Source organism: Muscardinus avellanarius (genome assembly GCF_963383645.1).
Source record: "Muscardinus avellanarius genome assembly, chromosome: 1".
Lineage (NCBI taxonomy): Eukaryota > Metazoa > Chordata > Mammalia > Rodentia > Gliridae > Muscardinus > Muscardinus avellanarius.
The window spans coordinates 224,954,974-225,099,152 of NC_137786.1; the positions used below are offsets into that span (position 1 = coordinate 224,954,974).

Here is a 144,179-nt window from a genome sequence, read left to right on the forward strand (position 1 = left end):
TGTCACATTTTATTTTATATGGATCTACTGTTGTGTAGTAAGATTATTTTACATGTCTTTATTTGCTTTCTGTTTGCTTGTTTTATTTTGAAACCAAGTCTTGCTATATTATTCAGGCTGAACTACATCAGGGCTCAAGTGATACTTATTTACCTAAGCAGCTGGGACCTCAGGCATGTGCCACTGCACCTGGATAAGTGTGTGATTTTTTTTATTGAACTCTTTAGAAGAATATCTACCCGCTAATTAGTTCCCTATTACCTTTATGCTAAACCTTTGTCAAGTTCAGTTTATGAGCTTGCCCCATGCATACATTGTGTTGATGAACTTTATCACACAGGATCAGTATTAACAAATAGGTGTTCCATACCAACTTTGGTTCATAAATGAATATGGGTGCATTTACATTATAATTTTCACTTTCTCATTAAGTAAATTATGTATTTAAGAAGTGGTCTAAGCCAGATGTGGTGGTGCGCACTTGTAATCTCAGCATCTGGGAGGCTGAGGCAAGAGGATCGCTGTTAAAGGACAGCCTCCGCTACTTAGTGAGGCCCTTTGCAATTCAGTGAGACCCTGTTTCAAAAGAAAGAATAAAAATTAGGACTGGTGGTGTAGCTCGAAAGTAGAATGCCCCTAAGTTCTATCCCCAGTACCAAAAAAAAAAAAGAGAGAGAGAGAGGGAAGTGGTCTGGTCCATGGATAGTATGAGAAAGACTCAGACTTCATGATTTAAAGCTACCTTCAACACAATAAAAAATGTAGCCTATGGACATATCATGTGAGCATGTCTAGATATAGCAATATCTATATGAGAATATGGGGATAGGTTAAAATGCAGTTCAGAACTTGCTAATTATTTAGGATCCTTTTGTAGTTAAAGAATCATTTTATTTTTCTTGATTTTTTATATATGTGGTTTTTACCTCCAATGATATGTATATATACAGTAAAAATAGAATCAACAACTAATCAGTGTCATATGTTTTATTTTTGTTTATGTTTTTGGAGAAATGTGCATTATATTGTGAGAATCTGTAAACTCCCTTTGATGGAGTTTTTGACATCCAAACACAGCAGGTTTGCCTCAGTATTTTTTAAATTTTGAAATAATTATTTTCTCTTTTTAAAGAGCTCTCAGTTAATTACACTTCTCACCAACAATGCATACAGAGCATAGAAGCTTACGTGTTTGCTGAAGTAAAAAAAAAAAATCTAATCCAGAATAGTCAGTCTGCTATTTAAAAATCAGCTATGGGATAGTGCATACATTCTGTAAGGAGCTCTCTGTCAGGCAGCACTCGAACATTTCAAAGTTTTTTAACATGTGAAAAAACGGAGAACAGTACATTAACGTGGATCAAGATACAAATCTACCCTTGTGCAAACTTCATGGAAAACCTTCTCTTCTCATTTGCAAAATAAACATGATAAGATTACATATTTCTCATAATATTTAGACTATATTAGTAAATAAAAAATAAGAGAGGTGTATAAAATATCTCTGGAAGATGTAATTTAAAAGTGAATCAATGTGATTTTTACCTTTGTGTATTTCTCTGATCCTGATTGAAGGCTTATAGTGAATCCTCAGATAAGAGAAAGGCCTGTATGTGTTAAGAGTGATTATCATTCAAAAGAATAAATAATGGCCAGTAAAGCATCACATATAGCATTTCTTTTAAAGCAATGTAATTTTGAGTCACATTGGGATTTTAGAGTCTAATAGAGGGAGATCCGTAGAAAATTGTACCAATTGGGGCTTCTCTAGAGATTTCCCCTGAGAGAAATCTACAAATCCTGATCTTTGTTTCCCAGAGATAAAGAAATTACACAGTCTGTGGGGATCAAGCTGGTTAATTTAGGGTACACACATGTTTTTGTATTACTTGTTATTTCTTTTTAAAAAGGATTCTTGTCAACTCATAACTTTCAAACAGAACTCTCCTCATTTATTTAGTGTATATGTCTAAGGATTCTGTCAATGTATAGTCATGTAATCAGTACCACATTTACTTAAACAAATTCTTCTGAGCTTCTCTTTCATGACTTCTCCCATCTACTCCCCCAGCCTCAAAAACTTGTTTCTATCCCAGTAATTTTGCTTGTTAGAACATCATTAACTACAATTATGTGGGCTTTAGGTCTGGCCTCATTAGAGATCCATTCCTAATGTCACCTGTGTGATAATGGAGTCTTTTTTTTAATTGAAGATTAGTATACATTATATGGACCTTACAGTGTTCTGATTTTTTGGTTGAGGAACATTTATGTTGATTTAGTGTTTAGTGATTACAAATAAGGCTGATGTAAGCATTTGCTGAAAGAAGTTGTGTGGATCTAGGTTTCCATGTCTTGTAAATTATTAAAGGATCAAATTGGTTTGTCAAATAGTGTTTCTTTGTTTGAGTAAGAAACTACCAAACTGTGCTTTGAAGTGGTTCTTCCAATTTCAACTCCCACCAGGAAGCCACTAATAAAATGGTTTCACATCGTTATCAACATGTTTCTATTTCAAAGTTTTATTAATTATTAATTAATTTAGTGGTACTGGGGACTGAACCCAGAATTCTACCTCTGAACTACACCCCAGCCCTTTTTATTTATTTATTTATTGTTTGGAAGCAAGGACCTGTTAGGTTCCTGAGAGTTTCACTCTGCTGTTGTAGTTTAACTTTTCTTTTTTTTTAAATATTTTATTGGTGCATTATATTCATACATCATATTGGGGTAAAAAACTTGTGTGTACATACATGTACACATCACTGATTTAACCCCTACCCAATTCCCGCCCCATTCCCTTCCCATTCCTCCCTCCCTTGCTTGGCTTAGTGATTGACTTCGATATGTTTAAGTACATTGTGTGTTTTAGAGATTTTCCTCTTCCCCCCTCCTTTCTCCTCCTTTATGTTGTCTTGTTTGCTCCTCTATAGGATTAACTCTTTCAAGAGTTCCTCCTATGACCCATTTCTCCCTAACTCTCACATATTAGGGAAAGCATCTGATTTCTTTTTTTATTATTATTATTATTTTTTATTGGTGCACTGTATTCATACATCATAGTAGGATACATACTTTTGTAGACATACATGCACACTTTTCCCAGTCAGCCCCCACCCAATCCCCACCCCATTCTCTCCCTATCCCTCCCTCCCATGCTTGGCTTAGTAGTTGACATCTAATATTATGGCAATTTATCTAAAATTAAAAATGATAATCTCACTAACAGTTTCATTTGTCTGATACCAAGCTTTTGATGACTTAAAGATAACATTTTAATATTTCTTTTTGCTTTCTTTCTTACCAGAGAATATTTTTTTCTATTTTTTAGGTGAAACTATCATATATTTATATATTTATTTTTCAGAAAAAAATCTACCCTAATATGGAATATGGACTCTAGGTACCCAAAACGATCTTGAAAAAAAAACAAAGCTAGAAGATATATATTTTCTGATTTCAAACCATATAAAGCTACAATAATTAAAACAGTGTAGTACTATTCTAAAGGCAGATATATAAACCATTGGAGTTAAATAAAAGCCTAGAGCTAAATTCTTCCCTATATTGTCAAGTTATTTTTGACAAGGTTTCCACAAACATTTGGTGGTAGAAATATTAATCTTTTAACTAAATATTGTTAAAAAATAATAATTACATGGAAAAGATTAAAATAGGACACTTACCTAATCCCATATACAAATATTAACTCAAAATAGATAATAGACCTAAATATAAATCTTAAGATTATAAACTTTTAGGAGAAAATCTGGGTCATAAAACCTCACAACATTGAAATTGGCAGTGATTTCTTGGTTATGATTTCAATGGCACAGGCAACAGAGGAGTATACAAACTCCCTAAAAAATAAAAAAAAATATTGTATATCCAAAGACAATGTAAACAGAGTTAACAGTTACTAATAGAATGGGATAAAATATTTCCAAATGCTATATCTGAAGGTATATTAATATTCCAACTAGAAATCCTAGAAATTAACAACAATAAAGGCAAACAATACCATTTAGAGATAGGTAAAAGACTAACATAAATAATGAATCTCCACAGATAACCAATCTTAGTTGTCTGTTGGATGGAAAATCTTGTTTCTCTAGTTCTGGTGTGTGTTACCTATTTCTTCTTTGTAGTTAATCTCTTTGAGTATTTTCTCTAGTGCTGGTTTTGAAGACATAAATTCCTTCAGTTTCTGTTTGTCATGGAAGCTTCTTATTTCTCCATCTAATTTGATAGAAAGTTTTGCTGGGTAGGAAATTTTTGGCTGGAAGTTGTTTTCTTTCAGAGTTTGGAATATGTTACTCCAAGCCCTTCTGGCTCTCATGACTTGGTTTGGGAAGTCTGGAGTGATTCTAATTGGTTTGCCTCTGAATGTCACTTGGCCCTTTGCTTTTGTTGCCTTTAAGATTCTCTGCTTGGCTTCCACATTGGTCATTTTGACAATTATGTGGCGTGGGGATCCTCTTCTCCGATCCTGTCTAAAGGGAGTTCTATAAGTTTCCTGGACCTGTGTATCGACCTCTTGCTCTATGTCTGGAAAATTTTCTGCTATTACTTCCTTGAAGAGATTGTTGATCCCTTTGGTTTCACTTTCTTTTCCCTCCTCTATTCCAATTATTCTTAGGTTAGCTCTCTTAAAATGGGCCCATATTTCTTCAATATCAGATTCCTGCTGTCGGATATTTTTTTCTAGATTAGAAACTATACGTTTATTTTTGGTTTGCTCATCTTCTAAGAGTGAGATTCTGTTCTCCATGTGTTCTAATCGGTTGTTTGTGCTTTGAATTGAGGCCTTTACTTCATTAATTGCATCCTTTATCTCTTTTTGGCTCTGAGTTCTTTTCGAAGCACCTCTATTATTTCTACAGTTATTTTCCTGATTTGATCTTCTAGAAATCTCTGATTTTCAGTTTTATCAGGGTCTGATGATGTGGGGTTGTGGGCATTTATTGCTCCAGTATTATTCCTCTTTCCCATGATTTCAGATGTTTGTGCCTTCTCTGGGTTCTTCCCTTGGGTCACTATGACTTCACTTAAGGTGTTCTGGATCTCGAGTCAGTAGTATCTCAGACCCCACTACTCCTTTACTGGGTTTTATCACAGAGTCTCTGACCCAAAGAGTCGATAGAGGCTGCTTTAGACTGTGGGGGGTGCCAGGTTGCAAGTTCTCCTATGGTGTGATATCTCTGCCACCGCCCCCCCCCCAACTGGGTCAAGTCCCAGGGAGTACAGTACTGGGATTTCTCCTCTGTGGCCCGCAATTTGACTCACTGTTCTTGAGTACGCAGATGGAGCTGTATTGGCCTCGCTGAATTCGGTGTTGCTGCCGCAGGTGGCAATATGGCGCCGCTGCTACGCCCTCAGCTGTGGGGCTGGTGTTTTTCTTCTTGGTTTTGATTTCCACTCTGAATCCCTTCAGCGTGTGCTGAGCTCGGCCACTGGGAGCTTTAGATGCTCTCTGCGTGGAGAAATCCTGCCTGGCTGTTCTGCAGTGGCTCACCTCGGCTTGCTGTAGCCATCCCGTGAATTCGCCAGTGCCACCGGCAGTATGGCGCTGCTGCCGTGTCTACCGTGTCCTTGGGCGTGAGACCCGTTATCTCCTCTGTGGCTCTATTCTCAGTCCGCTTTCTCTCTGGAGCCTGGTGATTTTTTTGTTTCACTGGTGATGGTGTTCTCTGGCTATGAAAGGTGCTGATTTTGTGGTAATGGAGATTTATTGTTAGCGGGGCTCTTAAGCCCTGCTTTTCTCAGTCGCCATCTTCCCGGAAGTCTGATTTCTTATTTTTTGTGACTGACTAATCTCACTTAGCATAATGTCCTCCAGTTCCATCCATTTCCCTGAAAATGATGTAATTGAGTTTTTTTAAAATTTCTGAGTAAAATTCCATTGTGTACATATCTCACAGTTCTGTAATCCATTCATCTGTTGATGGACATCTTGGCTGGTTCCATAGTTTGGCTGTGGTGAATTGTGCAGCTGTGAACATAGATACACATGCATTAGTTTGGTAGTTTGGTGTAGTTTTAACTTTTCAAATGATTATTTTCATTTTGCATTGTCTTGGTCATTCTCAAACACATCTCAACATATTTTTCTTAGCAAGTTTTTAACTTAAATATCTACCTGTATCACCATTACAGTTCAGACACGAGAATTCTTTTTCTCATTTTTTCCTACAAAAGGGACAGATTAATTGTTTCATTTGCACAGTTGCCTCTTAGTCTCCACTACCAAAAAGACTATCACACCTTTCTTAGTGCAGGTAAATCACCATTGACTCTACTGAGATTTGGATCTTTCCTTCTTCATAATCACGTGAGCCAAATTTAATATATATGTATAAACATGTATGTATATATAATTTTATATTATACATATGATTTTTATACATATATAATTTTATACATATTACTTTATATGTTATGTTTTTCTCTACATAAATGTATATACATGCAGACATTTCTCTATATATACATATATATTTATTACACATATTTTAAATGTAGAGAAAGAGGACCTCACCAGATATTGAAACCCCTGGCATGTTTAGCTTAGTGTAGGACCTTATGGAATTAAAGCACTGAAATTTTGGTCAGATCTATCATGGACTCAGTTTATTTACCAAACCCATCATGTAGTTATTTCCACAGTTCTGGAATACATCATTAAAATATTTATTATGTTAATGTCCCAGACCCTTCAGGAATGAAGTTTGGTTTGACTCCCACCATGTGAGAAGTATGACCATATGGCATGTCTGTAGAAGGCTAAGGTAATAGCACCATGGGCTTTGGAAGAAGGAACTATGAGCACCAGTTATGACCCCATGGCTTGTTAAAGAAATTAAGGCTATTGTTCTAATAAATTCTTCCTCCTCATTTTGTTATGGATATATTCACATCTATTTAATATAGTTATTTTTCTGTCTTTTTCCATTTTCATGAGATATAAGATATATTGGCTTACATGATAGTATTTAAGTACTATACTGTTAACTCTACATACTAGTATTTAGTTGTGGACTATCAAGGGAAGAGTGAATGTCATCTAATTCCTTGCATCTTCTTGTAAAGAAAGTTTTGTGTGTTTTGTTTGTACTAAGGAAATTGCATCGTGTTAACTGGATGTATATCCTTCTTATTGTCTTTATTTGAAGGTTAAATATGATTTATTAAGATGAATTTGAGTGTCAAGTTGACACATAATGAGTGATTTTGTGTGTATTACTGGGGACTGAGTCCAGAGATTATATACTACTGAGCTGCAACCCTAGCCTTTTTTTATTTTTGAAACGATGTCTCACTACATATGCTAGCCTCTAACTTGGGATCCTCCTGCCTCAGCTTCCAAGTACTTTTTTTTTTTTTTTTTTTGCAGGTCTGGGGCTGGAACCCAGAGGCATTTGACCTCCGATCTACACCCCCTGCCCAATTTGTTATTCTTTATTTTGAAACAGGGTCTCACTGAGTTGCAGAGGGCCTCACTAAGTACCTGAGGCTCTCCACGAACCACAATTCCCCGGTCTCAGCCTCCTGAATGCTGGGATTACAAGCGTGCGCCACCATGCCCGGCAGTTCCAAGTACTTTTATGTGTTAGCTTGGTTGATTGTTTTTGAATGATATTAACTTTATTTATTTATTTACTTATTTTGTAACTGGGTATTGAACCCAGAAGAATTCTACCTTCGAGCTACACTCCCAGCTCAATTTTATTTTAGTTTGAAATAAGGTCTGGCTCAGTTGATGAGAGTCTCACTACCTGCTGAGGCTGTCCTCAAGACTGTGGTCCTCCTGTCTCAGCTTCCCCAAGTACTGGGATTATAAGCATGTGCCACCATCGACGGCTCATGTTAACATTTAAACCAGTAAACAAAAAGTAGGGCAATTATTCTCCAGAATATATCTAAGCATGACCCAATCAATTGAAGCCCTGAATACAACAAGACCCTCTGAGAATAAGGATATTATTTCCCAGAATACCTTTGGACTTCACGAATCATCAGCTGCCTCACATCTGTGTATGTGTCATGCAGACTGGAATTGATCTATCAGATTTTATAAATCTTTGTCAGCTGGCCAACGCTGAAGATTTTGACTTGCCAACCTCAATTGTATAGACTCAGTTTCTCCAAACAAATCTCTATCTTTTTCTGTTTCTGTTTCTGCCTCTGTCCCTCTCTGTCTCTGTACACACACACACACACACACACACACACACACACACACACACACACATAGAGTTTTTGTACAGAATGTTTGTACGGAGAGAGGGACTCATGAAGTTCAAAGGTATTCCATGAAATAATATCTTTATGCTCAGTAGAAATCGACAACTCTATAATAATAGATGAAGAATTCAATACCTCACTTTAAACAAAAGATAGGCCAGATAGAAGATTATTAACGGAAGATGTGAACAGCACTATAATTCAATAAATCTTAACAGGTAGATAAAGAACAATGCCCAAGAACAGTGAGATTTTCAATTGCACATGAAATTAATTTCTATGATAAATCATATATTAAGCCAAAAATCTACTTTCGATAAATTTAAAGAGATCAAAAAGATATGAGATATTTCAACCACATACAACAACTAAACTGAAATCAATAATAAGGAAGTTTTGAGTATTTGCATTAAAAATACACATATGGAGCCGGGCATGGTGGCGCACCCTTGTAATCCCAGGATTCGGGAGGCTGAGACCGGAGGATCGCGGTTCGTGGACAGCCTCGGCTACTTAGTGAGGCCCTCTGCAACTCAGTGAGACCCTGTCTCAAACTAAGAATAAAAAAATAGGGGCAGGGGGTGTAGCTTGGAGGCCGAACACCCCTGGGTTCCATCCCCAGACCCACACACCAAAAATACACATACAATTGGTGGATAAAAATTATAAAACGAGGCTAATAATTAATAGCTGGAGAAAAATTAATATGAAAGCACAACATGCTAGATTTATAGGAGGCGACAAAGGAGTTGTCACCAAATTCTAACAGTGTAGAAGTAAGAATGATCTTAACTGAACAACATATTTTGAGGAGTCAGTTCTCAAATTGAAAACTAAACTGATAAGAACAGGGAGTCAGGGTGGAATTCAGAAATAAATACAGCAAATAGTGTGTGCACATATGCCTGTATAGTTTTGAACCTCACCATGATACATAATTTCAACACACCAAAAAAGTTTTAAGAAAGTGAAAGCTAAAACTAAAATTAGCAGGAACAAAATAATATTGGAGCAAAGTAAACAAATAAAATGATAAATAAAAAGTATAGAGAATATCAATATCAATAAAGTTTAAAGCCAATTTTGTGGAAAGATCACTCGAAATGATGAAATTTTCTAGACTGAGTGAAAAAAAAGAGAAATCTTGCCGGGCGTGGTGGTGCAGGCTTGTAATTCCCACGCTTGGGAGGTGGAGACAGGAGGATCGAGCTGGTTTGGAGCCAGCCTTGTGGGCTTAAGAGACCCTGTTTCCACATAAAAAGGTAAAAAATAGGTCTGGGAGTGTAGCCTGTGGGAGTTTAGCCCGGGGGTAGAAGGGTTTTCAGGAACCCCAGTAGCACCAAAAGAGAGGAGAGAGAGAGAGAGAGAGAGAGAGAGAGAGAGAGAGAGAGAGAGAGAGAGAGAGAGAGGATCTTAAAATACTAAAATCATGAAAGAAATTGAAGACATAATACTGATTTTATTTTATTTATTTATTTATTTTTTTGGTGGTACTGGGGGTGGAACCCAGAGGCTTTCTACCTCCGGGCTATACTCCCAGACATATATATATATATATATATATATATATATATATTTTTTTTTGGAAACAGGGTATCACTAAGTTGCTGAGAGCCTCACTAAGTAGCTGAGGCTGGCTTCAAACCTGTGTGATCCTCCTGTCTCAGCCTCCCAAGTGCAGGGATTACAAGCATGCGCCACCACGCCCAGCTAAAATACTGATTTTATACAACCATGAGTAATCATAAACCATCTTAAATAACTACACTAATAATTAGATAAAATACATTAGATACAAAAAGAATGATCATAAAATATTGTAAATAACTATATATCAACATATTGGATAACATTACTAAAATATAAATTCCTGGAAGGATACATATTACCAAAAATGACTTAAGAGCATGAAAATCTGAATATGCCACTAACAAGTAAAAAGATGGAATTTTAATGATTTATTAAAATTAAATTTTAACTTCTTAACAAAGAAAATCCCAGGAACAGGTGGCTTCACACATAAATTCTCCCAACAAATTCTCTTTCGTACTTTAAGATCATATCACATAAGTAATCAGGTAAGGGTTTGTATTAGATTCTGATGGATGCTCTCACAAACTATGAAACTTGTAGGTTTAAAAATATTTATTTATTTTTCACAATTCTGGAAACCAGAGATCTGAAATAATTCCCATGAGCTGAATATAATAGTCTGTCAGGTCCCTTCACAGTCTCTAAGAGACATTCCATTTCTTGCCTCCTACCGTCCAGTGGTTGCCAATATTCCATGGTCTGTGGTTGAATCGTTTAAATGTTTCCTTGTCACATTCCTGCCTCCTCTTTTGTTTATGGTTAAATATTTCTTTTTTCTTTTCTTCTTTCTTTCTTTCTTTCTTTCTTTCTTTCTTTCTTTCTTTCTTTCTTTCTTATTTTGGTGGTGGTACTGGGGTTTCTGGAAACCCATCTACCTCTGGGCTACACTCCCAGACCTATGTTTTTAATATATTTTTACTTGAAAACAGAGTCTTTTAAACCTGCAAGGCTGGCTTCCAACCTGTGCGATCCTCCTGTCTCTGCCTCCCAAGCGTGCGCCACACCACGCCCGGCTATGGTTAAATATTTCTAAGGGCACATGGGATTGCTTTGGGGGCACACACAGATAATCTTGGATGATATCTCATTGTTAAATCCTAACTTTAGGCACACATTCTAAATTAGAACAGAGCCATTACTGATCCTGACACAGTGTCATATGGCAATATTCTGCACTATCTTTGAAAACTTTCCGTAATTATAAAAAATAATTCTGAAATTCAAGGATCATTAATATTAGTGATTATAAATGGTTCCAACAGGAGAACTTTCATCACAAATATGAATATTTATGTTACACCACACTGCTCCTCAAAGGAGTACAAGACGTTAGAGCACATTGTAGCTCAGGATCTGAAAATGCCTCCTACTTTCATTTCAGTATTTAGAACTCAGGGACATTCTAGCTCTGAGCTATACTCCCAGCTCTATATGATTTTTATTTTTAAACGGGGTCTTCCTAGGTTGCTGAGGTTTGCCTCAAGCCTGCCGTTCTGTCTCAGCCTCCCAAGTACTGGGAATTACAGGCATAGGCCACCACATCCAGATGCTTCCTGCTTTTTAGTAACAAAGTACGCATGAAAACACATTTCTGTATGTAGATTTTGTATAATTGGATGCCAAGAAGATCAAAGAGCTAAACATGAAGGCATAGGGGTTGGAGGTGTAGCTCACTGGTAGAACATTGCCTAGCATGCTCAAGGCCCTGGAATTAATCCTCAGACCCACTGATAAAACAAAACAAAATGAAACAAAATAAAACAAAAAAAGAGAGAGAGAGAGAGATACAGAGAAAGAGGAAGAAAAACTAGACAAATGTGGTTCATATTAGCATATGAAATTGTTTCTGTTGACAAATACTGCCATGTTTATATTCTACCTAAAAATTAGGCTAATTTCAGTTAATTGTATAAATATTGTGTATATAGTAATTGCTCAAATACATTGATGCTCTATAAATCATTTTATATTTAATGTGTCTTTATATGTTAAGAAATTGAACTTATATAAGGTATTAGTTGACAACTAATGAGACATTGCTTCCTGGTATGAATTATGAGAGGGTTTGAGTGGTTGACTTGGTGATGGGGTCCGGAGAATAATTTTGTTTAAAAGTGAAGAGTGTGAGAATTTATGTAGGCAAAGCAGGAAATTGGCAGTGTCTCTTGAAATGCACTGAACCTAGGAGGTTTTTTTTTTATTATGCTAAATTCACTCTCATAAGCAATGACTTAAAGGTTCAGTGTTTTGGTACAAATAAGCTCAAAACTCATTTATTTTATCCAATAATTTAGCAAATACTGAAAATCTACTATGAAACAGACATGTGTTCAGGTTCTGATGGTCATGTTGCTAATAACATAGATGAAGACTCTGTTCTCATGGACTTTACATTCTATTTAGGAGCAATAAGTAAAAAAGAAGGAAGCATATATATATAGCATGCCAGAGTTGTTTAGAATTTTAGGAGGAGGGGTATTTTACATGGTGAGTGAAGAATGGTTCATCAGGTGGTCAGAAAGGGTATGAGAGTGGGCATCCTTGTATTGTTCCTGATTTTAGAGGAAATTCTTACAGTTTTTCCCCATTCAATATGATGTTGGCTTTGGGTTTATTGTATATTCCCTTAATGATTTTGGAATGCATTCTTTCTATTCTAATTTCTGCAGTGTTTTTAGCATAAATGGGTGTTGGATTTTGTCAAATGCATTTTCAGCATCTATTGATATGATCATGTGATTTTTTTCTCGGTTCTAGTTATGCGGTGAATAACATTTATTGATTTGCGTATGCTGAACCAGCCTTGCTTTTCTGAGATGAAACCGACTTGGGTCGGTGCATACAATTCTCTTTGCAAAATTATGGGAAATACACAGAATGGAATTCTACTCAGATATATAAAAAAGAACAAAATCATGTCATTTGGAAGAAGATGGGAAGACCTAGAGAACATTATGTTAAGTGAGATCAGCCAAGCACAGAAAGAGAAGGAATGTTTTGTATTTTCTCTAATATGCTCAAACTAGGGAGTATTAGGAATACCAGAGGGACTCCAGAAAATGGAGGAGAAAGCTCACCAAAGCTAGGATGGAAGGAGAGGAGAGGAAGGCTAAGGTTGATTAATGAAGGAGCTTCATCCGAATTTGTGTAAAAATATAAATATAACATGGTTAATCTGGACATTCATTGTTGGGAGTGGGGGAAGGGAAAGGGAGGGTACCAAGCATAGTCTGAATGTATCCCATTTTCAATATGTTCCACATAAAAAAGTGCTAAGAAAAAGAAAGGGTATGAGAGTGTAGCACTGCAATAAAGAACTAAAGGGAATGAGGTCATTTCCACGGAGAGCTAAGAGGTTCCCTGAGGCAGGAGCCCATTGAAGTTGTAAAGAATTAGCAAAGAAATCAGTGCAGAGGAAGAGGCTGGGGAGCAACAGAAGAGACCATCTCTCCACTAAAATAAAAATGAATGGTCAGCACAAACAATTTCAAAGCATTTGCAGAAAGGAAAAATGTACATTAATTGGCCTCAGTTTAATAGTTACATATCCTGAAAATGTGTGGTAATAGATGAATACATTAAAATACTTTTATGTTTCTTGTTCTTTCTTCTACTTTAATATTTTATCCTTTTGAAAATTGAAATATGAACATAATGATTGTGTGAAAATAGCTTAATCAAACAGAAATATTAATTATTATGAGATATCAGATGTATGCATCTCAGTAAAATTGGCAATGAAACAGCATATAACTTTGATTAATAATATATAATATTTTTCTCAATATGGGTCTAAAAATAGAAGCAAAAGAAATGTTAGACAAAACTTATATTTAATGCCCAAATCATAAAACATTAGTGTAAGAGCCGCGTCGCAGAACGGCTGGAGCGGCCGGAGTGGCCAGACCCGCGGTACAGAGCAGCTGGAGCCGCGGTTCAGAGCAGCCGAGCAGCCGAGCGGAGCGGCCAGAACAGCCGGAGCAGCCAGAGCTGCGTCGCGGAACAGCCGGAGCAGCCGGAGTGGCCAGACCCGCGGTGCAGAGCAGCCAGAGCCGCGGTGCAGAGCGGCCGGAGTGGCGCGGCCTACATCTCCCCTAGCAGCAACAGGCTCCAGAGAGGAGGGAGACTCAAAACAGAGCTCAAATCCAGAGAGGAGGTATTCTGGCCTCGCAGCCTAGGATGCAGAAGCAGCGTCTTACTGCTGGCGGCAGCGGCGAGTTCACCAGACGGCCCTAGACCAACCCACTCAACCAGCCACCAGGCGCCTGAGAGGAGGGGTGAACAGCGAGCCGAGGTGAGCAGGTGCTGAACAGCCGGGCGGCAGTCAGCAGTTTTGTTGGTGCAGGGAACATCTAAAGCTCCCAAGGGCCGGGCACAGCACAACTGGCAAGGACTCAGAGTGGAGTTCAAAACCAGAGAAGAAATATGCCGCATCACGGCCGAGGGCGAGGCAGTGGTGCCATATTGCCAGTGGCGGCAGCAGCGAATCCACCGAGTTCACTACAGCTCCATCAGTGCACTCAACAACCGTGAGTCAAATTGCAGCACCTAGGGGAGAAATCCCAGTACTGCACTCCCAGGGACTTGCGCAGATAGTCTCCCTGGGTTGGAGATTTTAGCAGTGCAAACCACGGGGGACTGGCAAGTGGCAAAGATATCATACCATATTCACAACTCCCCACTGGAGAATGCCCAACTTGGCACCCCCCACGGTCTAAGAAGCCTTGATTGACTCCCTGGGTCTGAGACTTTGTGATACAACCCAGTAAAGGAGTAGTGGTGACTGAGAGACCACAGACTCGAGATCCAGAGCATCTTAAGTGAACTCGTAGTGACTCAGGGAAGAACCCAGAGAAGGCACAAACTTCCAAAATCATGGGAAAGAGAAATAACAATGGAGCAGTGAATGCCAACAACCCCACAACATCAGAATCTGATAACACAGAAATCCAAAGATCTCTAGAAGATCAAATTAGGAAAATAACTTTAGAAATAATAGAGGACTTTCGAAAAGAATTTAGAGATTGTCAAAAAGAGATAAAGGATGCAATTAATGAAGTAAAGGCCTCAATTCAAAGCACAAACAACAGATTAGACCACATGGAGAATAGAATCTCGCTTCTTGAAGATGATCATTCTAAAAATGAATGCATAGATTCTAATTTAGAAAAAAAAAACCGACAGCAGGAATCTGACATTGAAGAAATATGGGCCCATTTCAAGAGAGCTAACCTAAGAATAATTGGAATAGAGGAGGGAAAAGAAGGTGAAACCAAAGGGATCAACAATCTCTTCAAGGAAGTAATAGCAGAAAATTTTCCAAACATAGAGCAAGAGGTCAATACACAGGTCCAGGAAACTTATAGAACTCCCTTTAGACAGGATCAGAGAAGAGGATCCCCAAGCCACATAATTGTCAAAATGACTAATGTGGAAGCCAAGGAGAGAATCTTAATGGCAACAAAAACAAAAGGCCACGTGACATACAGAGGCAAACCAATTAGAATCACTCCAGACTTCCCAAACCAAGTTATGAAAGCTAGAAGGGCTTGGAGTAACATATTCCAAACTCTGAAAGAAAACAACTTCCAGCCAAAAATTTCCTACCCAGCAAAACTATCCATCAAATTAGATAGGGAAATAAGAAGCTTCCATGACAAAGAGCAACTGAAGGAATTTATGTCTTCAAAACCAGCACTAGAGAAAATACTCAAGGAGATTAACTGCAAAGAGGAAATGGGTAATACATGCCAGAACCAAAGAAACAAGAATTCCCATCCAGCAGACAACTAAGCAAAGAAGAATAAACAGTATCTCAAACAGAAATAAGATCTTAATATGTTGGGAATAAAAATTATCTCCCTATAATCACACTGAATGTAAACGGCCTCAACTCCCCAATAAAAAGACATAAAATGGCAAAATGGATTAAAAGCCACAATCCATCCATCTGCTGCTTACAAGAAACACACCTTACAAGTAATGATAGGAACAAACTCAAGGAAAAGGCCTGGAGCAAGGTAATCCATGCTAATGGTACTTGAAGACAAGCAGGAGTAGCAACTATGATATCAGACAAGTTAGACTTCAAACCCAAACTTATTAGAAGAGACAAAGAAGGTCACATTTTACTGGTAAAAGGAATAGTCCAGCAAGAGGAAATAACAATAATCAACATCTATGCCCCAAACATAGGGGCAGCTACTTTCATAAATCAAACTCTTTGTGACATGAAGTCACACATAAATCCCAACACAATAATACTGGGAGACTTCAACACACCTCTCACAATACTAGACCGATCTTCCAGACAAAGGGTCAGTAAAGATGCCTCAGAACTAAAGAACACCATTAACCAAATGGACCTGTTGGACACATATAGAATATTTCACCCAACTACAGCAGAGTTTACATTTTTCACAGCTGCTCACGGAACCTTCTGCAAAATAGATCACATCCTGGGACACAAAATGAGCACTAGCAAATTTAAGAAATGTTAAATACTTCCCTGTGTCATTTCAGACCATAATGGAATGAAACTAGAAATCAACTATAAGAAGACCCAGAGAAACAACATAAACATGTGGAGACTGAACACCACACTTCTGAATGAAGAATGGGTCATAGAAGATGTAAGAGGTGAAATCAAGAAATTTCTAGAAACAAATGAAAATAAAGAAACAACATATCAAAACCTCTGGGACACTTTGAAGGCAGTATTAAGAGGAAAATTTATAGCACTGAGTGCTCACATAAGAAAAACAGAAAATCTTCAAATAAATAGCCTTATGACACACCTCAAAGCCCTTGAAAAGCAGGAACAATTGAACCCCAAAGCCAGCAGAAGATGGGAAATTATTAAAATTAGAGCAGAAATTAATGAAATAGAGAATAAAAAACAATACAGAAAATCAACAAAACCAAAAGCTGGTTTCTTGAAAAAATTAACAAGATTGATAAACCACTAGCCAACCTAACTTAAAAAAAAGAGAGAATCAACCCAAATTATGAAGATAAGGGATGAAAAAGGAGACATTACTACTGACAGTATAGAAATCCAGAGGATTATCAGAAACTACTTTGAAAAACTATACTCCAACAAAATGGAAAATCTGGAGGAAATCGACAACTTCCTAGATAAATACAACCTTCCTAAACTGAGTCAAGAAGATATAGAACACTTAAACCAACCAATAACAATCAAAGAGATTGAAATAGCAATAAAGAGCTTACCATCAAAGAAAAGCCCAGGACCAGATGGTTTCCCAAGTGAATTCTATAAAACCTTTATAGGAGAACTAATCCCAATACTACTCAAACTATTTCAGGAAATAGAAAAAACCGGGACTCTCCCAAATACATTTTATGAAGCCAACATCACACTAATACCCAAACCAAATAAAGACAGTTCAAGGAAGGAAAACTACAGGCCTATATCTCTGATGAACTTGGATGCAAAACTATTAAACAAAATACTAGCAACACGCATTCAAAACCACATCAAGAAAATCATTCACCATGACCAGGTAGGGTTCATCCCAGGGATGCAAGGCTGGTTCAGTATACGAAAATCAATCCACGTAATTCATCATATAAACAGAATCAAAGACAAAAACCACATGATCATCTCAATAGATGCTGAAAAAGCATTGCATTTGATAAAATTCAACATCCATTTATGATAAAAACACTGCAGAGAATTGGAATAGAAGGAACATATCTCAACATTATTAAGGCAATCTACAAGAAGCCCACTGCCAACATCATATTAAATGGGGAAAAACTTCAAGAATTCCCCCTAAAACCTGGAACGAGACAAGGATGTCCACTATCACCACTTCTCTTCAATATAGTACTAGAGACTCTAGCCAGAGCAATAAGGCAAGAAAAGGAAATCAAAGGAGTAAAAATAGGAAAAGAAGAACTTAAGCTTTCACTATTTGCAGATGACATGATACTATATTTAGAAAACCCAACAAACTCAATCAAAAGGCTTATAGAACTAATCAACAAATTCAGCAAGGTATCTGGATACAAAATCAATCTTAAAAAATCAGAAGCTTTCCTGTACACCAACCATAAATCCACTGAAAAAGAAATTCAGAAAACACTTCCACTCATGATCTCCCACAAAAAAATAAAATACCTAGGAATAAACTTGACCAAGGAGGTAAAAGATCTCTACAAAGAAAATTATAAAACACTGAAAAAAGAAATTGAAGAAGATCTTAGAAGATGGGAAGACCTTCCATGTTCATGGATTGGCAGAATAAATGTCGTTAAAATGGCCATCCTCCCAAAAGTGATCTACAGATTTAATGCAATGCCTATTAAACTACCAAGATCATTCCTCACAGACATAGAAAAATCAGTCCTTAAATTTATCTGGAATAACAAAAAGCCCAGAATAGCCAAGGTAATTCTCAGCAACAAAAATCACGCAGGAGGAATCACAATACCTGACTTTATACTACAAAGCCATTGTAATAAAAACAGCATGGTACTGGCAAAAGAACAGATATAATGACCAATGGAGCAGAATAGAAGACCCAGAAACATGTCCACACACTTTCAGCCAATTGATTTTTGACAAAGGGGCCAAAAACATACACTGGAAAAAAGATAGCCTCTTCAACAAATGGTGTTGGTGAAACTGGTTAACCATATGCAGAAAATTGGATGTTAATCCCACTTTTTCACCCTGTACAAAAGTCAACTCACGATGGATCAAAGACTTGGGAATCAAACCAGAGACTTTGAAGCTCCTTGAAGAGGGCATAGGTCCAACACTACAACACATAGGCAGAGACAAACATTTCCTCAACAAGACCCCAAAGGCACAACAAATTAAAAGGAGAATCAATACATGGGATTGCATGAAACTGAAGAGCTTCTGTTCAGCAAAGGAAACTATCAAGAATCTCAATCGAGAGCCAACAGAATGGGAGAAGATTTTTGCCACCTACACCACTGATAGAGGACTAATATCTAGAATATACAGAGAACTCAAGAAACTCAACACTAAGAAAACAAAGCATCCAATAACAAAATGGGCAAATGAACTAAATAGACACTTCACAAAAGAAGAAATTCAAATGGCCAATAAATGCATGAAAAAATGCTCAACATCACTGGCAATCAGAGAGATGCAAATCAAAACTACCCTGAGATTTCACCTAACTCCAACTAGAATGGCCATCATTCAAAACACAAATAACAACAGATGCTGGCGAGGATGTGGAGAAGTGGGAACTCTAAGACATTGTTGGTGGGATTGCAAATTAGTGCAACCACTTTGGAAAACAGTATGGAGAATCCTCAGAAGAATGGGAACAAATCTACCATTTGATCCAGCAATACCACTTCTGGGTATGTACCCAAAAGAAAGAAAACCAAACTACCAAACTAATGCATGTGTATCTGTGTTCATAGGTACACAATTCACCATAGCCAAACTATGGAACCAGCCAAGATGTCCATCAACAGATGAATGGATTACAAAACTGTGGGATATGTACACAATGGAATTTTACTCAGCCATCAAAAAAAACTCAATTACATCATTTTCAGGGAAATGGATGGAACTGGAGGACATTATGCTAAGTGAGATTAGTCAGTCACAAAAAATGAGAAATCAGATGCTTTCCCTAATATGTGAGAGTTAGGGAGAAAAGAGGAGCGAACAAGACAACCTAAAGGAGGAGAAATGTGGGGGGAAGAGGAAAATCTCTAAAGCTCACAATGTACTTAAACATATCGAAGTCAATCACTAAGCCAAGCAAGGGAGGGAGGGACGGGGAGGGAATGGGGTGGGATTTGGGTAGGGGTTAAATCAGCGATGAGTACATGTTTGTACACACAAGTTTTTTACCCCAATAAGTTATATGACTATAATGCACCAATATAAAAAATTTTTAAAAAAAGTATCAGCAGGATATAAATGTATTCAATTAAATATATGCATATATACATATGAATATATGTATATATGTAACAGAATTCACACACCACACAATGCTACATTCACAACATTCCCATTTTCCGAAGATGGCAGCATGCATGATTATTTCTTTTATTCATTTAATCTTATGGAAATAATACATGCTAGACTGATAACACACTGCAGCAAAGAAAATACTATGGATTCAGACTTTATTCTCTATAGTTCTTTACTATTCTTCTAAGTAATTTCCAAACAGTAAGTGAATAACAGATGTATGACTATCTGATATTGCAAAGAAACATAGAACTAGAGAAATAAAGTGAGTGATGATGTTGCAAACCAGGTTGTGTATAGTTCAAAACAAACTGAGAAACTTTTAAGAATGGAAGACATCCATCAGAGAAAACTCAGAAAATCTGTTTACTTACTATAATAAAATAGCCCTGTAAGCATGACACTGTGAGCAAAAGAGTTTAAAAACATTGTTTCATTGTTAACATATCATTGCAAACAATCAAACAGCTATGCCTTAGGCATTTTCCCCCAGACTTTCCTACATTCTCAGCCCTAATGACTTTTACTATTTTGCATGTGAAAAGCAAAAGTTCTATGTTTTGTCTAACAATAAAAGCAAATTTTACAAAAAAAAAAACCATTAGTGTAATAGGCTTCATCAGTGAAGCAGAATCAATAGGACACATAGGGACACATAAGGAAAAGTTTATTATGGGTAAAGCTCCTGAAATTGTGAAGGTATCAAAATGTTCTTTTTCCAAACATAAGAATATGGAAAGCAAGTAATTAATTCTGAGTTCAAAGGCCTGAGAATGGAAAGGTGAGGTGTGACTGGTAAAAGTCTTAAAAAATCAGGACCAAGAGCCAGGCCCAGATCACTGGATTCTGATGTGCAAGAGGGATAAAAGACTGCTAAAGAAGAAGGGGTAATTTGACTTTTCTACATTTTTTTTGTTCTATTCAGAGTAGCCCTTGATGAATTGGCTGATGACCACCCACCTTGCTGAGGGCAGATCTTCTTTGCAAAGTCCCCTGTTTCAAATGCTAGACTCATAGAAATACCCTCACAGAGACACACAGCACAGTTTAACTTTCTGTCTGGGTATTCCTTAAATCAGTCGAGTTAACTCATAAAGTTAACCCTGACAAAGAGTCACATTTCATTTAATTCTGGCATACTGAATGTGTATCTGTCATCATGTGATACCTGCATACATTCTTTTCTGTTCATAAGCTTTTAGAGACCATTCTGCAAATATTTGCATTGATATGGTAGAAAATGTATAAATGTATAAATCAATATTCTAATGAGGTAATAGCAAGTTGACAATGAGATAGCTTAGTCATCCATCACCAGGTATTTATTTGAGGATATAATTCAGACAACAGATGTTTCAGTGGTTATTATATTAATTCAAGAACTTAACGTCAGTGTGGGCTTCGACATGGAACTCAATAAATGGAGTATATTTAAGACAAAAGAACCCATGAATCATGCATCCAAAGAGTAAAAATAAAAAATTTCAGATATTATTTTTTCCTCCAACAACTGAAAACATCCTTCACCTTTAAGAATGAGCTCTTGACCTCATTGTTCCACAGGCTGCAGACCGTGGGGTTGAGCATAGGGATGACCATGGTGTAGAACACAGAGGAGATTTTATCAGCATCCATGGAGTGACTGGAGCTGGGCTGTAAGTACATGAAGATGACTGTCCCATAGAAAATGAAGACTGTGGTGAAGTGGGAGGCACAGGTGGACATGGCCTTCCAATATCCTACACCTAAGCGCTTTGTTAGGATGGTTGAAAACATGAATATGTAAGATATCCAGATGACCATGAGGGCAAAAAAGAGATTGAAACTCACAAAATAAACAAGGACCAACTCACTGACACTTCTGTTAGAGTAAGAGAGAACCATGGCTGCTGAAATATCACAGAAAAATTATGGACCACATTGGACTTACAGAAGGACAGAATGAACGTGTCCCTAATGTGGATGGAGGCATTCTCAAAGCTAACGATATATGATCAGACACGCGCACACACTCGGTGTCATTGTGGTGGCATAATGTAGGGGCTTAACACACTGCTACATAGTGATCATAGGTCATCTACACCAGTAGGTAATCTTCTACAGTAACTAGTGCTGCAAAAAAATACATCTGAGCAGCACAGGCATTGTAGGAAATGGTCTTTTCTCCTATAAGGAGCCCAGCCATGGACGTGGGTGGAACCCTAGAAAAGGAGGAGGAGAGTATGCTGGGCGATTTCGAGAGGCAGGCATGTCTCAAGAGGGACTGCGTTCCCACGTGTAGTCCCACCCGCAAGACTAAACCTTAAACAGGGAGGCATTTTCCCTCCAGCCTCGAAGAAGACCACATTAAAATTCTTTCCGTGCAACCTAGTCTCTCTAGTCTTTTTTTTTTTACCATGCGAATCTAAGATCTGGTGCCAAACCCGGGATGATTATTATTTATTTTAATTTAATTAAATAAAAAAATTTTTTTTAATTCCCTGCCCTGCTGGGGCGGCCTTCCCGGATCTGCTGGGGTGTGCGGATCCACTGGGACCGTGCTTGCCTCGCCCGCTGCTCCAAAGCCTCCGCTGCCCGGGACCACCGCCACCCCGAGACTGCCACCTCGGATCGGCCGCTGCCCCGTGCCTGCCCTGAATGGAGACCATAAGCCACCCTTTTCCAGCCCTGGATCTCGTGGCTGCGGTTCTGCAGCGCTCCCCCTGGGCCCGACCTTTAGCTGACCCGACAAACCCCCTGGTTCCTTTCCCTGCTCCCTCTGCCTATGCTTCCTTTGCTCCGGCAGCCTGCCCTTCCCAGGCTCTTAAACTCCTCGCCTGCCCCAGCCCAGACTCTAGCCATCCTGCCCGTCCTGGCAGACCCGCGGGGCCCACGCCACGTGGCCAGGCCTCAGCTTCTGGCAGGCGCTTGGCAGCCCTTTTATGTTGTTGTTGTTTTGTTTTGTTTTTTGTTTTGTTTTTCCATACCACTGACACAGCAGCCATCTTCCCCACCCGCATGCTTCCCGGTAGTGCCAGAGGCTGTCTTCCCCAGCCTCACGCTCTCCAGGAGGCTGGCAGCCATCTTCCCAGTGGCATGCTCTGCCTGAGAGCCAGCAGCCATCTGAGCCAGCTGCACACTCTCCAGGAGAGCCTGTGGCCATCTTCCCAGCTGCAAGCTAGCCCTAGGAGCCAGTGGCCATCTTACCACCCAGCCAGAGCATCAGCTGGTGGCCATCTTGACTTCCATCCAGCCCAGAGAGCCAGCCGCCATCTTGGATACCACCCAGCCAAGCTCTGATGGCCATCTTAAATCTCATCCAACCCCAATTCCACCCAACAGCTCCACAGTGTGCCCCTGGCTCTCTCCAGCCTCTCAGCACTTGGGTTCCAGTCAGCACTGGCTGATAATACTACACTGATAAGCTTCCCCTTCCTTGGACAGCGGGTTCCAGCTTTTAGCCTCTTCGGGATTTGGGATCATGGTGTGCATGTAGTAATCCCTCAAGTATAAGTATACATAATTTCATATTTAATGGCTCTTGTGAGTTATAAAATAGAAATTATTTTATCAGTGTTGCTTGCTACTTAATAAGTCATTTCTTCCTAGTAAATATCATGAGAGGGTTTTAAATGATAGACTTGATAATGAGGGTTTTCTTTTTATATTTTGGTGGTATTGGGGATGGAACCCAGAGGCTTTCTACCTCCAGGCTATACTCCCAGACCTATTTTATATTTTATTTGGAAACAGGGTCTCACTAAGTTGCTGAGAGCCTCATTAAGTAGCTGAGGCTGGCTTCGAACCTTTGTGATCCTCCTGTCTCAGCCTTTCAAGTGCTGAGATTACAAGCCTGCGCCACCACGACTGGCTTATGAGGGCTTTTTATTAAATCATTTTGTCTCAAAAGGAAGAGTGTGAGAACTGAGTGAGAATGAGGATGTCTTTAGCAAAGCAGATTGGCAGTATCTCATCAAATGCACTGCATGTTGACCTAGAAGGTTTTTGTTATTCAATATGCACTATCATTAACAATGATTCAAAGTTTAACATATTGGTACAATTTAACTCAGTTGCTTTATTCATTCACTTTATTTATTTAATTATTCATTTTTAATTTTTTTATTGTTACATTGTAGTCATACATCTTAATGGCATAAAAGACTTGTGGAGACATACATGCACACATCACCCTGTTAGCCCTTACCCAATCCTCATCTCATTCCGTCCCCATGCCTCCTCCCCATGCTAGGCTTAGTGATTGACTTAGATATGTTTGTTTAAATACATCATGTGTTTTAGAGATTTTCCCTCTTCCCCTCTCCCATCCACTCTGTTAGGTCACCTTATTTACTCCTTTATATGATCTCTTTCATCATCTAGAGTTCCTCCTGTTACCCATTTATCTCTAGCTTTTGCATATTAGGGAAAGCATCCGATTTCTTATTTTTTGTGACTGACTAATCTCACTTAGCATAATGTCCAGTTCCATCCATTTCTCTGTAAATGATGTAACTGTGTTTTTCTTTATGGCTGAGTAAAATTCCATTGTGTACATATCCCATAGTTTTGTAATCCATTCATATGTTGATGGACATCTTGGCTGGTTCCATAGTTCCATAGACACTGGTGAATTATGCAGCTATGAACATAGATACACATAAATTAGTTGGTAGTTTGGTTTCCTTTCTTTTGGGTAGATACCCAGAAGTGGTATTGCTGGATCAAATGGTAAGTTTGTTTCCATTCTTCTGAGGATCCTCCATACTGTTTTCCAAAGTGATTGTACTAATTTGCAATCCCATCAACAGTGTTTTATTAGAGTTCTCACTTCTCCACAACCTCGCCAGAATCCACACATTTACATGCAATTGATTCTTGACAAAGGGTCCAAAACACACACACTGGAAAAAAGATAGCCTGTTTAATAAATGGTGTTGGCAAAACTGGTTAACCTTATGCAGAAAAATGGAAATAAATACCACTTTCTCACCATGCACAAGAGTCAATTCAAGATGGATCAAAGACTTGGAAATTAGACCAGAAACCTTGAGGCTCCTTGAAGAGGGCATAGGTCCAACACTGCAACACATAGGCACAGATAAAATATTTCTAAACAAGACTCCAAAGGTACAAGAAACTAAAAGGCACATCAATACATGGGATTGCATGAAACTGAAGAGCTTCTGTTTAACAAAGGAAACTGTCAAGAACCTCAATCAAGAGCCAACAGAATAGGAGAAGATTTTTGCCACCTACTCCTCTGATAAAGGACTGAAATTTAGAATATACAGAGAATTCAAGAAACTCAGCACTAAGAAAACAACCCAATCAAAGAATGGGCAAGTGAATTAAATAGACACTTCATGAAAGAAGAAATTCAAATGGCCAATAAATGCATAAAAAATACTCAACATCATTGGCAATTATAGAAATGTGAATAAAAAGTACCCTGAAATTTCATCTAACTCCAACTAGAACAGCAATCATTCAAAACACAAACATCATTCACATAACAAATATTTATTGAGAATACTATGAAACTGATATCTAATTAGGTACTGATGACCATGTTATGAAGAAACCAGATAAAGTCAGTGCTCTAATGGAGTTTAGATTCTGAGTGTGGTATATAAAAATGAAATAAGTATCAAAATATGTAGCAGGTAAAGGTTGACAGAACTATAAAGAATTACATAAAAGGAGAGGATCATTTATGTGGTGAATGGAGACTGACTAATTTATAAAGGTGGTCAGGGAAGGACTCCACAAGACAGAAGTACAAAGGCAAAGACCTGAATGGAGTGACAATACTCCACAAGGAGAATGATCAGTGCAAAGTCCCTGAGGAGGTAGATTAGTGTTGTGAAAAAATAGCAAGGAAATCAGTCATTAAAGAGAGATGTAAAAGACTAGGGAGTGTCAAGAGAAAATGTAACTCAACTAAAGTAATTAAGAATAGTCATAATCAAATATTTCAAAGCATAAAAGAAAGAAAACATATAACATTATGTCTTTCTATGTTTAAGTGTTTAGAGTATGAACATGGGTAATAATATACAAATACATTAAACATTTTTCTTATTTTTCAGTATTCTTTTAAAATTTGAAACATGAATATATTATTTGTATCACACTACTTAGTAAAGCTAAATATGAACTCATGCTGCAGTTTTTATTTATTCATGTGTTGACAGAAATGGAAAATGGATGGAACTAGAAAACTTAATGCTAAAGTAAGATCAGCCAGTCTTAGAAAGTCAATGGTCCTATGTCTTCTTTCATACATGGAAGCTAGAAAGAAAATAGGAAACAAAATGGACATCAGATAAATGAGGAGCGAGACTAGTAGAATAATGGAAGGGGATTGGAGGATGGAGGATGGGAGAGGAAAAAGAATTGAGGAAGGAAACACTTCAGATAACATTATGCCTATATATGAAGGTGTCACTGCCAATCTCACTAACATGTATGGAGAGGGAAGAGGGAAGTGTGGGAAAGAATGTGGAGGGAAACATACCAAGTAAGGTGTGCATGTATGTTTGTACCACTTTGAATCTCTCTGCTCTGTGTAATTACAATGCACCAAGAAAATTATAAAAATGAAACGTTAATTCATATGAGATGCCAGAATTATGACTGTCTCACCAAAATGTGCAAAGGAAAAGCACACACTTTAAGAATATGCCATTTTTTTATAAAGCATTCCTAAAATAACAGTGAAAGAAATAAAACTATTACACAAGGGTTATGTCCTAATATCAACAATGATTAGCAAACTCAAGTGTATTAGTCACGGTTCCTAGTGAAAGATTCAAAGGGTTGTTAAAGGAAAGATGAGGTACGACTGTGGTATCTCAGAGAACAGAGCACCAGAAGTCAAGTCCAGATATTAGTAGCTGTGATGTTTGAGATTGAAAGAAGATATATGTCCCAAATAGTGAGGGAGTAAGATGGAGAGAGAAAAGGAGAGAGGAAACAATACATCTTTATCTACTTTTTTTTTTCTGTTTAGGCCAGTGACTAATAGATCGGATGGTGGCCACCCACCACATTGATGATGGAAGATCTTTTTTTTTTTTTTTTTTTTTTTTTTTGTCTTTCCAAATCCTTCGTTTAATGTCTGGTAGTGTTTCTACCCCCACACACACACAGTACACATACCACAGAGAAAGGGCCCTGAGGGCATCTGAGTCATGCATGATGCAGCAGGTACAAATCCTGGCTTGGCCCAAGGGACAGTCAAGGGCCTGGACGGAGGATGGTATGCTCTTTTCCCTCCCCATTTCCCTTTCCTAATGGGCTTAAAGTCCATGGAAGAAAAAGTTTTCAACCAGTGGAAGTGATGAGGCCCCAGGGCCTTGGAGGGTAGATTTGGTTGTACAGTATTATAAAACATGTTTAAGAAAAAACAGGCCAGGTCTCTCAGCAGTAGCCCAACCTCTACGTCTGAAAGGGAAGGAGTAAGTGCTGGGCATTAGTGAAGGTTTATGATGGAGCAGTATAAGATCTTCCCTGCCCTGTGAACATGTACATAATCTATAGCCCCTTCTCCTGTGCCCTGCTGCAAAGAAGCCGCTGAGAGTGAGTGACAGCTGAGGACAAAGTGTCCAGTGAGACCAGTTATGGGGTCTAATGCAGTGAAGTAAGTCATTCATTGGGACATATTTTCTCATACAGGCAAGGAAACCAAGAAACTTCTATCTTGCCCTTTAAGCTGAGATGCTCCACCTTACACAATTACCTGTAACAAATGTCTCAGCTTAGGCCACAAGCCTTAGCTTCTGCTAAGGTTTGAAGTATAAGAAACACATAGTCCAGCTCTTCTGTTTCAGTCCAAGATCTAGCTCACTGTTTTGATTTCTAATCGAGAGGCAGAAAAATCTGCGGTGAGGAAGGCAGCTGTTGAAGGAATTCCAGGAGCGTGAGACTGAGTTTGCAGAGGGAGTGGTGTCAGTTTCCTTTTCTACTGATATCATCTTCCTTCAGTGCAAACTTCCTTCTTAGGACCTCAGAAATAAGCACAGCAGGGTCTTCCTCCTTCATTAAACTCCGGGTCCTGGAGACACAGTAATAGCTTGTAATTAGGGAGTCCTTGATCTGTCCCAGCAGCACTCTGTGCACACATTATCTCACTGAATCTTCACAGCAATTTTAGAGGCTTGGTTCAGATCTTGGCTCTGTTTTATCCGGTGAAAATCCTTCAGGATACCCATCATATCTGCAAAGCTGCTAGCCTTGGACAGAGAGATACAATCATCCTCTTCAGATGAGCTGCAGGTAGCTTTGTGTTCTGGTTTGCAACATTCAGGTCTGGCAGAACAAAGCAGGGGGACTGATGGAAGCTCAGGGACCTCTACCTCTGTCTCCTCGGTGATGTCACTAATGACAAAGGAAGTTGTAGAGTGGAATGAGGATCCAAAACAAGGTAAGGGAGAAGAGACATTTGAACTTCCTGGAGATAAGAAATCTGGCGTTAATGAAGCCGAAGCTGCATCAGCTGCTACTATCTTGGCAATCTGGCTGCGTAGGTGGGTCAGCTCATCCTGCAGCTCAGTGGTGCAGCTTAGGGCTGGCAGGGCTGGCTTCTTCAGGGCCAGGAGTCTCTCCTCAGACCCACGCAGGTTGGGCACTGAAGCATTGCGCTGCATGACAATCAGAGGGCTGGGCTTCCAGGTGTGCCTTAAGGGACGGGTATCACTCCTGACCCGGGCATATGTCTCCTCTTCATCTGCAGCAATCCAGGCGATATCAGCCAGAGTAGGGACTGGGGGTACGTCTCTCAGACACAGGTCAGAGATGTTGGGCAACGTCTCAAAGGATGCCCGGGGACACGGCTTCAGGGGCAGGTTGGTCCCAATTCTTCTCACTACACTTCGAGCAGCCCCATGTGGCTTGTTTTGCCAGATTGGGATAGTCACATTGGCTTCCATTCCTGACATTTCAGCCCACTCCTGCACTTGAAGGACAGGGAAACTGGGGAAGGCAGGAAGCGTGACTCCTTCATATAAGGCCATCTTGAGGAACACCAGGTTTCTCTTCCTCTGGGCCCCTCCTACCATAACCGGAAGATCTTTTTTACTAAGTACACTGATTCAAAAGTCAGTCTCTTTTGAAAACATCCTTAAACACACACACACACACACACACACACACACACACGTTTTACTGGCCATCTGGTTATCCCTTGATCTACTAAAAATATACACATAATAAATAATAACAAATAAACACATTTTTAATTCTGGCAAATTTATTACATTATATGAATATATAACAATATATAACAAATATTGTTTTTGCATGTGGTAGAAGAGGACATGTAAGATGAGTGAGTAGATCAGTACATAAATATCCTTACTGAGGGCTTTAATAAGCAGGACCAAAGTATCTTAGTATTCTCATTAAGGCATTTATTTTAGGAAAAATATTTTTTTTTCCAAAGAAAACATTTTGCAGTGGTCAGTGTATAACTTTAAGACCACTGTGGAGATCAGTATGGAGGCTTCTCAAAAGAGCAAGGGTAGTTTCACCATGCGATTCAGCTGTACAACTCCTTGATACCTTTCCAAAAATATTAAAGTCAGACTACTACAGTGATAGCATGATCATCTGTGTTGATATCAACACAATTTACACCAGTCAAGTAATAGAACCAATTAGGTGTCTGTCAACAGATGAACAGATGAAGAAAAGGTGGTAGATACACAAAATGGAATTATACTCAGACATAAAAAGAACAACAAAACTATGTGATTTGCAGGAAAATGGATGAAGATAGAGAATATTATCCTAAGCTAAATTAGCTAGTCACAGTCAAGGGTTCTATATTTTCTTTCATATGTTAAAGAGAAAAGAGGTAATAAAGGGGACTTCAGATTAATGAGGAGAGAGACAAGTAGATAGTGAAAGATGATTAAGAAAGAAGGTAGAAAGGGGGAAAAAACATCTAAAAGATGGTTAAGAAAAAAACAATTAAAAATGTTATGCCAATATTAAAAAATATCACTATCAATTTCATTAACATATACTGGAAAGGAAGAGGTGGAAGAGGGTTGGAATTTGGAGAGAAATACACCAAGTAATGTGTACATATATGTTTGTATCATGTTGAAATTTATTATGATTGTAACATATCAATACAAAAATTGAAAAAGAACTTGAGTGTGAGCCAAATTTTAATTCACTGCATGGAGAAGATCTGAAAAGAACAAATCCAGGAACTGTGCATCCCAAAAGAGTCAAATCAAAATCCTAATAAATTTTTTTTGCCTCCACAAATGAATATACTTGTGACTTTTAAGAATGCGCTCTTGACCTCCTTGTTCCTCAGGCTGTAGACCACAGGGTTGAGCATGGGGATGACCATGGTGTAGAACACAGAGGCAATTTTGGCAGTGTCCATCGAGTGACTGGAGCTGGGCTGCAAATACATGTAAATAACTGTCCCATAGAAAATGGAGACTGCTGTGAAGTGGGAGGCACAGGTGGACATGGCCTTCTGGTACCCTGCACCTGCATGCATCTTCAGGATGGTGATAAAAATAAACATATAGGATATTAAGATAACTAGGAGAGCAAAAAATATATTGAAGCTTACAACATAAACAAGAATGAGCTCACTAACATGTCTATCAGAGCACGAGAGAGACATGACTGCTGGAACATCACAGAAGAAATGATGGACCAAATTGGACTTACAGAAGGAGAGACTGAACGTGTCCCCAATGTGGATGGAGGCATTCACAAAGCTAACAGTGTAAGAGGCTATGATAAGAAATGCACACACACTTGGTGTCATTGTGGTGGCATAACGTAGGGGCTTACACACGGCTGCATAGCGGTCATAGGCCATTGAGGCCAACAGGTAGTTTTCCACAGTCCCAAAGGCTGCAAAAAAGTACATCTGAGCAGCACAAGCATTGAAGGAAATGACTTTTTCTTGTGTCAAGAGCCCAGCCATGACCATGGGAGTGACAGCTGAAGAATAACAGAAGTCTACCAGAGACAGGTTTCCCAGGAAAACATACATGGGGGTGTGCAGCGGAGAGTCCAAGATAATCAATAGGATTATTCCCAGGTTCCCAACCAGAGTGATGATGTAGATGAAGAGGAAGATTATGAAGAGGGGAACCTGCAGGTGGGGGTTATCAGTCAGCCCAAGCAGAATGAACTCTGTCACTTCTGTCCTGTTCTCCATCAGTGATGTCTGAGAATCACTAGAGGCTCTGTAGTGAAGAAAATCTCACAATGATAAAGAAATGAATTGAAATTAAAGTACAATAGAAGATGTGTTCTTCCACTGTAGCAACAACTTGTAGTTTAAGATTCTCCAGATATATTATGGGCTTCAAACCCAGGTTGAGTGCACTACTTATACACAGAGTTGCATGCTGTTGAAACTTAGATATCTTAAATTCTGTAGACAATTTTAAAATTTCATACAATTTCCCCTGAGATGTAGCCAATTAATAATTTGACCATAATGACTAATAAGAATTTCTGGCCATACACATCTTTTAAGCACAGGGAAGGATGAACCTTCCAAGCTCCTCACCTGCCTAGAACTTCTGAGCACATTAGATGTGTGTTTGTCTCTCTCAATAACATTACTAGTTCTGGTTGTTACATTTGTGTATATATTGAAGCCCAAGAGTTAGAGGAAATTTAATCATAGTTGCACAAATACAATTGAACAATCTCTGCTCTGTATTTTCATATTACCCGTATAGTTTTAGAGCATCATATAATTTCTCAAATCCTCAAAGTCCTTACTCATAAAGTAAATCTTGTTATACTCGTTTACTCATGTTGAGTGGCTCCTAAGTTTAAAGGTCTCCAATGAAATAAAATCAAATTTAATATAACCGAATTTATAATTACTCGTTGTTTTCTTTGGTTCAAACCAAGTATTTAGAGTTTCACAGTGAACTAAGGAAGTGATTCATTAGATGGTAATTTCATATTGTTCACTGTATATTTGTCTCTCATTGGATGTAAAACAAATGAAAATCTAGAAAATTTATTTGATCTTTCAATAACAAAAGTGTCCTAAATAAATTAACAAGCTCTGAATTGCATTTGAACATTTTCCATAATATTTCATGCTTATTACCCTCAGCACATCTACACACATTGACTTTGAAGCAGTTTATTATGTTGAGGATGGGTTTATCTTTGAAAGATTAGAACAGTTCTCTATGCATAGCAGGTGTGGTGGATTTCCTGGGGTAATGGGAGCAAGTTCAACCTGAAGATGCAATTCTGAGAGAAGGCCTATTATCAGACAGAACAGACACAGCTTAGGTTCTTAGAAGCAACACATATGAGACTTAACACTGGCCATTGGTCCTCACCTCGACACTCTGGACATCATATTTCCATATTCCAAATGAGAAGAGTGATAACACTTGCTTTGAGGTATTACTGTTCAGAATTAGGATAATACCTAAAGAACACTAAAATTCTGGGTGTAAGGTGAGCCTGAAAAATACTGTTATAATGTTATTAGGATGGGATAATGTTCTTTATGTTGGTTTGATCTAGGTAGGTGCTGATATGCAGGGCTTCAGTTATGTTTGAGTTTAAACTTTTGAAACAACCCTTCACAGTTTACCCGTCTCTCACACAGGGCCACTGTAGTTTTCTGGGTTCTCCATTGCGTCTCAGTCTGTTCTTCTTTCAAACATGTGATTGCTGATTCTACAATTTAATGTGGCTAATCTTTTTCAAAATGTCTCCTCTGATATCCACATTTTACTTTGGGGAAAAGTCCATTATTCTTAAAACGTACTTTTCCCCCTTTTTTATTGTCATTACATACACAAACCAAAGGCCAACACTGGAAAGTACCCAGTTTAAGGGCTGTCTTTCGCTCACCAATCTGTTTTGGTGATAAGTTCCATGTTATCAAATACTTTATTTGAATCAATTCTTCTTTAGCAGTGGTATTTTCAAGTTTTTAATCTAAATTGAAGATTTTGGAATGAGATCCATCTATAAATAACTAATATGCCTTAATATCTTTGTCTGATGACTTTGACAACTTCAGTTTATGAACCTGCTTCATGAAGATATTATAGTTGCCAGTCTTAACACACATGATTACTGTTAGCATGCATCCTGTCCTACAAAAACTAATCAGGGATTTACACATTGTGTGCATACACATGTATTATGTAGGTATCATAGTATTATAACTCTTACTTTATGTGTAAGGACACTAAGAATTTGCAAATTTATGACATGCTCTGAAACTATGGAGGCAATATGAGAAAGACTTAAGATTGCTGCTGGGTGCTCCCTCCACACGAAAAAGAAACATTATTATTATTATTATTATTGTATTATTATATTATTTTTATACATAAAGGAGACATTATTATCAGATTTAAAAGTTAAGGTCATCTTTCAAGAATAAGCATGAGATGATGGCAAAAGGGTTGAAATGTAGGTCAAAGCATGTTAATTCACTTAGAACCCTTTTGCAGTATAAATAAGAATAATTTTACTATTATATGTTTTTGTTTGTTTTTCAATCTCAACATGATGTGAATATATAGTGAAGAAGCATCAGCACCTAATCAATCAATCAAAGCTTCATATATCTTTAGGACAGAAGCATGACTTGTCATAAGAATCTTGAAGTCCCTATGAAACATATTTTAACATCTGTACCCATCTCACCATTTTAGAAATATTTTGAAAATATCTCTATCTTTCTATAACTCATATAAAATACGGGATGTTCATTTTTTGCATGACTTATATTCTAACTAAAATATTTATGAAACATCAAAACTTACCAGTTTGCAAGAAGTCATTCCAGCATTGTCAATCAAATCATGAAATCAGCAATAGAATATTGCATAAATACTACTATAGGATTCTCTCTCTCTCTCTCTCTCTCTCTCTCCCTCTCTCTCTCTCTCTCTCTCTCTCTCTCCCTCCCTCCCTCCCTCCCTCCCTTCCTCCCTCCCTCCCTCCCTCCCTCTAATAGTGGTGAAAGGTTCCAAATTCTCTAAGGCATGAAAAAATGGATACAAAAACATTAATGTAGATCAAATCTCTTGTTAATTTCTTCTTTGCATTTTATTCACTTACCTGCTTATTTGTCAAATAAACACAAAAGATTACTTCTCTCATTCTGTAAATTACAAATAATACATTTCTATTAAGCACCATATGAAGTGGTGATCATTAAAGCCAATCAATGTGACTTCATGAGTGTTTTTCCTGACTATAGTTGAAGGCTCATAGCAAATCCCCAGTCAGAAGAAGGCTAGAATGTACCTGCAATGATTATAGTTCAGATGAATAAATGATTTCTGATGAAGCATTGAATGTGGTGTGTTCCTTCTAAGATGATATGATGTTGAGTCATATTGGAATTTTACAGGCTAATATGTGGAGATCTTGTGAGAAATATACAGACTTGGAGATCTCTGGAGATTTTTCCTGTGAGACCATCTGAAATTCCTCATCCTATTTTCCTAAAGAAGATGCAATTAAACTGTCTGTAGGGATCAAGCTGGTTATTGTATTTATAACATTGCATTTATTTTAACTGATAAATGAAACAATAAACTTGTGCTTATTAATGAGACACTAGGGGATGTTTCTATGCATGAATATATTTTGTAGTGTTTAAGTCAGGTTAAGAATATCTGTCTTAGCCAGGTGTGGTGGTGCACACTTGTAATCCCAGCATTCGGGAGGCTGAGACTGGAGGATCTTGGTTTGCGTACAGCCTCAGCTACTTAGTGAGGCCCTCTGCAACTTAGTGAGACCCTGTTTCAAAATAAAGAATAGCCAGGCATGGTAGTGCACACTTGTAATCCCCGCACTTGGGAGGCAAAGACAGGAGGATCACACAGGTTTGAAGCCAGCTGCGCTGGCTTAAGAGACCCTGTTTCCAAAAATAAAATAGGTCTGGGAGTGTAGCCCAGAGGTAGAAGGTCTTCCAGGAACCCCAGTACACCAAAATAATAATAATAATAATAATAATAATAATAATAATAATAATAATAAATAATAAATAATAAATAGGGCAGAGGGTGTAACTCGGAGGTCAAATGCCCCTAGGTTCCATCCCCAAACACACACACACAAAAAAGAAGAATATCTGTCTTCTCAAACACTTGTCATTTATTTATGATGACAATGTTCAAAATTCTTTCTTCTGACTTTTTGAAATGTGCAGTACATTATTATCTATGTTAATCCCACTTATACCAGTGCTTCCTGCGCCTGTCTAACTGTAACTTTGTACTCATGAACAATCTTTGCCAATGCCATTACTTTCTCCAACCTCTGGAATCTACTGTTCAGTTCTCAACCTCTATGAGATCAGCTGTGAAAGATTCCACAGGAATGGTTAAATAGAATTCCATTGTGTGTAAATTCCATTTTTGTCATTCATTCATCTTTTGATGAACACCAAGAATAATTCCATGGTTTGGTAATTATTAATTATGCTGCTATAAAAATAAATATGCATGCATTACTATGGTAGACTGGTTTTCAGAAATAGCATTTTCAGTTATAGCATTAGGAATGCTATATCTGGGGCATATGGTAGGTTCAAACACTTCAATGGACCTGACGTACATACACAAGTCTATCAATGCAAATCACAGTGCCATTCACAGAAAAGTGGGGAGGGAGAGTGGGGAAGGAACTGGGAGAGGGCTCAACAAGTGCTATGTGCATGCATGTCCCTACCACCCTGAACTTCATCACAGCATATGATTACAGTGCACCAATACAAATAAAAAAAATTGCCTAGCAGTGTTTTAAAAAGAATTTCATCATTTTTCCAGAGGAGGTGGGATCAAATGTGATTTACTAAAATGTCATTAGAATGACTGATGTGATCACATGATATTGAAAGGTGACCTGATCTAAATGCCATCCTTGAATAAATTTGTGTAAATAGGAAGAATGCTTCTCCTGAGAGTAGGATTCATTTGTTAATGAATAAGTATTTTTGAAGCCTGTAAAAATTCTTTGTTTTAAAAAAATTGTAATAATTACAAAAAGTTGATTGTTAAAATAGACCAAAGATTGAATGTACTTAGAAAAGAAAATTAGCATGTTATGTGTTAATATAGGTGCCAATTATTGAAGAGAATATAATTAATACTTGGTCTTCTGATAATTGGCACCCAAAATATATGAAGAAATTTTTACAAACTTGAAGCAGAAGTACACAGTTCAAACAATAAAGGTTTTAATGCATCACTTTCAATAATAAATTAGGGGAGAGAATGGGACAGGAATTAGGTAAAGGCTAATTGGGTGATGTGTGTATTCATGTCTCCGCCATCCTGTATCCCATTAAGATGTATGACTACCATGCACCAATAAAAATTTTTAAAAAATAATGAATAGAATGGCTAGAGAGAAGAGCCCTAAAGAAATAAAGGCTGTGAAAATGCCATATCCAATGAGTTTTAACAGACATCTACTGAACACTCCTCCCCAGACCTGTGGAATTCTCAAATGCACATGAAGTATTCCTAGGGAAAAACTATATTAGGTCAAAACTCTATTCTCAATAAATTTAGGAAGATTTGAATCACATAAAGCATCTTCACACAACAGAATATAAGTGAAATAGAAATTAATAATCACATCTATATGAGAACACACTAAAATCAATGGATAAAAGCAGATGAAAAGAGAACTTATAAAGTAATTTGATATAAAAACAAAAATACAATAGTGGATAGCAAAAGTACTGATCACAGAAAAATTTTAACTATAAGTACCTATACTAAAAATAGAAGTAATTTCAAGATAACATAGTTAAATAATATCAAAATGTGAAAACTTAAACTGAGAACAGAAGAAGAAAGAAAATAGACTAATATATAAAATATAGAATAGGAACAGATACTATCAACAAAACAGAATATTAATTGCACTCAAATTATAAAAGTTTGCAAATTATGAAAATATAAAGCTCTAATAACTAAAATAATAAGTAAAGGAGAAAAATAACTATAGCCTATGGAAACAAGAATGATTATAATGGAATATTATGAATCAATATACACCCAAATACTGGAAAACATAAAATATATGTTCCTAGAAATACATACACTAGCAAAAAGTAAATCCAGAGAATGAATATGTCTATAACAGTGTGGAGAATGAATTAATAATAAATCCCCTCAAAAATGTCCACAAAGAAAAAACTTCATTTGTGAAGTTTTTCAAACTAACACAATAGGAATAGATGATAATTACAGCACAGAACCCAGAGAAAAGTTCTTGTTAGTTTCCTGGGGCTGCTGTACCATATTACTCAAACTTAGAGGGTTACAACTATATAGATTGATGCTTTCACATTTCTGGAAATCACAAGTTGTATTTATTTTTATTTATTTTAATTTTTATTGGTGCATTATATTCATACATCATAATGGGGTAAAAAACTTGTGTGGACATACATGTACACATTGCCCATTTAGCCCCTACCCAATTCCTACCCCATTCCCTCCCCATCTCTCCTTCCCATGCTTGGCTTAGTGGTTGACTTTGATATGTTTAAGTACATTGTGTGCTTTAGAGAATTTCCTTCTTCCCCCTCCCATCCCCTCATTTAGGTTGTCTTGTTTGTTCCTCTATAGGATGGAAATCACAAGTTTCAAATCATTCTCAATGAACTAAAATCAATAGGTTGTCAGAGACAGAACTTCTATTTTTATCTTTTATTTTGAAACAGGTTCTAGGTTGCTGAGAGCCTCACTAAGTTGCTGAGGCTGGTCTTGAAACTGTGATCCTCCTGTCTTAGCCTCCCACATACTGGAATTAGAGGCATGAACCACCATTCCTGGCTAAGACATCACTTGTAAGTAAAAATTACTTGTGTTTGAAGCCAGGTGTGGTGGCACACACCTATAAGCCTTGGGATTCTGAAACAGGAAGATAACAGTTTTGAGGCCAGCATGAGATAACTCAGCAAGACACTGTTTCAAAGTAAAATATAAAAAGGGCTGGGGGTATAGATCAGAGCTGTAATTTCCCTGGGTTTAATCCCCATAACCACAAATAAAGGAGAAGAAAATTATGATAATTTAAGATTATTTACTACATTATGGGATTCCCAGGAAATTATTTTGTCTGAAAACAAGGAGTCTCAGGGTTCCAAATGCTGGATCATTCGCCTAGCCTTCAAAACTTTATTATTATATTCACTCATTTAGCAAATTCTTGTATAGAATCTTCTATGAAATAGATACCCATTTGATTACTAGTAATCATATTTGAACAAAACAGATACAATCACTGCTGTCATAAAATTTACATTCTATTTGAGGAAGGTAAATAAGAAACCAATAAGCAAATACATAGTAGGTCAGGGTTGATAGGTTAGTAGGTAAGGGCTGATAATATCTATGAAGAATGACATAGTGTGGGATGATGGTTTATGTGTTGAGCGGAGAGTGGCTGGTTATTAGATGGTCAATGGAGAAAATCACAATAAGTTCTCATTTCAGCAAAGACCTGAGTCTTGTGAGAGCAATCCTAACAGAGAATATAAAATGAAAAGGGCCCAAGGCAGGAGCATGGTTGGCATTAGGGAGAAAAAAGAAAAGAACAAGGAAATCAGTGAGGATAAAGTAAAAAAATATGGAAGAGACTATAGAGTATGACTCAAATAAAACAGGATGAATGGGTGGCATCAAGAGTTTCAAGGCATTTGCGGGAAGAAAAATGTACAGCATTGTTGTTTCTCAGTGTAATTTTTTTTAAAAAAGGCTAAAAATCACAGGTGCATTGAATAGATTATAAAGCTGTTACCTTTCGCCCATTTTTAAGGTCATCTGAAAATTTTATTCCTTTGGAAATTAAAACATGAAAAATTTAGTTGTATAAAATGATTTGGTCAAACAAAAATTCATACCAGAAGCCAGATTTATGTATCACATGGTTTGGTGTGTGAGGGTACTGGGGATTTAACCCAGGGGCATTCTACCTATGAGCGAGACTTTTAGCCCTATTTTATTTTTTATTTGAAAACAAGGTTTCCCTAAATTGCTGAGGATGACTTCAAACCTGCGATCTTCCTGTCATAATCACCCAAGTACTGGGATCACAGGGATGTGCCACTGTTCCTGAATATGTATCAATTTTTGAAATGTGACAAGAGAGGAGGAGGAGGAGGAGCAAGAGGAGGAGCAAGAGGAGGAGAAAAGGGAAGGAAAAAGATGGAATTGAAGAGAGAGATAATTTGCCCATCTACAGAATTATTTCACACACATGGATGAGGAATGAACTTAACTAAGTCTGTTGATTCAAAATGTAGTCTCTTCTGGAAACGTCTTCACAGACACATGGAAAAATGTTTTACTAGCTGTCTTGTTATCCCTTATTCAAGTCAACATATCGAAGTAGCCACCATAATATCTATACTACATTTGATTGTGGCAAATTTGCCACACCCAAGTGTATGTGTCTTCCAGAAAGACCTACATGCACTTCTTGTGTTCACAAGTGTCTTTATGAACTTGTTTTACATACATTTGCAATGATGTGTGGTAGGAAAAAATGTCATGGAAAATGATCAAGTATATTAATATTCTTACTAAGTGGTTTGACAAACAGGCCTCAAGATTCCATAGGCATTCTCATTCAGGTATTAGGATTCTGGACACAATGTTTCATTTTCTCCAGACAACAGACTTCTGCAAAGACAAAGGTCTCACTTCAGGGACCTGAATTCCATATATGGGGAAGATGTTAGAGGAATGATTCCAGGCATCATTTATCCCCAAAAGTTAAAATCAAAATCATGAATTCTATGTTGCTTTTAAGACAATCTTTGTGAATGCACCCTTGACCTCCTTGTTCCTCAGGCTGTAAACCATAGGGTTGAGCATAGGGATAATCATGGTGTAGAACACAGAGGCAATTTTGTCAGTGTCCAAAGAATAACTAGAGCTGGGCCGTAAATACATGAAGATGACAGTCCCATAGAAAATGGAGACTGCGGTAAAGTGGGAGGCACAAGTGGATATGGCCTTCTGATATCCTGCACCTGAGTGCAATTTCAGAACGGTAATGAAAATGCATATGTACGATATTAAAATAACTAGAACAGCAAAAAAAATATTGAAGCTGGCTACAGAAATAAGAACCAGTTCATTCACATGTCTGTCAGAGCAAGACACAGCCGTGACAGCTGGAATATCACAGAAAAAATGATGGACCACATTGGACTTACAGAATGTGAGACTGAATGTGTTCCCAGTGTAGATGGCGGCATTCAGGAAGCCACATATGTAGCAGCCCACGATCAGACTCACACACACACTTGTTGTCATGGTGGTGGTATAATGTAGGGGCTTACACACTGCTGCATAGCGGTCATAGGCCATTGAGGCCAGGAGGTAATTTTCCACATTTGCACAGGCTGCAAAAAAGAACATCTGAGTAGCACAGTCATTGTAGGACACGACTTTGTCTCCTGTAAGGAGCCCAGCCATAACCATGGGGGTAACAGCTGAAGAGTAACAGAAGTCCACCAGAGACAGATTACTGAGGAAATAGTACATGGGAGTGTGGAGCCGAGAGTCCAGGCGAATCAACAAGATCATCCCCAAGTTCCCAACCATAGTGATGATGTAGATGAGGAGGAAGGTTACAAAAAGGGGAATCTGCAGTCCTGGGTCATTGGTCAGTCCCAGCAGGATGAACTGTTCCACTTCTGACCCGTTCTCCATCAGTGATGTATGAAAAACATGACATTCTGTGTATTAATGAAAGAAAAGAGAAAAGGAATGATGAAATTGGGAAGTATGAGTAAAAGATGTGTTCTTTCACTGACCTACTGAAATGTACTTTGGAATTTTTTTAGAAAGATATTGGCACATTAGTTGTAGTGAAGGCTAGTTATATTCATCCTATTGGATCTGAGAAATTTTAATGGATCATCATTCAATTTTAATTTTGAGCATTTGTTAACCAAGATGTAGGTAATTTAATAACTTGATGAGAATGACTTGTATAGATGGCTCTGCCTGCCAATCACTTTTCAACTCAGTAAAAGCTGACACCTCCATGTTGCTTACCTGCCAAGAATTGCTGCAGATACTCTGGGTGTATATCATCATTTCCTCTCCACAATATTATGGGTTTGTTTGGTTGTTACATTCATGTAAATGATGAAACGCAAGAGGTTGTGCAAAGAATACTTATACACTCAAGTGTTAGTTGACAATCTCTGTTCAGTACCCATGCCAACTTCTAACCCAATTGACTGCTTCCTAAGTCTAATGATCCAAACTGAATTGGACTGAATTGAACTAATGTTGCGATTTCCCTTTGTTTGTTTCAGTTCAGTGTCAGTGCTTGAGATACCCACGGTGAAGCGAGTGAATGAACAGGTGGTGATTTTGTTTTGTTCACCAGGACTATGCCTTTCATTGGAGTAAAATGAAGAAGCAAACAGGAGTACAAAATAGTAAAATGATTCTTCTTTCAGTGACAAAGGAGTCTGAAATTAATCAATAAGTTCTGCATTCCACTTTAATGTCTTCTCCAAAATTTCATGGTTATTCCCAGCACATCTACACAAATTGACTGCAGCGTGGCTAAAACCATAAACTTCTGATTCAGTTAAGGAAGGGATTAACTCTTGAATCACCATAGCATATCTGTATATATATATATATATATATATATATATATATATATATATATATGTATATATATTATATATATATAATATATATATGTATATATATATATTAGCTGTGGTGTAATATCTGAGGTGGGAGCATGTTCACTCACAGAGGCAATTCTGAGAGACATCAGATAGAGCTGACATAAAGCTTATGTTCTTAGAAGAGAAGCTTATTAGACTTATTATTTGCCACCTAAGAGTTACTGTTCCTAATCTAACTCCCCTGCATATCAGTTAACTGTAATATATAAAGGACAATAAAATACTGGGTGGTAATCACAGCCTGCTGAATACTAGCTGTCATGTTATCAGGATAGGACAGTGGTCTTGGTTTGATCAAGGTGGATGCTGGCATGCAGGGTTTCAGTTGTATGTGACTTTGAAATTTTGAAGAATCGTTATCCAACTTGCCTTTCATTTTTAAGCAGTGCACTGTAATTATATATTATAATGAAGATCAGTGTGCTAGAAGCATACATGCATGTAGCCCTTTTGGGCATCCCTCTAGGTCCCAATCCACTCCTTCCTCCTCCTCACACATAATATTGAAATTGGTACTGACTTTACATACGAACATAGGATTATTTGACCTGTTCCCTTTATCAGCTCTCCCCTTTTTCTTCCTCATCTTCCTCCCCAAATTTTCTTCAAATATGCTAATAGTGTCTGACCATAATTATTTGAAACTTTTAATTTTTCCAAATTCTCTCTAGCTTCAACATATGGATGAAAATATATAGCCCTTTATATTTTTGAATTTTTAGCTCATCTCACTTAGTATAATATTTTCTAGTTCCATCCATTTTTCTGCAAATGACATAATTTTGTTCTTTATGGCTGAGTATAATTTTAATTTGCCTTTTCCACTGAACTAAAGTCACTAAGGTTTCCCGTGCGTTTTAGTGTGTCCCAGCCCATTCTCACTTCAAGCATGAGCTTGCTGCTCCTATAATCTTATATAAACTCTTAGGTTTTATGTTTCCTCCTTGAAATTCATAATGTAATCTGGGTAAGTAGTACATACAGCTTAAAAATTATTGTTTTTCTAATTAATGTCACCCTATACATAGGTTACAGAAATGAAGGATTGATAGTTCAGAGCTCATTAATTTATCAAAACCCTTTTCTAGTTTAAAGAAGGACCATTTTACTCTTCCAGGATTTTCTTTTGGGCTTTGTTTACCTCCAATGAGAGTTAAATACACAGCAAACAAGAAAAAATCACTAGCTCAATCAGAACATCATTATTCTTATTTGGTGTGCAGACTTTTGGGAAAATAAGCATGTGTTATAAGAATCACCAAACTACTTATGATGGAAACTTTTATATTTATACCCAAGATTCATTTCAATTTTTTCAGTAAAATGTTACCCTCTCCTTCTCTTTTTAAATAAATCTTAGGAAGAATCACTACTCTACTACTTTTGCATAAATTACACTTCTCATTAACAATATTTATGGAATAAAGAAGCTTACCAGTTTGCTGGAAGAGAAAGATCCGTCAATTCCGAATAGTCAAGAAGAAATCATAAAATCAGCTATGGAATATTGCCTTAATTTTCTTAGAGTTCTCTCTCAGGTCCTGGCCAAAAGTTTTCAAATCCTCTAAGGCATGGAAAAGTGGAGAAAAGAATATTAATATGGACTAAGTTCTGAATCTACCATAAATTTTTTCTTTCTGAAAGAGTCATTTTTCTCTTCTTTATTTGTAAATAAATGTGATAAGTTTACTTCTCTCTCACAATTCACAGAGCTTTTTTTCTATGAATAACAGACTAAGGAGGTCTATCATTTAAAAGTCTATCAAGCCAGGCATGGTGGCACATGCTTGTAATCCCAGCATTCAGGAGGCTAAGACAGGAGGATCAAGGTTTGTGGACAGCCTCAGCTACTTAGTGAGGTCCTCTTCAACTCAGTTAGACCCTGTTTCAAAATAAAAAATTAAAAAACATAGGGCTAGAGGTATAGCTCATAGATAGAATGTCTCTGGGTTCCATCCCCAGTACCGCAAAAAAAAAAAAAAAAAAAAAGTCTATCAATGATATTTCTCTTAGAGAGCTTTCTCCAAGCATGGTTGAAAGTTCATAACAAATTTACAGATCAGAAGATGTCTGTCAACATATTAATATTAATAAAGAAAATGTGGTAATATAAACAATAAAATTGTCATTTGCAAGAAAATGATGGAACTAGAGAGTATACTGTTAAGCTAAATAAATCAGACTCACAAAGTCAAGGGTCATATGCTTTCTCTCACATATTAAAACTAGAAAGAACAAAAAGAAAAAATAAAGCAAGGGAGCTCATGAAAATAAAAAGGAGGCAAGTAGACTAGAGGAAGAGGATCTGGGAGAGAGAGGAGAAGAAAGAGGAGGTATTAGGAAATAACAAATGACCAAATTATGTTATGTGCATATACAAATAGGTAACAATGAATTGCACTATTATGTATAATGCACTAATAAAATATGAAGAAAAAAGGACTGCATGTACTAAAAATGATTATCATTCAAATGAAAAATGATATCCAGTGGAACATGTTATACAGATTGTCCTATCTAAAATGATGTGACTCTGAGTCTTTTTGAGATTACAGAGGCTAATATTTGAATATCCAGAAAGAGTTATACAGACTTGGAGAACCTCTAGAGATTTTCCCCATGAGACCATGCTCTTAATCTTGCTTTGCTAGGAAAGAAGCAATTAAATTGCCTGTAGGGATCAAGCTGGTTATTACATTTTTAAAATTAAAAATTTAAACCAATAAATTAAAACTATAAAAATCATGCAGATTAGTAGGGTACCATAAGATGTTTCTGGGCATGTGTTATTGTGTGATGTGTTAATCAGGTTATCTCCTCAAATATTTATTATTTATTTTTATGGTACATATTAATTATTTAGAATAATAAGTAAATTAGTACATATATAACAAAATTTGATCAGTTATTTTTTGTTGAAGACATTAAAAATAATTTATTTTAGCTTTTTTAATTGTACAATATGTTAGTGTTATTAATATACCATGTACTAGTATGTATTAGCACATTAGAATTCTTGCTGCTATCTTAGTGTAATTTAATCCCCATAGATTAACAATTCCCATCCCACTCTTAGCCCCTACTCTTTCCATACTCTGGTAACCACTATTTAATTCCTAACATCTATGAGATCATTATATTTTAGGTTCCACATATGAATGAGATCACTTAATAATTATCTTTTCAGTCTGACTTATTTCACTAAACATCATGATCTCCGAATTCATCTATATTGCTGCAAATGACAGGATTTTATTCTCTTATTGCTGAAGAGAATTTCCTAGTATATATGTACCACATCTTTTAAATCCATTTCACCTAAGCTGTTTTCTTCCTTGCTATTACAAACAAGCAATGCTTCCAGAAATGTGGGAGTGCAGATGTCTCTTTGACATACTTTTTAAATTACCTTTGAATTTACATTCAGTAAGGAGATTGCTGGATCATACTGTAGTCCTATTTTTAACTTTATGAGGAACCTCCAGGCAATTTTCCTGAATGTCTCAGGGTAATTAAAAACACAATAGAAGGTGTCAAAAGCAGAACAGATCAAACAAAAGAAAGATTTTATGAGCTTTAATATGGTCTACTTGAAAACATAAAGGACAAATAAAGAAAAAAGAGAAATAAAAACCTATGTGAACTTTGGGGCAATATTTAAATATTTAAAGGGTAAATATTTAGGTTCATAAAGAATGATATGAGTAACATGTGCTACTATTACTCAAATGTATGTGTCTACCCAAAACTTATATGTTGCAACATAATATACAGTGTAATCACATTAAGATATGAGGCCTTTAGCAGGGGATTAAGGCCAGGCATGGTGGCGCACGCTTGTAATCCCCGCACTTGGGAGGCTGAGACAGGAGGATCACACAGGTTCGAAGCCAGCTTCAGCTCAGCTACTTAGTGAGGCTCTCAGCAACTTAGTGAGACCCTGTTTCCAAATAAAATATAAAAAATAGGTCCAGGAGTATAGCCCGGAGGTAAAAATCCCCTGGGTTCCACCCCCAGTACCACCAAAAAAAAAAAAAAAAAAAAAGAAGGTGATTAGGTATTGAAGCTCTATATTCATGATTTTCATTAGTACCCTTATTATCTTGGTTAGAAGGACCTAGATTATTATTTCTTGGCTTTCTGCCTTCTACCTTGTGAGGACAGAGCATTCTCCAACTCTTTCATGCATTCTTATATTCTTCTCTACCCTTCCTACCACGTGAGAAATAGGCCTTCCACTGACATCAATACTCTGGCAACTTGATATGGTCTTTCCATACTTAGAAATTAAAAAGGAACCAGTTGTAAATTCTTAAAAAATTTCCACATCTAAGATATTCTATTGTCACAACATAAATGTACAAAAACATCATGAATATGATACTTTTAAGTATTTTTGTCAAAATAAGTATAATAACTTGTTCTTGGAGAAAGTAAAACAGGATGAGTTCCATGATACGAATGACCGCCTAAGACTTTAATGAATGAGCTAAAAGCTTTCACTATGACCAAAATACAAGCATACAAGAACAGCTTAGAGGAGGAGAGGTTTATTGGGGCTGTTTCAGAGTCTTGATCCATGGTTGGCTGGCTCCAAGGCAGAAGCATCATGATGGCAGGGTGTGGTGGAGAAGGACTGCTCAACTCATGGCTTCCAGGAAGGAGACAAAGAGAAAAGGAAGAATGAATGGAGGGAGATTAGAAAGATGATAGATAGATAGATAGATAGATAGATAAGATGAAGAAGGAGAAGAAGGAGAAGGAGAAGACGTAAGAGGTGGAGGAGATGAGGAAGGATCAGGGACAGATAGAGTCCTCACAGCCACTCCCCCAGTGAACTGTCTCCTCCAACCACACCCTACCTGCCTGTAGTTAGTTGCCAACTAGTAAATCTATTCAAATTATAAATCCATTAAGGGGTTTGTTCTCTCATTAGGTTAGAGTCCTGTTTCAATTACTTTACCTCTGAGTATTTCCGCAGTGCCAACACATGAGCTTTTTTGAAGAACATTCTATATCTAAACCACAATACCTTTCTCTCCTATAGCCATCGTGCTGAGGTTACTGACACCAGACAAATTCTGTCAGAAGATGACTTAAAATGCCATTTGAACCCCAAACCTAGCAGTGTGTCAACTGTAAAAGTGAGAACATCATCTGTGAAGAAATACGGTCTTGAAAGTTGAAATGGAGATATGTGGAAATACCCTGATGAATTTGAAGACATTCATTTCCTGCATTATGATGAGTCCTATTTGCCAGTATAATTAAGCATACCACTCCCAGTAAAATTATCCTTTCTACATGTATTCTGTGGGATTAACCCAAAGAAAGTCTAATGGAATGATGTGTTGCCCAGGAAAAGCTACTCTAATGTACCATATGGCAAGGATGATTCTCCTCAGAACTAATCTCCATTCCTCTTTGCTTCTAAATTTCTAACTAGACACAAGTTCTAGAAGTTTTCTAAATAGTATATAAAACATGAGGAGGGCTGCTAATCCAACAACTGACCTACATTTTCTAAGCATAAATAAAGACATCTTAGACATATTTTGGGGAATGGATATAAACAATATAAACTTTGTGGAAGGAAGAGAAAGGCTAATCAGACTAAAATAGCTAGTATAGGTCACAAAGTATAATTTCTTCATATATGTTTCAAAGACTTAAAAGGGCTCTTAAATTTGTTTCCCTTTTTGGCTGAAACATAGATCAAAAAGTAGCCTATGGTATGTAAAGTAAAAATTTCCGGTACAGATTTTCACTTACTTAAGAAGGGATTCAGTCTTAGGGAAATCAGAAAGGTAGAGTGCATTTATTTGTATTGAACCAGATTATCCACTGTAGGATAATGGGAAAAACACAATCTGTATCACAGCAATGAAAAGAAATAATTTTGTAAGGGGAGCCCAAGCATCTTTGAAGAGCTCTGTGATAACACATTTTTGTAGGTCAGACTTTAATGTGTAACTGATATTTTTTCTTTGAGAAACACACACACACACACAAAAAAAAAAAAAAAAAACAGAAAAAACTGGGTCACAGTGTGGCAGGGGCCAACTACCAAAATCAATATGGCTGTGATTACTATAATGTATAGATAATTCCAAGCAGCAATCAGAATTATTATGACTGATTCTACCTGGGGACATTGGCTAGATAATCATGATGTTCCTGGAAATGGAATGGAAAATAAGACTAATGAATGTGTAATGAATGTGTATAGGAAGAATTTTAACTCAAATGCATGAATCACAAAACCTTCTTCAAAGGTTCCGGTGGCCTTTTACCAAAGTGTCAATCAGGTAAATAACTAGATATTTTAGAGTCACTCAACAATAACTCGATACTGACATCAGTTCTTAGATCCCCCAAGAAAATCACAGTAGTAACCCAGTTAGACAAGTTTTGCTATCATTTGGATCTGAGTCATTCATAAAAAGTCATTAGACTATGGTTTCATAATAAACGTAAGGAAGATTCTATCTGGAATACAGGATAACACTTACTGGGATTGTTATTATCTTTTAGAATCTTCTTAGCATTATCATGCCCAGTGATAAAGTTGAACAGAAAATTGTAACAACTGAACTTAAAAATTCTTATTGAGAACTCGTGGTGAAATTTGGGTCTGAAAGAGATTCACAAAATGTAATGGTGTTATAAGTCCAAAGATAGTCTGTTGGAGAATTCCCTCTTACTCAGGGAGGCGATATCTATGTTATGTTTCAGCCTTTGATTGATTATATGAGATTCATCCATCCATATTATGGGAGGCAATTGCCCCGCCCAAGGTTCCAGGTTTAAATGTTAATATTATCCACAAACAACTATCAATTTGATTTATTAATGGGATAAAAATTAAAAGGTGTACATTATGTGTTGAAAAGAGAAATAGTTTTTCAATAATAGAGGGAGATTTCAGTAATGAATAGACAATCAGTAAGAAATAAAGAATATGAACTATACCATAACCAAGTACGTCTTAGTAGGAATATATACAACACTCAGCCAAGAACTGTGGATTTTTCAGTTGCACATTGAATTCCCTAGGAAAAAATGTTAGATAAAAAATCTAGTCTCAACAAAAACAGAAAGATTTATATCATCTATCACAATGCAATTAAGGTAGAAATAAATATTGGGAAATCTGAATATTCACACAAAATATTCACACATGTTTGTAAGAACACTCTAAAATCAGTGGGCAAATTGCCAGTGAAAGGGGAATTATAAAACAGTTTAAGGCAAAGCAAAATAAGAGCGAAACATAGAAAAATTTTGGAAGAAGCAACATAACTGCTTATAGCAAATACTTACTGATTAAGTGCTATATTAAAGAGTGATCTCAGTAGCAACCTAACTTTAAGCATTAAGGGAATATTAAAAAGTGAAAGGTTAAGCTGAAAGTAGCAGAAGGAAGAAAATAAAAACTAGAGCATAGTAAACAAGTAGGATATACAATAAGAATAGAGAAAACTTAATAAACCAAATATGGATTATGTGAGCAGGTCATCCAAAATGACAAAACTTTTCAGACTCTGAAAAAAGAAAACTCAAATGACTAAAATAATAAAAGAAACTGAGGATGTAACTACTGAGCATATATAAAAAGAAATTGGAACATTTCTAATGGTAAAATATGAATAACCATACATCAGCATATTGTACATTGATAAAATACAAATTGTAAGAACTGCACACATGAGCAAAATGAATTTCATAGAAAGAAAAATTCTGAAGTACCTATGAAAAGTATAGCAGATGAATTAATAAATATAATTAATTCCTCCTACAAGAAAAGCCCAGGAACAAATAGCTTCATTTTCTAATTCTTCTAAACTAACATACAATATAAATACATGAATATGTGCCAGGTATGATGGCATGGCCTGTTATCCCAGTACTTGGGAGACTGAGGCAGGAGTATGGCAAATCTGAAGTCAGCTTCAGCAATTTGGTAAGGCTCTCAGAAACTTAGAAAGACCCTATTTCCCAATAAAAATAATATAAGATATAAAATAAGGGGGTGGCCAGTCATGGTGGTGCATGCTTGTAATCCCAGCGCTTGGGAGGTGGAGACAAGATCACGCAGGTTCGAAGCCAGCTACTCTGGCTTAAGAGACCCTGTTTCCAAATTTTTTTAAAAAAGTATAAAAATAGGTCTGGGAGCGTAGCCCGGAGGTAGAAGGGCTGCCAGGAACCCCAGTACCACAAATAAAATAAATAAATAAATAAATAAATAAATAAATAAATAAATAAATAAATAAATAAAATAAGGGAGTGTACTTCAGAAATGGAATGTTCCTGGGTTCAATTCTCAGCACCACATACACATAATACAAACATACATACATACATACATACATACATACATACATGAATAAAGCAGAATAAACCTAACAAGTTTCTTAGCATTGCTGTGACATATTACTGCATATTTAGAGGCTTAAAACAACAAATATTTATTCTTTAACAGTTCTGAAAACCAGATGTCTGAAATCAGTTTCACTGAGCTGAAGTAAGTTGTCAGAGGCAGGATTTCTTCATAGGCTCTAAAGGACATTCAGTTTCTGGCTTCTTCCATCTTCCAGTGTCTGCCAGCATTCAATGTCTTGCGGTCCCAGCACTTCAATATTGCCTCCATGGTTACATTACCAACTGCTCTGTGGTATATGGCTAAATCTAACTCCCTTTCATAAGGATACATGTGTTGTCTTTATGAGACAAACGAGTAATCCCAATGATTTCTCACTCCTAAAATCCTTAAATTTATCTTATATGTGTGTATTGATTCTGGAACACATATGGTAACATTGAAACATTTTAGAAATAAGCCAGTCAACCTTTTTAGGGCCCTTATTGAGTCTACCAGAGTATGGCATGTCAGTTACATTATGCACTATCTTGCAAACTGTTTTGTAAATGGAAAATAACAAATTAAATTACAATTAAAATAATTAGAAATGCTTCTAAGAGGGGGAATATCACCATCAATGCAGAAGAATTAGTGCTTGCTGCTGCAAAGTACCAGTATGATCATCTCAGCACACTCAATGCTAATGATATTGAACCCTTTTTTTTGTATAGTGATAACAAATTATACCTAGAGACGCATTTCCTTGCTTGTGTGCTATATGCTGTTGAGTCCTCTGAGGATCAAAATCAAGAGGCTAAATATAGGGCATTACACTAGCACATTGAATGTAGTATGTTTACTACTGACAAATCTGGACACTTAGAATCTTTTCAGTTAATTGTATAATTTGTGAGCATGAGATCATTAAAAAATATAACCATAAATAGCCTTTAATTGATCTCATATCCAATTAGTTTTATGATTCCCCAAATAGTGCTGATTTGGTGTCTTACTTGCTATTTAATGAGACATGACTTCCAAGTAAAAACGATGAGTGTTTGAAATGATCTCCTTCATGATAGGATTTTTAGAAAATCATTTTGTCTAAAAGAGAGGAGTATGAGAACTTAAAAAATGTGGAAAAATGATGTCTTAGGAAAGTATAAACTTAGCTATATCTCTGAAAATATACTGCCTATTTAGATTTACCTCATGCAAGATTCACTATTGAAAAAGGTCAACATATTGGTACAATGGAACTCAAAGCTTTATTATGTCATTCCTTCATTTTGCAAATACGCAGACTCAACTATGAAGCACATATCTATTTAATTACTAGTGATAATGTTTGAAAAAAGCAGATAAAGTCTCTGATTTCTGGTTTAAATTCTGGTTGAGGAAGAAAAATAAAAAACCCATAACTAGCCAGGAGTGATGACGCACGCTTGTAATCCCAGCGCTTGGGAGGCTGAAACAGGAGGATCGCATAGGTTTGAAGCCAGACTCGGCTACTTAGTGAGGCTCTCAGAAATTTAGTGAGACCCTGTTTCCAAATAAAATATAAAATAGGTCTGGGAGTATAGCCTGAAAGTAGAAGACCCCCAGTACCACCACCCCCCAAAAAAATCACACACGCACAAAAAAAAAAAAAACCAGTAACTAAATACATAGTAGGTAAAGGTTGACAAGGTCTAAGAAAAATGGTATAGGATGAAGGGACAGTGTATGTGGTAAATAGAGAATGAATAATCTATAAAGAAGCCAGGGGAAAACTCTATGGCAGCGTGACATTTCAAAGACCTGTGTGGACTGAGAGCATTACTCACAGAAGACAAAATTTGCAGAGGCCCTGTGACATGAGCATGGGTAGAATTCTGAAAAAGCAGTGAAGAAATCAATGAGAGTAGATTGAGATAAAAGATTCAGGAAGTGATAACAAAGTACAATTAAAATGAAGAATGAATAGGCAGGCTTAACAACATCAAAGCATTTACCAAAAAAAGTAAGCATTATTGGTTTCTCATGGTACTCTCTAATAGTCTGAAAAGCTGTAATAGTATATGAACATGATAAAAACACACTTTGTTATTCCATCTTTCTGGGAATCTGGCTATTTTATTCCTTGGAAATCCAAAACATGAACATGTTGGTTGTATAAAAGGATCAAACAGATATATTCATATGAGGTGCCAAATTCATGTACCTCATGTTTAAAAGTACAAAAAGTACAGACTTTCATTTAATAATATTTCATGCTTTTACTCAAATTAACAGTCTCAGAATATTAAATAAAAAATTTAAATTGTATACAAATGGCCAAAGTAAAATTTAGATTACAATTTATATAATTTTATTAGTGCATTGCAATCATACATCATACCCAGGTTCAGTGCAATGCAAAAATATATGCATACAGCTCTCAGTTTAATTTCCTCTACATCCCACCCTGCCAACCCCTCTTTCTTTCCTTTCAAAACTAGAGTAACCAGTAGTAATACCTTTATGTATTGCCAAAGCATTATTTGAACTGGATTCTTCAACATTAGTCTATTAGTCAGGGTTCTTCTGTGAAATAGAAGTATAAAATTATGAAAGGAGATGAGTAAGGGCTGATATGATTATAGAAACTGAAATGCACCATGCTATGCTATCTGCAAGCTGGAAAACCAGGAAGACTGAGGTTAAGGACCTCAGAAAGAGAGTGCTGTGTTATGATAGCTAAGTCCCGGAAACTGAAATCCTAAGAGAGAGTAGCTCTGATGTCCAAGAGTCAGAAAAATGAATATCTCAGTTAAAGAAAGAAAAAGAATTTGCAATTTCTACAACGTTTTGTTCTATTCTGGTGGGCCCTCACTGAATTGGGTGATGGATGGCCACCCGGGTGATGGCTGCAGATCTTATTTACCATTTCTACTGATTCCAGTAGTCTCCTGTGGAAACATACAGGCATGACAAGAAAAATGTTTTATGACCTATATCTGGTGACCCTTAAAGCAGTCAAATTATCACATAAAAGTAAGCACCATGATATCTATATTACATGTAATTCTGTCAAATTTGCCACACTCAGTTGTCCTTAGAGAAAACACGAAGGCACTTGGTGTGATCTTGACCTTCTTTATGCACTTGTTTTGCATATTTTCACTTTGACATCTGGTAAAAAAAAAATCAGATGTAAAATGCTTAAATACATAAATATAATGAATAGTTTCACAATCAAATGCCAAGATATCATAAACATTCTCATTCAGATATTATGACTTAGACAATAGATTTTGCAGAGGTAAAGGTATCACATCTGGAACTTGAATTTTTGTAGGATAGGTATTAATAATGACTCAGTACACAGATAAGAATTTAGAGGAATGAGTCCCGGTACTGTGCATTTCAAATTGTTAAAATCAAATTCATAATGCTCATTTTGCCTTCCAAATAACCTTTCTGAATGCGCTCTTGACCTCCTTGTTCCTCATGCTGTAGACCATGGGGTTGAGCATAGGGATGACCATAGTGTAGAACACAGACGCAATCTTGTCAGTGTCCATGGAGTGACTGGAGCTGGGCTGTAAATACATGAATATTAGAGTCCCATAGAAAATGGAGACTGCGGTGAAATGGGAAGAACAGGTGGACATGGCCTTCCAATGTCCTGCACCTGAGCGCATCTTTAGAATGGAGACAAAAACGCACATATAGGATATCCAGATGACTAAGAGAGCAAAAAAAAGATTGAAGCTGGCTACATAAATAAGAATCAGCTCATTCACATGTCTATCAGAACAAGAGAGAACCATGACAGCTGGAACATCACAGAAAAAGTGATGGACTACATTGGATAGACAGAACCTGAGGCTGAAAGTGCTCCCAGTGTAGATGGAGGCATTCAGGAAACCACAGACGTAGCAGGCTATCATGAGATACATACACAAACTTGCTGTCATGGTGGTGGTGTAATGTAGGGGCTTACACACTGCTGCATAGCGATCATAGGCCATCAAGGCCAACAGGTAATTTTCCACAGTACCGAAGGCACCAAAAAAGAATATTTGAGCAGCACATGCGTTATAGGAAATGATTTTGTCTCCTGTAAGGAGCCCAGCCATGACCGTGGGAGTGACAACTGAAGAGTAACAATAGTCCACCAGAGACAGATTCCCCAGGTAAAAGTACATGGGCGTGTGGAGCCGAGAGTCCAAGAGAATCAACAGGACCATCCCCAGGTTCCCAGCCAGAGTGATGCTGTAGATGAGGAGGAAGGTTATGAAGAGGGGAACCTGCAACCCTGGGTCACTGGTCAGTCCCAGCAGGATGAACTGTGTCACTTCTGTCTTATTCTCCATCAGTGATACCAGAGACTCTCTAGATGGCCTGTAACCATAAGAAACATAGAATACAATCATAAAGAAATTGAATGAAGTAGGAAAGTATCAATAAAAGATGTATTCTCACATTGTCAAATATGAGCTTACAAAACAAAACTGGGAAACAAAGAGGATTTTAGATAAATGAGAGAGACAGTAATGGAATGGGGTTGGAAAGCTGAGGAGGAAGTGGGAGGAGAAAGGAAAGATCCAAGATGGAAATTATTTAAATAATCCTTTGTTAATACACGAAGTCATCTGTATCAGTGTAAATATGATCTATGGGGTGTAGGGGGGAAGTAGGGAGGAACCCAGAGGGAAACACACAATGAATGTTGTGTGCATGTATATTTCTGTCACTCTGAACCTCACTAGCATATATAATTATAATGCACCAATAATAAAAAGGTGCATTAATTATATAAGAGGGTTCTTATCCTGTTGACTCTGAGGAATGTTAGTGGGTCATGTAGACATTTAAAAAAATCTCATACTTTGTGATATACTGAAATGTAGACAAAATTAACACCTTGATAAAAATGACTGCTAGATGTTTCTATCTGAACGTTCTTTTCTCTTGAGTATTGTAAAAGCTGGTACTTCCCCATTTCTCACCTGTCACCAGTTAGGTGTGCAATTCATTGATTCTTCCCAACAATACTGTGTCTGGTTTGTTCTTAGCTTTTGTAAATTACAAAGCACAAGAGGCTGAGAAATTTATTCATATTCAACTAAGTATTAGTTGTTAATCTTTACTCTGGACTCATGCCAACACTTAGCTCATGTCAGTCAAATGGACTAAACTGAGTTTAAATTGAACTGATATTTACTTAATTTGCAGTTACTCCATGTACCCTATAGGTCAAGTACCATGTTAGGTGATAATTTCATTTTGCTTCCTGTATGTTTCTCAACTCTGAAGAGGTAAAATAATAGCCTTTGAAAGTGAATGATCTTTTTTGCAATCACAAGAGAGTCCTAAATGAACAATCTCTGAATTTTGTTGAGAACTTTTCCATACTCCCTACTGATAATTTTTCCCAGTACAATGTGCCAGCCATTGCCTGATGCATGCCTAAAAAGAAAAGTCTTGTTTTGACCAAAGAAGGTTTTAATTCTTGAATCAACATAGCACATCTCTATGCATAACAGATGTGGAGGAATAAGTTGTATAGCAGAGCATATTCTTCCTGAAGAAGCAAGTCTAACTGAAGGCTTGGCATCAGACACAGCAGACAAGGAGCAGAGACTCACATCTGACCTACCATTTACCACCTGGTCCTGACCTAACTAACCTTAACATGATATTTACACCATCAAGGGGAAGCATCACCGAGATGTATTTTGAGGTATTATTGTGAAAATTTAGAAAGATATGCATAGAAGATATCCATAAATCTTTGGATTTAAGCACAGCCTGTTGATTTCAGCTATAATATTATTAGGGTGTGATTATGGTCTTTATCTTGCTTTGATCAAGGAGGAGGCTGGCAATCAGGGCTTTACTTGAAGTGTGTGAATTTTAAGATGGGAAGCTTGTCTCCCCAAACTGCCTTAAGTCTCACAGTAGATCCACAGAGATTGTCTGCACTCCCCCTTGTCAGTCAATGAACACTGAGCATGCCATTTCATGTGGCCCAATCTTTTTTCAAAATTTTCTCCATAAAATCCATAATTTTAGTTAAGTTAAAAGAGTCCAATGTTCCTCTTTTAGTTCTTAAAATTTTATTCTTTTTCTTATTATGATTATGGAAAAGGCACATCAATGAGATACAAGTTTGAAAGTTTCAAGTTTATTAGCTTTCTTAAGCTCACAGATCCATTTTGTTTCTAAGTTCCATGTTATAGAATTTTTCATTTGAATCTGCTCCTTTTACTAATAGCATTTTAATTTCTTCATTTCTCTTGCAACCTTTGGAAGGATGTCTATCACAAATTAACTACTAATACCTTCTCTCTTTCTTCTAAACCTTTGGTAGTTTCATTTTATTAGTCTACCCTAGGAGGATCTTAGTAAACATGGCCACTTTTAGCATGTATTATGTTTCACAGCAAATAAGTGCTTTAAACATTAATGTATGTGTATGAGTGTGTAAGAAATGTTACATCATTATTCTTACTTTATCATTAAGAAAATCAAGGATTTGAGAAATTTCCAATGCTCTAAAATTATACAACTAGTATGAAATATTTTTTCCAAAAATTTAAAAATTCAAAGCTATAATCAATCTAATCAAAATATATACATTTACCTGTACTGCTGTTCATATGTATGGATGTGCTAGTAATAATAAGCATGAGACCATGGGAAGTAGGTGGTACAATAATTAATAGGTAAGACAGAGTTAATCAGTTTGTTGAAGGGTTTTTTTTTACTTTTAAAATAAGGCCAATTTAAGTATTATGGTCTTTTGTTTTGTTTTGTTTTGTTTACCTCCAATGAGAGGTAACTATATAGTGAAGAGGAAAAAATTACTAGGTGATCAATTATTAGGTGTTTTATTTTTGGCTTCATATTTTTGGAGAAATATGCATGATGTGTCCTGAGAATCAGTAAACAACCTTTGATGAATGTTTTGATACTTACACAGTGATTCACCTTAGTCTTTCAGAAAAAATATTGAAACTTTGTCTTTTCAAATAACTCTCAGAAAATATAGCTACCCTGCTGCTTTTGCATAAATTATACTTCTTACTAACAACATCCATGGAACACAGGTGCTTACCAGTTTGCTGGAGAAGAAAGAAACAGCCGGGAGTAGACAGGCTGAGATCTTAACATCAGCTATGGTATTTTGCATGGCTATCCCTTATGTTAAAGGATATCTATCTCAGGTAGTGGTCAAAAGTTTCCAAGTTGTGTAAGGTATGAAAAATAATAAAAAAATCAATATAGATCAAATTTCAAATCTGTCATTCTTTTTCTTTTATGGAAGTCTCTGATATCTTTTTATCTGTAAAACAAACAGAAGTTTACATCTCTTACATAATTTACATATTGTGTCTGTAAATAAGACAGGCCTATAACATATTTTGCAAAGAGCTTACTATTTCAAAGTCAACCAATATAAATTTTATCTCAATGTTTTCCATGACCCTGGTAGAAAACTCAGCAAATTCTCAGGAGAAGACTTTCATGTACTAACAGTGATTATCATTCAAATGAGTAAACAATGTTCAGTGAAGCTTGTCATGAAGTGTATCCCTTTCAAAACAAGATTATGTTGAGTTATATTGAGATTTTTGAGGCATATTACATAGAGATCTAGAGAGAATTGCAGAGATTTGGAGACCTCTGGAGAGGTTTCCTTTGAGACTACTTGTTGCTTGTGATTCTACTTTCTAGGAAAGAAGCAATTAAACTACCTGTGGGGATCAATAGGTTATTATAACATGCATGCATGTTTTTATTACTTTTGTATTTCAATGCTCTAATTAATGAATACTTTCAGTAAGATCCACACTTTGTGTATAGTTCTAGGAATTTTGTTAATGACATGGTCATGTAACTACTACCACAATCACCTTATCTGAACTTCTCTTTGATAATGTATTCTCAAACCTATCATCAAGCAAACTGTTTTGATCCAACTAATTTTACCTTGGTAGAATGCCATTATCTATGATCCTAGAGTATGTTGTCTTCAAGTCTGGCATTTTTCCTTTAGCAACAGATGTTAATTTCTATTTTTAACTATGTCATAGAGAACTCTTATTTATTCAGGAGTATTTTGTTATGGTATGGGTACTAAATATCATTTTTTAATTCTGTATGTGAGTAACATTTGTTCATTTGCTTTAGTATTTGATGGTTATACATTTGGCAGATCTAAACAAATTTCAAAAGATTTTTTTATTTGGTGCATTGTAATTTCTTATCATATTGGGGTACAGAGTGTCAGACGTGGTGCCCTCCCTCCCCACCAGGTGTCACCTTCTCTCCCCTTCCTTTCTCCACATGTGTATTGGTAGTTTTGTACACAATCAGAGCATTATTTCAACTATTTAAAAGATTTTTGTGTGTACACTGGTTTTTGTTTTTGTGTCATGTAAGTAAATATATAGGAGTCAGGCTGAGCTGTGAAATGATAAGTGTTTGCCTTTTTTAAGTATGAAGATTCAAACTGTTTTCTGAAAGTTCTTCCATTTTGAACTCCCACCAGCAATGACACAAATTGTTTCACATTGTTGTTCAAATTTAGCTTTTTACGTTTTTAGATTATAACTGTTGATTTAGTTTCATATTCTCTAACACTTCTCAAGAAATCTCCTTAGCAAATTCTCCTCCTCCTCCTCCTCTTCTTCCTCCTCCTCCTCCTCTTCTTCCTCCTCTTCCTCCTCCTCTTCCTCCTCCTCCTCCTCCTATTCCTCCTCCTCCTCCTCCTCCTTCTCCTCCTCCTCCTCCTTCCTTGTCCTATGCCTACCTTTGTTATTATCACAAATCTGGCCTGACAATGATTTTTCCTAACAAAAACTTAGATTAAATTTTTCACTTGCATAGTTCCCTCTCAGTTTTCACTTACAAGCCTACTTACTGCACCTTAACCTGTCTAGGCAACATTTTTCTGTGCATACAGGCTTCTTCACTGAAAATTTGGGGAAAATATTGAACCTCTTCAACTGTCAGTTTCTCTTCTGAAACAGAGGAAAAGATAATATCTTGTTTTTCATGATTTACATGATTCTTGTTTTACATAATTGTTACATGATACATATAAAGCATCCCATAATTTATATTGGGTATTGGTGGTTACATGGATTAAATATCAGTACCTATTATTTTTTTAAAATTTGATATAGCATAAATAATAAAAAGAGAGGTAAGTACAGAAATAATCCATCTCTTCTCCCACATATCCTGGCCCCATTATACAAAGACTGAATATGTAATAGTTCTAGGTAATGAACTGTGAACAGATTATCATTATTATTATTAAAAATTATTATTATTATTTTGGTGGTACTGGGGTTCCTGGAAGCCCTTCTACCTCCGGGCTACACTCCCAGACCTATTTTTACATTTGTATTTGGAAACAGGGTCTCCTAAGCCAGTGCGCGGGGCTGGCTTTGAACCTGCGCGATCCTCCTGTCTCTGCCTCCCAAGCGCGAGGATTACAAGCGTGCGCCACCACGCCCGGCATTAAACATTATTTTTATGCAGATTGAAGAATATATGTTACTATCTAGCTGTCTTCTATCTTGCTATGGTAATCAGCATATTTGACCTTCCAGCAGGTGCAGCTATAGATGATGATTATTTTGTTGTTGATGATGACGATGCCTTCATCAACAGGTGTCTTGGAGTAACTCATACAAAAAAAGCCTTTCACTTACCCATGTAACTTTTGTGATGGAAATGCAGTAGCATACAAGAGTAAAATATCTATAGGGAGTTAAATGATGGCCCCAAAATATCATTTTATAAAACCTTTAATCTAAAAATATTATATGATGTAGCATGGCTTGCAGTTGTGATTAAAGATACTGAGATGAAAGATCAGTCTATATTACTTTTTGGGCCCTAGATTCATCTACCATTTTCTTAATAGACATAATCAAGAAAAATGGTGAAGGGTATTTCAAGATCCTGTTTGTCTACAGAAATAGTGAAGAAAAGCAAAAACTCTCTGAATCAACTTGATTGTATTTCTGTGAAATTGTCAAAGATTTATAGAAATTAAGTGATTGCTTAATATCAAAGAAAGAGTTGATGTAACATGATACTTAAAGAAGTATTTAAGTAGCAGCCTCAGAAAAAACAGAAGCACCAGACTACAAATGGCAAAAAATGCACCTCTAGAAAATATTTTATAAAACTCATCAACCAAATAAACAACTACATCCATAGTGAGCAACAACAAAACAAACTTCAGTACTGGGAAAGATTTGATTTATGGAATTTCTACATTATAATATTGCAGATGTCTAATATTCAACAGTAGGTAATAGGAATTGTAAAGAAAAAATAAACCATATCACCTTCATATAAAATAGAATTTGACAGTAAATGGCCTGGTAAAGCACAAACAATTTATTTAGAAGTCAAAGAGTTTAAATTAGCTCTCTTAAATATACCTAAAGAGACTAAGTAAATATTGGCAAAGACACTGGAGAAAACAGAAAAACGATGATGATGTTTCCACAAGTATTGAATATGAAGAGGAAATAAAAATCATTAAATGCAACCAGATAGAGATTCAAGAACTAAAAACTACAGTAAGTGAAGTGAAAATTCACTAGGGGTTTTTAATGGTGATATAAGCAGAAGAAAATTAGTGAAGTTGAAGATTAATCAATTTCTATAGTTCTGTATCAGGAACATAAAAGACAAAAGAATAAAGAAAAACCGAATAGAGCCTAAGAGATGTATTGCATGGCACCAAGTACACCAATACATGCATAATTGGAGTAACAATGGAAGAATGTGATACAGAAGAAGGCATAAAGTATATTTTAAAGGTTATGTCTAGAAATTCACATTTGATAAAAGGCATAAACCTCCTATTCTAAAAAGTTTACAAAACTCAATAAAGGTAAACATGAGGAGATGCACACATACATCATAATCAAGCTGTTCAAAGTGAAATTGTTCTGTAGTTTGGGAACTAGATCTCTAACCTGGTTAGGTTTAAACAATAAATATTTATTTTTATTGGCAAAGAGAACATGGTAGTCCATGGTATAATCTGGCAATAAAGAAACACAAAATATTACCATTGGATATTTCAAAGATATTGATTTAAAAAAATCCCAATGATCTGAGTGAACATTTAACTATCATTTGAACCTACATGTCCCCACAAAATTTGTATGTTAGAACTTAAAATCTAATTTGATCATATTTAATGGTGGTGTCTTCAAGAAGTTATTAAGTTCTGACCTCATGATTGTGATTATTTCACTTAAATAAGGGCTTGAGAGAAATAGGCCCTTACTGTTTTTCTGCTTTCCAGTATGTGAAATCAAAATATTCTCCCCTTTTGCTATGTGAGTGGCTGATTTAATATGCAAATTGAATTTTTAGCCTAACAGAGAATCTACTGCAAAAATAATAGTAAGAGGTTAGAGAAAGGTGGCTAAAAAATTGGTCATAAAGAATTCCAGGGAAGAGATTTTTCTGAATGGATAAAAATTCTGAAGATGTTTCTGTCTAATATAAATGTCAAACAAAAATTTAACCTTAACAGATGTGAACTTTTTCTTACATTTTTTGTGGGTGGTTATGTTTTTTGAAGTACTGAGAACCAAATCCAGGGCCTTACAAATGGTAGGTATACACCCTACTACTGAACTACTACTTTTCACAATGGTGAGCTTTCGTAACCAGTGGGATAGGATAGTTTATCCAAGCATATCAGTCAGCTTCACCTCTGTCATTAATGTTACTATCCAATAGGCTTATGAAAAAGTGACCATGTAAAAAAGTGGCAGAGACTGCCATTCAGCAAGGGCTCACCAACAACCATTTCAGCTCACTAAGGCTGATCTGGTTAGTCATGGCTGAGTGCCCAATCTGCCAGCAGAAGAGGCTAACATTGATTCTCCAAGATGGCACCATTTCTCAGTATGACCTGCCAGTTAGCTGGTGCTAAGTTCATTATATTGTGCCACATCTATCATGGAATAATTCTATCTATATTGTGCCACATCTGTCATGGTTCTTGCTAGAATAGACACTTAAGATGAGTGCAGACTTCCCTTGCCTAAACACATGCTTCTATAGATTTTTGAAAATTCTGGGATATTAGTCATTCTGCTTTAATTAAATTGTTATAGTTTTCCTTTTAACTTAATCACAGTGCATGATAATGCTAACAAAAGATCAAATGGATGCCGTGTATTCTAGACATAGTCTTTTTTACTTTCCTTTTTCATGTTTGACTGCATTTTTTAAAAAAATTTTTTATTGATGCATTGTAGTCATACATCTTAATGTAGTACAAGATGGTAGAGGCATACATGCACACATCGCTCATTTAGCCCTTCCTCAATTCCCACCCCATTCCCTCTTCCCTCCCTCCCCATGTTTGGCTTAGTGATTGACTTTTATATGTTTATAAATGTACATCATGTACATTAGGAAATTTCCCTCTTCCCCTCTCTCATCACCCTCAGCTAGGCCTCCTTATTTACTCATCTATGGTTTCTCCTCTTTCATCTAGAGTTCCTTGTATAACCTTTTTTCCTTAGCTTCCATATATTAGGGAGAGAACCAAATTTCTTACTTTTTGTGACTGACAAATTTCATTTAGTATAATGTCCTCCAGTTCAATCCATTTCCCTGTAAATGACATAATTTTGTTCTTCTTTATGGCTAAATAAAATTTTATTATGTACATATTCCATAATTTTGTAATCCATCCATCTGTTAATGAACATCTTGTCTGGTTCCAGTTTGACAATTGTGAATTGTGTGGCTATGAACATAGATATGTATGCAATAGTTTCATAGTTTGGTTTCCACTTTTTCCGGGTAAATTCCAAGAAAGGTAGGTTCATTCCCATTTTTGTGAGGATCCTCCATACAGTTTTTTGTTTGTTTGTTTGTTTGTTTGTTTGTTTGTTTGTTTGTTGTGGTACTGGGAATGGAACCCAGGGGCATTGTAACTCTGAGCTACACCCTCAGCCCTATTTTTTAGTCTTTTTATTTTTGAAACAGGGTCTCACTGAGTTGAATAGGGCCTCAATAAGTAGCTGAGGCTGTCTGTGAACAGTGATCCTCTGGTCCCAGCCTCCTGAATGCTGGGATTACAACTTTGCACCACACTCCTGGCCTTCATACTGTTTTCCAAAGTGGTTGCACTAATTTGCAATCACACTAACAATGTATTAGGGTTTCCACATCTCCACATCCTTGCCAGCATTTGTTGTTGTTTGTGTTTTGAATGATTGCCATTCTAATCAGAGTTAAGTGAAATCTCAGGGTAGATTTTATTTGAATCTCTCTAATTGACAATGATGTTGAACAATTTTTCATGCATTTATTGGCCATTTGAATTTCTTCTTTTATGAAGTGTCTATTTAGTTCACTTGCCCATTTTTTTTTTTTTTTTTGGTGGTACTGGGGTTCCGGGAAGCCCTTCTACCTCCGGGCTACACTCCCAGACCTATTTTATATTTTTGAAACAGGGTCTCTTATGCCAGCGCGGCTGGCTTCGAACCTGCGCGATCCTCCTGTCTCCGCCTCCCAAGCGCGGGGATTACAAGCGTGCGCCACCACGCCCGGCCCACTTGCCCATTTTTTAATTGGGTTATTTGTTCTCTTAGTGCTGAGTTTCTTGAGTTCTCCATTTATTCTAGGTATTAGTTCTCTATTGAAGGAGTAGGTGGCAAAAACTTCTCCCATTCTGTTGGCTCTTGATTGAGGTTCTTGATAGTTCCCTTTGCTGTACAGAAGCTCTTCAGTTTAATGCAATCCCACATATTGATCCACCTTTTAGTTTTTTGTGCCTTTGGGGTTTTGTTGAAAATGTTTTTACCTGTGCCTATGTGTTGCAGTGTTGGAGCTATGCCCTCTTCAAGGAACCTCAAAGTCTCTGGTCTGATTTCCAAGTCTTTGATCCATCTTGAACTGATTCTTGTTCAGGGGTGCGGTGGCGTGTGCCTGTAGTCCTAGCTACTCGGAAAGCTGAGGCAGGAGGATCGCTTGAGTCCAGGAGTTCTGGGCTGTAGTGCACTATGCCCATCAGGTGTCTGCACTGAGTTCGGCATCAATATGGTGACCTCCCGGGAGCGGGGTCCACTAGGTTGCCTAAGGAGGGGTGAACCTGCCCAGGCTGGAAACAGAACAGGTCAAAACTCCCGTGCTGATCAGGGTGAGAAAGTGGGGTTTATTTCTATTTTTCTGCATATGGTTAGCCAGTTTTGTTAATACCATTTGTTGAAGAGGCTATCTTTTTCTATTCCATTGGTCTATGTATCTGTTTTGTTGTTGTTGTTGTTGTTGTTGTTGTTGTTGTCAGTACCACGCTGTTTTTATTACTGTAGCTTTGTCTTACAGTTTGAAATCAGGTATTGTGATACCTCCTGTATGGTTTTGGTTGATGAGAACTACTTTGGCCTTACCTTCTTTTTGAAGTAGAAATTCAGTGTTTTACAGAGTATGCAAGGTTCCCAGTGTAGAAAAAAGCATTCAGAAAGCCCATGATATAAGAAACTGTGAACAGCTGAGCACATACACTTGGCACAATTAAACTCAAAGCTCAGATGTTTTATTCATTTATTTAACAAATATGTATTGAGACTCTACTATGAAATGGATATCTATTCAGGAGCTCATGATCATATTATGAAAATAACAAATAAAATAGTTGCTGTCATGAATTATACATTTCAATTGGGGGCAACAAATAAGATACAAGTCAGCAAATACATAGTAGATAAAGGTTCATAAGAACTATGAAGAATTATATAGGAGAAAAAGGCAATTTATATCATGAGTGGAGAATTATCAATTTATGATGGTCAAGAAATGACTCCAAGACAAGCAGGATTTCAGAAAAGACCTGAATGAAATAAGGACATCCCTGCAGGAAACAGCAAGTACAAAGAACCTGAGACAGGAGCAGGTTGGAGTTGTCAAGAAATAGCAAGAAGATCTGTGAAGAAGAGGCTGAGAAATGACAAGAGAGAATGGAACTCAACTAAAGTAAAGTAAAATGGAATAGTTAATATTAACATCAAAGGATTTGCAAAAAGAAAAATGTGTAATATTATTTGTTTTCCATTCTACTTTTAACTAGATTGAAACTTTGCAATAATATATTTGAAATACTTTTATTTTTCCTGCATTTTCCTTTATTCTATTTTATCCTATAGAAAAATTAAAGTATGAGTATATTGATTGCATAAAATGACTTAGTCAAAAAGAAATGTGAATTCATATGTGATGCCAGACTTATACATCTCTCACTAAATGTGCAAAGAAAAAGCACCTATTTTATCTAATACTATATTTTTTCTTAAGATAAAATTATTATAATAATAGTAAAAAAGTTTCTAAAACAGAAAAAATTCATATGCAAGCAAAATATAAACTAATGATTATTAACCTTGGGTAGATTAGTTGAGGTTATCCAGTAAAATAGAATCAAAGAACATATGTAGACATAGAAAAGAAGACTTATTATGGGCCTAACTCTCTGTGCTTAGAGAGACTATAAATTTTCTATCTGTGCTGATTTGTGCTGGAGAACAAAGAAAGCCAGGGTGTTAATTCAATTTGAGTTCAAAGGTTTGAGGAAGGGAAGAGAAGAGGTGACTAGTGTAAGTTTTAAAGACCAAAGGGCAAAAATCATACCTGCATCAGTAGCTCTGATGCACAACAGTGAGAAAACATGAATGTCCCAGCTAAAGAAGAAACAAAGAGAGATGTTTTATTCTGTTTGGATGGTCCCATAGTCTAATGGATGATAGCCACCCATACTGAAGAACGGTCTTCTTTACAAAGCTCACTGTCTAAAATATTAGACTGTCTTGGAAGCACGTTCATGGACCCACACAAGGAAATATTTTTCCAGCTATCCATGTATCCCTTATCCAGTCAAATTGACACATAAAATTAACTCCTACAAATATCCACATGACATTTAGTTCTGACAAATTTACCACATCCATAGGTATGACATCATGGGACAGCTGTATATACTTCCTTTGTTCATGGGCTACTCATTATGCATATATTTGCATTGACACATTGTAGGAAAACTGCATGAAAATAAATTAATATACCAATATGCTTATAAGAACAATGACAGTGAGACCACATGATATCTTAGCCATATCATTCAGGTATTTAATCACAGGCATAATATTTTGTTTCCTGATAATAGAATTTTGCAGAGATCTGGCTGTCATTTTAAGAATGTAACTTCAAGGTGGCATCAAATGTTACTCAGTACATGGATTTTTTTTTTTTTGCGGTACTGAGGATGGATCCCAGGAGCATTCTACCTCCAAGCTACACCCCCAGCCTTATTTTAATTCATTAATTTGAAACAGGGTCTCACTGAGTTGCAAAGGGCCTCACTACATAGTAGCTGAGACTGTCCTCGAACCGTGATCCTCCTGTTTCAGCCTCCCAAATGCTGGGATTGATTACAAGTGTGCACCACCATGCCCGGCCAGTACATGGATTTGATAGGAGTGAATCCAGGAATAATGCATCCCACAAAGATAAAATCAAAATCCCAAAGATAATTTTTTCCTCCAACAACTGAAAATATTCTTCACCTTTAAGAATGCGCTCTTGACCTCCTTGTTCCGCAGACTGTAGACCACAGGGTTGAGCATAGGGATGATCATAGTGTAGAACACAGAGGAGATTTTGTCAGTGTCCATGGAGTGACTGGAGCTGGGCTGTAAGTACATGAAGATGACTGTCCCATAGAAAATGGAGACTGCGGTGAAGTGGGAGGCACAGGTGGACATGGCCTTCCGATGTCCCGCACCTGAATTCATCTTCAGGATAGTGGCAAAAATAAATATGTAGGATACCCAGATAACTAGGAGAGCAAAAAAGATGTTGAAACTCACGACATAAATAAGAACCAATTCATTAACATGTCTATCAGAGCAGGATAGAACCATGACTGCTGGAATATCACAGAAAAAATGATGGACCACATTGGACTCACAAAAAGAGAGACTGAACGTGTTCCCAGTGTAGATGGAGGCGTTCAGAAAGCCAATGGTATAAGAACCTGTGATCAACCAAGTATACACACTTGGTGTCATGGTGGTGGTGTAATGTAGGGGCTTACACACTGCTGCATAGCGATCACAGGCCATTGAGGCCAAGAGGTAGTTTTCCACACTCGCAAAGGCTGCAAATGAGAACATTTGAGCAGCACAGGCGCTGTAGGAAATGACCTTGTCTCCTATCAGGAGCTCAGCCATGACTGTGGGAGTGACAGCAGAAGAATAACAAATATCCACCAGAGACAGGTTACCAAGGAAAAAGTACATGGGAGTGTGGAGCCGAGAGTCCATGAGAATCAACAGGATCATCCCTAGGTTCCCGATCAGAGTGATGCTGTAGATGAGAAGGAAGGTTATGAAGAGGGGGACCCGCAGGTGGGGGTCATTGGTCAGTCCCAGCAGGATGAACTCTGTCACTTCTGTCCTGTTCTCCATCAGTGTTATTTGATATTCACAGCATGCTGTGTAGCAATGAGAAAAAAAGGAACAGAATTATAAATGAATTGAAATAAAATTTCAGAGTACAATATGTATTCTTTCACTGTACCAATAATTTGTTATTCAAAATTTACAAAAAAACACAAACATGGGCTTCAGAATTCATTTGAGTTTATTAACTATGTATAGGATTAAATACAGTCAATCTGAGGAATTGAATAGATTATATACACAATTAAAAAATTATGCATTTGTTAACTCATGTAGATAATTTATTGCTTTTTTGCAATACTGGGGGTGGAACCCAGGGGAATTATACCTCCAAGCTATATCCCCAGCCATAATTTGTATTCCTTATTTTGAAACAAGTTCTCACTAAGTTGCAGAAGGTCTCACTAAATAGTTCAGGCTGTCCACAAATCCGTAATCCTCCTGTCTCGTCCTCTCAAGTACTGGGATTACAAGCCTGGCTAATTAATTTCTCTTTATGTATTTTTGTTGACAATTTGACAAAACTATATATATATATATATATATATATATATTTTTTTTTTTTTTTCAATGAATGTATCTGTCTGTGAATTTAATTTTCTGAGCTCAGACAAATCTAACACATTCATGTTACTCACCCACCTCCAAGAACTGCTAGAGTTATTACAGATGTACAATTACTGTCTTCTCTCTAAAATATTATGAATTTAGTTCATTATATTCATATCAATTTTTTGCACAATAGAGTAAATTATTTATATTTGCAGAAATGTTAACTGTCAGTATCTTCTGTGCCTCCATACCATCTGTCAACCCATGCTGAATGGTTCCTAAATCTAAGGGTCTAAAATGAATTTAAATAGACAGGCATGGTGGTGCACACGTGTAATCCCAGTGATTGGGAGGCTGAGACAGGAGGATTACACAGGTTCAAAGCCAGCCTCAGCTACTTAGTGAGGCTCTCGGCAACTTAGTGAGACTTTGTTTCCAAAATAAATTATAAAATAGGGCTAAGGATGTAGCCCGGAGGTAAAAAGCCTCTGGGTTCCACCACCCCCCTCCCAGTACCACAAAAAATAAATTAAATGAATTTAAATAAATATGAATTTAGCTGAATTTATAATTCTTATTGTCTCCTTTTGCTCAATCTTGGTGTTTGTGATTTCACAGTGAATAACACTGTTGTGATTGTAGTAAGTTTTGAAGACCAAAGGGCAAAAATCATACCTGCATCAGTAGCTCTGATGCACAACAGTGAGAAAACATGAATGTCCCAGCTAAAGAAGAAACAAAGAGAGATGTTTTATTCTGTTTGGATGGTCCCATAGTCTAATGGATGATAGCCACCCATACTGAAGAACGGTCTTCTTTACAAAGCTCACTGTCTAAAATATTAGACTGTCTTGGAAGCATGTTCATGGACCCACACAAGGAAATATTTTTCCAGCTATCCATGTATCCCTTATCCAGTAACTGGATATTTTCTCTCATTGGAGACAAACCAAAAAATAAATAAAAATTCAGAAGAGTTGCAATGGTTCCTCTTTCAATGACAGAAGCATCCTTAATGGATTATCAAGCTCTAAGGTTGAACTGCCAACTTTTCCTGTTGTTACCCACACACCTACATAGGTTGACAATGATATGGCTAAATGCACTGCATTTTAATGAGGTGGAAGAGGAGGTTTGCTTAGGGCCACTGTTGCACATTCCTATGCACAGAAGATGTGGGAGAATTGCAGTAGTGAGAACATGTTCCACTTGTAGATTGATTCTGAGAAAAGGCATATCACTAAGTGTAGAAACACAGATCTTAGATATTGGAATAGATGCATATTAGATATACCATTTACTGTAGAGGAGTCATGGGTCCTAAATTAAGTCCCCTGAATACCACATTTCCAGCTGCAAAACGGAGACAGTAATAAACTCCACTTGGTGGTATCATTGTGAGAATTAAATATAATAATACATAAAAGACTATAAAATACTGAATATCAAGCCTTGCCTGATACGTGTTGGGTATCACTTTATTACGATGATGTGGTGAAGAACTATGTGTAGGTTTGATCAGTGCCTTCAATTGCAGATATGTTCTGTAGTTTTGAAGTCTCCCTCTCCAGTCTGCTTCTCCTCCTACAATAGGGCCAGTGAGACTTCCTGTGCTCTCCAGTGCTTCTCAGTCTGTCCTTACTCCAAGCAAGTGGTTACAGCTTCAGAAATCCCATGTGGACCACTGTTGCTAAAAATTTCTCCCTTGAAATCTACGTTTAAGTTTGGGTAAGAGTCCATTGTTCTAACAACTGATCCTTTTGCTCAATACTGTCATCCCATAACTAAATCAGAAACCAAAGGTTTAAATTTCCTATTTTGGTCTAGCTTTAGCTCACAGATCTGTTTGCATGGCAAGTTGTACACTGTATACTATTTTATTCAAATCTGTTCTTGCATCATTATGGTATTTTCTCTTTCTCTATTTGGATGGGAGCCTTTTAAAGGATATTCATCTAAAACTGACTACTATTATCTATCCTATATTTCCTAAGTATTTGGCAACTTCAGCTTCCGAACTGCTCCAAGAAGATATTTTAGTTGCTAAACTTAACATGTATGATTACTGTTAGCATATAACATGTTCTACAACAGATGATACAGAAGTTACCTATAAGAGTTGCATGTGTGCACAGTCGAGATAGGTAGTAGTATTCCTCTATCAGTAAAGAAACTGAGGGTTTGAGGGTTATATGATGCCATAGAATTATACAGGTAGTATATAAAAGACTCAAGATTCATGAACTAAAGCTACCCCCCAAGAATAATCATGAGACAAACATGAAGGTGTTAAATGCAGTTCAGAGTATATTGATTCATTTAGGACCTGATTATGATTTAAAGAAGCATAATCTCACTATTGTTTGTGGATAAATTTTACTCTCATGAGCTGCAAATATATAGTGACCAAGATAATTTCACTAATCTATCAGAACACCATCTATTTTCCTCCTCATACTTTTTGGGAAAAGACGCATGATTTGTTATATGAATAACTAAAGCCACGATGATAGATATTTTGACATTTATACCAGACTCACCTCACCATTTTAGAAATGTTTTTAAAACAACTTTTTGTTCTCCTTTTTTCCAGTGGTTCCCTGTAGTAATCAATCTTAATGGATTACAAAATGATAGAAATATTCATGCACACATCACTCATTTAGCCCTTCTACATTTTCAAATAACTCATAGGAGGTTTGGTATCCCACTGCTTTTGCATGAATATACTTTTTACTTAAATCTTTATAGGATATAACGCTTTTACATTTTGTTGGATGAATCAATCCAGAATAGTAATTTTAAAATAATAAAGTTATATATGTAATATTGCATAAGTACTATTAGAGGAATTTTCTCATAGGCAGTGGTATAATGTTTTAATTACTCTAAGGAAGGAAAGAAAAGAGAAAAACATGTGTCCCTGAGACTTACCTCTCTTACATATAAAAAACATGATAAAATTACTTCTCTCTTGAAATTCATGGATTCTGTCTATAAAGAAAAATAAGAGGAACATATAAAACCTGGTAAAGGCATTCCATTTTAAATTCAATCACTGTAATTTTAAATTTGTTTTTCTTGACCACATTTGAAGGATCATAGTAAATTAATTCTCAGGTCTAAGGAAGGCCTGTATGTACTGAAAATGAACATCACTCAGATGAATAAATGATGTCAATGGGTCCTGGCATGCACTGAGTTCCTTCTACAATGATATGATGTTGAGTCATATTGAGATTTCCATGGCTAATATGTGAAGATCTGGAGAGAATTATAGAAATTTGGAGATCTCTGGAGAATTCCCTCGGGAGACTATCTAAATGTCCTCATCTTGCTTCCCTAGGAAAGAAGCAATTAACCTGTCTGTAGGGATCAAGCTGATTAGAATATTTTTTAATCTATTTTTCTTTTTTGTTCTTTTTTTTGTGGGTCCGGGGATGGAACCCAGGGGCATTTGACCTCTGAGCTACACCCCCTGCCCTATATTTTTTTATATTTTTTTATTTTGAAACAGGGTCTCACTAAGTTGTAGAGGGCCTCACTAAGTAGCTGAGGCTGTCTGCGAACCACGATCATCTGGTCTCAGCCTCCCAAATGCTGGGATTACAAGCGTGCGCCACCACACCTGGCTAAAATCTATTTTTCAACTGATAAAAAACTTAAAAATTATTCTATCAACTGGATTCCCTGAATGATTCTATATATTTTGTGTACTGTTAAATCAGATGAAATATGTCTGTCTCTTCAAACACTTATCACAAAAACCTTCAAAATCATTTTTTCACTTTTGTGAAATGCTCAGCACACAAGGCTAATTTTAATTTTTTTCTATTTTAATTCCTTTAATATCCTTCTCTTGTCTTGTTGTTCTGGCAAAAGTCTTGAGGACTATATTGAAAAGGAATGGTGATAGTGGGCATTCTTGTCTTGTTCCTGATTTTAGAGAAAATTCTTGCAGTTTTTCCCCATTCAGTGTGATGTTGGCTTTGGGTTCATTGTATTTTGCCATAATGATGTTGAGACACATTCTTTCTATTCCGATTTTCTGAAGTGTTTTTAACATGAATGAGTGTTGGATTTTGTCAACTGCATTTTCAGCATCTATTGATATAATCATGTGATTTTTGTTCTCAGTTCTATTTGTGTGGTGAATAACATGTACTGATTTGCATATGTTGAACCAGCCTTGTTTTCCTGGGAAGAAACCAACTTGGTCATATTGTACAATGCTCTTGATGTGGTTTTGAATGTGTATAGCTAGTATTTGTTTAGAATTTTGCATCTGTGTTCATCAAAGATTTTGGTCTATAATTTTCTTTTCTCAAGGTATCTTTAAGGTTTTGGTATTAATGTTAAACTGGCCTCATAGAAGGAGTTTGGAAAAATTCCATTTCTTTCCATTTCCCAGAACAAGTGTGGAGTATTGGAATTAGTTCTTCTCTGAAAGTTTTGTAGAATTAAGCTGGAAGCCTGTCTGGGCCTGGGATTTTCTTTGATGGCAGAACTTTTATTGCTGTTTTTATTTCTTTGCTTGTTCTTGGTTGGTTTAGGCTTGCTATGTGCTCTTGGTTCAATTTAGGTAGATTATATGTGCTTAAAAATCTATCCGTTTCAGTGCAGGCTTGTAATCCTAACTCAGGAGGCTGAAACTGGAGGAGTGTGGTTTGTGGACAGCCTTAGCTACTCAGTGAGGCCCTCTGCAACTTAGTGAGACCCTGTTTCAAAATAAAGAATAAAAAATAGGGCAGGGGGTGTACCTCGAAGGTTGAATACCCCTGGGTTTGGTCCCCAGAAACACAAAAACAAATCTGTTTGGTTTTGAATGAACTGTCTTCTAACCATGGTATTCTTCTTTCCATTTCATCTAATCTTGCAGAAAATCTTTCTATTGCTATCTTCATTTCATTTATTGACTCTTTAATTTCATTCCAGGCCTCTTTCTAATTCTTTCTTAACATCTCAATTTTCACTTCTATTTCCTGTACACTTACCTTGAGGCCTTTCATCATATTAGGATTTAGAATTCTCCTTCTTCCATTTCTTTTAGGTCAGTATTCATGATTTTCCTTATCTTCACTGTTCCTGATTCTCATTTTTTCAGAATTCTCGAGTTTGTGTTTCTGTTGTCTTGGTATCTTCTTTTTCTTTCTTTGTGATTTGGTGTTGATAGGTGCTGTTCCAGATCACTTTCTGTCCTGGGGGTCCGGACCTTTGGAGGGAATAGTGCACTGCTGCAGGTGCAGGATTCTGGTAGGTTGACAGGCTTTTGGATTTTTTAATATTTTTTCTTCATCCCTGAAGCATGGTGCTGGTCGCTTAAGATTTTGGAGCTCTGCTGCTGCTTACTTCACCTCAAATCCTTGGTTTTCTTGCCAGGATTTCTTGTGGCTACAGATCCAGCAGACACGGTTCAGGCTGGAAGCCCAAGATGGCACCAACCTCCACACAGGTTATTCGCACGCTCGAGCCCTATGTTGTCTCTTGTTCTGACTACTGGAGTTTATTCTGTTGTGGTTCCCCTTTGTGTGTTTTTGTTTGTATATATCTTTGCTGCTTTGTTTTTCTTTTCAAGGAACTGCCTTCTTGGTAGTTGATTTTCATTTGATACAATTACTGAGATGTGCTATATCTCACAGTCACCATTTTCTCCTCTGAAAACAGTGTTTTATATATGATATCGAATTTAGTTTGCTAGGATTTTGTTGAAGAATTTTGTAAATATGTTCATTAAGGGTACTGACTGACCTGTGGTTTCTTTTGGTATATCTCCTTAATTGGTTTAGGTAATGTAATAACTGCAACCTGACATAACACCTTTGGTAGATTTCCTTCCTATTCTTTCTTTCTTTCTTTTTTCCTTCCTATTCTTTCTTTCTTTCTTTTAAGAATAATTGGTATTTGTTCTTCAAATGTATGCTAGAATTCAGTAAGAAAGCCATCTAGGTCTCAAGATTTTCTATGTTGGGAAGCTTTTATCACTGACTTAACATTGTTAATTTTTACTGATATACTCAGGTTTTTTAGTTTTTAATATATTTTTATTCCTGCATTTTTATTGTACATCACAATGATGTTCAGACTGATAGAAACATAGATGTGAATATCTCGGTTGGTGTATATATCTAAGATTATGTACTTTTTTAGGTCATCAAATTTATTGGGCTATAGTCACTCATAATAATCTCTATCAGGTATTTCTAAGGTATCACCTGTAATGTATTCTTTTTCATTTCTTATTTAATTTATTTGAATCCTCTTTGTGTTAGTTACTATAAGTAATGATTTGTCTATTTTGTTCATATTTTCAAAGAAGCAGCTTTGTATTTTATTGATCTTTTCTATGTTGTTTTTAGACTCTATTTCACCTAATTCTTCTCTAATATTTATTATTTCTTTCCTTCTACAATTTTTTATTTGGTTTGTTCTTATTTTTTTAATTTTCTTTGGTTGCAGTGACAGTTTTGAGATCATGTAGCTTCTTTGGTATAAGCATTGATTGCTATGAACTTTGCTCTTAATATTGTTTTGATATATCTATTTGGTTTGGTATTTCTTCATTTTTATTTATTTAAAATTTTAAAAAATTTTTTCATTTGTTTGTTGATCCATTGTTTATTCAAAGTAAATTGTTTAATTTCTATGTATCTGTATCCTTTCCATAATTTTTCTTGTTATTTATTTGTATTTTATTGTACTGTGATCAAAATACATTTAATAGAATTTCAGTTAATTAATTGTCAAGACTTAGTTTGTGTCCTATCTTATGACCTATTTTGTAGAATGTTCCAAATTATGATAAAAAAGTTATCACCTTTTATTCTACAGTTCTTGAATACAATTTTTGGATGGAATGTTCTTCAGATGTCTGATATATTTGGTTAAGGTGCATTTAACTCTATTTTTTATTTTTTGTCTAGATGATATAGCTATTGCTGAATGTAGGGTGTTAAAGTCCCCAAGTATTATTGTATTGAAGTTATAACTTCCTGTAGACTTCAAAAGTTTTCTTTTATATAAAATGAAGAAAAATAATAAATATAACTACATAAACAAAAAAGCAAGTATTATTGTATTTTTGCTTGTAACCTCTATTTCCCCATGTGGTTTTAAAATGCATAAAATATTAATTATGAACCTATATTAATTATCACAAATGTGAAAAATGTACTTTTTGCAGTATTGTGGATTGAAGTCAGGGTGGATTGAAGTCCAAATGTGAGGACTTTGGGTCATGAATTAGAAACTTTGAAACAATGGGCATTATCAGATCTTAACATTTTATTGCCAACTGCAAGAACACAGGTGCCAGAGACACTATCTTTTGTGTGTGTGTATGGCACTGGGATTGAACCCAGAGGCATTCTACCTCCAAGCTACAACCCCAGCCCTATTTTTTTATTCCTTATTTTAAAACAGGTTCTCACTAAATTGTAGAAGGCTTCTGTAAGTAGTAAAAGCTGTCCACAAACTGCGATCCTCCCCTCTCAGGCTCCCAAGAGTGGGATTACAAGCAGGCGCCACCATGCCCGGCTCAAAGACACTACTTCTAAGCTCCTGAAGGTCAAACTTAAAAACATAAAGCTTGGGCTTTTTGTTAGTATGCTGATTCTGCTGAATGCAACGTACGCTGTCTACTGGCAAATATTGTCATTTTTATATTTTACAGGGAAACTTAGAATGATTTCAGTTAATTTTATATTTGTGTTTGCAGTAATTGCTCAAATTTATCCAGATATGATTTTTAGATAATTTTGTACTTAATGTGGTTTTATGAATTATTAAATTGTGCTAATTTGATTAGTGTTGCTAGTTTAAGTGCACTTACTTAATTAGTGTCACTTGCTACTTCATGAGACATTACTGCCTATTAAAAATTATAGTTTGAAATGCTCTACCTCGTGATGAAATCATCATTTTGTCTGAAAAGTGAAGCATATGAGAGTGGCAATGCAGAGAGTAATGTTTCAGCAAAGCAGAAAATTAGTCATGTGTCCTGAAATGAACTGAATGTTGATTTGGAAGTTTTTTTTGTTTTGTTTTTTGTTTTGGTGGTACTGGGGTTCCTGGAAGCCCTTCTACCTCCGGGCTATACTCCCAGACCTATTTTAAATTTTTTATTTGGCAACAGGGTCTCTTAAGCCAGTGTGGCTGGCTTCGAACCTGCGCGATCCTCCTGTCTCCGCCTCCCAAGTGCAGGGATTACAAGCGTGTGCCACCACGCCCAGCGATTTGGAAGGTTTTTAACATGTAGGATTCACTACTAAAACCAAGTATTCAGATGTTTTACATATTGGAATAATGAAATTCAACATTCAATTATTTTATTTATTCATTTAATTGAGATATCAATAAATATCTGTTAAACATCATGTGCAGAGAAGGGAAAGGAGTAGAGTGGAATCCAAGGGGGAAGCTCACCAATGTTGATTTGGAAGGGTTTTATTATGTAGAATTCACTACTATAACCAAGGATTCAGAGATTTTACATATTGGAATAATGAAATTCAACATTCAAATATTTTATTTATTCATTTAATTGAGATATCAATAAATATCTGTTAAACATCTATTCAGGTACTGATTATCAACAAAATAATGACTCTACTCATGGAGTTTATTTTGCAGTTGGGGAAGATAAACAAGCAAGCAAATATTTGCTAGGTGAGGGTTAATAAAAACACTAAATACTGACATAGAAGGGAACAGTTTAAGTGGTGATCGGAAAGGAAAGGTTTATAACAGTGGTCAGGGAAGGATTTCTTGTCATGGATGACATGAGGACATTCTCACAGGGAACAGTTAGTGTAGTGGGCCAGAAGCAAGAGTGGGCTACACTTGTAAAAAAAATAAAAAATAAAAATATATAGCAAGAAGATCAGTGAAGAGAAAGAAGAATAAAAGACAAGGAAGAGACTAGAGAGAATGTAAATTCACTAAAGTAAAAGGGAGTGTCCAGAATTAATCATTTCAAAGCATTTGTAGAAACAAAACTGTACAAAATTATTGTTTCTCTTTTTAAGTTTTAAATGGTCTGAATATTTGTAAGGATATATGAGTACATGGGAAATACTTTTATTTTCAGCATTTCATTTCATTCTATTCTTTTGAAAATTAAAATATGAATGTGTTGGTTATATAAAATGACAGTCAAAGAAAATATGAATTCATATGAGAGGCCAGATTTATGTGTACCTTACTAAAACATATAAAGTGAAAGCATATTCTTTTATGTAATAAAATATCATTTTTTCTTACAATAGATTAATAGTGAAAGAAACATTAGTTTATATTCTAATGTTCAAATCAAAATGGAACTCTAAATAGAAAGCACTAGTGTATCAGTTCAGATTCTTCAGTAAAACAGAAACAATAAGATAGAGAGAGAGACGTAACTTATCATGGGTATCAGCTCATACGGTGTGGAGATAGGGAAATTCTTTGATATGATTTCTGCAAGTTGGAGAACAAAAAAAGGTGGTGTGATATGCTCTTAGTTCAAAGGACTAAGAAAGGGAAGGCAAGATGAGACACAAAGTATTAATCACGAAAGGGACAAGATAAATAGCTCTGATGTCCAAGATGAGAAAAGATGGATGTTCAAGTTAGAACAGGAGAATGTATGGGGCAGAGAGAAAAAACGAATTCTCCCTTTCTCCATTTTTTGTTCCATATATAAGGCTTTGATGGATGGGTGATGGCCACCCACATTTATGAGGGCACAGATCCTTTTTTACAGTGTTGATGGCTACAAATATTAGACTCTTTAGAGAAACCATCATAGAAATGTTCAGAAAAATATATTACTGGTTATTTGGATATCTCTTATTCTACTAAAATTAACATATGAAATTAATCATGAGATAGCCACATTATAACTATACACATACTTTTATTGGTGCATTGTAATTGCACATCCTAGTAAAGTTGAAAGTGATACAAACATACAATCACATAGCACTTCGTGTGTTTCCCTCCAAATCCTACCCTGCTCCCCACTTGTCCCTCCCTGTACATGCTAGTGAGATTGATACTGATACTTTCATTTATGGACATGGCATTATTTGAACAGTTTACTTCAACAAGCCTCTTTATATTCCCTCTCCATTTCTCACTCTAAATTTTCTTATACTCTTTTGGTCTTTTTCATCTTTTATCTAAAGTTTCTTTTGTTTGCGATTTCTCTTTAGTTTATACCTTAAAAACATAGACCCTTAACTTTCTGGGACTGGCTAATCTCATTCAGCATATTATTCTACAGTTCTATTTATTTTCTTTCAAATGACATAATTTTGCTCTCTTTTTTTACTGCTGAGTAAAATTTCATTATGTGTATATACTATGTTTTCTTTATTCATCTGTCAATAGACACCTTGATTGGCATTATAATTTTTCTACTATAAATTATGTTATAATAAACATGGATACACATGTACTACAATAGTATTCTAATTATTTTAGAAAGATAATGATGAGATTCCAAAACCAACATATGACCCCACCGTACTACGTTACATCTAATTATGATAAATTTATAATATCCATGGTTGTATGACATCATGGGACACCCTTGTGCATTACTTTCATTTGTGGGCTTTGTTGTACCACTGACATGCAGATATGCAGATATAAATTTGCATTGAAATGTGGTGGAAAAACGTATAAGATGAGTGATTACATTCCCTTGTGAGGGTTTTGATAAGCAGACCCAAAATGTTTCTTAACCATTATCATTCAGTTATTTATTTATAAATATAATGTTTATTTTTTCCAGAAAACAGACTTTCCAGCAATAAGAATATCACTTCAAGAACTTTATATTATTGTGGCTTTAAATATAATTCAGTACATAGAAAGGAACTAAGAAGAATGAATTTAGGTATTGTCCATCATACCACAAAATAAAAAATCAAATCCTAAAGATTATTCTGCCTCCAGAAATTTAATACATTCTTAACCTTTACGAATGCACTCTTGACCTCCTTATTCCTCAGGCTGTAGACTGCAGGGTTTAGCATGGGAATAATCATGGTGTAGAACACTGATATAATTTTATCAGTGTCCAAGGAGTGACTGGAGCTGGGCTGTAAATACATGAAGATAATAGTTCCATAGAAAATCAAGACTGCAATGAAGTGGGAGGCACAGGTGGATATGGCCTTCCGATATCCTGCACCTGAGTGCATCTTTAAGATGGTGGCAAAAATCAATGTGTAGGATAGCAAGATAATTAGGAGAGCAAAAAATATATTAAAGCTGGCCACATAAATAAGAATAACCTCATTAACATGTCTATCAGAGCAGGAGAGAACCATGACTGCTGGAACATCACAAAAAAAATGGTGAATCTCATTGGACTTACAAAAGGAGAGAATGAATGTGTCCCCAGTGTAAAAGGAGGAACTCAAGAAACCACAGACATAGCAGTCAATGACCAGACACGCACACACACTTGGTGTCATGGTGGTGGCATAGTGTAGGGGCTTACACACTGCTGCATAGCGGTCATAGGCCATTGTGGCCAACAGGTAATTTTCCACAGTAGCAAAGGCTCCAAAGAAGAACATCTGAGCAGCACAGGCATTGTAGGAAATGACCTTGTCTCCTATAAGGAGCCCAGCCATGACTTTGGGGGTGACAGCAGAAGAGTAACACAAATCCACCAGAGACAGGTTCCCCAGGAAAAAGTACATCGGAGTGTGGAGCCGAGAGTCCAAGAGAATCAACAGGATCATTACCAGGTTCCCATACAGGGTGATGACGTAGACGAGGAGGAAGGTTATGAAGAGGGGAACCTGCAGTCCTGGGTCATTGGTGAGTCCCAGCAGGATGAACTGAGTCACATCTGTCCCATTTCCCATCAGCGTTATCAGAGAGTCACTGCCTGCTCTATAGCCAGGAGGGAACAGAATTAGAAACTATTCCTCAGTGTCTTTGCAAAATAATTAGTGAGAATACTATCATAGTGCAGGCATACACCTGTTTAGAGTAGCACGATTCACAGCAGCCAAGTTATGGAACCGGCTTTGGTGTCCATCAGTAGAAGAGTGAAAAAGGAAATGTGGTATATATACGCAGTGCAGTTTTACATGGCCAGAAATAAGAACAGGATTATGCATTTGAAAGAAAATGGATAAACTAGAGAACATGCTAAGTGAGATCAGCCAGACTCATATGTATTTTCTCATTTGTGGAAGCCAGAGAGAAAGAATATAGGAAAAAAGGGGACCTCATAAAAATGAGGAGAGACCAAGAGAATAATGAAAAAGAATTGGGGGAGGGAAGAAGAGAGGAAAAGCAGAGGTATTGAGAATGAAGAAGAGGCGACATGAGGGCTATGTGTGTGTGTGTGTGTGTGTGTGTGTGTAGTATAAGACAGGTGACATTATTATTCTTATTTCATCAACTGAAAATTGAGAATTTGAGAAGTTCTATGATACCTAGAATCAGACACAAAACTGTTGTGCCATTTAGGTCTCCAGAGAAGTTATATATCCAAAATTGCATAGGGAAAGATCAAGATCAATTTTAAAGATTTAAACTCATCTTAAATCTAATAAAAGTATATATCCTTATCCAAATCGCTACCATCACATCTATATGTGAGAGCAATAATAAGCATGAATTATGGGGAAAAGATGAAAGTGCAATTTAGAGCTTGTTAATTCATTTAGGACCCTTTCGTAGGTAAAAGCAGGGTCATTTCACTCCTCTTGATATCTGCTTGCTATATTCTTCTCCACTGAGAAGAAAATACATGGTGAACATGATAAAGTATTACTTATCAATCAGGGTACCATGTCTCAGTATTTGGGGGAGTCAGGATTTAGAGGATAAAAGTGTAATTTCTCAGGAGAATCTCTACCTCTCCTAGAAGATCTTACATTCGTACTCTCACTCACCTCAGTGTTTTTAAATATATCGAAACTACTATTTCTCCCTAAACTATTTCTCTTTAAAATAACTCATGACAGGTATGACTGTCTTAGTGATTTTGCAAAAATTATACCCCTCACTATAATCTTTATGGAATATAGAAATTTACCAGTTTTCTGAAAGACAAAGAATGGTCACATCAAAGTAGGAAGACTAAAATCATACAACCAGTCATGGAAAGTTGCATATGTGCTGGTAGTGGAACTGTGTCTCCAGCAGTGGTCAAAAGGTTCCAAATTCTCCAACACGGGGACAATGAAGAAAACAACATGAGCACAGATCAAATTCTGAAGCTACCATTATTTTTTTCTGATTCCTTGAAAAGTAAATTACTTCTTCATTTTTTGAAAAATAAATGTAATAAGATTGCATCTCTCTCATACTTCACAGAATCACAAATAAAGGAGGCCTAAATAACATCTTAGGAAGAGGTTATCATTTAAAAATCCTCAGTGCAAGTTTTATCTTTGAGTGCTTTCCTTGACCATGTTTCAAAGGGTCAAATTAAATCACTAGTTCAGAAGAATGGCAGTGCCGCCTGGCGTGGTGGCGCAGGCTTGTAATCCCCTTGCTTGGGAGGCGGAGACAGGAGGATCGATCGCGCTGGTTCGCAGCCAGCCTGGCTGGCTTAAGAGACTCTGTTTCCAAATTTAAAATATATATATATATATATATATAAAAAATAGGTCTGGGAGTGTAGCCCAGAGGTAGAAGGGCTACCAGGAACCCCAATACCACCACCAAAAGAAAAAAGAAGGGCAGTACCTACTCACAGTTAATATGCATTCAAATAAATGATGTCCAATGAAACCTCGCATGTAGCATGTCCCTTCAAACATAAGTCATTTCAAACCATATTGGGGTTTCAGAAGCTAATACGTGGAGATCTAGAGAGAATTATATAGACTGGAAACCTTTAGTGATGTCCCCTTGAGAATATCTATAGCCTCTCATCGTATTTTTCTATAGAAGAAGCAATTAAACTGTCTATGGGGATCAAGCTTGTTGTTTTCAATGTGCACATACATTTTTCTGTTACATTTAAAATATTTTAACTGATGCATAATTTACATGAATATCCTCACTTTTTGAGAATATAATTTTAAGAATTTAGTCAAGCCTTTGTTCCTTTACTATAATCACCAAAACCAATTCCTCTGAGCTTCCTTGATAGCTTCCTCAACCCACTGCTCCTAATAACAAACTTTATATCCACATAGTTTATTGTGTTATAATGTCCTTGTAAGAAAGATTACTATAGAATATTACAAATAACTGCACACCAACATATTGGATAACATAGATAAAATACAAGTTACTGAGAATATACACACCACTAAAATGACTCCAGAGAATAGCAACAAAAAAATCTGAAAATAGCTATAGAATATGAAGAGATTGCCTTAATCATAATTAATTTACCAACGAAGAAAAGCCTAGGAACAGACAGCTTCACTCGAGAATTCTCACAAACATACAATAGTACTGTAAGTTTATAACAGAGAAGAAACTAGGACTTGTGTTAATTTTCTATGGCTGCTCTAACACGTTGCTTTAAACTTTGAGACTCACAGCAATGGGTTTTATTCTTTCTCAGGTCTGGCAACCAGAAGTTCAAAATCAATTTCAATGGGTTGAAATAAATCTGTTAATAGAGCCATGATCTCCTCAAAGACCTTAGGTGATGCTCCAGTTCCCCTTCTTCCCTCCTCTGGTGGCTGATAGTGTGGTAGCTTGTTTCTGTGGTCATATTGCTGACTCATTTTTTTTCTATGTTTAAATCTAACTTATAAGGATATATGAATAACTAATAGAGTATATGGATAATCCTGATTATTTTTATTCCTCTTTTTATTTTAAGAATCCTTAATCTTATCACATCTGCATGGTCCTTCTGGGCCACATAGAGTTATACTGAAAGATTTCAGAATTAGAACTTGAATTTGTTTGTGAGATATTATTTAGCTTGTCATAGTGTCATAAGAAATTCTGTAGTATCTATGAAAATTTTCTGTTGGAAATATTTCTATTTATTATCTTAAATGGTTATTTAATTTTAAAATTATTTAGAATATTTGGTTTATATAAAATTATACTATGGATTTTATATCATGATTATTTGTTCAAACATTCAACATATTTATATAATTGGACTCAAAGCTTAGTTATGTCATTTTTCATTTAACAAATATTTATTGATAATCCTTCATTCAACAAACATTTACTATGGTGCTAAGAATTATATTTTAAAAGTAAAACAAAACAAACACACGACAATCTCAATGCTTTTATGGAGTTTAAATTTTATTTGGGGAAATAAAATATAAATGTAAAATAAATGAGGGTGGATATGGATGAGAAAAAGTAATACAATGGAGTGACTATCTTAATAGAAGCTGTCAGGTATCACCTTTATGAAAAGGTGAACAGTTACGCAGAAATGTGAATGGAGAGAGGACTTCCCACAGAGAACAAGTAGCATAGAGGCTCTGAGGCAGGAGCATGTGTAGGGGTTTGGATGACTAGCAAGAAAATGAGTGCAGATGAAGTGGGCTAAAAGATGCAACTCTGGATGGAGAGATGACATAACTGGATGGAGAGATGATGTAATTCTGGATGGAGAGATGACATAATTCTGGATGGAGAGATGAGGTAACTCTGCCAACCTAAGAATAAATGAGCAGCACTAACTATTTCAAAGTATTTACAGAGAAAAAAATGCAGAATTTTATCAGTTTTTTTTATAAAATTTCACAGTAATACACACAACAGATGATGATGCATCAATTAATAGTTGTCTTTCACTGACACATGTCAGATTTCTCCAGTTATGAATGTAACCAGTGTGATGGATATGTAGTAGCATTAGAAAAAAATAAAATCTTTTGCAGGTAAAATAATGCCCTCCCAAATATAACCAAACACCTAGTATCTGGTATCTGTAAATATTATCTTACATAGGAATAGCTTTTTATTTGTGGTTAAACTAAGGATAATAAAATAACAAATTTATCTGACTTACTTAATGGGCTCTAAATGCAGGTACCAATTCATTTTAAGTTAGAGAAATGAAAAAAATGGTAGATTAGGGTCTTTCAATGACTTGTTTCACAGAAACACTGAAAATAAAGAGTAAATAAAATTATTTAGCATTCTGAGAAATTGTCTAAAAACAAGGTCAATGTTGAATCAAGAAAAGGTGACTAAACATTACATTGAAGGAATTATTTGTAAAACTTCTATTTGGCCCAAAATAAAGAAACTGAGGCATCAGACCATACATGATAAAGAAGATACTCTTTTAAACTTTTTTTTAGAAAACTCACTAAACAACTATACATAGCAAACAGCAGTAAAACTTCGTAGGCGATGGGGAAGGAGTTCACTTCCAGTTACCACAGTATTGGGTTTAAAATAACCAGCTTCTAGCCAGGTATGGTGGCACATGCTTGTAATCCCAGCATTTGGGAAGCTGAGACAGGAGGATCGCAGTTCGAGGACAGCCTCAGCTACTACTAAGTGAGGCCCTTTGCAACTCAGTGAGACCGCTTCAAAATAAGAAATAAAAAAAAATAGGTCTGGGGATATAGCTCGGAGGTAGAACGCCCCTGGGTTCCATTCCCAGTACTGAAAAAATAAAATAAAATAAAATAACCATCTTCTAACAATGAAAAAAAGATCTTCAAAGAAGTAATATGAGTGATTCCTTCTCGGGCTAATGAGGAATTTATCAGAAACCTTGGAAGTCAGAAGCAGTCAGATGACATTTTTAAAGTTTTGGAAAAAAAAAACTCAAGAACTTGAATTACCATCTTTATCACTAGAGAAATGATCTGAAATCTTCCATGTCTTTCCTGAAAAAGACTCTTATGTCTTGTTTTTGTAGTGTGAAGACTATTGCAACCAAGTCAATACTTGACTAGTTGAAATACAAACAGAAGTCCTAGCATAGTATCTACTTAAAAGTTAGGGAATGGATTGTTATGGTATAAGATCCTGAAAGTTAGCATGTAAATATACAGGAGACCTTCAAGAAACTGTAGATGATGATTCCCCAAGTTCTGTGAGTCTTTGTCAGTAGTATTATCCTTGGTCTAATCTTCCAATAAAAATACCCCCCACTCCTTCTGAAAGAACTAACTCTACCCTGTCCAGAGAAAATTTAATGGGCTTTTTTGATGCACTACTCCTCAACACTAGCATGATTTGCTTCAGGACCTATTCCCATTTCTCTTTGCTTCTAGATTTTTTAACTAGGCTAAAATCCCATTAAGGTCTCTAAACAGTATGTTACATTTGAGGAATTGTGTTAAACTACAAAATAACTACCTGGGTTTTGTAATTTATACAAAAAGAAATCACATGGATATACATAGGAAGATATATTAATGGTGTGGACTGTGAACGAAGAGAAAGATGTATTAGGCCAAAATAACGAATTCAGACCACAAAGCATAGTCCTGCAATAAGTGCTGTATTGGGAGTTGGAAAAGAGCTTAAACAAGTTTTTTGGTTGGCAGGATTTATCACAACAGGTGTCCAAAAATACATAAACTACAAATTCTTGACACCCTTTGTCTTAATGAAGAAGTGAATACATAATAAGCATATAAACTTATAGGGAATATATATGAAAAGAAATTTTAGTTGAAGTGAAAAAAAACCTACCTAAATCATAAGACCAGACAATCATTGCCTATCAATTTCAAACTTCTGTGACTTTATAAACCAAGGAACTGAATCCATTCTAAAATAGTGTTCTTAAGGAGTCTCCTAGCCTATTCAAAATGTTGCAGTAGTCTTTTTTTTTTTAACCGAGATAACTAATAATCTTGTAAAGGAAATAACTAGATCTTTTGAGAACTACTCAAGGGTATGTATCAACTGCCACTAACGCTATAAACCCTGAAACATCCCTGTGGCACACTAGTAAGCGTAGCATCGTGGGGAAGTTAGGTTTGAGACTGCAAACCCATTCTGTGGTTATTTTCACAGTACCAGAGTCCGTAACTGGAATAGGTACATGTGCCCTCAGCTGCTGGCCTAACTCCTGAATGGATTCTCTGACTTGTGGAGTAGTGACTTGTTGATTAGCAGGGATTTATCTCAAAAGGTGTCCAACAATACATGAACTACAAATTCCTGACACACTCTGACTTAATGAAGAAGAAGGAATTAAAAACTTTAGGGAAAGGCTGGGCATGATGGAGCAAGCTTGTAATTTCAGTATTTGGGAGGCGGAGACAATAGGACCTCAGGTTCACAGCCAGCCTCAGCTACTTAGTAAGACCCTCTGCAACATACCTTATTTCAAAATAAAGAATAAAAAGAGGGCTGGAGGTGTAGCTCATAGGTAGAATGTCCCTGGGCTCAATCCCCAGTATCACACACACACACACACACACACACACACACACACACACACCCTTCAGAAAATAGAATTCTTAGAGTGAATTTATTATGTTAAGCCTGGTAACCCACTGTGAATTGGTTTAAACAACATAGTTTTTGTGTGGAAGGCCAAGGGCAAGCCACCAGAACTGAATCTCCCTCTGAAATAATGGGTATAAACTCTTCAGACCTATATGGTAATTGAATCCTCGGGGATCTTAACCATTGTTACCTTCCATAAGCTACTATCCTGACACATTCTGATGATTGCATTATGGTTATTTGGCACAGAAAGCTAGGAGAAGCTTCCAGGATCAATAGGAAGGCATTGCAATGCCAGATGGTGATTGAAAATTTTAAAAATTCAGAGGCTTCTATCTCAAAGAACTTCCTAGGGATCTAGTGCTGGGGTACATGAGACATTCCTGGTATTTAAGGGATAAAGGATGTGTCTGCGTTGTCTTAAAACCAAACAGGGGCAGAACAGCTGTCATACCTATTTGGGCTTTAGAGGAAATCTTATTTGTTTTTTTGTTTTGTTTTGTTTTGGTGGTTTTTTTTTTTTTTTTTTTTTTGGTGGTACTGGGGTTCCTGGAAGCCCTTCTACCTCTGGGCTATACTCCCAAACCTATTTTTACATTTTTATTTGGAAACAGCGTCTAAGCCAACGCGCGCGGCTGGCTTCGAACCTGCGCGATCCTCCTGTCTCTGCCTCCCAAGCGCGGGGATTACAAGCATGCGCCACCACGCCCAGATCTATTTGTTCTTTAAGTATGTACATTATTTCTATGAGCCAATCTGAAAAGATGTCAGTTTTGAGTGAGGACTACAACAAGAGAAGGCTCTCCAATAGCTCCTGACAGTTGTGGAATTTGTTTTTGTAGTTAATTCACAAACCAAGGAGATCGGTGGTTCTTGAATTGTCAGTAGAAAGCAGGGATGCTGTTCAGAACCTTTGGTCCCTGTACACAAATGGCAGTGTAGACTACTGGGATTCTGGAGAAAACCCTGCTATTCTTCATGAATAATGAAAAGAATTTGACCTGCTAATAGGCTTTTATAGAGTCTGGATACATATCCACAGGCCAAGTTCCCTGCCATAAACTGTTTTTTATCTGACTCCCTGGACCATAAAATGAAGCATGCACAGAGAGGATGCATATGTGTCCACAAGAGACCCCTGATTTTTTTATCTCTGACTTCTTATGCTCTTGTCTTAAATACATTCATGTTGATGTGATTAGAAAAAAAAAAAAAGAAATGATTGAATAATCAATATCCTCCAGAAGTGTTTTCACAAGCAAACACAAAGATATCATACAAATACTCATTTTGGTCTTTTGTTTCTAGCCATCATGTTTCTTTCTATTTTCTAGACAACAGACTCACAGGGGTGAAGGTATTTCAGGAACTTGAGTTCAATGTGAGATTTAATATATGACTCATTGCATGATCAGATCCAAGAGCAATTAATACAGGCATGGTGTAGTCAAAAAAGTTAAAATCAAAATCATAGAGATCATTTTATCCCCAAAACAATCTTTGTGAATGCGCTCTTGACCTCCTTGTTCCTCAGACTGTAGACCACAGGGTTCAACATGGGGATGACCATAGTATAGAACACAGATGCAAATTTGTCTGTGTCCATTGAGTGACTAGAGCTGGGCTGTAAATACATAAAAATAGCAGTGCCATAGAAAATGGAGACTGCAGCGAAGTGGGAGGCACAGGTGGAGATGGCCTTCTGATGTCCTGTGCCTGATCTCATCTTTAGAATGGTGACAAAAATAAACATGTAGGATATTAAGATGACTAAGAGAGCAAAAAAGATACTGAAGCTGGCTACATAAATAAGAATCAGCTCATGAATATATCTATCAGAGCAAGACAAAGCCATGACTGCTGGAATATCACAGAAAAAATGGTCGACCACCTGAGACACACAGAATGTGAGACTGAATGTGTCTCCAGTGTAGATGGAGGCGTTCAGGAAGCCGCAAACATAGGAAGCTATGACCAGATCCACACACACACGTGTTGTCATGGTAGCAGCGTAATGTAGGGGCTTACACACTGCTGCATAGCGATCATAGGCCATGGAGGCCAACAAGTAATTTTCCACCGTTCCAAAACCTCCAAAAACAAAAACTTGAGCAGCACAGGCATTGTAGGAAATGACCTTGTCTCCCATAAGGAGCCCAGCCATGACCTTGGGAGTGACAGCTGAAGAATAACAGAAATCCACCAGAGACAAATTTCCCAGGAAAAAGTACATGGGAGTGTGGAGCCGAGAGTCCAAGAGAATCAACAGGACCATCCCCAGGTTCCCAGCCAGAGTGATGATATAGATGAGGAGGAAGATTATGAAGAGGGGGACCTGCAGGTGGGGGTCATCTGTCAGCCCCAGCAGGATGAACTCTGTCACTTCTGACCTGTTGTCCATTAGTGTTTCCTGAGGATCTCTAGATGTTATATAATCTATGAGAAGAAAGAAACACAATGATAAAGAAGTGGCCTTGAAACTGAAAGATATAAGTACAATATGTGTTGTTTTATTGTAGCAAAAACTTCTATCTGCTTTGAGATTACTCAGAAAAAAATATGAATTTTTAGAAACAAACTTGGCAGATTATTCTATAGAGGGTTACATATCTTCAAATCTGAGAAAACATAAGGGAACATCTACCAAATTTAAAAATTTTGTACATTTATTAGTTGAGATATAAGCATTTAATACCTTGACAAAAATGACTTCTCTGGATTTATCTGTCTGCCAATTCACTTCTCTTGGGCTTTATAGAAGCTGATATTACACCGTTGCTCACCTTTCAAGAACTGGTGCAGGGACTATAGATGTATATTCCCAGTCTCCTCTCAGTAATATGAGTTTGATTGTTTTTACATTATGTGAATTACTTACCATAAGATTTTGGTCATTTATTCATATTTGCATAAATATTAATTGGTAATCTTTTCTTGGACTCCTGCTAACCTTTTCTCCTTTCTGAGTGGTTTCTCTGTATAATGGTCTAAACTGAATTTAAATCAAATTCAATTTTACCCAGTTTACAAGTGGTCCTTTAGCGCTTTGGTTTAAAACCCAGTCTTTGGGATTTCATAGTGCGTCATAGAGTCCATGGTTATTTCATCATATTCTCTACATATTTACCTCTCATCGGAGGCAAAATTGAAAAAGCAAGCAAATCCCAGAATACTGAAATTATCTTTTCTTCAATGACAAAAAGGTCTGAAATGAAATAAAAGGCTCTGAATGTCATTTTAATCATTTTCCTCAGAATGCCATACCTATTATTCCTAATACATCTACCTGTACTAATAGTGATATTGCTGAAAACAAACTTTTTATTAGGTTAAAGAAGGGTTTAACTCTTGAATCAACATAGCATGCATCCATGTGTAGTAGAAGTGGAGGGATAACTAGTTTGGTAGGCACATGTTCAATCTGCTGAAGCAAGGCAGATACAGCAGGTATAGAACATATGTTCTCAAAAGGGAGGCATATGAGTCCCATCATTTACCACCTAAATGTCACTGGTCCTAAACTAACTCCCATGCCTATCATATTTACTTCTGAAAAATGAAGAAATCAGTTAGACCTATCTTAAAGTATCATTTTAAGAATTAAATAAGATGGCAGGTACAAGACAAAATGCTGGATATTAAGCACAGCCTGATGAGTGCTAGCTGTCGTGTTTTTAGTAGGAGGGAATGGAATTTATGTTTTGATCAAAGTGCGTGCTATCATGGAAGCCTTTAGTTGTGGGTAGACTTGGAATTGTCAAGTCTCTCTTCAAGTTGTCTTCTTTTCATCAGTAAGTGCAGTGAGATTTTCTGTCCTTTCCAATGTTTCTCTCTCTCCTTAATCCAAGCCTATGAATACTGCCTCTGAAATTACATATAGATAAATCTTACTAAAAATGTCTTTCTTGAAATCTATATTATAATTTGGATAAGAGTCCATTCTGAAAAAATAAAAAGAATCCATTCTGCTTAAAATTCATTCTTTTAGCTGGGCGTGGTGGCGCACGCTTGTAATCCCCACGCTTGGGAGGCTGAGACAGGAGGATCGCACAGGTTTGAAGCCAGCCTCAGCTACTTAGCGAGGCTCTCAGTAACTTAGTGAGACCCTATTTCCAAATAAAATACAAAATAAGTCTGGGAGTATAGCCCGGAGGTAGAAAGCCTCTGGGTTCCACCCCCAGTACCACCAAAAAAATAAATAAATAAAAAATAAAATTCATTCTTTTGTTCATTACTATTATCCCATGGCCAAATCACAGAGATCCAACTTTGAGAGTTCCCAGTTGATGGTTCTCAGATGTGTTTCAGTGGCAAGTTCTGTTTTCCATGACATTTTATTTGAATCTGTTTTTGTGTAGTGATAGTATTTTCAGCTTTTTTAAAATTTGCACTGAAGTCTTTGGAAGGATAGCCACTGAAGCCTCATTACATTACTATACCTTACCATTTTCTTCTAAGGCTTTGGCAGCTTCAGTCTATAAGATCACTCTGTTTTGTTTGAAAAAGTTAACAAACACGATCACTTTTAACCTGTACTATATTCTACAAGAAACGAGATATTTCTATACAATTTTTTGTGTGCACATGTGTAAAGTAGGTAGCATATTACTTATTCTCCAATAATATGTGTACTGAGGATTTAAGAATTTATGTGATGCTCTACAATTATGCATGCAGTATGAGACAGCTAGCAGATTTACGAGTTAAAGCCACTTTCCAAGAATGAGCATGAGATGATGGTGAAAGAGTTGACACAAAGTTCAGAACATTTTAGTTATTTCACAACATTTTTGTGATTTAAAGAAGGACAATTTCATTATTCTATGTTGTTATTTGCTTTAAACCTCTGATGGGAAACAAATATATAAGTAAAAACAATGCCGCCACATAATGTACAGAAGCATCACTTATTTTTTGTTGTCATTTATATTTTAAGGAAAGAAAAAATTATTTGTTATATGAATCACTAAAGCCCTATGACAGATATATTGACAATGATACTCCAGACTCACCTCCTAAATTTAGAATTATTTGAAACCAAGCCAGGTGTGGTGGCGCACGCTTGTAATCCCCATGCTTGGGAGGCTGAGACAGGACTGCACAGGTTTGAAGCCAGCCTCAGCTACTTAGTGAGGCTTTCAGCAACTTAGTGAGACCCTGTTTCCAAATAAAAATATAAAATAGGTCTGGGAGTATAGCCCGGAGGTAGAAAGCCTCTAGGTTCCACCCCCAATACCACCAAAAAAATTAAAATAAAAAAGAATTATTCAAAATCAACCTTTTCTATTTTCATTTAACACAGAGTCGTTATAGAAAGAGAACTGCCTTTGTATAAGTATATTTCTCATTAAAATGTGACAGTATATGGAAGAATTTATCTCTAGGCTTTTATTTAACTCCAATGGTTTATATATCTGCCTTTATAACAGTACTACACTGTTTCAATTATTGTAGCTTTATAAGGTTTGAAGTCAGAAAATATACATCTTCTAGCTTTGTTCTTTTTCGAGATCGTTTTGGGTATCTAGAGTCCATATTCCATATTAGGATAGATTTTTTTTCTTAAAAATAAATAAATAAATGTATTATAGTTTCACCTAAAAAAAAGAAAAAATATTCTCTGGTAAGAAAGAAAGCAAAAAGAAATATTGACATGTTATCTTTAAGTCATCAAAAGCTTGGTATCAGACAAATGAAACTGTTATGCGAGATTATCATTGTTAATTTTAGATAAATTGCTATAATACTAGATGTCAACCACTAAGCCAAGCATGGGAAAGAGGGATGGGGAGGGAATGGGGTGGGGATCTGGTAGGGGCTAACTGGGTGATGTGTGCATGTATGTCTACAAACGTTTTTTTTTTATCCCATTATGATGTATGAATACAGTGCACCAATTAAAAAAAAATTCAAAAAGCAGAAAAAATGTTTATAGAAGCTTACTAGTTTGCTAGAAAATAAATAACAGTTGATTCATATAAATTAATATACAATATTACTACCATCAATGAAATATTGCATAAATACCATTAGAAGAGTTCTCTTTCAGGTAGTAGAGGTAGTTAAATGTTCAAATTTCTCTAAGGCAGGAAAAAATGAAGAAAAGAACACTGATATGGCTTTAAATCTTGAATCTAACATTAATTCTTCTGTCTACTTAGAAAAATCACTTACTTTTTATTTGTAAAATATACATAAAAGATTTTTATCTTTGGATGGTTTTTTGGTCATGGTTAAAGGCTCACAGCAAATCCTCAGGGCAGAAGAAGTCTGGATATTGTAACAGTCATTATCACTAAGATGAATAAATAATATCCATTGGGGCATTGCATACAGTGTGTTCCTTCTAAAACAACATGATGTTAAGTCATAGTGGGATTTCAGAGGTAAATACATGGAATTTGGAAAGAATTATAGAGACTTGGCGATCTCTGGAGAAAGGTTTACCCTGGGAGACTAACTATATTCCTGACCTTCCTTTACAGGGAAAAGTAATTAATTTCCCTGTAGGGATAAAAACTGCCTATAATATTTTTAATATAAATTTGTTCTTAACTAATGGAAAATATCATAAGAGTTATACATATCAGTGGGGTACCTTGAAATATTTCTATATGTTTTATATATTTCTGTGTAAATATTATGTAAAATCTAAGTCAGTTGAAATACATCTGGGTCCTCAAATTTATTTTCTATAGGTGAGAACATTAAAAATATTTTCTTCTAGCCTTTTGAAGTAGACAATACATAATTTTATTTATAGTCAGCCTAGTATTCAATGGCACACCAGAAATTCCTGCTTCTATCTAACCATAAATTTATAGCTAATTACCAGTCTTCCCCCATTCTACTAGTCTACCCTTCTGTCTATCTCCCCTATCCATGTCCATGTATGTTAGTGAGGTTGGTTGTGATAACTTCATATATGGAAATAGCATTAATTGAACTGTTACTTCAATTCTCCTTTTTCCCCTCTCTATCTCCCTTCCCCTATCTCCTTTCAATATTCTTACTAGTCTCTCTCCTTATTTATCTGAAATCTCTTTTGTCTTCTAATTGTCTCTAGCTTCTACACATGAGAGAATATATACAACTCTTCCCTTTCTGAGACTTGCTGAGTTCATTTAGCTTAATATTCTCTAGTTTTATTACTTTTTCTGCATTTGATAAATTGTTCTCTTTTTTCTTTTTTCGGCTGTGTAAAATTCCATTATGTATACATACCACATTTTTTTTATGGTACTAGGCATGGAACCTGAGGACATTCTACCACCAAGCTACAACCCAGCCCTATTTTTTATTCTTTATTTTGGAACAGTGTCTCACTGAGTTGGGAAGGGCCTCACTAAGTGGCTGAGGCTGTCGGTGAACTGCAATTCTCCTGTCTCAGCCTCATAAATGCTAGGATTACAAGCGTGTGCCGCCATGTCCGGCCCACATTTTTTAATCTGGTCATCTGTTGATTGGAACCTAGATTGGTTCCAATTTCCCTGAGATCAACTTTTCAAGATTTAATATATGAGTGAGATTATTCAGTCCTTGTCAGGTTAGTAGGGTTTATTTTACTTAACCTACTGATCCTCAGTTCAGTCAGTGTTGATGAAAAAGATGGAATTCCATCCTTATAATGGGTAAGTAGTACTTCATGAGGTATATATATCACATTTTGTGTATTTTTTTGTCAGTTGATGGATACCTAGGTTGTTTTCTTTTCTTATCTACTATAAATAGTGCTACAAATAACAGAAAAGTGCTGGTGTCTCTTTGACCTGATGATTTTATTTTCTTTGATTTTATTCTCACTAGGGAGATTGTTGGGTCATAGATTAGATATATTAGTTCTATTTCTAATTTTATAAGGAACCTCCATGCAATATTTCATCATGGCTATACTAATGTACCTTCCCACCAACATTGTGGCAATGTCTTTTCTTCATATCCTTTTCAGAACTAGTTATCTTTAATATTTTGAAAAAAAGCCATTATTATGTGACAAACCCACTGAAACTTTGATTCGCATTTCTTTGATGATTAGTGATGTTGAATATTCTCCACATACCAACAGACCATATCTTTGCCTCTTTTTCAGAAATGTCAAATAAGCCTATTGCACATTTTTAAATAAGATTATTTGTTTTTGCTTATTTTTCTTCTGTTTTCTGTTACAGTTGGGGAACTGCTCTGGGGACCCTGTTGGGCTCCTGGAACTATTGCCTTTGAGAGAGAGAGATGAAACCACAGGGTTTTATTCTAAACTAGGTTTAGAATACTCTAGTCCATGCCGGGCGTGGTGGCACACACTTGTAATCCCCGCGCTTGGGAGGCAGAGACAGGAGGATCGCGCAGGTTCGAAGCCAGCCGTGCACACTGGCTTAGGAGACCCTGTTTCCAAATAAAAATGTAAAAAAATAGGTCTGGGAGTGTAGCCCGGAGGTAGAAGGGCTTCCAGGAATCCCAGTACCACCAAAAAAAAAAAAAAAAAAAAGAATACTCTAGTCCAAACTCTTGCTAGAAGTTTAAATAAGTTTATTATTATTATAAAGATGGAAGGATAGGATATAGCTTAATACAACCCTATACTATCCCTAACTCGAGATAGTATAGGGGAGGGACTTGAAAAGAAGTCACCGGAGGCTTCTGGACCCAGAGCATTTTATACCAATAATCTTCTGACCCAACTGGATCTGCCCTTTCTCAAGTCAGGTCTTTTGTTCTAGATTTCTTTGTTAGGACCAGAATGATTCACAAGGTCAGGGGCTAAGTGGTATCTGCTCCCCTTCACAGAGGTCAGTCTCACACTCTTGGGGAATTCTTAGTTTTTGCTAGATGTCATTTATTATGTAAATTTGTTTTTAGAATGTGTAGGTCCTAGGTCCCAACTCCTCTATCCATTTGCTAATTACTTTTAATGAGGGTACTTTGCATTATAACATCTACCTGGGTGTTTTTAGAATGTGAACGTCCTAGGTCCCATTTCCTCTACCACTTGATAATTACTTTTAGTGAAGGTACTTTGCATTATAACAGCTACCTGAGTGTTTGGCAATAACATTAATTAATAACATTAATATAAAACTAGGTACATTTTCTTTTTTTCTCTATTTCTTTTCTCCTTTGCTCTTGAAATTTGAAATTAGGGATTGTGGAATTGAATATATATATATATATTTGTGTGTGTGTGTGTGTGTGTGTGTGTGTGTGTGTGTGTGTGTGTGTGTGTAGGTGCGCGCACACGTCTGGGATGGAACCCAGAGGCATTCAACCTCCAAGCTATACCCCCTGCCCTGTGTTTTATTCTTTATTTTGAAACAGGGTCTCACTAAGTTGTGGAGGGCCTCACTAAGTAGCTGAGGCTGTCCATGAACAACAATCCTCCTGTCACAGCCTCCCTAATGCTGGGATTACAAGCATGCACCACCATGCCCGGCTGCCTTTATATTCTGATATTAGCCTCTTTTTAGATTTTTTTTTTTTGTGTGGTACTGGAGTGGTACCCATAGGCTTTCTACTTTTGGGCTATACTCCCCGACCTATTTTTTATATTTTATTTGAAAACAGGGTCTCACTAAGTTTTTGAGAGCTTCACTAAGTAACTGAGGCTGGCTTCGAACCTGTGCCATCCTCCTGTCTCAGCCTCCCAAGCCCAGGGATTACAAGCATGTGCCACCATGCCTAGCCTCTTTTTAAATTTTAAATTTCCTGATATGATCTCTCTGTTTTGTAGTTTGTCTCTCCGAACTGTTGATTATTTCCTCTGCTATGCCATAGCTTTTTACTCTGATGCAATCCTGTTTGTCTCTTTTTCTTTTGTTTTCTGTGGACTGAGATTTTTCTAAAAAAAAAAAACCCTCTGTTTGCATTTTTTGCATTATGATGTCTTGAATCATTTCCTCTGTTTTATTTCAGTAGTTTCACTGTTTCAGGCTTGCCACTTAATCTTAAATCAATTTTGATTTGATTTTCAAAAGAACTGAGAGATCATGGTCTAATTTCATCATTCAGCATTTGGACCTTCAATTTTTCCAACACCATTTATTGAAGATTATCCTTTCTTTTCTGTGTGGTATTAGCAACTTTGTCAAAAAATCAATTGCTTTATCGATGTGTGTGTTTAATTCTCAGATCTCTATTTTGTTAAAATGGTTAAAATTATAAGATGTTTGAAACAATTGGCTTTATGAAGAAATTTTCAAAAAATTTGTTCAGAAACAGTTAGCATATTGATGAATTTTTGTTGTTTTAAAAAAAATAATGTAAGAACTGAGTAAAACCTCTTAGCTTGCCAGGCGTGGTAGCGCAGGCTTGTAATCCCAGTGTTTGGGAAGCGGAGACAGGAAGATCGCGCTATTTCGAAGCCAGCCTCGCTGGCTTAAGAGACCCTGTTTCCAAATAAAAATATAAAATAGGTCTAGGAGTGTAGTCTGGAGATAGAAGGGTTTCCAGGAACCCCAGTACCACCAAAAAAAACCAAAAACCTTTTAGCTTAGCTTTAAATTTACTGTGTCTCTGTGAGAATATAATCCGATCTTTTCTATCAAAGGAATAGCTTGACTTAAAGCTTCATTTTGTAAAACTGATATTGTGGAACCTTTTTTGTGCTTATATATATATTTTTTATAAAGCTAGCATTTTCTGGAAATTACAAATGCCAGCTCCTAACCCCAGGACCCCCGTCAGCTCAGCCAAGGACATAAAGACTGTGCGGTGATGGTCCCAACAATAGGGAACAGCACAGGAGCCTCACACTGAGAATAAAATATCTAGCAGTTTTCCACCACGTTGTTCTTGCCGATATAACTTTACTGGTGGCAGGATCCCTTTTAGCGAGAAGGAAAATCCCCTGGCTGAGCCACTTTTTCACATGTGTCTTTTCGTACAATGCTATAGAAACTTATTTCTAACACCTGGAAATACACTGCATGGTCCTCTAGAAAGTTCACCTTGTGCAAGACTTATTGTCATCATCACTGTCTCAGAGGTCAACATATTGGTGAAATTGCACCCAAGCTCTACTACTTTATTCATTTGTTTAATTGATATTTGCTATAATCCACTACATAACAGTGTTTTATTTATATACTAGGGATCGTGTTGTGAACAAAACAGATAAATCATTGCTCTTGTGACGTTCACATGTTAGTTGGGGATGATAGAAGTAAGCAGCAGTAACACAGGTAAAGGTCGTTAAGGACTGTGGAGAGTGGCATAGGTTGAGGGGAAAGTTTCTGCGGTGAACAGTCAGCAACTGTGTCATAAAGGTGGTCAGGGAAGGACTCTAGGACTAGGTCACATTTGTTCAAAGACCTGAATGGAGTGAGTACATGCCACAAGAGGAATAGTAAACACAAAGGTCCTGAGACATACGCACGGCTGGAGTTGTGAATAGTGAGAAAATCAATGATAATGAGTGGCAAAAGGCTGGGAAAGGACAAGAGAGACTATAATTCAAATAAGAAAAATAATTAGTAATATTAACAATTTCAAGCATATATGAAAATATTCTAATATTACTGGTTTCTCTATGTACTTTTTTAAGAGACATAGAAGTTTATATATGAAAGTAGAAAACACAAACAAGAAAAAATGTGAGTCATCTCAAGAGGGAGAGAGTGACTTTGGGGTCTTTACAGTTATTCTTATATGGAAAATCCCAGTGAGGGAGTGGGTAGGGGCAGATAATAGGGACAGAGGTCTGGTCTTTTTCCAGAATCTTCAGGTTTTTGACATCCAATTGGTGGTGCTGAGTGGTGCCTGGCCTTGACCAAAGGTTACTAAACATCTCAAGAATTTTTTTTTTTTTTTTTTGGCACTGGGGGTGGAATCCAGAAGCTTTCTACCTATGGGCCATACTCCCAGCCCTATTTTATAGTTTATTTGGAAACAGGGTCTCACTAAGTTGCGGAGAGCATCACTAAGTAGTTGAGGCTGACTTAAAACCTGAACAATCCTCCTGTCTCAGCCTCCCAAGCACGGGGATTACAAGTGTGTGCCACCACACCCGGCTCTACACCTCAAGAATTTTAGGTGAGGAAATGGGCCATTAGGATTATATTGGTTTTGGGGGGTTTTTCCTAAGAAAGAACATTTTTAAATAGTCTGAAACATCTAATATATTAATGCATAAATATACTTTTATTTTCACTGAACAATTATTATACTCTGACTACCTTATCCTTTTGAAAATTGAACCATGAACATGGTAATTTAATTAAATGATTCAAAAAGAAATATTAATTCATAGAAGATACACAGAACAAAGAATTATGTATTCTTTGTTGAAATATGTAAACAAACACACATTTTCATTCAATAATACATGGAGCTTTTTCTCAAATTAGAATGCTTATAATAGTAGGGAAAGAAATATACGAATATTATATATAAATTTATATTACTTGTGGGGAAATGTGTAAGACTAGAGAACATTATGCTAAATTAGATTAGTCAGTCACAAAAAGTAAAAAATCAGATTCTTTCTCTAATATACAGAAGCTAGGGAGAAAAGGGGTACTAGGAGGAACTCTAGATGAAGAAGGAAAAACCATAGATCAGCAAATAAGGCAATCAACAGAATATGTACATGCATATAAGAGAAGATTTGTTATGGCTATAGGATCATAGATTATTGAATCAAGAATGTACCATGCTCTGTAATCTGAGAGCTGAAGAATCAGGAAGTCAGAGGTGCTAACTCATTTTGAGTCCAATGATCTGAGAAAGAAGAAATGAACTGAAATTGGCATAAGTCTTAGCTACCAAAGTCCTGAGAGCAACTAGCTGATGTCAAAGAGTGAGAAGAGATTGACTTCCCCATTAAAGATGGGACAGAGAGTGTAAGACAGAGGCAGAAAGGCAGAGAATTTGCTCATTCTCACCTACTTGTTCAATTAAGGCAAGCCCTCAACAGATTAGCTGATGGCCAAACACTTAGATGAAAGAAAATATGCTTAGACTACTGCCTCAAATTGTAGTCTTTTAGGAAAATTTTCTCACAGGCAGAAAGGGGAATCTATTTTGCTGCCTATCTGGATATCTTCTAATCTGGAAAAATTAATAAATAAGTTAAACAATGAATAATAACATTACATTTAATTCTAAGAAATGCACCAAAACCATGTGGGTGTTCTCATGTACACCTGCACCAACATCTTCTCTTCATGGACTTCTCTATGTAATTTTTGCACATTTTTTATTGAGATGTGGTAGAAAGATTTGTATTGAAAATGATGGAATAATAAATATCTAATAGAGTTTTGACAAGCTGACTCCAAGGCATAATAGACAGTTTCACTCAAGTATTAGGTTCTAAACATGTTTCCTTTTTTCTAGACAATATATTGATCAATAAGTGTATTGATTGAACTTAATTTTATTGTGAGTTTTAAAATTGAATTCAGTACGCAGAGAATATATGAACAAAATTAATCCAGTTATTGTGTATCTCAAAAGCAAAATGTAAATTTAAATACTATTTTCCTTCCAAAATAATCTTTGTGAATGCGTTCTTCACCTCCTTGTTCCTCAGGCTGTAGACCATAGGGTTTAGCATAGGGATGACCATAGTATAAAAAATGGATGTGATTTTGTCAGTGTCCAGGGACTCACTAGACCTGGGCTGTAAATACATGAATATAATTGTTCCATAGAAAATGGAAATTGCAGTGAAGTGGGAGGAACAGGTGGATATGGCCTTCCGATATCCTGCACCTGAGTGCATTTTCAAGACAGTGATAAAAATCAATATATATGATAGTACAATAACTTGAAGTGCAACAAAGATAGTGAAGCTGGCTACATAAATAAGAGCAATCTCATTAGCATTTCTATCAAAGCAAGAGAGAGCCATGACTGCTGGAATATCACAGAAAAAATGATGAATCACATTGGGCATGCACAAAGAGAGAATGAATGCGTTCCCAGTGTAGAAGCAGGCACTCAAGAAGCCACAGACATAACAGCTAATGACCAGAAACACACACAAACTTGGTGTCATGGTGGTGGCATAATGTAGGGGCTTACACACTGCCACATAGCGATCATAGGCCATTGCAGCCAACAGGTAATTTTCCACAGTAGCAAAGCCTGTAAAAAAGTACATCTGAGCCACACAGGCATTGTAGGAAATGACCTTGTCTCCCATAATGAGCCCAGCCATGACCTTGGGGGTGACAGAGGAAGAGTAACAGAAATCCACCAGAGACAAGTTCCCCAGGAAAATGTACATGGGAGTGTGGAGCCGAGAGTCCAAGAGAATCAACAGAATCATCCCCAGGTTCCCGACCAGAGTGATGCTGTAGATGAAGAGGAAGATTATGAAGAAGAGAACCTGCAGATGTGGGTTATTGGTCAGTCCCAGTAGGACGAACTGTGTTACTTCTGTCCTGTTCTCCATCAGTGATGTCTGAGGATCACTAGAAAGTCTGTAATGATAAGAAAAATGAAAAATAATAACAGAGGAATTTAATTAAATAGAAAAGTCTAAGTAAGTGATGTGTTATTCTATTGCAGCAAAAGTTTGTACATCAAGATTCTCCAGAAAAAAAAGCATGGCTTGATAGATGAATTTTGACTGTTTTTTTTTATCATCCCCTTTTATCCATTTATCTGTTGATGGACATGTAGATTGGGTCTATATTTTGGCTATTGTGAATCGTGTTGCTATAAAAATGGTTATGCACAGATCACTATAGTATTGTCTGTAATTCTTTGAAAAGATACCAAGTAATGCTATAGTAGTGCCGTATGGTGCTTATATTCCTACTTTCTTGAGAGACATCCATGCTGATCTCAATAGTGGTTATATTAATTTAAACCTAACATTCTTATCAGGTTTTTATTAATGATTATTGTAATTCTAACCAGAATTAGATGGAATATCAGGGTAGTTTTTATTTCCCTAATTGCTAATAATGTTGGACATTTTTAGATATTTATTGGCCATTTGTATTTTTCTTCCGAGAAGGAAATAGTTCAAATATGCTATGTCCATATAAGAAGGTATCACTGCCAATCTCACTAACAAGTATGAGGAGGAGGAAGGAGTAACACAGTATCTAAAGGGAATCATTCCAAGTATTATTTCATGTTTATATTACATTGAACTTCACTCAAGTGTATAATTATACCAACAAAAGTATATTAAAATTAAAAATAAAACATTTATAATTTAAAAACAATATTATGCATTAATTATTGAGCAGGGTTATTCTTTTGAGTCTGAGGAATAATAATAGATAGTCTACTCAATTTAAAATTTTCTACATTTCACCGGGCGTGGTCACGCACCCTTGTAATCTCTAGGCTTGGGAGGCAGAGACAGGAGGATCGCACAGGTTCGAAGCTAGCCACACTGGCTTAAGAGACCCTGTTTCCAAATAAAAAAGTATAAAAATAGGTCAGGGAGTATAGTCCAGAAGTAGAAGGGTTTCCAGGAACCCCAGTACCCCCCACACAAAAAAATTTCTACATTTCTCAACAGAAATTAATTTAATAAATTATTTTTAAAAGGTTTGTATGAATATATCTTCTCAATTCTCATGAACTCACAGCTAAATGTGATATTGTTATTAATTTTTTGCTCACCTACCAAGAACTGCTGTAGGTACATCACAAGCATCTTCATTGCTTCCTCTCACCAGTATTATGAGTTTGGTTGGTTGCTAAAGTTACACAAATTATAATGTCCAAGAAATCCAGAAATCTATTCATATTCACACAAGTGTCATTGGTTAATCTCTGCTCTACTCCCACCTTTATTCCATGCTAAGTGGTTTTTATGTGTATCGTCTACACTGAGTATAAATCAAACTGATTACTCAATTTGCAATTATTTGCTTGATTCAATATTTGCCTCTAATCAGCAATAAAACAAACAATTAAACAAAAATCTATAACACTTAATGACACTTCTTTCAACCACAAAAAAAAATCCTGTATGAATTAACAAGCTCCAGATTTTACTTAGCCTTTTCCCACACTCTCATGCTTATTTTTGCCAGCGTATCTACTCTTGATGACTTGGCTATAGATAAAAACATACATTTTGCTTAGGCTAGAGTAGAGTAAGACTCTTGAAAAATTGCGGCAGCACATCTCTATGCACAGTAGAAGTGATGGGATATTTAGGGTGGTGGGAACATGTGCAACCTGCAGGGGAGCTGTGAGTGAACGCACATCATCAGCTATAGCCAGCATGGTACTTAGATTTCCAAAGAACATGCACATCAGGCTTTTCATCACAGAACTACCAGTCCTAACCTAGTGAGGATGAACATCATATTTCCATCTGAAAAGTGAGTGAAGAAATTAGACTTATTTTGAGGTGCTCTTGTGAGAGAGAAGATGATAGATAAAGCATAATAAAATTCTGGAAGTTTTGCACAACCTGGAGAGTGTTGACTATCATGTTGTTAGGATAGGATAATAATTCATGTTTTTATTAATGAAGGAGATTGCTGATGTGCAGGCATTTAGTTGCTGAAGTACAGAAAGACTATGAGCATCTCTATGCAATTTTTCACTGACCCCTGTAGGACTACTGATGATTCCTGGGTTCTCCAGTGACTTGGTCTGTCCTCAACCAACCATATGCAAAGAAAGGAAGAGGACACTAATGTGGGCCCAGCTCAGAATCTATTAATGAACTTCTTCAGTGCTCTAGAATGAATCGCTCACCTCCTCCTTCTTTATAACTAAGCATGAAAAGGCTACTCCTCCATAATTCACAGATGTGTCCATAAATAAGAAATAAGGCAAGATTATAAACATCTTGTGAGCAATTTATCATTTAAAAGTGAGTCAGTGTGATTTTTTTGAGTGTTTTCCCTGACCATGATTGAGGAATTGTACCCAATTCTTAGGTCAGATAATTGTCTGTTTATATGAAAACAATTACCTTTCAGATGAATAAATTGTGTTGGCTGAAGGAGGGCATGCAGGTGTCCCTTCTATAAAGATCTGTTTTTGAGTCATTGGTATTTCAGAGGCCAGTCCATGGAGATCTGAGAAGCATTATATGGACCTGGAGACCTCTGGAGGTTTTCCTTGTGAGATCACCATTAGCGCCTCATTCTCCTTTCAAGGAAATAAACAATTAAGCCTCCTTTAGGGATCAAGCTGGTTGTGTTTTTTTAAGTAAAATGTATTTAATTGATAAATGTGAGCATAAAATACACATGGTGATTAGTTACTATGAGATTTTTTAATACATGTATACATTATGTAATGTTTAAATTCATCTAAATATATTTGCTTCCTCAAACACGTATCATTTCCTTATGGCACAAACTTTAAAAATCCTTTCTTCCAGCTTTTTGAAGTGTTCAGTATCCAATTATTATCTACAGTCACTGTCCTGTGCAGTAGCATTTCAGATTTTCTTGCTCCTAGCCAACAGTACATCAGCACCCAAGGTTCAACCTTTCTCCACCTCCCAGGTTCCCTCTACTCTCCAGCCTCAGTCATCCACTGTTCAGTTCTCAGTTTCTGTGAGTTCAACTTTTTGAGATATAACCTGAGTAAGATATATTCAATATAGTTTTTTTTTTAGCCTGGATGATTTAGTTACCATAATGATACTTGTTTCATTCAGTCTTGTCGCAAATAACAAGATTTCATTCTTTCATAAGGCTGAGCAGTATTCCACAATGTATATGTACCACACTTTGTACATCTATTAGTCAGGAGATGGATCCTTAGGCAGCTTCTGTTTCTTAGCTTCTATGAAAGGTACTGTGAGGAATATGGAAATGTAGAGATGTCATTTTGACACACTGATTTCATTTCCCTGAATTTGTTCTCAGTAGAGAATTTGCTAGACCATACCGTAGTTCTAGTTTTAATTCTGTGAGAAACCGCCATACAGCTTTTTATCTTGTCTATGCTAATTATATTCTGACAAATAGTGCGGTAGAACTCCCTTTTCTCCACATTCTTGCTGGCAGTAAAGTGAGCTTCAGTAATCCCACCAAAAGATCTGTGAGGAAAAGACAGCCCAAACCTGAAAACTTTAAAACTTGGGTCTCTGATTTGGCTATGGGATAACAGTCCTGAAATAATAAGTTTTAAGAACAATGTCACTTCAATTAAAATGCGACGTTTAAAAACAAAAAAATTTTTGTATTGGTGCACTGTAATCATATATCTTGTTGAAGTTCAGAATGATAGAGGCATACATGCATACAGTAGTCACTGAGCACTCAGAGAGGAAAATTTTAGCAAGATTAATTAAAATGGAATGTCAGGAGCAACAATCACATAGTTGGATAAGGACAGATGGAGAAACACTGGAGGGGTCATAAAAGATCAGTGGTTCTAGAAGGGTCACTGAAAAATTATAGGGAAATGCTTAGAGTCTTCCAAAACCCCTGTGTTATAGAATGACCACTAAAAATACCACTCAGACTTACTTTAAGCTGAATAGAAAGTCTTTATTAACAAGCTGGCGACTACACTGAGTGCAGCACTGAGCCATTTTTTAGGGCTCAATACCAATACCACATATTTATATGTTGGTGAATGTTCAACATGTACATTAGGGAATTTTCCTCTTTCCCTTCCCATCCCTCTCAGTTAGGTCTCCTTATTTTCTCATCTATGTTTTCTCCTTCTTTGTCTAGAATTTTTCCTAGGATCCTTTTTCTTCCTGGCTTCAGCATATTAGGGAGACCATCCAATATCTTACCTTTTGTGACTGACTAATCTCACCTAGCATAATGTTCTCCAGTTCACCCATTTCCCAGCAAATGATGTAATTTTTTTTCTTTTTATGGCTGGATAAAATTTTATTGTGAACATATCCCATTATTTTGTAATCCATTCATCTGTTGATGGACATCTTGGCTAGTTCCATGGTTTGGCAATGGTGAATTGTGCAGCTATGAACATAGATACACATGCATTAGTTTGGTAGTTTGGTTTTCATTCTTTTGAGTAGATACCCAGAAGTGGTATTGCTGGATCATGTGGTAGGTTCATTTCTATTCTTCTGAGGATCCTCCATTCTGTTTTCCAAGTGGTTGCACTAATTTGCAATCCCACCAACAATGTATCAGAGTTCCTACTTCTCCACATACTCTCCAGCATTTGTTGTTTGTGTTTTTAATGATTGCCATTCTAATTTGAGTTAGGTGAAATCCCAGGATAGTTTTTATTTGCTTCTCTCATATATTTATTGGCCATTTGAATATCTTTTTTTGTAAAGTGTTTCTTTAATTCACTTGCCTATTTTTTGATTGGGTTATCTATTTTCTTTGGATATTCCACAAAAAATACTTATTAATAAACCTAACCAAGGAGGTAAAAGAGCTCTACAAAAAAATTATAAAACATTAAAAAAAGAAATCAAAGAAGACCTTAAGAGATGAAAAGATCTTTCATGTTATTGGATAGGCAGAATAAATATTCTTAAAATGTCAGAATGCATTATAATATATAATTACAATGTACCAATAAAAGCATATTAAATGGGAATTGAGGAAGGGCTAAATGAGTGATGGGTGCATGTATGCCTCTACTATACTGTACTTCATTAAGATGTATGACTACAGTGCACCAATAAAGAAAAGTAGTTTTAAAGTTGTCCAGGAAAAGCTTTAAAAATTGTGCATTAAATACGTAACAGAACCATTATTCTGTTGTATCTGAGGAACTATAATGTATTAAAATTTTAAACATTTATTTATTCAGGTTTACACAATTTAATAACTTATCTAAAATTTTTGGTTATATAAAACTGAAAATTCACTTCTCCTGAGTTTAGTAAAAGGTGAAAATTTTTTGTTGCTCACCTGTGAAGAACTAATATAGGTACATTACACACATATACATTGTTTCCTATCAACAGCAATATGAGTTTGGTGGTTGTTACACAAATTACAAAACCCAAGAAATTCAGAAGTTGATTCATATTCAAACAATATTATTGGTAAATCTCTGCTCTGCACCCATACCAACCTTTATCCCGTGCAGAGTGGTTCCTATGTCTAATGGTCTAAATTGAGTTTAAATCACACCAATCACTCCATTTACACGTATTCTTTGTCTGCTTGTTGAGTCTCAGCATTCAGAATTTCTCAGTAAACTAAGTAAGTAACTGAATAGGTGATAAATTCACGTTGCTCACTATATGTTTGCCTTAAATTAGTGGTTAAAAAAAGCAAACAAAAATCCACAAAATTTGGTAATATTATTTTATTTTTTTAATTTTTATTGTTGTATTGTAGTCATACATTTTAATGGGATAAAAGACTTGTGGAGACATACAGGCACACATCACCCAGTTAGCCCTTACCCGAGCCTCACCCCATTTCCTCCCAATCCCTCCTACCCATGCTTGGCTTAGTGATTGACTTTGATATGTTTGTTTAAGTACATTATGTGCTTTATCACAAGTGGACCCTAAATAAATTAATAAGTCCAAATTTCACTAGCTTAATCCAAGGATCACAATACTCATTACTATTTCCTACCACCTGTCTCCTATGCCTTTGGAAAATGCCTTTTCAAAGTCCCATAAAGACGTTGTGGCTGCCACAGTAAACACACCCGGTCACTTTTACATACATCATGACCTAATATGATGAGAGATGGACCAGTAAATGGCATGGGCATGTCAAAGGCAAGTTGTTTTCCTACTTCATCAGTAGGAAAACTGGGGATCTGAAGGTTATATAATGCTCTAAAATTACACAGGTAGTGTGAGAAAGGCTCAAGATTCATGAGTTAGAGTCACCTCCCAACAATAAGCATGAGAGAAAGCTGAAAGGGTTCATTGTAGTTCATTCATTTATGACCGGGGTGCAGTTTAAAAACAATCATTTTACTTTTCCGGGATCTTATTTGTGTTTTCATCTTCAATGAAATCCTAATGTATGGTGGGAAAAAAAAAAGAGTCACTAATCAAAGAATCATCTGCCTTATTTTTTGTTTATATTTTAAGGAAAAGAAGGCATGGTTTTGATCAGAATCAGAAAAGTCCCTATGATATGTAGACAATTTGACATTCATAGCACAGACACACCTTGGTTTTGACAGATATTTTGAGAACATCTTTTGTTTTCTGACTCACTGTAGGTACTGGTAGCTCCCTCCTCTTGCATGACTCACATTTCTAACAGAAATATTCATGGAATAGAGAGGTTTACCGCTGTGCTAGGACTGAAACATCAGTCAATCCAGAGTAGTGGTTTTGAAATTGTAAAATCAGCCACAGAAAATTGCATGTGTGATATTATCGTAAGTCTCTCTCAGGCTGAAATGAAAGGGTTCTGTGTTCTGTAAGACAGAAAAAGGAAGGAAAGAAAATCAGTATGGACCCAGTTCAGAATCTACACTCTGAATCCATTGTGTACCCTAGCAAGAATCACTTGCCCGCTCCTTCTATGTAAAATAAATAATTAATGGTTACTTCCCCTCCATAATTCATAAATAGTTTCTGTAAATAAGAAACAATACAAGTCTACAAACATCTTATGACCATGATATCATTTAAAATGGAAAGGATTTAACTTTTATCTTTGAGGGTTTTTGGGGGTTCCTGGAAACCCTTCTACCTCTGGGCTACACTCTCAGACCTATTATATATATATATATTTGGAAACAGGGTCTCTTAAGCCAGCAAGGCTGGCTTCGAACCTGTGCGATCCTCCTGTCTCCACCTCCCAAGCTCGGGGATTACAAGCATGTGCCACCACGCCCGGCTTATCTTTGAGTGTTTTTTCTTGACAAAAACTGAAGGACCATAGCCTATGCTCAGGTGAGGAGAAGGCCTGTATCTGTAATGATGATTATCTTCAAGATGAATGACAATGCCTAATGAAGCATGGCATGCAGGTGTACCTTCTATGGAGATCTGGAGAGAACTATAAGGACTTAGAGACCTCTGGAGATTTTCCATGTGTCACTACTACCTTCAGCTTCTTGTTCTCTTTTCCAGAGAAGAAGTAATTGTCTTTAGAGATCAAGCGCTTAATTTATTTTTCAAACAAAATATTTTAACTTACAATTGAGAGTATAATATTATCCATGTTAATTTGGCACCACAAAATTTTTCTATACATGGACACACTGTGTAGTGTTTAAGTCAGTTTAACCGTGTTTGCTCCCTCAGACATTTATTTTTTCTTTATGGTGAAAAGTGAAAATTCTTTCTTCTAGCTTTCCAAACTGTACAGCATATAACTGCTATCTTCAGTCACGTTCTTGCACAATGGCATACCAGACCTTGTTTCTAACTGTAAATTAGTACCCAATTATCAACCTTCTTCAGTTGGGTTTCTTATACTCTGTAGCCTCAAGTGTTCACTGTTCAACTTTGAACCGTGAGATTAGCCTCTCCCGAGCCCATATATGAGTGAAATCACTCAATAATTGTCCTTTTAGCCTGGCTGATTTCACTTAATGATTTCCAGTTCAGTCACCATTGTTGCAAGTGACAGGATTTCACTTGCTGAGCAGTATTCCAGAATGTACCTGTATGACATTTTCTTTATTCATTCATTGGATGGGCCCATAGGTGAATTCCATTCCTTAGCTATTACGAATACTGCTGAAGGAGTAAGGAAGTGCAGAGATGTATCTGGAACACTGAATCCATCTTCTTTGAATATTATTCCCAGTAAAAAGATGGCTGTACCATATGGGATTTCTATTTGTCATTTGTGAGGAACTGCCAAAATGGTTTTCATATAGACTATACTAATTTTATTTCCAACAAGAGTGTGAAAGGGTTTGCTCCACATCCTCTGACAACATTAGTAATATTTACTCTTTTTAATAAAGCCATTCATTTTGTGGTAAGTGATGCCTGATTGAAGTTTTCATTTATATTTCTCTGAAGAACAGTAAAAGTGAACATTTTTCATGAACCCTTCGGCCATTTGTATGTCTTCATTGAAAAATGTCTAAATCGATTTCTCAATTAAAACCACTGTGTGTGTGTGTGGGGGGGGGGCATTGCTGGAGCCAGCTGGCAAAAGTACGGGTTCCGAAGAGAGGAGTGAGGATGAAATAATATAACTCTTAAGAATTAAATTCCAAATATGATTTATTCCTAAGCATGGAAGGATCGCCAGTCAACTCCGGGGTCAATAGCTCTACTGGCTGACACTGAGGCTTCTTGTCTTGTGGTATTTATAGTTTTTAGCTTTAGGTTACCCTGGATGAGAAAAAGTCCAAAGTCCAGGCAGGTCAAACAATACCCTGTTGCCACAAACAATACAAACCTAGTCTTAGCTCAAACAGAACAATAGCATCATTAGCATTAGTAACCTTGAAGCTTCCAAGGCCCCAAACCTTGTTGACTCTGGGCGGAGGACGGTCAGAAGTTTGCTTTTAGTAAGGGGAAAACCTTAATGGCTCCCCACAGGGCATCTTTTCTGTGATGTGGACATTGTCTCCAGAAAAAAAAAATTATTTCCCATTCAAATGTCTCTAAGTATTTCCCCTTTCTTATTGTATTAGTTTTCTTATATGAAAAATTATATTAAAATTCTTAAGAGTTTTAAAATTTTTATTTTAAATTGTTTCTACTGGTGCATCATAATTATACGTCATGGTGAGATTCAAAATGATACCTTCATACATGCACACATTTCCTCGGGTATTTCTCTGCATTCCAACCTATTTCACCTTTCCCTCATTGTACATGTTAGTGAGATTGGTATTACATTCATGTGTGGACATGGCATTATTTGAACTGTTCTCTGTCTCGAGCCCCATTTTCCCCTCCACAAATCCCTTCTCCACACCCCTTCTAATATTCTGCTCTTGTTCCTCTTTATTTATCTCAAGTCCCTTTTGTGTGCTTGTATCTCTCTAGCTTTCACGTATAAAAGAAAGCTACCTTTGGATTTCTGACAATGTTTGATCTCTCTTGGCATAGTTTGCTCTAGTTATACCCATTGTTCTGCAAATGACATAATTTCATTTTTTATGGCTGAGTAAAACTATCATGTATGTTTTCTTTATTCATTCACCTCTTGATAGACAGACACCTAGATTGTGTGTAACTTGGTTATTATAAATTGTGCTGCCATAAACAGGAGTATCCACGCATCACTGCAATATTCTAACTTTAAGTCTTTGGAAAGCTACTAAGAACTGGTATCGCGGGATCATACAGTGGTTCAATACCTAGTTCTTTGAGGGTCTCCTCACTAATCTCCATAGTGGTTATATTAATTTACAATCTTCTTAGCAGTGTATAAATGTTTCTTCTTCCCCAAATTCTCACTAACATTTATTATTTTGGGTATCCTTGAGGATTGTCATTCTAACTAGAGTGAGTGAAAATCTCAGTGTAGTTTTGATATGCAACACCCTGATTGCTAAAGCTATCAAAAAAAATTTATATACTTTTGGCCAGTTGTACTTTTTTTTTTAAGTTTCTGTTTAATTCAACTGAGTAAGTTAGCTTTTTTATTTTGTTGTTTTTTAATGATCTTTATTTATCTATTCTGGATATATTTACCACATCAGAACTGGAAAAGGTTTTCATCCATTCTGTCAGCTCTTTCTTTATGAGACTGATGGTTTCCATTGCTGAGCAGAAGCTTTTAATTTGATGCCCTTCATTTATTAGTTTTTGTTTCATTTCCTGAATTTCAGAAGTCTTACTAACGATATCATTGCCTGCTTCTGTACACTGATGAGTACCCTTTGTTTTCTTCTAGAAGTTGTAATATTTCTGGTCTAATTTCCAGGTCTTTAATGCAAGTTGAGTTGATTTTTACAGGGTGAGAACTAGAGATCTAGTTTCATTCTTCTAGGTGTGGATGTCCACTATTTCTCAGAATCTTTGTTTAAAAGGCTGTCTTTTCTCCAATGTATGTTTTTGCGCCTTGTCAGAGATCAGGTGACTATTTCTGTGGGTTTGTCTCCATGTCCTTTAGTATATTTCATTGACCTAAATGTCTCTTTTTATACCAGTATAACATAGTTTTTGTTCAAATAGCTCTGAAATTTAATTTGAAGCTGGGAATTGTGGTGCTTTCTACATTGCTCAGAATTGTTTTGTCTGTTTAGTCATTTTTTTCTGCCACATAAATTTAAGGAGTGTGTGTATGTATGTGTGTGTAATGTCACTTTTATCTTCATGGAGCTTGCATGATATTAAGGCCATTTTAACAATATAACCTATAGGCCAGGCTTCTGCTTGGCAGCATGCATAAATAGAATATATATATACTGAAATCTCCAGACTTGTAATAAAATAAGTCTATCTTGCTGTAAGTCTCATGTCTGTGTGTTTGTGTCAGGTGTTTGGGTCACAATGGTTTAAATGCTGACTGAAAAAATAAGTCTGTCCTAACTTGAGGTTGGAAAGTGTGATGCCTTCAACATTGCTCTTTTTAGTGAAGACAGTATTGGTATGCATATATTTAAAACGTATCTGATTATGTATACATACAAAATAACTTCTTCACACATTTATTCACTGATGGTTATAAATTGTAAACATTAGTGACTGCAATAGTAAATATGATTCAGAAAATGACTCTCATTGAAACAAACACTACATCACACATATGAAAGTACTGTTCATTTCTTTTGGACATTCCATTTTCTATCCTACAGTGGCAGGTATTTTCATTTGTATATCTACAGGCACTCCACTTAAATAATAAAAAGAAATTACAAGAAAAAAATCTGAGACAATTCTACAAGGTTTGGTTAATTTTTTCCTGTTTTGCTAACTCCAAACAGGATAATACCCTTTTACTTAAAATGTTGATTTTTTTTTCCAGGTATGAGGGCATGCACCTATAATTCCAGCTTTGGGAGGCTGAGGCAGGAGGATCTCTGGAGTTCAGGAGTGTGAGGCCAGCCTGAGAAACATAATGAGACTCCATGTCAAAAAATAAGGAAAAAAAATTTCTCTCAAGAAGTCATTTTCTTTGGAAGATGATTTTGCAGCATTTAAAAGGTACTTTTTCTCTGGTAGTCTCTTTGAACTGGGAGTGTTATTGTCCAAGTTGTTCTCAATAAATGGAAAGGAACAGGGCTTCCGATTGTGAGAGGGAAAAATCAGAAAGAGATTGAGAAATTTAGAACGAAATTCAGAAATTCTCCTCAGGGAGAAATAACTATTTTGATCCTGTAGTGGTTCTAGTAGCAAAATCAAACCCCATACCTATCTCACCTCCTTGAAATAACCTGGACCCCAGACGTCCCAATTAGCATGTCTAAGTCAGCTGGCAGTGGGGAGGCATCAAAGACTTTTCTAGATACTTGGAAGTGGGTTGCTGCTGTCATGAATACTGCTGTCATGTCATAATGAAAGGTAGAAATGGCTTTGGAATTAAGCAGTAGGTAGAGAATAGAAGAAATCTGAGGGATGCAACAGAGAGACAGACTGTTAGTGGAAATAGGGAAGATAAAACTAGGAAGAAATGGGAAGAAAGGAGGAGCTGGGTGGAGGAGCTGGGTGGAGAGTACTTAAATCACCATCAAGAATACCTAAGCAGTTGTGTAGAGAATGTGAATATAATAGAGATATCTTATAAATGATATATTGGGATTTATCTGAGATTTCCAAGCCAGCTACAAAAGGTTCAACCTGCTTTCTTCTTGCTGATTATAGTAAATTGTGAAAAGAAATGGACTGAAGGAAGAACAAATAAATATAAAGAAGCTAGTATTTGATGACATTTAGGGAATTCTCAATGTACCCAAGGGGCAAGACCTTAAGAGATTCATTGTCAGGAAAGCCCACTCTAAAGAAAGCCATGAGCCTGTGGCTCTATGCCCTTTTGCTAACACTCTAAAAAATCAAAAAGTCTGAGTATTTACACCAAAACTCTCTGAAAAGATTAACAGTATGAGAAAGGTATCAGTTATCTCAGAAAACGTAAAAAATTGAGATGGGGTTATTTGGTTAAGATGTGCAGAAGACTTGCTGTTTAATGGAATGAAACCCCATGGCACACACAAGAGACCCATATGTCTTTTGACATTATATAATAGAAATTCTACCATCTTAAACTGAAAGGTATACAGTATGACATGAAATAAGAAAAAGCAACTGGTACAACTATTCATCTGAAAACAGGTACCTCTTTTGAGAAAAAGAATTATATCTGATATGGAGTCACAAACCCAAAGGACTGGGCTGAGCCAGAGATGTTGTGATAAACTGAAACTATTGAATAGCCTAAAATGAGGTGAATTTACATAGGCTGAACATGAATTAGGAGAGGGGTGAACTCTGGTAGCCAGGCATAATAACACTTCCCTACTCCCAGGTGTTCATGTACTAATCCACAAACCTGTAAACATGTAACCTTAAATGGCAAAAGCAACTTTATAGATGTAACAAAGGTTACCATGGTTCTTAAAATGGAGAGATAATCCTGGATTATTTGATTAATCCAATGTAGTCACACAGTCTTTAAAACCAGAAAACTGTTCCTGGCTGTTCTCAAGGAAATATGATAAGAGAAGGTCACAGGTGCTATAGTTCTCGCTTTTAAGATGGAAGAAGGACCACAGGCTGAAGATTGCAAATGGGCCCTAGAGGGTAGAGAGGAAAAGGAAACAATTTTTACCTAGAGCATTCTTAAAGAAATGTAGGTCTGCTGTTGGGGTCTGTTCAAACTGCCTGACAGAACTTCCAATAAATCAGCTACATGTAGCTCCAAGCACGTTGACGTCTGCTCAATCGCCAGATGACAGGTAGTGCCAAGCGTATTGGCCACCTGTCAAAACTTCCATTGAATGGGCTACAAGTAGCGAACGCGCTGTCAAAACCCCAATGAATGGGCTACATGTAGCGAGCACAGGTCTGCACAACCGCCAGAACTTCCGATGAGTAGACTTGCAACAAATAGCGCTGAACAGATGCAAGGGGGCGTCTCCTTGCCCCCGCTACCTTTCGTTTGATAGATTAGAATAGTTTCCTGACCGGAAAATCCCCCCCTTGCCTTTTTGCTTTAAATTGGGGTGCCTAAAAGAGAATAAATGAGATCTTGCTTGACAAATCTCCCAGCTCCGTGTAGTGATCAGACCGTCGGTACTTATCTTCCCGCTCAGGTCTGTCACTGTCGGGCTGGCCTGGACAGCCTGCCACACCTGATTTTAGCTCCATGAAATCCATGCTGATTTTAATCTATGAAATTGTAAATTATAGGTTTGTGTTATAATAAGCTACCAATTTTATAATTTGTTATGGCAGCAATCTAACCCAGAAGTAGAGACCAAAGAAAAAGTAGCATCTGGGAAAAAGAAGAGTTTTTTGCCACCTGACCCAGCCTTTCTTATGCAGGAAATATATGGCCTAAGCAAAAATGCAAACATTTATGCTGTTACCCTTGAGAGCCAGTCTGTCTGACTGAATTAAAAACCTGTATTAATATGATGGTTTTGTTCTACAGTAGACTACATTCTGGGTGGAACACTTAAAATGGAGTTTAATATCTACAATGGAGCCTCTAAAATATCTATTAAATAAGTAAATGAATTGATCAAGGTGGGCTCTGAGATATATTGCAATTACTTGATTTTAAAGTGTTATTTTTCCTATCTTCTCAAATACTGATGAGTACATCTTTTTATTCTAGTTTATGGTGGTCAAGTTCTATAAAATGCAAGGCCAAATTGTATTTTGTAATACTATTAGTATAACTAAAGAAGTAAGTAAAAGAATATGTAAAACCTTAATAAAAGAAATAGTTATTACATGATCAAACAATCCCAAACTCAGAATAAAGACACTTTTCAATATATATTAGAGAAAATTTTTAAATTTATTTTTCACGATAATTCTTAATGACTCTTAGTCACTGCTAAGAGTGACAATCTAAATCATTGTTGGTGAGATTGCAAATTAGTTCAACCACTTTGGAAAACAGTATGAAGGAAAGAAAGAAAGTTTCTTGCTGCATCAAGAAAGTTTAGTGCAAATTTTTACCAAATACATTTACCAAAAAAAGTTTAGCTCATTTTCTTGGTAAGAAAATGTTGCTACATTAACCCTGAGCATGAAACAAGTAGATCTGCCTTAGAATTTTAAAATTATCAACATATGCCAGCCCGGAACTAAAAACAGAGACAAATATATCTCCTGATCTACCTCTAACCCAAATCCATCTATACTAAAACCAGAAGATAATTAAACAATTAAACCAAAGTTTTATCTGTAGAATTAATTAAAATAATTTTTGTTTATGTTGGAAGTACTTTTCTTATTAATATGGCAAATTACCTATTCCTCTATGCCACTGCATAGATATCAAAAATATCATTTTAGTTGCTGGAGTATCATAGTATTAAGAACATCTTCCCAGTTGAATGTCAAACTCTATGTAACCCACTGTATTCAGTGCCAACTGAATAAAACTGTTGAGATGGTGTTTGAGGCTCTTAAAGACTACAGCATGAGGTCCATCAGACTTGGAAGATTTGCATTTCAGTTTGTTTTCATTTAATTCCTATCGTCCCCTAAGACTCTGACCCACAGGGGCTTAGAGAACGACACAGACACCTCTTCAGCTGAAATATGAATTCTTCTTTAATGGATCCTTAACATGTCTCTTTTTAATATCTCTCTAATATGTCTGACAATGCGTACAGCAAGTACAATATATATCAGCATCATAATCCCTCCCTCTATTCCCTACCAACCCCAAGCTTCCACAGCTAGGGCATGCACACTTCTGACTCTCTCATAGGCAGGCTGGTGGTAGACGTCACTGATCATTCTGCAGGCACGTAGCATGGCACACTGCGCATGCTCAAGGAGACGTCCATCTTGTGAGTCTCATGACTTGGCTGCAAGCCTAGGCGCCATCTTGAATCCACGCTGGCAACAAGCCTGGGTGCCATTTCGGTCCAGCCAAGTGGGCCCCGACATCTCCCCCTTTTTGTTTTATTAAAACAAGGCTCGGGATCGTGCCTGTCTTAGGTTGTCGACCCTCAAGGACCATTCTTACCAGTCATTGGGAGAACAATAGCATGATTGTTTCCCTGTCTTAGGTTGAAAGGTCTCAGGGACGATCTTACCCGTCACTGACTACCGATCCAGCATACTGAGCCATACGTGGGGAGATGAGCCAGCTTCAAGGGCTGCCATAGCTTGCACCAATATGTGCTGTTGTTGCAGTGTGCGTTGTCGAGTTCGCCTGATATATCCAACCAGGAAAAAGCATGCTACCACCAGCAAGAATGCCCAGAATGCCATGCCACCCCAATCTTTTAAGAAACCCAAAGTTCCATGTATCAAGTCCATCCATTGTTGTACTGTGGTGACTTCCACACGGGTAGAATTAATTGCAATGATGGACACTCGAAGCTCAATCATGGTGTGTTCAAATTCACGGCTCCAAGTCCCTAGAAGCATCTTGCTTAATTGACGAGACAAATTATCTGCATGGGAGAAATTTTGATACTGCACATACGTTATACATAATCCAGATAATTTATGAATACATGGTACCATGGCCATTTGCCCTAGAATGTCAACCTGTTCTTGTAACAGGTCTACTCTTTGATTTACCATTAATATGCCAGCTTTAAGTTGTCCATTTATTTGAGCTTGCTGAGCCATGGCAGTAGCCGCATGTGAAGATAGGGCATTCATAGTGGCTGCAGTATTTATAGACGTTGCCAAAGCAGCAGCAGCTGTAACTGCTGCGGTCACAGAGGCCACAATTACAGCAATAAGAGCAGAAATTCCAAAATCTCTCTTTTCTCGGTTCAGCAAAACTGGAAGGGAATTTACATCCACTCTTACTGGCCAAGGGACTGCTATAGGCAGTCGCATTACTACTGCCCAAGGGTACATAGAAGCATTCCAGCATAAAGTTAGAAAACAGGTATCAATAAAACAACCTAGACTATCAATAACCAAGGAACTATTAGAAACAAGCCAAAAAAATGGAGTAGTTACACAAACAGGAGTGGGTCCAAACAGGAGTTGTGGTCCCATTGAACAATTTACTTTGATGCTATCCTTAAAAGTATCGGAAAAATTCTGAGAATAGCTGCAATTTTTTACAGTTCCCCCTAAAATCATAGACATAGCTGTTATATCAGTACAGCCTCCTGCTATCCCACAGAGAAGCCAAATATTAAAAGGATTGGGCGGCTTATACTGTATAGGATTTTGATATGTATAATTATATCCTGCCCAAGTATGATTGCACATAGTAGATATGCCTGGAGAAAAACTTAAATCATAGCCTGAAGAGGCCCAGACTACCTTAGAGTCTTGGCAATCAGTCCATTTAAATGGCCAGCTACATGGGCTATAACATTTTGGAGACCACCGCGGCTGCAAAGGAGCTGTTTTATTTACGGGATGTTCATATCTAGAAAATGCTAAAGGAGCATATCCTTCCAAAACAGTAACATTTCCTATGGGACTGGAATCATTAAATGGCTGAAATTTTCCCATAGTCTGATTACATAACTGCACACATGGATTAGTACTATCATAGGTATCATTCAAAATTTATTAGCATAAAAACATAAACTGCCATTTAAAGTTATATTGAAGAATGCATAAGGCCTAATTTCTTCATCAAAGGGAATCCATGGCAAATTTAAGGAACTATTGGTCATAAAGAACCGAGGAAAAATGGTAGCAGTGGTGGATACAGGTAAAGGAAGAGGGAAAGCAGAAATAATTCCCCAAAGATCTTTTTCACCCATTCCAATGTTGAACATTACCAACAGAGTTAGCCATATCCATTTGTTACTTGGCATGTTCCATTGGTTCCTGTACATGGCGCACCAATCTTTCAGGAACCCAAATCGGCGAGTCTTTGTCCTGTGGGAAAACACACACCGACCCTCGAGCCCACGTTAACACTGGATCCAGACCATTCCATGCTCCTGTAAGAATATCTTTCCACATTGCTTGCCCTGCATAGCGCTCATGAGGCCTGTAATGTCTTTCCGCTGCTGTTCGTCCATTGGCATCCAGCGTTAAAAAATTTAGAATAAATAATATAAGATTTAGTTTATCTTTTGGTGTGGTCCATTGAGCCCCTATCCCCCCTTTTTGTTTTATTAAAGCAGACTTAATAGTGGCATGGGCTTGTTCTACTATGCCTAGGCCCTGTGGATTATATGGTAATCCATGATTTAATTGTATAGCCATTTGGGCACAAAAATGAGAAAATCTTTGAGAAACATAAGCAGGTCCATTATCAGTTTTAATTTGGTGAGGGATGCCCCAGGCAGCAAAAGCTTGCAGACAATGGGAAATTACATGTTGGGCCTTTTCTCCAGTATGAGCAGAGGCAAAGATGACTCCGGAACATGTATCCACAGAAACATGTACATATTTAAGAGAGCCAAATTCAAGAACATGAGTGACATCCATTTGCCATAGGTGAAGAGGTCACAAATCTCGAGGATTTACTTCTGTAGTAGGCTGTGGCAATAATGTCAAACAATTTTTGCATTGCAATACAATGCGTCGAGTTTGTTCTTTAGTGATTTTAAATTTTAGTCTCAGTGTTTGGGAATTTACATGAAATTTATTGTGAAATTTTTGAGCCTGTAAAATTTTGTCTTTATTTGAAAAAATAAGTACAGTTCAAGTATGAAAATCTGCAATAGCATTGCCTTCAGCAAGCGGTCCAGGAAGTCCTGAATGAGCTCGTATGTGGGTTGCATAGAAGGAACATTTTCAGTTCCAAATATATTGTTGTAACTTAGCCAATAATAAAAGAATAGTAGATTGTCCCTTAATATGTCCTACACATTCAAGGCTATTAAGTGTCTGTACCACATATAAGCTATCTGAAATTAAATTGAATGGAGTGGAATCATAGAGCATAAATACTTGAATCACTGTCAAAATCTCTACTGCCTGTGCTGATGAATGGGGAAAAAGAAAAGTTTGTGGATCTGAGCCTTGGATACCATGGCAACACTTTTTTTTTTTCAAGGCACGCAGGAAATGCCCCTGGGGTGGGTAAAATTTTTTGCCCATGGGCTAACCTTGAGTTTCTTCTGTCTCTCAAACTTTCCCTTCTCAATAAGATATGGTGGCGGACTAGGGGAGGGAGGGGGAGGAGCGGAAGGTTCAGGATGTTTCTTTTTACTGTTATAAGACATTTGGAACCTGCGCCAAGATTCTAACAAGGCTTCTTCCTCCTTATTTCTTTCTGGTGGAACAGGCCATGTCTCTTGTTCCTCGGAGGAATCGGAGGAGTTGCTTTCAGAGGACTCCTCGCCCCTGTGAGAATCTGCCTGTTGACCTTGCTCTGAAATCTCTCTTTTGCTTCCTCTAAAGCATTACAGCCTTCAGCCAGAACTTGACTATACCTTCCTGTTTTATCTGCCAGGCATGCTTTAATTAAACTCCAAATAGCCAATGTCCCAGGTGGGAGAGCCCCTTCGGCATCGGCCTTAAGAAGATCCTGACCGAGACGCTTCCATTGAGAAATATTAACATATCCTTCCTCCAAAAATCATGGGGCTATCTCTTTAACTGTGCTAAGAAAATTTTCTAAAGTGGCTGCTTTCACTTTCACTCCTCCCTTAGACAGAATGTTACAAAGAGCCTCTTAGACCTTCATGGTAGCAACCTTAGACCCCATGATAAGTTTTACTTTGTTATAAACTCCTACACCCCTATCGTCGCAACACCTGCGAACTTATCGTCGCAATTATCTGCGAGCTTATCGTCGAATTACCTGTGAACTTTGACAGCTGTCCCTCGCTTATCCGCAAGCCTTATCTTATTTTGTCGCTTACTTGCGAACTTTTTGTTACGTTGTTTTTTCTTCCCGGGTTTCGGCGCCACTTATCGTCCCCTAAGACTCCGACCCGCAGGGGCTTAGAGAACGACACAGACACCTCTTCAGCTGAAATATGAATTCTTCTTTAATGGATCCTTAACATGTCTCTTTTTAATATCTCTCTAATATGTCTGACAATGCGTACAGCAAGTACAATATATATCAGCATCATAATCCCTCCCTCTATTCCCTACCAACCCCAAGCTTCCATAGCTAGGGCATGCACACTTCTGACTCTCTCATAGGCAGGCTGCTGGTAGGCATCACTGATCATTCTGCAGGCACGTAGCATGGCACACTGCACATGCTCAAGGAGACGTCCATCTTGTGAGTCTCATGACTTGGCTGCAAGCCTAGGCGCCATCTTGAATCCACGCTGGCAACAAGCCTGGGTGCCATCTCGGTCCAGCCGAGTGGGCCCCGACAAATTCTGTCAAGGCCAACTTCAAGTTCCACATCCTCAGTGAGTGCAACCTGGAGGACCTATCTCTGGCTCCTTAGGGTCTGTGCTGCAGACGCATTCTCAAATTGCTCTTATTGTCAAGAACTGATATGTTCTTATTGACATGTTTAGGAAAAATTGCATGGAAAGGGTGGAATATCCAATGAATATCTACTAAGGGATTTGACAATCCAACCTCAAGTTACAAATAGTTTCATTCAAATATTAGATTCTGAAAATAATGCTTCCTGTCTTCTAGATAATATGTTTTGCAAAGAAAGGTTTATGAATCAATAAACTGAATTTCACCATGCATTTTAAAGCATGATGCAATATATAAAGATGTGACTACAGATGTTGTGATTCTCAAAAGTAAGATGTAAATGTCAAAGATCATTTTCCCTTTAGAACAATCTTTGTGAATGCACTCTTGACCTCCTTGTTCCTCAGACTGTAGACCACGGGGTTCAGCATGGGGATGACCATGGTGTAGAACACAGAGGAAATTTTGTCACTGTCCAAGGAATCACTAGACCTGGGCTGTAAATACATGTAAATAATCGTCCCATAGAAAATAGAAATCGCAGTGAAGTGGGAAGCACAGGTGGATATAGCCTTCCTATGTCCTGCGCTTGCACGAATTTTAAGGACTGTGATAAAAATCAGTGTATAGGATGGTATGATAACAAGCAAAGCAACAAAGATACTGAAGCTTGAGACATATATAACAGCCACCTCATTTGCATGTCTGTCAGAGCAAGAGAGAGCCATGACTGCTGGAATATCACAGAAAAAATGATGGACCACATTGGGCATACACAAAGAGAGGATAAATGTGTTCGCAGTGTGTATGGAAGCATTCAGGAAACCACACACATAGCAGCTAATGACTAGACATGTACACATACTTTGTGTCATGGTGGTGGCGTAATGTAGGGGCTTACACACTGCTATATAGCGATCATAGGCCATTGCAGGCAACAGGTAATTTTCCACAGTAGCAAAGGCTACGAAAAAGTACATCTGAGCAGCACAGGCATTATAGGAAATGATCTTTTCTCCTAGGAGAAGCTCAGCCATGACTGTGGGAGTGACAGCTGAAGAGTAACAGAAATCCACAAGAGACAGGTTCCCCAGGAAAATGTACATGGGGGTGTGGAGGCGAGAGTCCAAGAGAATCAACAGGATCATCCCCAGGTTCCCAGCCAGAGTGATGATGTAGATGAGGAGGAAGATAGTAAATAGGGGAACTTGAAGATGCGGGTCATTGGTCAGCCCCAGCAGGATGAACTCTGTTACTTCTGTCTTGTTCTCCATCAATGTTATCTAAGAATTACCAGAATGTCTATAACAATAAGAACAATGTAAATAATGATAAAGAAATTTAATTAAATGAGAAAGTGTAATTAAATGATATATTTCTCCATTTTTATGATTTTTAATTTTTTATTTCATTTTTATTTCTTTTTATATTGCTGCTTTGTAGCCATACATCTTAATGGGTTACATGATGATAGAGGCATATATGCATCCATCACTCATTTATCCCTTCCCCAACTGTATTCCTTCATTGTAGCAAGAATTTTTATCTCAAGATTCTCAAGTTCTGTGTGTATGTATGTTTCTGTCACTCTGGAGTTCATTATGACATATAATTATAATTCACCAATAAATGCACATTTTAAGATCCCCCAGGGAAAGCATGGGCTAAAAAGTCTGGCGCATAATTACATAACAGGGTTACAATTCTGTTGAATCTGAGAAATTATAATGGGTCATCCACAAAATTCAAAATGTTATGCATTTATTAACTAAGATTTCACAATTTAATAACTTATAAAAGATATGTATGAAACAATCTGATTTTTCACTCCTCCTAAGTTCAGTAAAGGTGACAAGTTCTTACTGCTCACAGGCCAAGAACTACCATAGGTATATTACACATATATCCATTGTCTCCTCTCACCAATAATGTGAGTTTGGTTGGTGGTTACATTTATACAAATTATAAAAAGAAGTTTGTGAATTAATTCATATCCAAACAGTATCATTGGATAATCTCTGCTCTGCCCTTATGCCAACCTTTAGCCCATACTGAGTGGTTCCTATGTCTAATAGTCTAAACTGAACTTAAGACAAACTCTTGCTCAAATTTCAACTATTCTTTATCTGCATTGTTTAATCTCAATGGTCGGAATTTTTCAGAGAAATAATTAACTTATTTGGTAATAAATTCATCTTGCTCTATATGTTGCTTCCAATTAATGGGGGAGGGGAAACAAGCAAACAAAAATCCACAACAGTTTGATGACACTAATTTTCACCACAAATGGATCCTAAAGGAGTTAGCAAGTTCTAAATTTTACTAGTCTTGTTCACACTCCCATGCTTATTTTCAGCAGCATGTCCAATCTCGGTACCAGCAATATACCTAAAAACAAAGTTTGCTTAGGTTAGAAATGAATACAATTCTTTTAAAAAATGTAAACTGGGTATGGTGGTGCATGCTAGTAACCCCAGCATTTGGGAGACTGAACCAGGTGGATCATGGTTCAGGGACAGCCTCAGCTACTACTTAGCGAGGCCCTTTACAACTCAGTGAGACCCTGTTTCAAAATAAAGAATAAAAAATAGGGCTGGGGGTGTTGCTCAGAGGTAGAATCCCCCTTGGTTTTATCCCCAGTACTGAAAAAAAATGTAGCACATCTCTGTGCACAGTAGATGTGGTGGGATATCTGGGGTAGTGGGAGCACGTACAGCCTGCAGGGGAAATTCTGAGTGAAGGCATCTCTTCATATGTAGCTGACATGGAGTTTAGGCTCCCAGGGAAGACACATATCAGCCTTTCACGTCGCCAGCTAAGAATCACTGATCTCAACCTAACTTCTCTGAACATCATATTTTCATTTGCAGAATAAACACAACAATAAGAATTATTTTGAAGTGTTGTTGTGAGAAATAACATAATACATAAATCACCAAAAATTGCTTGGTGTTACACACAACCTGATGAGTGGTAACTATCTTATCATTATTAGGACAAGATAATGGTTCATATTTTTATTTATCAAGGGGAATGCTGACTCTGTGTGTGTGTGTGTGTGGCGGTGGAACTCAGGGGCATTTGACCTCCAAGCTACATCCCCTGCCCTATTTTTTTTTATTCTTTATTTTGAAACAGGGTCTCACTGAATTGCAGAGAGCCTCATTAAGTAGTTGAGGCTGTCAGCAAACCGCAATCCTCTGGTCTCAGCCTCCCAAATGCTGGGATTACAAGTGTGCACCACCACGCCAGGCTGAATGCTGACTTTTTTTTTTTTTTTTTTTTTTTTGGTGGTACTGGGGTTCCTGGAAACCCTTCTACCTCCGGGCTACACTCCCAGATCTATTTTACATTTTTATTTGGAAACAGAGTCTCTTAAGCCAGCGAGGCTGGCTTCGAACCTGTGCTATCCTCCTGTCTCTGCCTCCCAAGCTCGGGGATTACAAGTGTGCGCCTGGCCTAAATTCTGACATTTTGTATCAAGGGGAATGCCTTCAGTTGCAAGTAAACTGGAAGCCACTAAGTCTCTCTCTCCAGTTTTCCACTGACCCCACTAGGACTACTAATGTTTTATGTTCTCTACAGGGTTTCTTGGCTGTCTTCATCCAAGCATGTAATTACTGCCCCTGAAATTCCATTTAGAACAATCTTGTTAAAAGTTTCTCCTGTGGAATTTATATTTTAGTTTCTATAATTAAAAGACACACAGTTCTTAAAACTCAATTTTTTTCTCTCATAAGTGTCATCTCATAGCCAAATCAGAGTCTCAGGTTTCAAAATTCCTGGTTGGGACTTTCTTGAGTTTTGGTAGCAAAATCCATGGTGTACAAAATTTTATTTAAGTCTGTTCTTTAATATAAATTGTATTTAAAACTAAGCTGTAGAGTTCAGTCCTATAGAAGGGTCCCAATACTCACTACTATTCACTATCACTTTTCTCCTATGCCTTTGGAAACTTGAATTTCAAAGTTTCAAGAAGACATTATTGTTGCCCAAGTTAACACACTTGGTTATTTTTAGCATACATTATGATCTACTACATATAATAATGGATTTACGAGTAAATGACATGGACATGTGTAAGGTAGGTTATTTGAGAGTTATATAATGCTCTAAAATTATATATAGGCAGTTTGAGAAGGGCTCAAAATTCATGAATTAAAGTCATCTCCCATGAATAAGTACAAGAGTACAAAGGTGGAAGGGTTATATGCCATTCAGAACATGTTAATCATGTTAATTCATTTAGAACCTGTGTGCCATTAAAAATATATAATATATAAATATAAAGTATGATACAAAATATTTATATTTTATAAAAATATAAAATATATGTTTTTATTCTATGGTAAATATATTTTATTCTATATTTATATTAAATATAAGTTTATATTATAAAATATAAAATATATACTATATGTATTATATATAATACATATAATAGTGAAATAATTCAATATTTTCATATTTTGTTTCTTTGTTCTTTCATCTTTGATGAAATCTTAATGTACGATGAATAAGATAAAATCACTAATCGCACAAAGCATCATTTCCTTATCTTTTCTTCATCTTTTAGGGAAAAGAAAGCATGATTTGCTATTGGAATCTGAAAAGACCTAAGGCTAGATAAAGATTTTGACATTCATACCACAGACACATCTCAGTTTTTACAAATACTTTCAAAACATCTCCTTCTGCTTCTAACACATCATTGAAATAGGTAGCCCACTGCTCTTGCATGATTGACACTAATTACTGAAGTATTCATGGAATAGAGAGATTTGCCCTTATAATAAAAGTGAAAGAACAGTCAATCCAGAACACTGATTTTAAAATCATAATATCAGTCAAAGAAGCTAGTATATGTGATATTATTGTAGGTGTCTCTCAGTTACTAATGAAAAGGATTTTGAAAGATAAGAAAAAAAAAAAAAGAAGGAACATTAGAATGGATTTAGCTCTGAACCCATTCTGTGCCCTAGAAAGAATCGCTTGCCTTCTTCTAAGTAAAATGAACATGAAAATATTACTTCTCCATAATTTATGGATCGTTTCTGTAAATAAAAAATAAGACAGATCTATAAACATCCTGTAATCATGTTATAATTTTAAATTGAAATATATGATCTTTTCTTCTTGACCTAAATTGAGGGATCATAGCCAATACTCAGGTCAGAAGAAGTCCTGTATCTGTAATAAGTATTACCTTTCAGATGAATAAGTAATGCCCAATGGAGCATGGCATGTAGATGTATCTTCTAACACAAGATTCATTGGGATGTCAAAAACCAAACCATGGTGACCTGGAAAGAATTATATGGACTAGAAACCTCTGGAGATTTTCCTTGTGAGACTATCTTTAGCTTCTGATTCTCCTTTCCAGTGAAGAAGCAATTATTCTGTCTTTAGGGATTAAGCTGCTTAATTTTCTTTTTAAACAAATATATTTTTATTTATAATTGAGACCATAAGTTTGTACATATAGATTTGGCACCATAAGATTTTCCTATATATGGACATATTGTGTAATGATTAAATCAGTTTAACCATGTTTACTCCCTCACACACATATTTTTTATGGTGAAAAGTTTAAAAGTTTTTACTTTTTGAACTATACATTATATTTTGTTATCTACAATCTCCATCGTGTACAGTGGCACACCAGATACTGGTCCTCTCTAACTATAAATGAATACCCAATGATCAACCTTTTCAATACCTCACTAGTATCTATACTCTCTACCTTCAATTATTTACTGTAAAGTTTTCAATGGTATCACCTTTCCAAGATTTTATACAGGTGAGATCATTCAGCAATTCCCTTTGTTAGCCTGCCTAATTTCACTTAACATAAGGATCACCAGTTCAGTCACCATTGTTTCAAATGACAAAATTTTATGCTTTTTGTGGCTGAGCAATATTCCATAAACTATGTGTACCACATTTTCTTTATTTATGTTTCTTTAATAATTCATCAGGTGGCCAACTGTTAGGTGGTTTCTTTCTTTAGCTATTATGAATAGTGCTGAAGAAATATGAAAGTGCAGAGGTCTATTCAGCACACTGATTTCATTTTTTTTAATTTATTTTCAGTGGGAATACTGATAGATGAACTTCCGGGAAGATGATGACCAAAGGAAGTAGTACATACCAGTCCTGCCAACACCCAATTTCCATTGCCTTAAAAACAGCAATATACAAAGCCAGAAAATACTATCAGTAGAGGAATAAAGTGCTATGTACAAGATGGCAGAGAAAAAAAGTTAAAAGACCCATCAAAGAGCAGAAAAGAAACCCAGCCACCTGGCTATCATGGGTGCCACCATAGCAGGACAATCTTGCCTCACTGCACCTGACTCTAGAGCCGAACAGAAAAACAACCAAGGATCTGAAGTGAGCAGCTGCAGATCATTGGAGTTGTAAGCCATCAGTTCTTCCTGAGCAAAAACCAGCTACAACTTCCAGCAGGGGAGGCTGAGCTCATCACACCTTCCAGGGATCCAGAGCAGCACTCAACACCAGAAAAGAAACCTGCCTGCCTTGTGGCCATGGGCACCACAACAGTGCCATCTTGCCTCACTGCACCCAACTCCAGGGATGAACAGGAAAACATCCAAGGACCTGAAATAAGCAGCTTCAGATCATCAGAACTGTAAGTTCCTCCTGCACAATCACTGGCTACAACTTGCAGCAATGACGGTCAAGCTCAACATGCCTTCCAGAGACCCAGACTGGCATGTAACATCATCATAAGTGAAGCTGTGGTCTCCACAGAAGAAGCCCCGGCATGGCATCCCCAGGGACTTGCACAGGCTGGTTAGACTCCCTTGGACTGAGATTTTGCAGTTCAACCCAGTGAAGGAGGAGGTGGAGTCTACAACTTGCACCAGTGGCGGTTGAGCTTACGAAGCCCTCAAGAGATCCAGAACTGCACTCAACAACACTGTAAGTGAAGCCACAGTCCCTGTGGGAGAACACCCACCACAGCACCACCAGGGACTCTCACAGCCCTGATAAACTCCCTAGGTCAGAGATTTTGTGGTTCAACCCTCAGAAGGTGAGAGTAGAATCTGCTGTTGGACATAGCAGAGCCTCAGACAGACTCAGGTTCTGATCAGTGGAAAGTATAGGAGGAGACCTATGCTTAACACTAGACTCAACTAGTAGGATGTCTGGGATAAAAACAGACAGACCCTGGAATTGTTCATCTAAGAAAAATTAGCATAGAAGAGAGAATAGAAGGTGAAACCAAAGGAATAAACAATCTTTTCAAAAAAGTAATATCCAAAAATCTTCCAAACATAAAGCAAGAGGTCGATACACAGGTACAGGAAACTTATAGAACCCCTTTTATACAATATCAGAGAAAAGGTTCACCACACAACATAATAGTCAAACTGACTAATGTAGAAGCCAAGGAGAGAATCTGAAAGGCAGCAAAAACAAAAGACCAAGTGACATTCAGAGGCAAACAAATTAGAATCACTCCAGACTTCGCAAGTCAGGTCATGAAAGCCAGAGGGGCTTGGAGTAGAATATTCCAAACTCTGGAGGAAAAAAAAAAAAAAAAAAAACAACTTGCATCCAAAAAAAAAAATTCTATCCAGAAAAAAATTCTTTCAAATTAGCTGGAGAGATAAAAATCTTCCACGACAAACAGAAGCTGAGGGAGTTTAGTCTTCTAAACCAGCACTAGAGAAAATGCTCAAAGAGAATAACTGCAGAAAAGGAATAAGTAATCCATGCCAGAACCAGAGAAGCAAGAATTTCCATCCAGCAAACAGCTAAGCAAAGAAGAACAAACACTAACTCAAACAGAAGTTAAATCTCAATATGTTAAAAATTAAAAATCATATCTCAATAATCACACTGAACGTAAGTGACCTCAACTCCACACAAAAAAAGACATAAGGTGGCAAAAATTGTTTAAAAACCAGAATCCATCTATCTGCGGCCTGCAAGAAACACTGCTTAAAAGTAAAGATAGTAACTAACTTAAGGTAAAGGGCTCAAACAAGGTAATCAATGGAACTCGCAGACAAGCAGTAGTGGCAACTATGATATCATACAAGTTAGACTTCAAGCCCAAGCTTATTAGAAGAGACAAAGAGGGTCATTTTTACTGGTAAAAGGAATGATCCAGCAAGAGGAAATAATGATAGTCAACATTTATGCCCCAAACATAACTGCAACTACTTTCATAAAACAAACTCTTTGTGACATTAATTCACACATAAATCCCAGTACAATAATACTGGGAGACTTCAACACCCCTCACACACTGCTAGAATGATCTTTTAGACAAAAGGTCATAAAGATGCCTCAGAGCTAAAGAACTCCATCAACCAAATGGACCTTTTAGACACATATAGAATATTCCACCCAACTACAACAGAGAAAATTTCAAACAAAATATCTAAACTGAATTATAAATTTTGATGTCCACATTCAGCAAACTATACACTGAATTTAAGGAGTGGAAAGTAAAACAGAGCCTTTATAGATTTGCAGTTTGGCCAGAAAGACACATGTAAAACTGGGGCTCAGAGCAATGATGTTGTAGAAGGAAGGAAGATGGCTGCAAGGAAGGAGAAAATGGTGGCCATGATGTAGTTGGGGTCAGAAATGGACATGATGGAGGAAGCAGATGGAGTTGGGGCTAGAGGAAGTTTGGATTAAAGTTGGGGACAGAAGTGGGCTGAATGGACTTGGAGCAAGTGGCCACTTGCATAGTCTGAGCCCAGGGGCTGTGATTAAAAAAAGTCCCCTGTGGAAATTATTAAGAAAGACATGACTCCCTTTTCTGTTGGTGGCCCATCTCAGCCCACATGATGCTGGCTTTGCCACACCCTACTGGCCTGGGTCTCCACCCATATAAATCTATTACAATGGTTTTATCTACTGTTGAATAAACTCTCATGACTCCAATATATCAACCCTGAATATTAATAAATAAGCTTATTAGGGGGAAATTTAAATATAACTAAAATACCTGTAAAAGGACAACTGCTGCTTCTCCCTTACCATTTTAGCCATTTGGCCAGTGGCAATGAGCATGTGAAAGAAAAGCAGGGTGAAGGTACATCCCCTTCCCACATGCATACAAGCCACTGGTTTGTGGAAACAGGGAGTCAGGCACTTTTCATTTCCATACACATATATGCTTTCTCAGTTGGTACCTATGGGAAAAGGCAGGACTGAGATGTGAAAAATCAACTCTATGTCTGCCAGGCAGGGGAGCAGCCCTTAGACATCACTTTTATCATTTTTAGAATTGTGAGGGCTGGAGGGTAACCTGCAAATTTTATCTAGCCTTTTGCCATAGGACTTGGGGAAAGCCACTTGCTCTAAGCACACCTGGGGAAATTGCCCAGGTGCTGATAGTATGCTGGGATTAAGATCAAGGCCATTAAGATCCTCATTGATGCCACCATTTCTGAAGGTAAGGAAATTGTCACTTTTATGGCAGATGCCATTGCCCAAAAATCTGTAAAGCTGTAGTGAAGAGGACAATTCTATCTCAAGCTTCTTAAATCTTCAACTTTATTCTCAGTGAGACACCAGAGGTGGTATGGTTTTATGCACCATTAGCTTCGATGCAGGCCATTCAGACTCCTTATTCAGTGTTATAGTTAGATATAGAATTTACCCTAAATGATTCACTTATTAATATTCAAGGTTGATATAGTTAGGTCATTATAGTTGTAATTATCAGTGCATAATATATTACAATGGAGGACTTAAAAAGACCTGTAAATTTTATATAGCCATTTGTCACAGGACTTTGGGAAAGCCACCTGTTCTAAGAAAACCTGGGGAAAGCACCCAGGTGCTTGGTGAAAACTTAGGAAATAAAGTGTGGCTGAAGAATATGTGCCCCTGTAGGTGTGGCCTTAGGGATTGTGCTTGTGTCTTTGACTTCACTTGCTTGCTTATGTCCTCTTTTGCTTCCAGCCTCGATGGTGTGAGAGTGAAGCTTGTGTTCTTTCTCTGATTCCTGCCACTATACCCTGAAATCTGCATTCCCCAGCCCCAGGTGAACTGAACCCCCAATTTAAAAAAAAAAACCATGAGCAAATAAATATTTCTTTATCTAAAGTACATAGTCAGGACTTTGGATTATAGTAGTAAGAATACTAAGATGTCATACAACTTCATAGTTGTTCAAAACATAAGTAAGTAAGATCTCATTCCATTCAGACAATTTCAACCATAAGATTAAAATTATTATACTCAGAATATTTTATATATCATCAGACATATTTTTATATATATCAGCCAGATGATGTCACTGTAGAATTTTATCTTTCTTCCTAGTTCTTGCTCCCCCAGTATAAGGGATCCATTTAGTTGAAACCCTCAAAGAGATCCTGTGAGAGTCAGTGCAGCATTGGCATTTCACAAGGTAAAAACAGATACAAACAGACACACACAAACACAGAGTCAATCGGAAAGGCCCTATCTCAGTCAACATTCTCATGCTATCATCCAGAAAGACTGACCATACAATTTAAAGAAATATATTTGCTTAAAATTTTTGAAAATGTCTGCAAATAAAAGGGCAAGGTGGCAGGAAGTGGAGATATGGAGAGCACTAGACTCCATTCTCACATCACAGAGGCTAGAAGCAGAAAGAGAAAGCAAGAGGAGGAGAGAACAATATATAATCCCCAAGGCCACATCCCAAGAGACCCCTTCATGGCAACCAAGCCCTGCTTCCAATATTGCTACCTTGTTTACATGAGGTCTGGGGGACATTCTGTATACAAACCACTACAGGACCACAGACAGTCAAATGGAAATCTTTAGACAACTGACCAAGAACCACTGTTTACATATAGGAAATAAGTCCCTCATATGAGATTTCCTGGTTCCCATTTAACTGTGATTCCTGCATGACAGGTGGCACAGAAGAGCCACAGATGCCCCCCCATAGATAGAATCAGATATGTGGAATCAAAGGGTCATAAATTACACTCCATGGGAAACTTTCCCAGATGGTTAGCATTGCCATGACTTTCTGTACTCAATTTCTTTCATTTCAAATTAATTTGAATGGTGAAGGGAGATATATCCTCTGACAAAGAAAAATAATTGTTCCCCAAGGTAGAAAAAAACTTGGCCACTGCTGGGAAGTCTTTAAACTTCTTCACCCCTTGTAGGAGAGTACCTCCAAAAAATTGGTGTTATCTGAAGATAGTCACCTCATCTTCCAAGTCCTGAGAAGTCAGTTCTCCATACTTGACCTCCATGGCCTGCAGGAAGTGAGTACAAGGAATGCATTTAGGTTTATATATAGTGTTAAAAGTGTTATTGAGTCCCAGTATCTGTCTCAATTTTCCAAATACTGTGATTGGATAAAGTCTTTGAGAAGGAGGAAAAAAATTATTGATTTTCTGGAAAATTAGAAAAACTCATGAGTTTATGAGTTTGGAAACAAGCCCTGGAGTCTCCCCCAAACAAAGAAATAAATTCTTTTTTAAGAGTTATCTCCTCAAGGTCATGCTGGTATGATAAAAGAGGAATTCATGCTTAAGTCATTCTTGAGTCAGTTCTTATTTAGATTCATAAGCCAAGTCATGCTGGGTTTTTTTTTATCAGAAGAAACACAATTTATGTTTAATTCTACCTTGAGTCAGTTCTATTGCAGATTCACCATTGCCACATCATGTTGATATATTTATAAGGGATACAATTTATATTTAAGTCTTCCTTGAGTCAGTTCTTATTCATATCTGCAAGTCTTGACATCTCCTTCCATCAGTAAATAGATAAGAACATGTTATTTGATAATGGAGATGAAGGAAAAGATGGAGGACAAAGGAGAAAAACTGTCAGCTTTGAAACAGGCTATCTGTTGGCTGCCAGTGTAGAAAGCAAGCCCCTGTACATAGTCACCTTAGACTCTGAGAAACAGCATGTGTGTGTGTGTGTGTGTGTGTGTGTGTGTGTGTCCACATGGGACACCTGCACCTGCATTTTCTTTTGATGGGCTTCTTTATGCAACTATTTTGTATACACTCCACTGAAGTGTGGTGGGAAAAACCTCTATAGAAAGTGTAGATTTTTTTTATATCTAATAGGATGTTTGTCAAGCTAACCTTAATATATCATACAATTTCAATCAAGTACTAGACTTTAAGGAGTTAAAGGTGGCAGAATAAAAAAAGACACCATGTTTCCAGTTGCTCTGAAATAATAAACTCAAACATCAGCAACACTACTTTTTGACAAGAGAAGAAAAAGTGAGAACTCAGTAGAAGACAGTAAAAACATGATTGAATTGGAAGCAGCACAGAGAGCAGAGGACTGAAAAGCTCTCCACACATCTCAGCTAGTAAGCCTTGAGCTGAGGCAGGAACCATCTTGTTAAGACTGCTGGATTCAGCATCTGTGGGAATTCAGTGTCTCTCAGAGATGAACTTTGGGAAAGAAGAAACTAAATTCTGTCAAGCCAGTGATTGAAAAATCCTTCATGGTTTTTACAAATCTCCCCTTTGATTATACTTTTTTGTTATTTTCTTCAAGTTCTGTTAACTTTAGTTGTCTCTCACAGTACTCAGTTGTAAGAAATATAGAGGTCCTTGCTATCAAACAAGTTGCTTAGATGGAAGTCATTTTAGCTTGTATAAATTTCAGTTTCCCTGAATCTTAAGTGTTGTTCTTTGTGAAATCACAAAAGTTAAAACTCCTGTCTTAAAACTAGCCAATCACACAAAGCTGTACTTTACACTAGCAAAATACAGAGTTTTGAAAGCAAGCCCTCACCAACCTAATCACTAGTCAGAAAAAAAAATGTAGACTTCCCACTCATTATGTTTCCTTAACAGACTTTTGTTGGTGGCATACCCTTTTAGCAAAAATTAATTTTTTTTCTTGCTGAGTGACTATCAAGTATTTGTTTCTATCATTGATTCACATTTCCCACAATTTTGGGGCATGTCTGGGATCATCACCAAGGTGGTCACAGGGACCCACTTCTAGAGGAGATCCATCCAACTGCTGAGTTGTAGCAGCCATGGGAAGAGGGAAGTGCCACCATCCCTGGGATGACACAAACCAATTGAAAGTTGATCAGCAACATTGAAAGGTCCCTAGCAAGCACCAGCAACTAGTAACTCCATGTATGGACCAAGGTGTGAAAACTTTGGAGAGAATCAAGTAAGTAACACTTTGGTGGTTAGGATATCTCAGCGGTTGTGTGAGTGTGACTGAGGTATTCTAAGATGCCAAGTAAGTGCAGAGTCATGATCTATGGTTCCTGTTCACTGTGAGGAAACTGCTAGAGATGGAGGAAGTAATTTGAGCTTTGTTTGGGACACACAAACAAGGAGCTTAGATGATTGTTGCCCAAAAGACCCTTAGACAGAAAAGAAAGTTGAGCCTCTACCAAGAATAGGAAAGAAAGATACATAAAATAAAAAGATTAAGGATAAAATTTCTTTTGAGAGTCCATTAAAACTAATGTTACAATACTGGGATGATAATGTGTGAACTAAGGCCTAAAAGAAACAAAGGATGATTGAATAGTGTTTTTTTTATCTGGACCCGGGATCAGATATTACAACCAGCCATCTTTTGGCCAAAGTTTGGTTCAGATGAGAATTGGGTATGTCAATTATAGATAAATGAGCACTGATCAATTAAAAACAGAAACAAAACATATCAAATACCTTTTATTTCACATTACTTAAATACAGTTTTAACGAAAACTTTTAAGTTTGGTAAAGTAAAAGACAGCATTAAAAATACTTTGCCAACCTATAAAAATAAGATTCTATGTTTAAAGTGCGGTGTTTATTGTTAGAATTTTTGTGAAATTAATGACTTAGAATGCTAACTATGCTGGTTTGATATATGGAAAATCTAAAATAGATATTTAAATGGATGAATTAGGTAAATATAATTACCAGAGGGCAATGAATACTCCTCAGTTCTTGTCACTTCAAAAGAAAAACTTTATTTGGGGAATGCAGATAGGGTAAGCATGGATGATTTGTTGGTAAAATTAACCAGGAAGGTTACAGAGCTGGATGGTTAAAGAGTAGAGAAGAAATAGAGTCTGTCTTGTGATGTCCAATAACCTCCTCCCTTATGCATAGTAGTTTGGTTTTTGGTGGCTGCTTCTGGGTTTCATGTAAAAGCTTAGTGTGGCTGTGTAACTTCAGCATTTGGCTCAAAGTCTTTGGCCACAGCTGGGTGGGTGGGGTAATTTACGTATTTCATGTTAGCAAGGTTGGTCAGATCCTCCCCATCTCATTTTTTTAACTAAACATAAATTACTAAGTTATATTTTAATTAATGTGTGATTCTACATGTAACAGTTTGAATAACTTATAAGCTGATTTTTTGGGGGGGTTGGATTGTTTGGGTTTTTTTGCAGGTCTGGGGATGAAACCCAGGGGCATTCAACCTCCAAGCTACACCTCTGCCCTATTTTTTTTTTTTTATTCTTTGTTTTGAAACTGAGTCTTACCGAGTTGCAGAGGGCCTCACTAAGTAGCTGAGGCTGTCTGCAAACCATGATCCTTTGGGTCTCAGCCTCCTGAATGCTGGGATTACAAGTGTGTGCCACCACACCCGGCTGTAAGCTGTGTTTTGATTAAAGAACTATAAAGAACATAAAATATTTTATCTTACTGAAAATGAGTATTTTTTGTAAATTAAAAGATTTCTATAATAATTATTTTAAGCACAAGAAATCCCAATAAATAAAAGGAGATATTTATTGGCATGAGGACATATTTTAATACAGAAAGCTAAGAGAAGAAGGAAGATATTTCTAGATGGGTAAATATTTTGTATGACAAGATATTTCTTCTAAATGACTGAATTGTCTAAAAGAAAGCTGAGAACAGTAACCAAAATTTTAAGGAAGTTATGTAAGATTTAAGAGAGTTGCAAATAATTTGTAAAAAATAAAACTTAAGAAAGAAATTTTATATGTCACAAAGCTTGTTAGAATGAAAAGAAATTGAAAGAAGGGGCTGGTCTTGGAATGAGAGTGATGCGAGACGTCAGCCACCATGGGCTTGGGAGTAAAACTCTCATTTTTAACTGTTAGAAGAACTCAAAGAAGGCTAGAAAGGAATAGGAAATGACACAGGTGGGGTACAGAAGACAATAAAGACGTGTATCTGATGGGCAGGGATAATTGGGCCTCCAAGAACAATTTATGAGAACCAAATATATAGTCTTAAAACAGCCTAAATTCCAAGATAGCCCTTCAGAGGAGGCTGTTAGAGTGAATGTGAAGGTTTTAGGTCACTACCCATGGAATTACTGCCACATGTGTGTGGGGGGGTGGGTGGGTGCTTTCCCTGTACCCTGGTTTCTTTTTGAAGTCTTAACCAATCTCACTTCTTCCAAGCCCACTTTCCTTGACTCTGTCCCTTGACCAAAGCATAGATTATAACTCTCCATCCCCTTCTGAAATAGGCCTAGTGAGAATTCAAGGCTTTCCCCATATCTCTTCCTCCAATTTAGCTACACAAATCCTTTTACTAGGGCTTCCAGATTATGTATGTAGTAGTATCGGTTGAGCAGCTTATTTTCTCTCTCAATGTGAGTGAACTTATGGACCTCTCACACAATAATTGTCCTGAGCTTATAAGAAATGACTGTGATTGTTGGGAAGTAGCATTCATTTTCCTGGGGTTTCAGCTGCCTTTTCTCTTCTTGGCCACTGATACTCTTGGGGCTCATAGGAGAGGGCATGGTTAGGTATACAGAGCAGGGGTGGGCATTCTAGCAGGTGGATGGATATTGTAGGGATTTTTGGCAGCCCTTTTTGCTTCACTGTTGGACTTGGAGTTTTATTTTTGTTTTTACCTCATGTCTGGCCCTCTTTTGATGCCGTTTACAGTACATGACAGCTACCTTTGTTGGTTTCCAAACAGCTTCAAGACATTTTAGGATCTCTTGAGGGTACTTTAGGTCCTTTCCTCCAGAATTTAGCAATCTCTTTTCCTTGTTGGGAAAACAAATCCTCCATGGATGTTTAGAGTTAAAAATGCATACTTAGTGTCAATGCAGATATTGACTACTTAATCTTCCCCCAACTCTAGTTCTCTGGCCAGGGCAATTAACTCATCATTTTGGTCAGATGTACCAGCCAGGAGGGAATCTGCTTAAAGACTTTGTCCAAGTTTCTATAGCATTCTGGCTTTCCACTTTTCTTGTTGACTTATGAAACTGCTTATATCCACAAACATTTATAAGTCTGAGTCAGGGTAGTGGTGGTCTCGTAAGTCTGACCTCCCAGAGTAGGTCTGTACCAGCATTTTCTCACAGTCATTAATTTACTACTTATCACTGAACAGTAGCAGAGTGGATGAATTTAGCATGTGTATCATCTCCAACCTTATTCAGAATTTTTCACAAAGAAATTCCTGATATTTGGTGAACTGGGCATTGACTAGGCAATGGTGCCCTCTAGAGTTTATGAGTGAGAGACTACAGAATGGTGAACATATTCTTACAAGCTTTTTCATAGGGTTAACTTCTCTGCTTCTTGGATGAGAAGGCCCATTGCTGCGAGAACCTGCAGTCATGGTAGCTATCCAACAAAAATGTGATTCAGTTGCTTTGAGAGTTAAATAAGCTGTTAATACCAAGACACAATCTGCTGATCCAGAGCCTTGATTGCTTGTTTTCCTTTCAGATATGGAAAGGTGAACAGCTTTTTTAGGTCTGGGATTCCTAGGGCAGGCAGTTAGTGGTTGCCTTTGGAGTTGCTGAAAGGTCTGTTGTTGCCCATTTTTCCATTTTAAAGGGGTATTTATACCCCCATGGTAGATTCCTAGAGGGGTTTTGCTATGACATCAAAGTTTGGAATCCAGATGTGACAGAAGCCTATGGCTCCCAGACAATCACCTGAAATGGTCAGATTCCAGGCACCAGTAGCCATTAAACTTCGCCCTGATGCCTGACTGGTGCAGTTATAGCAGTACCCAATTCTCTGACTAGAAGCAGAGGGAATCCAGCCCCACCTAGAGAGGCTTCAACAACATGGTATCACACAATGTCAGTCCCAGTGGAATTCTCTTCTCTTGCCAGTCAAAAAGCCAGGAACCCATGATTACCAACTGGTGCAGAACTTGTGAGCCATCAACCAAGCCACTGTCATCATACATCCTTTTGTGCCTAACTGGTATATGCTCTTCAGTTTGTTTTCAACCACTGAAGTCTGTTTCATGAACCTGAACCTGAAAGACTCAATCTTCAGCATCTATATGGCTCCCATGAACCAAGAACTGTTCACTTTTGAGTGGGAAGGTCCAGAAACTGGAACCCAAAACCAATTCACCTGCTTGCCCCAAGGATTTAAAAGCTCCCCTTCTCAAGACGTATGTTTTCTTTAATATTCTCAAACTAGAGAGTATTAGGAATACCAAAGGGACTCCAGATAATGGAGGGGAAACCCCAGCAAAGCTAGATTTGGAAGGATAGGAGAGGAAGAATGATGAGGTTGATTAATGGAGGGGCTACATTTTAATATGTGTAAAAGTATGAATGTAGCATGGTCAACCTGAACATTCATTGTTGGGAGGGAGAAAAGGGGAAGTGGGGGGAGGAAAGGGCACCAAGCACAATCTGAATGTATGCCATTTTCAATATGATCCACATAACATAAATAATAATAAAAAATACTCCCTTTCTCTATTTTTGGAGATGCCCAAGCCCATAAACTCAAGTCTTTCTTTTCTGTCCTTGGGTTGCACCTTCTTTCAATATGTTGATGACCTCATCCTTGGACATGAGACTCTTGAAAGCTGTACAAAGGAACAAACCAGCTGCTTTCCCTCCTATGATGGTATGATTATAAAGTCTCTAAGTAGAAAGCCAAGGTCTATCAACAAAAAGTGAAATATCTGGGTTTCACCATCCAGAGAGGGAAAAGACTATTGGGTGCAGGATAAGAGGTAGTACATATTATCCCAGTGCCCACTAACTGAAGAGCCCTCTGGAAATTTCTGGAAGCCATAGGTATTTTTTTTTTACATCTGTCCAAACTTTGCTGTTACAGCAAGATCCTTCTATGAATCTATCAAGAGAGGAGACAATTATTCCTTTGTATATGAAGAAGAGCAGCAATAAACCTTTAGCAACTCAAGAAGCAACAGCTGGTCGCCCTCATGCTAGGAGTCCCAGAACTGTTCATATCTAAAAGGGAAAAAAAACACCAACAAAGGAGTTTTCATGTACTATAGAGGGCATCAAAAAAAGAGCAAACCCCAAGATGCAAAGAAACTCCAAGGATGACAGCAAAGCAAAGAAGGGTTTTCCTGAAGCCCCTTGTAACACCTGATTACCTGCTGCCTCCCCTCCTCCTGCCCTGGGTACCTAAACACATCCCACTCCTATGGGTCCAAAGAGCAGGAGTGGCTAAGAAGAGAAAAGAAAACTGAAACCTGAGGAAAATGGATGCTACTACCTGACAACTACATAGCCATTCCTTACAACCTTGGGCTAACAATTATACAGAAAGCACATGATTCCACCCTCTTTGGGTAAGAAAACCTTGAAAAGCTGCTTGACCAGTACTATTACATATATCATTTGGTAGCTCTAATAAATATAGTACAGTGATGCGTGACCTGTAGCAAAACCAAAACTAAGCAACAAACAAACCTAAGCTTCCTCACAGAATACAGGTTGTGGGAGCATCCCCCTTTGAAAAGGCACAAATTGACTTCCAAACTCTCAAAATGTAATGAATATCAATACTCCTAGTTATAGTATGTATTCAGACTAGTTGGGAATAGGTATACTCCTACCAGAGAGAAAAATCTAGGAAAGTAACTTAGACCTTACTCGGAGAAATTATTCCCAGGTATCAATGTTCTCAATACCTAGGGGCAGAAAATGAAACATCCATCACCACAGAAATCCCCCAGAATGTGGCAGTAGCCTTGGATATTACTTTAACCTGAAAGTAGTATTCTGCACATAGGTCACAGAGTTCAGGAAAAGTAGAAAGGATGAACAGAACCATCAAAACTGGTTTAGAAAAGACGTGTCAGGAACCCAAGCTACCTTGGGTTTACCCTTAGTTCTGTTCAAGATTAGATGTGCTCCCACTAAGAGAACTTGGTATCTTCCTTATGATATAATGGTTGCTTGACCTTCTTCTATCATCCCAGGACTTCCAGAAAGGCTATGTAAAATAGGATAGGAAAAATAGAAATTCATAGGTTTACAAGGAAACTGAGAAAAGTCACCTATGTCCTACATAATGGGTGCTAGATTAAACACCAGTTAGTTAAACTATCCCAGTTTATCACTATGAGCCCAGGGATGTGGTCTGGGTTAAGGTATGAAATCAATATCCCTTCAAGGCAAAGTGGAGAGGACCCTTTACTATTATCTTTTTTAAAAGTTTTTTATTGGTGCACTGTATTCATACATCATAATGGGATAAAAATAATACTTTTGTAGACATACATGCACACATCACCCAGTTACCCCCTACCCGATTCCCACCCCTTTCCCTCCCCATCCCTCCTTCCCATGCTTGGCTTAGTGGTTGACATCTAGTATTATAGCAATTTATTCAATATTAACGTTGATAATCTCATATAACAGTTTCATTTGTCTGATACCAAGCTTTTGATGACTTAAAGATAACATTTCAATATTTCTTTTTGCTTTCTTTCTTACCAGAGAATATTTCTTTCTTTTTCTTTTTTAAGGTGAAACTATCATATATTTATTTATTTTTCACAAAAAATCTATCCCAATATGGAATATGGACTCTAGATACCCAAAACGATCTCGAAAAAAAACAAAGTTAGAAGATGTATATTTTCTGATTTCGCTACAATAAACCATATAAAAATTGAAACAGTGTAGTACTGCTATAAAGGCAGATATATAAATTAGTGGGGTAAAATAAAAAGCCTAGAAATAAATTCTTCCATATATGGTCAAGTTATTTTTGACAAGGTTTCCATGAACATTTGGTGGAGGAAATAATTATCTTTTAACTTAATATTGTTGAAAAATAATAATTACATGAAAAAGAATAAAATTGGACCCTTACCTAACACATATACAAATATTAACTCAAAATATATAAAAAGACCTAAATATAAATCTTAAGACTATAAACTTTTAAAGAAAATCTGGGTCATTAAACCTCACAACATTGAAATTGGCAGTCATTTCTTGGATATGATTTCAATGGCACAGGCAAGAAAAGGGTAAATAAACTCCCTAAAAAATAAAAACATATTGTATATCCAAAGACAATGTAAACAGAGTTAAAAGTTACTGATAGAATGGGATAAAATATTTCCAAATGCTATATCTGAAGGTATATTAGTATTCCAACTAGAAATCCTAAAAATTAGCAACAATAAAAGCAAACAATACAATTTAGAGATAGGTAAAAGACTAACATAAATAATGAATCTCCACAGATAACCAATCTTAGTTGTCTGTTGGATAAAAAATCTTGTTTCTCTGGTTCTGGTGTGTGTTACCTATTTCTTCTTTGTAGTTTATCTCTTTGAGTATTTTCTCTAGCGCTGGTTTTGAAGACATAACTTCCTTCAGTTTCTGTTTGTCGTGGAAGTTTCTTATTTCCCCATCTAATTTGATAGAAAGTTTTGCTGGGTAGGAAATTTTTGGCTGGAAGTTGTTTTCTTTCAGAGTTTGGAATATGTTGCTCCAAGCCCTTCTGGCTCTCATGACTTGGTTTGGGAAGTCTGGAGTGATTCTAATTGATTTGCCTCTGAATGTCACTTGGCCCTTTGCTTTTGTTGCCTTTAAGATTCTCTGCTTGGCTTCCACATTGGTCATTTTGACAATTATGTGGCGTGGGGATCCTCTTCTCCGATCCTGTCTGAAGGGAGTTCTATAGGTTTCCTGGACCTGTGTATCAACCTCTTGCTCTATGTTTGGAAAATTTTCTGCTATTACTTCCTTGAAGAGATTGTTGATCCCTTTGGTTTCACTTTCTTTTCCCTCCTCTATTCCAATTATTCTTAGGTTAGCTCTCTTAAAATGGGCCCATATTTCTTCAATATCAGATTCCTGCTGTTGGATATTTTTTTCTAGATTAGAAACTATGTGTTCATTTTTGGAATGATCATCTTCTAAGAGCGAGATTCTGTTCTCCATGTGTTCTAATCGGTTGTTTGTGCTTTGAATTGAGGCCTTTACTTCATTAATTGCATCCTTTATCTCTTTTTGGCTCTCTCTGAGTTCTTTTTGAAGCACCTCTATTATTTCTACAGTTATTTTCCTGATTTGATCTTCTAGAAATCTCTGAATTTCTGTTTTATCAGGTTCTGATGTTGTGGGGTTGTGAACATTCATTGCTCCATTGTTATTCCTCTTTCCCATGATTTAGGAAGTTTGTGCCTTCTCTGGTTTCTTCCCTTGGGTCACTACGACTTCACTTAAGGTGCTCTGGATCTCGAGTCTGTGGTATCTCGGTCCCCACTACTCCTGTACTGGGTTGTATCGCAGAGTCTCAGACCCAGGGAGTCAATCGAGGCTGCTTTAGACCATGGGGGGTGCCAGGTTGGGCATTCTCCTATGGTGTGATATCTCTGCCACCACCACTCCCCCACTGGGTCAAGTCCCTGGTAGTACAGTACTGGGATTTCTCCTCTAGGGGCTGCAATTTGACTCACTGTTTTTAAGTACGCAGATGGAGCTGTAGTGAACTCGGTGAATTTGCTGCTGCTGCCGCTGGTGGCAATATGGCGCCACTGCCACGCCCTCGGCCGTGAGGCTGGTGTATTTCTTCTCTGTTTTTGAACTCCGCTCTGAGTCCCTGCAAGGTGTGCTGAGCCCAGCCCCTGGGAGCTTTAGATGCTCCCTGCGCTGAGAAATCTGCTGAATTCCTCCAGGCTGATCCGCAGTGGCTCACCTCAGCTCGCTGTCCACTGCTCCTCTCTGGAGCCTGGTGGGCTGTTGAGTGTGTTGGTCTGGTGTCATCCGGTGAGCTCGCCGCTGCCGCCGGCAATAAGGCGCTGCTGCCACATCCTCGGCCGTAAGGCCGGTGTATCTCCTCTGTGGCTCTGGGCTCTGTTCTGAGTTCCCCTCCTCTCTGGGGCCTGGTGCTGCAAGAAAAGATGGTGCCTGCGCCGTTCCGCGCTGTGGCTCCGGCTGCAGCACTGCGGTCTGGTTTCTGGTGTCTTGATCTTCCAGCCCTTTTTTTCTCTGTCCCTTGTAATTACATTTTTTGTTTCTCTGCTGATGGTGTTTTCTGGCTATGAAAGGTGCTGATTTTGTGGTAATAGAGATTGGTTGTTAGTGGGGCTCGTAAGCCCTGCATTCCTCTGTCACCATCTTCCCAGAAGTCCTACTGTTATCTTAATTATCCCCATAGCTGCAAAAGTAGATGATGCAGTTGCCTGGATCTATCACAGCTACCTCAAAATGATTGCTCCAGGACTGCTGTGGAAAGCTGCAATGAATCCTGAAAACCCCCGTCACCTGACCCTGTGGAAGACATCATGCTCGATTCCAGTCACACATAGCTGATCCACACATAGCTAAGTTTGAGAAATATTCTCATCACCTCCTTGTTATTTAAAATCCCATTTTTTTCAGGAATATGCTGTATTCATTTTTATCAACCCATCAGAGTAGTTAACAGAACAGTTCAGACCTTTGCCTTCTATACCCATTATCAATCAGTCCTGCAAACAGATTTCAGCAAAAACAATTAAGTTAATTATTAGAATCAGGCTCCCCTCAAGGCAAAATGAAGAATGCCCTTTAATGTACTCTGACAGTAGTAAAAGTCAAGGATATTGTAGGCTAGATCCATCACAGCTACCTGAAGCCACCAGCCCCAGAGCCACCAGCCCCAGAGAAGATCACCAATGGAAAACCTGCTTAACACTCAATCTTGAGAAAGATGACCTGCCCTGCTCCAGTCACACCCAGAATCTGACTGATTCATACACAGCAGAAGATTGAGAAGCATCACATGCCATACTACAAAACTGAACTCTTAGTTTTGATTTCATAAGTGGTTTAGGATTGACTTATTAGTTGGGTTTATGATAGTCTTAATTTTAGCACTTGGGTGTTTTCCCAATTTGACTTTGCATTGCTACAAAGAAGAGACAGATGGCTGTTTTCACCCTGTGGAAAGGACTAATAGATTTGGCTCAGCCAGTCTTTACAATCTTCACCATTAATATAACCAAAACTAGCAGCAAGTTTAATACATGTCAGGTTATATCTTGTGGCAGCAAGAAAACCCAATGAAAACACACACAGGGTGCCCTGAACCCAGTTCAAGTTACACTAAGATTCAGCCCAGTTCTAGTTGGGACAATGTATGGTAGACCACCAAATACTAAGGGTAGACATTCAATATATGATGGGTGACCCCATCACAAAAGCTTTTAAATATGATTCACTTTACCCAGGAAATTCTTCTCCAAGCTTGTCAAAACTATCAGTGTAATCTTTAGCTGTGAATTATCAATGATCATAATACAATAAACCAAAAACTAGTAGTAGCCTCTAGGGTCTATGGGAGAGGAGCAGACATCACTAGAATAAATCCCATAGAGGTGTTTCAGATTACAGCTTATTAGGCCAAATAGCCCTACATATCCACTAAGAGGAAATTATCTTTTTTTTTAAACTTT

The 144,179-nt window shown here is 37.0% G+C and overlaps 7 protein-coding genes across 7 annotated transcripts; all 7 read right to left on the minus strand.

Moving 5' to 3' along the window:
- Positions 1-27,766: 27,766 nt before the first annotated feature.
- Positions 27,767-28,755, minus strand: LOC308279694 (mitochondrial fission regulator 1-like; the record flags this gene model as incomplete). The annotated part of the gene is made up of 2 exons (XM_080719811.1): positions 27,767-27,872; positions 27,950-28,755. 2 exons carry the CDS (start codon positions 28,753-28,755, stop codon positions 27,767-27,769), a joined length of 912 nt encoding a protein of 303 aa, XP_080575937.1.
- A 1,304-nt stretch (positions 28,756-30,059) lies between these two features.
- On the minus strand, positions 30,060-31,040 carry LOC308260260 (olfactory receptor 5B3-like; the record flags this gene model as incomplete). Its single annotated transcript, XM_080691568.1, has 1 exon — positions 30,060-31,040. The coding sequence occupies exon 1, from the start codon at positions 31,011-31,013 to the stop codon at positions 30,060-30,062; it is 954 nt and encodes a 317-aa protein (XP_080547694.1). The 5' UTR covers positions 31,014-31,040.
- An 8,581-nt stretch (positions 31,041-39,621) lies between these two features.
- On the minus strand, positions 39,622-40,545 carry LOC308279689 (olfactory receptor 5B3-like; the record flags this gene model as incomplete). The annotated part of the gene is made up of 1 exon (XM_080719807.1): positions 39,622-40,545. One exon carries the CDS (start codon positions 40,543-40,545, stop codon positions 39,622-39,624), a length of 924 nt encoding a protein of 307 aa, XP_080575933.1.
- A 12,782-nt stretch (positions 40,546-53,327) lies between these two features.
- LOC308279691 (olfactory receptor 5B3-like) lies at positions 53,328-54,251 on the minus strand (the record flags this gene model as incomplete). The annotated part of the gene is made up of 1 exon (XM_080719809.1): positions 53,328-54,251. The coding sequence occupies one exon, from the start codon at positions 54,249-54,251 to the stop codon at positions 53,328-53,330; it is 924 nt and encodes a 307-aa protein (XP_080575935.1).
- A 12,201-nt stretch (positions 54,252-66,452) lies between these two features.
- On the minus strand, positions 66,453-79,813 carry LOC308260271 (uncharacterized protein; the record flags this gene model as incomplete). Its single annotated transcript, XM_080691579.1, has 3 exons — positions 66,453-67,432; positions 68,043-68,091; positions 78,911-79,813. 3 exons carry the CDS (start codon positions 79,811-79,813, stop codon positions 66,453-66,455), a joined length of 1,932 nt encoding a protein of 643 aa, XP_080547705.1.
- A 7,985-nt stretch (positions 79,814-87,798) lies between these two features.
- On the minus strand, positions 87,799-100,713 carry LOC308260282 (uncharacterized protein; the record flags this gene model as incomplete). The annotated part of the gene is made up of 2 exons (XM_080691589.1): positions 87,799-88,801; positions 99,791-100,713. The coding sequence occupies 2 exons, from the start codon at positions 100,711-100,713 to the stop codon at positions 87,799-87,801; spliced, it is 1,926 nt and encodes a 641-aa protein (XP_080547715.1).
- A 20,192-nt stretch (positions 100,714-120,905) lies between these two features.
- On the minus strand, positions 120,906-121,829 carry LOC308279692 (olfactory receptor 5B3-like; the record flags this gene model as incomplete). Its single annotated transcript, XM_080719810.1, has 1 exon — positions 120,906-121,829. The coding sequence occupies one exon, from the start codon at positions 121,827-121,829 to the stop codon at positions 120,906-120,908; it is 924 nt and encodes a 307-aa protein (XP_080575936.1).
- Positions 121,830-144,179: the final 22,350 nt, after the last annotated feature.